Source organism: Microtus pennsylvanicus, chromosome 11 (genome assembly GCF_037038515.1).
Source record: "Microtus pennsylvanicus isolate mMicPen1 chromosome 11, mMicPen1.hap1, whole genome shotgun sequence".
In the NCBI taxonomy this organism is placed as follows: Eukaryota; Metazoa; Chordata; class Mammalia; order Rodentia; family Cricetidae; genus Microtus; species Microtus pennsylvanicus.
This window is the reverse complement of record NC_134589.1, coordinates 11,769,825-11,914,003: the sequence shown is the minus strand read 5'-3', so window position 1 is coordinate 11,914,003 and position 144,179 is coordinate 11,769,825. Positions and strand designations below refer to the sequence as shown.

At 40.5% G+C, this 144,179-nt stretch overlaps 4 protein-coding genes across 10 annotated transcripts in view; 1 reads left to right on the top strand and 3 right to left on the bottom strand.

Moving 5' to 3' along the window:
* Window positions 1–54,767, bottom strand: part of Abca9 (ATP binding cassette subfamily A member 9) — a 70,308-nt gene extending 15,541 nt beyond the window's left edge. Inside the window, exons 1-30 of one of the 2 annotated variants that reach the window (XM_075990248.1) lie at window positions 54,554–54,767; window positions 53,499–53,537; window positions 52,516–52,661; window positions 49,753–49,960; window positions 48,225–48,389; window positions 46,477–46,580; window positions 45,735–45,961; window positions 42,307–42,448; window positions 41,533–41,718; window positions 38,847–38,994; window positions 35,522–35,690; window positions 34,129–34,187; window positions 33,795–33,905; window positions 32,523–32,698; window positions 32,089–32,208; window positions 31,743–31,881; window positions 31,168–31,258; window positions 29,306–29,445; window positions 25,075–25,194; window positions 23,963–24,161; window positions 23,292–23,458; window positions 22,473–22,606; window positions 20,367–20,504; window positions 13,378–13,485; window positions 10,467–10,640; window positions 7,231–7,344; window positions 4,836–4,955; window positions 3,335–3,403; window positions 2,163–2,254; window positions 511–631 (exon numbers count right to left, since the gene is read on the bottom strand). In XM_075990248.1, the coding sequence (XP_075846363.1) occupies window positions 511–631; window positions 2,163–2,254; window positions 3,335–3,403; window positions 4,836–4,955; window positions 7,231–7,344; window positions 10,467–10,640; window positions 13,378–13,485; window positions 20,367–20,504; window positions 22,473–22,606; window positions 23,292–23,458; window positions 23,963–24,161; window positions 25,075–25,194; window positions 29,306–29,445; window positions 31,168–31,258; window positions 31,743–31,881; window positions 32,089–32,208; window positions 32,523–32,698; window positions 33,795–33,905; window positions 34,129–34,187; window positions 35,522–35,690; window positions 38,847–38,994; window positions 41,533–41,718; window positions 42,307–42,448; window positions 45,735–45,961; window positions 46,477–46,580; window positions 48,225–48,389; window positions 49,753–49,960; window positions 52,516–52,611 (3,837 nt within the window). In that variant the 5' untranslated portion in view covers window positions 52,612–52,661; window positions 53,499–53,537; window positions 54,554–54,767. The remainder of the gene's footprint in view (window positions 1–510; window positions 632–2,162; window positions 2,255–3,334; window positions 3,404–4,835; window positions 4,956–7,230; window positions 7,345–10,466; window positions 10,641–13,377; window positions 13,486–20,366; window positions 20,505–22,472; window positions 22,607–23,291; window positions 23,459–23,962; window positions 24,162–25,074; window positions 25,195–29,305; window positions 29,446–31,167; window positions 31,259–31,742; window positions 31,882–32,088; window positions 32,209–32,522; window positions 32,699–33,794; window positions 33,906–34,128; window positions 34,188–35,521; window positions 35,691–38,846; window positions 38,995–41,532; window positions 41,719–42,306; window positions 42,449–45,734; window positions 45,962–46,476; window positions 46,581–48,224; window positions 48,390–49,752; window positions 49,961–52,515; window positions 52,662–53,498; window positions 53,538–54,553) is intronic. The other variant, XM_075990247.1, reaches the window with a different exon arrangement.
* Window positions 54,768–62,914: 8,147 nt separating this feature from the next.
* Window positions 62,915–134,946, bottom strand: LOC142859821 (ATP-binding cassette sub-family A member 6-like). Of its 5 annotated transcripts, XM_075990244.1 has the most exons (40): window positions 134,870–134,946; window positions 127,765–127,897; window positions 126,652–126,752; window positions 124,999–125,203; window positions 123,875–124,033; window positions 121,755–121,858; window positions 120,830–121,056; window positions 118,081–118,222; window positions 114,340–114,525; window positions 112,304–112,451; window positions 110,845–111,013; window positions 109,393–109,451; window positions 103,886–103,996; window positions 103,358–103,533; window positions 103,037–103,156; window positions 102,658–102,796; window positions 102,016–102,106; window positions 100,474–100,613; window positions 97,632–97,748; window positions 96,400–96,583; window positions 95,597–95,763; window positions 93,403–93,536; window positions 92,291–92,428; window positions 89,837–89,944; window positions 86,793–86,966; window positions 86,486–86,599; window positions 81,968–82,087; window positions 80,439–80,516; window positions 78,672–78,763; window positions 77,507–77,633; window positions 76,575–76,692; window positions 74,841–74,932; window positions 74,268–74,443; window positions 73,487–73,562; window positions 73,306–73,400; window positions 71,639–71,758; window positions 71,319–71,459; window positions 70,047–70,126; window positions 64,647–64,702; window positions 62,915–64,522 (listed from the first exon to the last, which is right to left on the bottom strand). In XM_075990244.1, the coding sequence occupies exons 3-40, from the start codon at window positions 126,745–126,747 to the stop codon at window positions 64,421–64,423; spliced, it is 4,881 nt and encodes a 1,626-aa protein (XP_075846359.1). In that variant the 5' UTR covers window positions 126,748–126,752; window positions 127,765–127,897; window positions 134,870–134,946; the 3' UTR covers window positions 62,915–64,420. The 5 variants fall into 5 exon arrangements, 3 of the variants coding, with proteins under 3 accessions (XP_075846359.1, XP_075846360.1, XP_075846361.1); XM_075990245.1 differs by lacking the exons at window positions 118,081–118,222; window positions 120,830–121,056; window positions 121,755–121,858; ... (3 more) ...; window positions 127,765–127,897; window positions 134,870–134,946 and adding an exon at window positions 116,795–116,864; XR_012912261.1 differs by lacking the exons at window positions 62,915–64,522; window positions 64,647–64,702; window positions 70,047–70,126; ... (5 more) ...; window positions 74,841–74,932; window positions 78,672–78,763 and having other exon boundaries at window positions 76,586–76,692.
* On the top strand, window positions 129,607–135,171 carry LOC142831516 (uncharacterized). Its single transcript, XM_075941718.1, has 8 exons — window positions 129,607–129,631; window positions 131,423–131,539; window positions 131,967–132,050; window positions 132,520–132,608; window positions 133,002–133,187; window positions 133,957–134,094; window positions 134,217–134,409; window positions 134,888–135,171. Exons 1-8 carry the CDS (start codon window positions 129,607–129,609, stop codon window positions 135,169–135,171), a joined length of 1,116 nt encoding a protein of 371 aa, XP_075797833.1.
* Window positions 135,172–140,445: 5,274 nt separating this feature from the next.
* Window positions 140,446–143,524, bottom strand: LOC142831763 (transmembrane protein 235-like). Of its 2 annotated transcripts, XM_075942150.1 has the most exons (4): window positions 143,341–143,524; window positions 142,724–142,804; window positions 142,111–142,248; window positions 140,446–140,687 (listed from the first exon to the last, which is right to left on the bottom strand). In XM_075942150.1, exons 1-4 carry the CDS (start codon window positions 143,522–143,524, stop codon window positions 140,446–140,448), a joined length of 645 nt encoding a protein of 214 aa, XP_075798265.1. The 2 variants fall into 2 exon arrangements, with proteins under 2 accessions (XP_075798265.1, XP_075798266.1); XM_075942151.1 differs by lacking the exon at window positions 142,724–142,804.
* Between the last annotated feature and the right edge of the window lie 655 nt (window positions 143,525–144,179).

Here is a 144,179-nt window from a genome sequence, read left to right as displayed (position 1 = left end):
AAACTCATAAAAGTTGGGGCTGGAGAGATGCTCAATGGCTAAAAGAACTTGTAGAGGACTTGAGTTTGGTTTCTGGTACCCATACTAGGCGGCTCGGAACTGCCTGTAACTCCAGTTCTAGGGAAATCTGATGCTCTGATTTGGCTACTAGAATTTGTGGGCATCTATGTAAAATGATGTTCATACATACACTCAGGCAATATATGTACACATAAAACACAAACAGTTCTTTCAAAGAAAGTCATTAAGATCTTTAATTTTCTAATGTTTGACTGTATGTATCAAACTGTGACTCTGAAAAATAAATTAATAAATTGGTGTGTGTGTGTGTGTGTTCCCTCTGTTTTCATAGATCATGGGCACTACATACCTTCTGACATCACATAATGAACTGTAAGAGTGGAAGAGCCCTCCTCCCCCACCAGACTTTTAAGAGAATTAAGATTGGAATGTTTCTTGCCAAGCTGGCAGAATTGTTTGCGGAAGAAAGAATGTTTTTATGAGCACCACCTCGTTCATCTGGAGCGCAGTCACAGCACCTGCCGTTCTCGTTCTTTCCGTCTGAACATCTTCATCCTCTTCTCCGGGCTCTTCTGGGTTTGGGAAAGCATGACAGCTTCTTGGGGAAATTCTAAAACCCAAACAGCAGGTTAAACTTATCAGTTGTTGAAATCGATGGACTGGACTCCAGCTTTCTACTCGAATGCGTACCTTTCAAATACCTTCATTCTTTCTACCAAGGAGTCAAACGATTCTGCTCCTATCCATTCTTGCTAGTTACATAAATATAGTTCTCGTAATCATTGATGACATTTTTTTCCCCTTCAACTTGCAAAGCAGCACACTCCCACAGTCAGGAATGTGAAGGCATCTTTCCTTGAGGAAAGAAATCTCTAGAATGAAGTTGGGGTATATGTTACAACTTTCAAGTTTAATAACAATGAAGGACCAGAGAGCCCTTGAAATTAGGAACATATCCTAGTCAGTCCAGGATGTCTCATCAGCATCCCAGTGTCCATTCAGATACCTGGTGTGCTGTCCCTTAAGAATGTGTCAGTCAGACCTTCCTGCTGCTGTCAAACAAGACCTTTAATCAATCCTAACAGAGCCGGCTGATTTTTCTCTCCCTCGGGTCGCCTTAATTTCTATGCTTGGTTGGTTTCCCTAAAACATGCTGTCATCCGGCCTCTCTTTTTTTTTTTAAATTTTTAATCAAATGTGGATTTGAGTTTGATTTTTTATTTTATAGGAAAAGCTAGGTGTGTGGTGGTGGCTTGAATGAAAATGTTCTTTCTAGGCCTAGATACTTGAATGCTTAGTCATCAGATAGTGAAACTGTTTTGGAAGGACTAGAGGGCGTGGTCTTGCTGGAGTAGGTGTGTCACTAGGGGTAGGCTTTGAGGTCTCAAAAACCCAAGCCATGTGCAGTCTCCCTCTCTATGTCTCTGCCTGCTGCCTGCGCATCAGGATGTAAATGTCCCAATTAGTGCCCCAGTGCCACGCCCAGATGCTTCCCACCATGTTAATCATGTACTAACCCTCTAAAACTGTAAGTGAGCCTCCAAGCAGGTGCTTTCTCTTCTAAGAGTTGCCTAAGTTATGGTGTCTCTTCAAAGAAACAGAATAGTAACTAAGTGTGCAAAACGCACTTACATTCAGCAGTTTTCAGTACTTTTCCCATACTTCCCTATTTCAGTGTCTTCCAATATCCAGCTTCACTTTTATTTTCTGAAATCCTCCCACACAAGCCTTTAAATGTGCCCCAATTGTCTCCTCAAGTCTGTGGGGGAAAGGGCCTGCATCCTGCCTCTTAACCATTGTCTTATTGCTCAATGTATTTCCTTCTTGGACATCAACACGTATCCAATTGCTTATTTGTATTTGTCCATTCTTTCAAAGATACCACCTCTTGTATATGACTTCAGTGTACCAGTGAAATTTCCATTTCTTCTCATGTGTCAGGGTCTTATGTATGCTAATGTCAGGTTTCCCGCTAGACTGTAAGATCACAAATTATAATAGTTTTTGCCTATAACTCAGGTCCTTAAAATACAATGATGGGTTGTTCCCCCCCCACACCTTGATTAATTAATTTAGGCATGTTAAAATGTCTAAAGAATGAAGATTAAATAAAACACAAAATTCTATTTGAATGCTTTCACCTGAACACAGGGTCCATTCTCAGCAATTTCTTCCTGGAGTACCTTTCCAGACAGCGTAGAACAAAAAAGAAAAGGAGAAAATGGAAGTAAGGCTAGGGACAGAGAAAGAAAGACAAAATTAGCTTCATCATAATAAAAATAATTGCTTTCATATTGGAGTTGATTCAATGAGACTGATCATCTATAAAATGGCATCTGGTAACATTCTCACAAACCTGAATACAATCTATTTGATATTGTCGGAAGCTGCCAAAGTTAGCGCTTCTGTTACTCAAAGAAAGAATAACATGAACATAATAATAGCAGGCCATGGAGAAAGTGCAGTTGATAAAGATGCTTGTCGCCAAGGCTGATGACCAAAGTTCAGTACCCAGGACCCACATGGTGGAAGGGGAAAATGACTCCCACAGGTATTCTCTGACTTCTGCATGCATGCCATAGCATGCACCCTCCCCCACGTAAATAGATAAATGAATAAATATAAAATGCCAACATAGTAGTAATGAGTTAATACAAGTCCTGCTAATGCTGTTCAGGGTTGTCATCAAATGATCACTGTCATCTGTGTGTGTGTGTGTGTGTGTGTGTGTGTGTGGTGTTACTTTTCATGTCCAAATTTCCACATAATTTTTAATTTGTTCAGACTCAAAGAAACATTAAAAAATGTACAAATGTCCTGTTGCTGTCCTGTGTTGTGGAGGTTCTGAAGGTTCGGTCTGCAAGTCAAGCTCCTGCATGTGCTTCAGCAGGTTGCAAATGGGGTGGATGTTGGGACATGCCAAGTCATAACTCTGGTTCTGGGTCTGGGCAGCTGCTGAGTCCTAGTGAGGACCCAGCATCAACAGCTTCATAGAAACCAGAGGGCTCCAACCAGATCAATGACTCTTTGCAATGAATACTTGCAAGTAAAGATACATGGATAAAGGGGTTTGCTACGTGACTCAATGTGTCACATTGAAACTTCCATGATGAGATTTCTAATCTCCCCTTTTTTCCCCACTTAAATTTTGTTTTATATTGGGGGAGGCAGAGGGCAGGTACAAAGGGACTGGGAAATGGATGAGATCAAGATGCACACTGTAAAAGACAGAGGATAAATGCAGAGAAAGTAATAAAAAATGTCCAAGTGTGTCTCCTAGTGCAAAACCATTAGAAAGGAAATGCCATCTTACTATGAACAATGCCAGAAACATGACTTGAGATTCTGAGGCTCCTAAGTAATCCACAGAGTCATAAGAAATCTGCAAAAGGAGAAGACATGTTGACATGAAGATTCACGTTCATAATTCATCCTTTCTGCGATGAACCCATGTAACCTGGGTACTGGGTGGAGTCTGTTTCTGACCATGGTAGTTTGTCCTTGTTCCTCAGTGTTTCCATGAACCTGAGTTTGTCCCCAGGCCAGGAGGCAGGGTATTGTTCTGTGCAACACTGGGAGTGAGCAAGATTGTGGGCGGTGCAGGCAGGGCCCTGAAGACACCAGCAAGTCTTTCTGAAGCTAACCCTCTCTGTGAGCTTTATTTGTAAGATCACAAACAGAACATCACCACATTCATGTATTTTCTTCTGGTATCAAAATGCTAATCCTACCTCGAACATGTCTCACACAGGTAATGACTGTCGACAGCAACCTCTCCACTTGTACCTGCATGCTGATGGTTTTCACCCGGCTTTTCAGAGTTTACTCCCTGGATAATGTTCTTTTCCCTTACTATGAGAAATTTCCTATTTCACATCAGCGCAGTATGAGACTTCTTAGGAAAAATGAATTAAAAACATTGACCAGCTTCCTGATTCACCTGTTCATCACTTCTGCTATCTTGACAGAAAACGCACAGGCATACTTGCCGATAGACGCTACCAGCGCTTGCTCACCTAACAGTCTCTACCAGGCTCATTTAGCAAAGCTGATGCTTCCATCAAAACGGACGCTGCTGATGTCACCAGTGACCTTCACGTCCTCAGACGGAATGGTCTTTTCCCAGTTGCCATTCTTCTGGACTGTTCAGTAGCAGTCGGTGGCTTAATCGGTCTTGAAACATTCCTATTTCACTCCCGGAAACTGACACTTAGCTACTGAGGCAGAGCGTGGGCACGGGGATGTGACATTCTCTACTCAGCCATTTCTCTGGCTCCTGTTCACACTGATTTACTCACTCTTCCTCTCTCCAAACCTCTAAAGTTTGGCGTGCAAGGTCAAGTCTTGGCTCTCTTTTTAGTTGAACTTCTATCTGCTGTGTAAGCTATATTACTCAGTTATTCTGCGTTATCAACACCCATAAACTGATAAATCTCAGGTATCTCAGTCTTCCCATAGGCTAGACTCCAGATCAATATATGCAACCTGGCTGTTGTGTGCTCCTTTTCATGCAATACATCCTACTATGAACAGAAGAGGGACTTTCCTTTTGACTCATAGTAGGCTCCCAGGAATGAAGACTGTGAAATGCTACTAGTCTGGAGTTGACTTTGGGCTTCCTGAACCAGGGCAGGGCTTTCTACTAACAGAGAGCATGGCTGTGCCCTCTGCACGTTCTACAGAAATCACTTCCTGAGAATCACAGCTTCAAACATTGCACGCTAGGAACGGACTTGCCCTGTGTTTCTCATCTTCAAGGCTTCCCTTGCTGGCTTTACACTTGATGATGGTAGGAGGAGAAGAAAACGACTTACCTCAGAAAAAATGAATAGAGAGCCAATCAGTGTGAAGGGTGGAATCAAAAGGGTACTGAATAGGAGCCCTAGAAACCCATAGGCATTTATCTCATTAGCAACTAAGGAGAAGCTGGTGACCTGAAATGAAAGCATAGTATGGAGTCACTGAGGCGTAGTGATATGAGCTACAGGTTATTTTCAAAGAGATCAGGACTTCATCTCATCAGTGTTCCTATTGTAGATTTCTACCTCATGCAATAGAGCAATGGCATCATACTCTCCCCTTGTGTCACAAGCTAAGTCATACTTTCATTGGAAGGCATTTGTTGTTAGGAGCCGCTTGTTGGTTCCTGGCTGCTCAGCCCCAAAATAATCACACAGAAACTATAGTATTTAAACCACTGCTTGGCCCATTAGCTCTAGCTTCTTATTGGCTAACTTTCACATCTTAATTTAACCCATCTCCATTAATTTGTGCATCACCACAGGTTTGGGACCTACCAGCGAAGTTTTAGCACGTCTGTTTCCAGTGGTGGCTCTATGGCTTCTCTCTGACTCTGCCTCCTTTCTCCCAGCATTCAGTTTCGTTTTCCCTGCCTACCTAAGTTCTGCCCTATCAATAGGCCAAGGCAGTTTCTTCTAAGCCAAACAAGTTTAATTAATCCCAGAACTCAGGAGGCAGAGGCAGTCAGATCTCTGTGAGTTTGAGGCCAGCCTGGTCTACAGAGTGGGTTCCAGGACAGCAAAAGCTACACAGAGAAACTCTGTCTTGAAAAACCATAAAAAAATGAAAAGTTCTTCTAGGCTGGCTCTACTGTCTTTTTATCTAGAACACTATCCTTTGTCTAAGTAGATATACCAACAGTTTTCATAGACATGCACACATGTGCACATGTATACATGCATAGGTCCCTTCCCACCTGAACACTCACACACATACACACACGCATATGCACACACAGGTACACATGTAGGACTGGATTGAACTGACAGCATTACTCATGCAAAGTAAGGGCTCTATCACTAAGCTACAGACCCATTAATATTATCTTTCCCAATTTTAAAATCATTTTCCAAAAGGAACAATACTCTTTATGTTATTTTACCTGTCTAAGGGTTTAAATATGTTACCTCTTTTTCAAAATTTTATTTAAACTCGCAGGGACATTTTGTATTAGAGTTTATTCTTATTGATGTATAGTCTGCAGGTCTTGTTGAAGTTACAATAACATGTATTTACCATTAAAGTATTATACAAAACAGGTCACTGCCATAAAAGTTCTCCAAGATAACTTACTCATCTTTCTACCCCAAAAATTTTTGGCACCAACTAAACTTTTTATTATTTTTATAGTTTTTCTGGAATAGCATGTAATTGAAATCATGATATGTAGCCTTTTCATGTTGTCTTTAAATTTATTTCTTGTCTTTCCAGGGATTGATAGCTCACTTCTCGTTAGAACTGAATAATATTCTATCACATAGATATACCTTCATTTATTTAATCATTTATCATTTTGATATATTTTTGTTAGCTCTATACTTGGGCAATTATTAATAAAGCTGCTATAAACATTTGTGAAATTATTATGTGTACCGAATAGTTTTATTTGATTTTGTTTTAAAGAACCTGTATAAGAAATCAATCCCTTGAGCTTATATTGCTGTAAACAACTAATTTACAAAATATACCAAAGGTAAGTATATAAAAATTCCTAAGAATTCTACTGCTAGGTTTGTATCCCTGAATACATATATGCACATATACAAATGTGTCAAAGTATACACAATACTGACTTCCTGTCAGTATTATTAATAATAGCCCCAAACAGGAAGCCATTTGATAGACATAGGGATCAGCAATGGAAAAAATCAATGGATGGATATATCTATCAATGGTATAATATAACAATGGAAAGAAATGAATGGCTGTGAGTTAGAACTCTCTACCTCCCAGATCCCTCAAGCTCTGTAGTCATACACCCACACATATAGTACAATTTCCATAGATTTATGATTATCTTACAGCAATTAAGATTTTATAAAAAGAATTATTAATTTGCCATTCTGCTTAGTGCAATGATGGAAATATATGGTCCTTGGGGCTGGGGAGGCTTCAGTGTTTCAGAGCTCCTGTTGCCCTTCAAGAGGACCCAGCTTCATTTCTCAGGCGTACATGGCCTCTCACAACCATCTCCCACTCCAGTTCCAAGGGATCTGATGTCCTCTTCTGAACTCCACCGGCACAGGCACACATGTGCTACGCATACACACAAGAAGGCAAAACACTCATACGCATAATAGAAAATAATATAGTCCTAAACAGATTTTAAGTAAAATAAAATACATGCTCCTAGATTTATTCAAGAAAGCTAAAAATAAAACAAGAAGGAAGCATCATATGCGTACTTACAATCAAGAAGAAAAATGACCAAACGCCACTATTTTTTCTACCATTACGAAAAACGAATGAAATTATGTATGTCAGGGAAATAAGGGATGATGCGTATCCAATACTGCACAGGGTCTGAAAACAGAAACATTCAGGTTACATCAGCGACTACCACTTTAGAGAGTATTCATAATTACTCTTCAACTCTTCAAAATAACAGCATAGGTAATTTGAAGTTCTTTGGTTTAACAATGACAATACTGGTGGGGGAGGCTAGGCAGGAAGAGAGGGAATGAAAAGGCCCCCCTGCTGCCATCTCCTTTCCAGACATCATTTGAGGCATGAGTACATGTCTGCTTCCTCTCAAATGAATGGCCTAACTGATGATTGCTAATACCTGGTACATAAGGAATTTTGAAAATGTAAAAGTAGACAAATATTAAGTGCTCAAATAGAACGTTTCTAAACTGTAATGAATTTTCAAGTACTAGTCTTCTGTGGCTGATAAACCAGTGTGGAGAACCTTCTATTGGTAGTAGATGGAGATCAGTAAACTGGTCAAAGTGCAGAGTGTAAGAGATTGGAGAATGCTTAGTCCTAAATAGGACATAAACACCACTAAACACCACATAACAGCACATAAACAGTCCTAAACACTGCTCACTTCTCCCCACCAGCTCAGAGGTCACTGCAGAAGGCGGGGTGGCATGCATGTAAGAGCCTGAGGTGGTAAATGACCAAAAGAAACATCTGGACACAGCAGGACAGCTGCCCCTGTGAAGTCATGCACCAGATCTTGCAGGCTCAAGCCAGACCAAATCCCAATATGGAGAAGGGGGTTAGGTCTATGATTCCACTCCAAGCCATGGAGCTACTGGCAAGTATTAGCTATGGAGAGGTGGTATTTTCTAAGAATGTAGCCACTGGTAAACTGTATAATCTCCAGTTGAAGACCATACTTGTTGAACTACTTGGGCAGCATAAGTTGGTCTGGAAAGATTTTTTTAAGGATGTAAGACCTGAAACCAGAGTAGTAGCCATGATGGCTTCATGTCAAAGCAGGAGCCATATTGTTGCTCAGTACTCATACCCTACAAGAATAGGTTTCTAGGGAAAAGTAGTGTATTGGGGGAGAGGAGACAAAAAGAGGAGGCAGGGAAAATTATGACTGGTATGTAAAACAAATAAATCAATTAAAATAAATAAATAAATGTGAGGGGGAATAAATTTCTGTTTTCTAAACCTGATGTACCTTGCAAACGTGTCTTTGAACCTATGCTGAACTGGTGACCACATAATGCATGACTGCCCCTTATTTTGCAAAATATGGTTTTAGGATCCCTTGATTTACACAGATGGCCACCAACCTCAAGTTGGTAGAGCTTGAGACTCTTAAACTCAGGCATGGGTTCAAGCCCCACGTTGGGTGCCAATTTGTTGTAAGAGCCTATTTGTTTGTCTTCAGCTGTTCAGCCCCAAAATAACCACACAAAAACTGTATTAATTCACAATGAGGTTGTGGCCTATCAGCAAAATTTCAGCATGTCTGTCCCTAGCAGAAGCTGCATGACTTCTCTCTGACTCCATCTCCTTTCTCCCAGCATTCAGTTAAGTTTTTCCCCCACCTAGCTCTGTTCTTCCCTGATGTGGGAAGGTCATATGTCTATCTGTTGCTTTCATTGGTTAATTAATAAAGAAACTGCTTGGCCTGATAGGTCAGAACATAGGTGGGTGGAGTAGACAATAGAATGCTGGGAAGAAGGGAAGTGAGGTCAGATGTGATGGAGCCAGCCACCAGGTCAGACATACTGAATCTTTCCTGGTAAGAAACCTTGGTGCTACACAGATTATTAGAAATGGGTCAAGCAAGATGTGAGAATTAGCCAAGAAGAGGCTAGAGCTAATGGGCAGCAGGGTTTAAAAGAATACAGTCTGTGTGTTGTTATTTCGGGTTAAAGCTAACCATGTGGGAGCCGGGCAGGAGGAAAAGCAGGCCCTCGGCTCCTTCTACACTTCCCTATCAGGCCAAGCCAATTTCTTTATTAACTGATGGTATTCACAGCATACAGAGGGGAACCCCAGATCAGATGACTCTCTACCTACATGATGAATATTTTTACTTTTGCTCTTGTTTTTTTTCACTTTTTTTTCCAGTTTTTTTCACTGTCTTTTTCCTAACAGTCCCTATGAATACCTTGCAGCTGTTTTCTATTAACCTTATGACTTCTCCCCATAAAAAGAGACCCAAAAAATCTAGCCCAGGGCTTCTCTCTAAAATTCTGACTTAGGGTGAGACAGGCAGCTGGCCAGTCCTGGGTGCACCTTTAAAATAGAGTTTGGTTTATTTGGTTAATTGTGGAAGTGGTTTTTTTCCCCTCACATATCTGAGATCAAAGGTTGGGTGGGTGAACTGGGGAGGAGTTGAGGGACAGGGTGCACATACAATCAAAGTATGCACGAAACTCTCAAAGAACTAACTTAAGATAAGATAAAAATAATAAATTGTTTCTGTCGTTTCGGGAGACAATAGCAGTCCCAGGGATGCTTGGAACCAACTGCTAGGTTCATGACAGGGGCTTTAAAATGACCCAACATTAAAGGGCAAAGTGACCATATAAGATGGTGTCTGTTAGTCGTTCTTTGTCCAAGGTTAATACAATCAAAAGGTAAGCCATTTACAAGTGTGGCTAGTTACTGCCTCTTCTTATCCTTTTCAGATCCTGAGGACTAGACTCCAGAGCAACTGTCAGTTCACTACAGGGCTAAGTCAAATAATATTGATAATAATGTGCAATAGTTCCCACTCTGTTGATCCAAAAGTGTGGAGAGCTGCTTTTGGGCTGATTTTGTGCCACAACCCCTATCAGCATGGAGAAGGACAGTTTTTGTGTTCTATCAGTGAAAATGCCGATCTCATTCTTTATCTTTTCACAGTGTTCTCACCTTTCCTCCAAGGTATAGCTTCTTGCTTGTACTCTACCAAAGTCTAACTCGCTATATCTCATTGTTCCAGTTTCCTTCTCTTCTTAGCAGTTGATAATATTTCAGGCTTGTATGTCCTGGGATTTTCTCTTTTGAGCCTTAATAAATCATTCTCAAGTTCCTTTCTAAGTAAGTTTTTAAATTCTTTCATCAATGGTACCCAGACAGAACCTGCAAAGGGGACTCTGTGGTCCTAGTGACAACATTTGTGGAAAAAGATGGTCTAATAAAACTTTATTCCAAAATGTAAGGGTTTCTAAATTTTTACCACTTACCTGAATTAACAGGTTTTCAATTATAAACATAATATCCTCCTGGCTGAAAACATGTTCCATTATTTGTATGAGAAAGAGAATCGAAAAGTACAGGGGAATGTCCACCAGAGCCTGTCCACACCAGTAGGCGGAAGGGTATAGGCCTGAGATCCACAGCTGGGAAAGAACTTTTCTCTGATAAAAAACAAACAGAAAACAAAACAAAACAAAACCCCCCAGAAAGATCATTATAAAATTCTAAAAAGCTGAGGCAAAAGTAACTGTAAATATATAGTTAGGGCAAATATTTTTTATCATATACCTTTATAGTTATCACTTTTGTTTTGCAAATGACATTGCCATTTGCCACAGCCATACCCTAGAGGATGTGATAATATTTCAAAATGAGACAGATAAATGATTGACTCAATTTTCCATAAGGATATTCATCTAGGACTTGAACATTTTTAATACTATCAAGAATATTGATGTTAATAATAGATCTTTATCCAACACTGTCCATGTTTAATATTCTTTGGATAAAAAATGATAAACTGTTGGGCATGACTCTTCAATTGGAAGCGATTAGATTCTGTGCTTGCTACTTTGAGCAGGGCTAGTAACTCTAGTTCCAGGGAACTGACACAATTTAGTGACCTCCGTGGGCACTACATGCACGTGATGTATAGCACACATGCAGACAAACACTCCTACACCAAAAATAATTCTTAAGGAATAGGAGAATGAAACCTGACCCATTGTTCATGGACATAAGAAGTGATAGACTAGCCAGGCGATGGTGGCGCACGCCTTTAACCCCAGCACTCGGGAGGCAGAGGCAGGCGGATCTCTGTGAGTTCGAGATCAGCCTGGTCTACAAAGCTAGTTCCAGGACAGGCTCCAAAATCACAGAGAAACCCTGTCTCGAAACAAACAAACAAACAAAAAGAAGTGATAGACTAGGTAAAATTTAGAGGAAAAAATAATCCTATTTTAATAGTGTTCATTCCTAGGGAGAAAAAAAAAACAGTTAACCAATGTGAAAAGCCCTGTGATTCTAAGTGCCATTTAAATATTTTTTAAATGAGTTCACATGGCAATGATGGGTAATCTATTCTGACTTACTCACCGGGGTGTGGCTTGGTCTGAAATCATTTTGGGGCTGAGATATGAATAACAAGAAGTCTTCTGTAAAAAGAACGAGGTAAAGGAGAAGGCAACGGGCCTCAGAGAATGATCAAGTGATATTTGATATTGGTAAGTGTGAAAGCCATGTTAAAAAGTCGGGTGAGCAAAGGGGAATATGCAGAAAGAAAAAGGAGAACTGGACAGAAGATGAATACTGCAGGGCTCTGACGGGCAATGCAAAAAATTAAGACAATCCTAGCTGCATGGAGAAGTTAACCAGATACTGCTGTTTGACCTTCTGAATGCCCATTCTGGTTGGGTGGAAGGATTCATTGCAAGTAAGGATGCCAACAGGTAGTTACTGCAGGGATCCAGGCAGGAAGAGTGACAATACAGACTAAAATGTAAACAGTGGCAGTAAGACCAATAGGAACACAACATAAAGGAATTACAGGGAGAATGTAAAAGGAATAAGAAAAGAAACAAAAATAAATCCAGAATTTTACACCAGAGCAAATGTAGATAATAATAATGCTTACTGAGGTAAAAAGGGGTTGAAGATGAGAGATCAACTCAGGAAATTTTTTTCTTTTGGTTCATATTTGAAATATCTATTTCTCATCTCTGTGAAAAATATCAGGTGGTTCGTAATATATGTGAACATTGATAATTCTGAACTAACCTTTACGGTAGAGGGCCAAAGGGCCTTGCACGCACAGATAAGCACTGGAGAAGCCAGGAAAGTTAATCAAAACAGCTCACCTCCTCAAAGGAATGAGTTGTGTAGCTGCAGTTCCTGGAAGGCTAGGAATGATGCAGTTTTACCACCTGGCGATCCTTTGCTATTTGATAAGACAGACTCTGCCTTATCTCCCAGAATTTGTTTTTACTTATCCAAGACTATTCCCCCTCAGCCTTGATCATTGCTTTTAGACCATAAAACCCACTCTTAAGAAAGGGACAAGAACAGACAGCAGGGAAGGAAGATGTGTGGTAACAAGGCACAGGCCTTATGACAAAATATAGAATAATAGAAATGGACTAATTTAAGTTGTAAGAGCTAGTTAATAATAAGCCTGAGCTAATAGGCCAAACAGTTTATAATTAACATAAGTTTCCGTGTGATTACTTGGGACTGTGTGGCCAGGAAATGGAAGCTCAGTCTCTAGTTACAAATGGCACCCAATGTAGGGGGAAACGAAAGCACAGCCTCCAGTGACACCCACTGCAATTCAGCTGTAACCACCATGCAATTCACCAGAGACAAACTAAGGCAAGCGTGTGATTAGACAGCTTATAAAATTTATTCAGCCTGAAAATTGAAGTGTTAAGATCAGAATAAACTCAAATCATCTCCAGTCCATAGAGACATCTCCTGAGCACTCATGTGGTTCAAGGTGATGAAGCAAGCACCTGGTGCTGATACTGATGACATAAAGAGGGGAAAGTGGTTTCCATGGGCACTGGTCAACAATAGTCAAAATGCACTGGTTGGATCTTGATTATTTAACTGAATAATCTCATAACAAGTGAGGGTGTGACTAGGTCTGTTGGTAGGTATCTATTAATGAGACTAACTGATAAATACTTAAAAGTTGTCCTTACTACTAGTTCGTGGTAATTTTCTGTTAAAGAAAAAATTTATTTTATTCATATTTTGACAACCTATTATTGAAATAATCGACTGTATATTGGAACGAACACAAACATTAGATTCACCACCTGTATGAAAATCTATGTTCATAAGATTCAAAGGAAATTTTCCAGGGCACAAAAGATATCTGAAGACTTTCATGCTCCTTACTTTGTAGTCACTGATGCTGCTCATGGCGATGTAAGGAGTGAGACCGGCAGCCAATGGGATCCAGAAGAATGCGCTGTTCACGTGTTCATGCTCATAAAACATATGCTCCTAAAGTGATACAGACATGGTGAGCAGATAGAAACCAAGCCTCTGACTCGTTTACATGGTCTTCACCGTATCATCTGGATAAAGGAACTGAGATAGCCCCTCGAAGTCCTTCCCAAGGTCCTGTTTGTAGCATGAAGCTCAAAGATCTGACTCAGAGATTACAGCATTCCCCATATCAATTACATGGATATCTGTATATTTAATTATATCTCTTCCTACACACACGCACGCATACAAAACTTATTGAAGAATACATATTCTTGGACCACTGATGGAGAAGAAGTTTTTTCCTACTCTTAGAAACTTGTGCTAAAGCAGTTCAGTGCAACATTTTCAGAGTCATTCTTCTGCTTCCAGATAATGTTTTTTTTTTTGTTCATTTTTTTTAAAATTTTTTTTCTTACAAATTTCCACCTCCTCCCAGCCTCCCATTTCCCTCCCCCTCCTCCCATTCTTCTCCCCCTCCTCCCACCCCTTTCCCCTTCCCCCCACTTTTCTCCCCCTCCCTCTCCAGTCCAAAGAGCAGTCAGGGTTCCCTGCCCTGTGGTAAGTCCTAGGTCCTCCCCCCTCCGTCCATATCTAGGAAGGTGAACATCCAAACTGGCTAGGCTCCCACCAAGCCAGCACATTGCGTTGGATCAAAACCGCGTGCCATTGTCCTTGGCGTCTCATCAGCCCTCATTGTTCGTCATGTTCAGAGAGTCCAGTTTTATCCCATGTTAAAGTATCAAATTTAATTGTTTTCATGGGACTCTCAGATAGAAAGTAATAAGTACATGAATGTTAGAAAATAATTCCTCTGAAAGCCTCCTCCCTGAGGACAGGCTTTCAGGGTACCAGAAAGTTCCATGTGATCTTCCAAAGGAGAGGAGCCAGAGGGGAGTAGTACTACACAGCCATGGTGCCTATGAACTAAAAGCATGGCCAGCATGGCACCCTATTCCTAAGGGTGCAATAATGTCACTCTTATCTTGTTGATAGCAAACAGCTGTTCAATTGGACTTTAGGGCCTGATCAACAAGAGGGAAATTGTTCCTGGTACAGGCAACCTAGCCAACCACCCAGGGTTAGTTAAGTCAGGGATCTTGAAGAAGAACCTACAACCACCACTTTTACTAAGCTAGCATAATTTCTGACCACATTCTAAATTTATCAATGTATAAATTCAAGGTCACCTGAGCTAGTAGCTAGCAATTTTTTGTAGCTAAGACTACTTATTTATGTCATTAACTTTTTGAGACAAAGTCTCATGGTATAGCCTGACTGACATCAAATCAATGAGCCCCTGCGTTTGCCTTCTGAGTGCCGAGATTAAATGCTTGTGGCACCATGCCCAACAAGACACTTAAAAAAAAAAACTTGAAACAAACAAACATAAAACAAACCCATGGTCATCTTAGAGGGAAAAGGAAAGCAGGTGTTTAGGGCTTAGCGACTCTCCCTTTTCTAATCCAACATGTCAGACTTTTGTAAAGGAAATGAAGTCACCATCATCTCTCACCTATGACTTATACCATAAGTTAACACGGCAACATTATTCCTTTTTTTCTTTTATTGTGGCCTCAAAATTAAGTGACCCCAAAAATTCTATCAGGGAATGCCTACAGCTGATAAATGCCTTTGGTAATATGGCTGGATACAAGAGGAACTAAAAAAAAATTAGTAGCCCTCCTATACACCAATGATAAATGGGCTGAAAAAGAAATCAGGGAAACATCACCCTTTACAAAATCCACAAATAACATAAAATATCTTGGGGTAACTCTAACCAAACAAGTGAAAGACCTATATAACAATAACTTTAAGTCTCTGAAAAAAGAAATTGAAGAAGATACCAGAAAATGGAAAGATCTTCCATGTTCTTGATTAGGTAGATCAACATAGTAAAAATGGCAATCTAACAAAAACAATATACAGATTCAATGCAATCCCCATCAAAATTCTTCACAGACCTCAGAAGAATAATACTCAACTTCATATGGAAAAACAAAAGAAACCCAGGATAGTCAAAACAATCCTGTACAATAAAGGAACCTCCAGAGGCATCACCATCCCTGACTTTAAGTTATACTGTAGAGCTGCAGTAATAAAAACAGCTTGGTACTGGCATAAAACAGACACATGGATTAATGGAATCAAATTGAAGACCCTGACATTAATTCACACACCTATGAACACCTGATTTTTTAAAACCAAAATTGTACAATGGAAAAAAGAAAGCATCTTCAACAAATGTTGCTTGCATAACTGGATGTAGACATGTAGAAGAATACTAATAGATCACCATACACAAAAATTTCAAGTCCAAGTGGATCAAAGACCTTAAAATAAATTCAGTTACACTGAATCTGATAGAAGAGAAAGTAGGAAGTAGCCTTAAACACATGGGCACAAGAGACTACTTCCTGAACATAACACTAGTAGCACAGACACTGAGAGCAACAATAAATAAATGGGACCTCCTGAAATTGAAAAGCTTCTATAAGGCAAAGGACATGGTAAACAAGACAAAATGGCCACCTACAGGATGAGGAAAGATCATCACCAACCCCAAATCAGGCAGAGGACTGATCTCCAAAATACTTAAAGAACTCAAGAAACTGGGCATCAAAATACCAAACAATCCAATTTAAAAATGGGGTACAGGTCTAAACAGAAAATTTTCAACAGAAGAAACTCAAATGGCTGAAAGACATTTAAGGAATTTCTCAATATCTTTAGCCATCAGGGAAATGCAGATTAAAACGACTCTGAGATATCATCTTACATCTGTCAGAATGGCTAAGATCAAAAACACTGATGCTTATTCTTGAAAGGTTGTGGAGTAAGGGGAACACTCCTCTACTGATGCTGAGAGTGCAAACTTGTCCAGTCACTTTGGAAATCAATCAGTATGGCAGTTTCTCAGAAAATTGGGAATCAATCTACCTCAAGACCAAGTGATACCACTCTTAGGTATATACCGAAGAATGCACATTCATACCACAAGCACATTTGCTCAGCTATGTTTATAGCAGCATTACTCAAATTAGCCAGAACCTGGAAACAACCTAGATGCCCCTCACCTGAAGAACTGATAAAGAAAATGTGGTACATTTACACAATGGAGTACTACTCAGTGATAGCTTGAAATTTGCAGGCAAATGGATGGAACCAGGAAAAAAAAACATCCTGAGTCAGGTACTCTAGACCCAGAAAGAGAAACACAGTATATACTCACTCATAAGTGGATATTAGATGTAAAGGAAAGGATAACCAATGTATAATACACAACCCCAGAGAAGCTAGGTAACAAGGAGGACCCTAGGAAAGATGTGCATGGATGCCCCTGGAAAACAGAAATAGATAAGATCTCCTGGGTAAACTGGGAGTGTTGGGGAGTGGTAAAGGGTGAAGTGGGGGGAAGGAGAACATGAGGAAATAGAATGGTTGAGTTGGGGGAGGAACAGGGAGGAAGGGGAAAGAAAGAGATATCTTGGTAGAGTGAGCCATTATGGGATCTGGTAGAAATCTGGTGCTGGAGAATCTCCCAGAAATCCACCAGGATGACCCCAGCTAAGACTCCTAGCAATGGTGGAGAGGGTGCCTGAACTGGTCTGGTCTTCCTCTGTAGTCAGACTGATGACCACCCTAATTGTCATCATAGAACCTTCATCCAGTAACTGATGAAAGCAGATGCTGAGATCCACAGCTAAGCACTGTGTCAAGCTCCAGGAGTTCAGTTGAAGAGAGGGAGGAGGGATTATATGAGCAAAGGGGTCAAGATCATGATGGGAAAACCCACAGAAACCCAAGCTAGTGGGAGCTCACTGACTCTGGACTGACAGCTGGGAACCTGCATAGGACCAAACTGGGATCTCTGAATGTGGGTGATGGTTGTGTGACTGGGACAGTCTGTGGAGCTACTGGCAGTAGGACCAAAATTTATCCCTGGTGCATGAATTGACTTTTTGGAGCCCGGTTCCCTATTGAGTGATACCTTGCTCAGTAGAGATATGGGATGGGGGAGCTTGGTCCTGCCTCAACTTGATATGGCAGACTTTGTAGACTACCTATGGGAGGCCTTACCCTTTCTGAGGAGTGGATAGGGGGTTGGGTGGTGGGAAGATGGGGAAGTGGGAAGAGGGGAGGGAGGGGGAACTGTGCTTGGTATGTAAAATGAAAATAAAATCTTTTAAATAATTTTTTTTAAAAAGAAATAGATTCTTTTCTCATACATATGTTCTGATTATAGTTTCCCCTCCCTCTACTTCTCCCACCACCCCACCCCCATATTCACTCCCTCTCTGTCTCTCCTTAGGAAAGAACAGGCTTAGAAGAGATAACAATCAAGCATTGAAAAATAAAATATAATGAGATGAAGCAAAAACTATCATACCAAAGTTGCACAAGGCAAATCAACAGGGAGAAAGGAAGTCCAAAAGCAGGCATATTCTTAATAACAAAAGGTGATTTTAACAATAGAATATGATCATAGTATCATTTTCTAAGGCAAAAGAAATTCAACACAGCAAGGTAAAATGGATGAGCCAACTATGACCCTTTCCCCAATCTGGATACTGTTAAAGGATGGAAGTACTCATGGACAACATATTTTAAATAAGAAAATCAAATAATGTGGTATTTGATGTCATTGAAGAGCTACTTTGATGTATGATAAAGATATTATAGTTGTTCATAAATGGTTCTTTTAAAAAAAATAGTGTGTGTGTGTGTGTGTACATGCGTGCACGTGCGCACACACAGAAAACAACTTTCAAGAGTCAGTTCTCTTCTTCTGCCATGTGGGTCCCAGGGGCTTGAACTCAGAACATCATAACTCGGCAGCAAGCACCTTTACCAACTGAGCCATCTGCTCAACCACATTCTTCCCTTTAAGAGATATATACAATAAAATATAGATAAAATGATATGATTTTAAGTTTAATTCAAATACTGTTAAGGCTATGAATTTACAACAATAAAGTTGGCTTATAAATGTGGGAGGTTATTAAATTCTCTATTAAAGTGTTCGAAATTTTATATAATACATAACCTATAAAATAACCAAGAGCTATTCCCATGCTCCCACTTATAATCATCCTAATCTAGTCAAAGGTGAAAGTTCTATACTGAAAGCGTCTTTTAATGCATCTCTAAGCAAAATAGTATTAACAGCAATAATGATCATAGCTGTAATTTATTGAGCAAATTACTGACCTATTCATGCCTCTTTGCTGGTCCTTATACTACCTTGACCAACTCAGCTAGTTGCACACTTACCACAGTTACTTCAGTAGAAACTTCAGTGGTAACATTTTATCTGTACATTTTGATAATTAGTGTATTAAAGACTACAAAATCAGGGGCTGGAGAGATGGCTCAGTGGTTAAGAGCATTGCCTGCTCTTCCAAAGGTCCTGAGTTCAATTCCCAGCAACCACATGGTGGCTCACAACCATCTATAAAGAGGTCTGGCGCCCTCTTTCGGCCTTCAGGCATACAGACAGAATATTGTATACATAATAAATAAATAAATATTTTTTTAAAAAAAGACTACAAAATCAATTGTTTTTTGCCACGAGGGGTGCGCCCACCCACTGTGACGGTAGGGCCTATCTAATGGGAACTCACCAAGTCCAGCTGGACTGGGACTGATGGAGTACGTGATCAAACCGGACTCTCTGAACGTGGCTGACAATGAGGGCTGACTGAGAAGCCAAGGACAATGGCACTGGGTTTTGATTCTACTCCATGTACTAGCTTTGTGGGAACCTAGTCTGTTTGGATCCTCACCTTCCTAGACCTGGATGGATGGGGGAGGACCTTGGACTTCCCACAGGGCAGGGAACCCTGACTGCTCTTTGGACTGGAGAGAGAGGGGGAGGGAAATGGGAGGAGGTGAAAATTTGTAATAATAATAATGAGAATTATGAAAAAGGAAAAACACCTATAAAATTAGGCAATAATGAATAGAGTATGCAAGTATACACACACACACGCGCGCACACACATACACTAAATTACTTAATTAAAATTACTAAATTAAAAGGAAAACAAAAATTTCAAAAATAAATAACAAAAGTTTCTATATAAGAAACTTACCAATTACATTAAACATCTGAAAATTAAATATTAGAAAATGTAGTCACAGTATGATGACCTCTGCCCCAGGACTTGGCTGGCAGAGGCAGAAAGACCATAAGTTCAATGGATACATGAGTCCCTGCCTAAAGTTAATTGGCAAACAAACAGTAGAACACCAATTAACTGTATTAATTAATTTTTGTGTCTGTTCTGTTGAGCAGCAGTGCAAGGCAATTGAGTAAATTTTTGTTGATGGTTCTCTGAGAGCATTTTTGGATAACATTAACATGGAAATCAGTGTGAGAAAATTACCCTCTATAATGTGAATGGGTTTCATCTATTTCAGGTGGAGACTATAACAGAATAAAGCTTGATGCCAATGCAGAGATAAACATGTGAATATGTGAATTCACACACACAAATTGCTATTGACGTGTGTTGACTCAATTTGCATTAAAAACTTTTATGGTAGATTTATTGTAATATAAAATGTATTTAAATTTATGTATTTTCTTTTTATAAATAAATAAATATTTTAAAATAAAAAAATGAAAGATGCATAGTCAAACATTGAAAACTTCTGCTATCAATTAAATCCTACTATCAAGGGCTGCAGAGGGCTCCACTTCTTGCTGTCTCACTGCCCTGGAACCATACTTTTTGTACTGTTTCATAGTCACAGCTGAGGCATGCAGGAATATATGTTGTTATTTATGTATAAAATATAAGACCATTGAGTTCATAAAAATTGATACAATGTCATTTCTTGCATTACAAGGATTTTATTGAAAACATCCAAGGTCTTTATATACTTACTTCAACAAACGTGCTTCTGTCCGTCTGGATGCGTTCTGAAGAATTAAAGATTCCAAGCAGCCCATTGCTAATAATATCCACGAGGACTGGAAAGCAGTTTAGTCTTTTGGTATTACACGCTATTGAAAATCTGAGATCCTAAAATATAATGAATATTTCTTAATTCTCAGAAAGCAGCTATAAAGCTTAATGATATACTATGTTAGAAAATCATTGATATCACTGATAATGTAGCAAGCCAAGGGCAGGAAAACAACATTCCCACTGCCTAGACTATTAAGTTCCCAATATACTTAAGGGATTTATTACTTTGATATGGATTTCTACACCACTACCCCCTAACATCAGCCACACAACTATTTGTGCCCAGAATCTCACAAAATTAAATAAAGTGATTTTTAATAGCAATAGTGGCATGAACGTTACGGGACTACCAACTACTCTGGTTGGATTTAAGGCCCACTCCATGAGGTGGAGTGCTGACCTTGTACTGTTATCAGGAATAAGAACCTGTGGCTAGACAGGCAACAGGTCCTAGAAAGGAACCTACTATTATTATTCTGCCAAATCAGAGGTTCTCAACCTGTAGTTCATGACCCCTTTGGGTGTCGCATGTCAGATATCCTGCAAAGTAGATATTTACATAACAATTCATAACAGTAGCAAAATTACAGCTATGAAATGGCAACAAAATAATTTTACGGTTGAGGGACACCACAACATGAGATCCACAGGGTTCGGAAGGTTGAGAACCACTGTGCTAAATGAACAAATGCAGTATTAAACAAACTCCTAATGACTTACTGCTATGTTAGTGCATAAATGAGTGCATCTCCTACTCCCTCATTGGGGATGCTGCTAGCGGTAGGTAGAAATTAAAAGACTAAGGAGTTCTTGGCCCTAAATGAGACATGTTTATTAGATGAGCTCCCCCAAAGGCTGAGGAATCTTCAAGGAAAAGGGAAAAGAAAGATTTTAAGAGATGAGGTGAAAGATTACTGGTGTGGGAGGTCCTTTTGTCTATGTGTCGCTTTTATTGGTTAACGAACAAAGAAACTGGCTTGGCCTATAGCATGGGAGGAGGAAGGTGGAGTCAGAAAGAAGCTATGGAGCCACCGGAGACAGACGCTGGGAATTTTACCCTGTAAACCACAGCCATGTGGCAATATACAAATTAATAGAAATGAGTTAAATTAATATAAGAGTTAGCCAATAAGAAGCTAAAACGAATGGGCCAGGTAGCGATTTTATTAATACAATTTCTGTGTGATTATTTTGGGTTGAAACTAGCTGGGAGGCCTGGAACCAACAAGCAGCCTCCCCCCAACAGGTTACTATGCGGAAAGGGTGTTTTCTGAACACAACAGGTTGATTACACACATGAGCTCACAGTTGTGACAACGTGCACAAGGTCTGTGAAGACTCAAGCCAGAAGGAATCCCAGCATGGTGTGGGAGAGGTAGGCACAAAGTTCCACTCCTAGTTGAAGAGCTATTGACATTTGATAGCTTCTGGGACAGGAAAAATCAGTTTTCTTTAAGGATGTGTTGTCTAGTAAGTAAATTACATTTTAAGACAGGCCTACATTCAAGAGTAGCTGGGCAGTTCACATTGAACCTGATGGATGGTTGAAAGATTAGATAGATAGATAGATAGATAGATAGATAGATAGATAGATAGATAGATAGATAGATAGATAGATAGATAGATAGATGGATGGGTGGGCAGATAGATGAAATTCTCAAAGAATTATTAAATTGTTTTAAAACCTTCAAGATCTAGGCAAGTAATATAAATGAATGAGCAGTATGGAGATGCAGCAGACTGCAGATCCAAGGCTAAATCTAAGCTGAGCAGTTGTTCTCAGCTCCATCAAGAATACAATTTAAAATACTTAATGAGGCAGAAATTAATCGATACAATTTTTAAATTATTGTTAAAGCCCTTGATAGTTATATTGGAGATAGCAAGTAAATAAGTATTGCTCAGCTTCTCCTATGAAAAACGGGAGACATCCTGTTTATATCAAGTCAGTTCATTTGAGCTATTCAAATTGCCCCTCACAGTCCACCTTTGGTGAGACACAGCCATCAGAGTCTAACATACCTTTTCGTCACCCAACACAGTGATAGCGCCATTGTATAGTACCTCTTCTGTGCCATTTCTGGTTCCCAGGACATCTATGTCTACTGCTATGCTCTGCTGTCTAAGTGAATGGACAAAGTTATCGATGCTGGAACCTACCAGGAAGGCAAAACCAAAGAAAGCAAAGATAAGTCAGGTAGCAAAGAAAGCAACAAAAAATGAAACATGACTCAAAGCATGTCATTATTGCTTGCAGGTGTCCTTAGGAGGCCAAATTAGAGTTGAGTGCAAAAACCCACTATGTAAATCAGGTATATAATAAAGATCCTCTATGCACGGCCTAAAATGTATTAATATTTCTAGTATTGGGTAATGTCTAGGAGTGTAATTCAGTGGTAGACCATTTCCTAGAATGAACGAGATTCTGGGTTCAATGCCCAGCACCACAAATTAGCAATGAAAAACAAAACAACTGACCAACCAGTAGTGTGACCTTTGATGCTATGAGATTTGATCTTCTTATGAATTTGGAGCATTTTGTTTTCAGCACCCAGCAACATAGGGAATTATAAAATGATACAGGAAGATCTCAAAGACCAGTAAGTGATTTGGTTTTCTAAGGCCTCTTTGATTGTTTTGGCAAAACCCTTAGAGGTCAAGTAAACTTCAAAAAAAAAGTATTCTAAAACAAACTAAATTGTGGTTTTTATTTTCTAATTAATTTTCTGTTGGGTCTTATAAATGTTTTTAATACACGGAAATAATTCTTTTCCTTATGTTTTATGTTTTCCAGACAATCTCCCACCAAACAAAAAACTGTGTTTGGATGTTATGACTTACCTGTTTTATTGATGACCAGTAAGTGGGTCAGAGGATCCTGCGGGGGCTGTCCTGGGGCAAGGAAATACATACTTGGAGACAGGCCCCATGAGTAATTCTCATCCTGTAGCTCATAGATTAGGTATCCCAAAACTTGGGGAAGAAAGCTAATGCCAAAAAGCAGTAGCCTATGTGGAAGAAAGTAAATATTAAATAGCAAGAATTAATAATCTGTAGCAACTTTTGGGGAGCTCTAGGTTTTAGCAGATAATGGATAAGGATAAAACATGGGCATGGGGACATTCAAATCCTGCTGCTTCCTCCTCCTTCTTTCTAAAATGAAAGGGCACAGCTTTGACCTTTCTCCGAGTACCTACTCCTGCTTTTGACATTTTCTGGGCCTTCCAACTCTGATTTGTTTTAAACAGGTCCTGGCATAGTTCAGGAGGGCCTTGAATTCGTTATGTAACTGAGAATGTTCTAGAATTTCTGATGCTCCTACTTCCACTTCTTGAGTACTGGGAATACAGGCATACTAAAATCTCCTGTGAGACCTGATACTCTGAAATGACATATCCACAAGGGTAGGTTTTTATGAAACATTTAGAAGAATGTGTTTAGAATGAAACACAATTGCTGAAGTTTATTTTATCTACTTTTTGCACTGTGCTCTCAACCCATGGGAGACTCACACGGTCATCAGGCTTTTCCTTTCTTTCTTGAGCTTGAGGAAGCGAACCTTGGCAACAGCACAGAGCTGCTGCCTCCACAGCGCCATGCCACTCTTCATGGCTCCCGATGAATCTTGGGAGGACACCATTTGCTCCAGCTCAGCAAGGCTTCCCATGGCTTCCGCCCCTTCACTTTCTAAGTGCCCACTGCTTCCAATATCTGAAACGTAAGATCAAACATTTGGAAGATGCCAGTTTATTTATGCATTGCTTAACCTTTCTCACAGCCATTTGCTCACCGAGAAGTTTCAGCATTAATGTTGGGAGCAAATACGCAATCGAATTCATGACTATATTAAAGCAAATACTGAGCAAATGGGAGAAAATCAAAACAATTTCAGCAATAAATAAAAAATTGCAATTTTTTAAAAAAGACACATGCGGCTTTCTAAGACATATTCTAGGAAATCCATGAAAATTAATCCATGCAAAAGTGTTCTTGTTACACCTTGTTACAGTCTTGTTACCACCTTTATATTTCTGGCTAAAATAACAAAGATAATATATATAGAAACCTCTCCTCCCTTCAAGAACACAAAGATGGTAGATATGACAATTTTGATACAGCCACATTATAAAAACCTAGATAAAACTTTGCTTCTTTTTATTAGAAACCTGGAGAAAAAAATGAAATTTCTAGAAAATTGTAAAACATGTACAAGTTAAGTATGGGTAAAAGACAGTAGCACATCTCTTGCCTATCATGATACTGAAAAATGAAAGTGTATGGCTGACAGTAGAAGTACCTGCTTTTCTCTCCAGCACTTTGTAGGCAGAATCAAGTAGATCTTTGTGAGTTCAAAGCCAGCTTGATCTCCAAGCAGCCAGAGCTACTCCGTGAAACCGTCTCCAAAATGAATGAATTTATTTTTCAGCGTAATTTTCCATTCCCCACAGCCTTTTATATTCAGGTAATAGGGCACCTCATATTTATTATCTATTCTATGAGGACCTAGTGTCCTATAGTGTGGTACACTGCCATCTCCTCTAAGTCTGTATCTCTTCTCTACTTTTTCCCAAGGCTAGTACCAACAAAGCCCCCTTCCCTTCTCCATCTTCTCCCCGCATCTTACCTGATTCATCAGTCATTGACTTCCCTTCTAATTTCAGGAACACCTCATTCAGAGTTGTCATGGAAACACCATAATTCTCAATGCCTTGGTTAGAACACCTATCAAGATCCCTGTAAAGGTCTAAAAGTAGGCACAAAGTAGATTACAGTATAAATTATAATGAAGCAGTTAATAATACCCTTCAAAGCAAGAAAATATTAATAATAATTTATGCAGACTTTTATCATAAACATATTAATGTTCACTTAAATTATAAAACATAACTATAGAATATATTAGTTTCATGGTTCCTTCAGCATCAAGGAACTAATGTGAGGGATTAGGAGGCCATTTTAAGAATTTGTAAATGATGTTGGAAATTGAAGCTATCTTAATTATATGCTAAAAATAGATAAGTGTTCCTTCTTTCTTAAGTCCACCCTTCAAACATTTTCTAAATCAGTGGTTCTCAACCTGTGGGTTTCAACCCCCTGGGGATTGAATATCAGATATCCTATATATTAGATATTTACATCATAGTTCATAACAGTAGCAGAATGACAGTTATGAAGTAGCAATGGAAATAATGTTATGGTTTGGGGTCACCACAACATGAAAAACTGTATTAAAAGGTCATAGCATTAGGAAGGTTGAGAACCACTGGTCTAAATAATTCGGAACTTTGCAACACATTTTAAAAGATAGTCGAGTAAGCCATTGTTGTTCAACCTTCATAAAGATGTCTGTCTTCAGGAGGATATGATGTGGTATTTCCCTCTGTATGCTGAAAATATGTTTTATATTTCCATTGGTTAATAATGAATCTGCTTTGGTCTATGGCAGGGCAGATTAGGGAAAGGCAGGAGATACAAGCAGAGATATAGGAGGAAATAAGGCAGAGTCAGAAGGATGCCATGTAGCTGCCCAAGAAGCAAAATGTGAGGTAACAAACCATGAGTCTTGTGGTAAAATATAAAAGAATGGAAATGGGTTAGTTTGAGATGTAAGAACTAGTCAATAAGAAGTCTGAGTTAATAGGCCAAAGAATATGTTATTAATATTAAGCCTCAGAGTGCTTATTTTAAAAGCAGCTGCAAGAACTAGTGAGTGGGGCCTGATGGGTGGAGAGAAACCTGTGCAGGGGGACCAGAGAGATGGAGAATGTTTATAGTTACATCTGGAACCCAAATGTTTGGGGCTATCCCACGTGTCTTGCTATCCACTTCAGGTCCAGGTGCTTGTACACTCTCTCGGGATCAGGAGGAACATAGCTGAGCGCACGCTCGCTCATGGCTCAGCTTGAGGTGGCTGGGATCAGGTTTGCTAGGTGTGCAGGGCTGCTATACACAGAGACATTTCCAGGCTGCATAACACGCTGCATAGCAGATTTAGCTTTTACTCAGACAAAAATTTTTTAAAAAGGTTTATGTGCTGCATGGTGCTTCCCAGAGTTGAGTGTGAGCACAGCTCACACCCAGCAGTCCCAGAGCAGGTGGTAAACGTACCTTCACCATACGGAAATGCTGAGAGAGGTGGAGCTAGCTGGGCCTCCACGATCACACATTTTTTACCATTTTAAAAAATGCTACTTGTCGAAAAAGGATTTCAGATATACAATAGGACAAATTCAGACACAAAAGACCTCTAAGCAAGAAATAGTATGTATAATAAACGTGCATAGGCTTGGAAAAGAGAAAAGAAAGAGTAGAAATAGTCATAGTTTAAAATGTTTTTAAAATGCTTAAAAAGAAATAGAATAATATATATGTTAGGACAAGTAAAGATGGAAAACACACAGAGAGTCTGGATTGTGTATATTATTGCACTTTCTTTTATGTTTTTGACTACAGAGACATGTGATTCTGGGGGCTTCTAAGCTAAACCAGCATATATATCTTAAAAGTATCTTAACTTCAAAATTTGAGTCTAAGGATATGTTACTTTGAAAAAAGAGGTTCTGCTTTTGTTTCCATGGAAGATGGGAATCTTTGGATTTCTTCCAGGATAATGTGGTTTGATGGAACAAGACTCCCTGAGAAGTCTTTGTGAACCCTAAAAATAAATACTTTGTACAACAAACACCAGGAAGCAGTTTGGAGAAAACTATGCCAAAATTCTCAAAATGATGTATTTCAGTTAGATAGATAATCTATAACACTTCAAAGACCTACAGAATATGGCATTTAAAATGTTTTAAGAATTTAGACCTTTCTTGACTGTGAGGCATGTCTGCTTCTGGCAGCACAAATTACTTCAGAGAGGTTGATGGCCACTGAAGAAACTCATTATGAAATTTGCCTTCAATGTGACAAGACTAGCCATTTCAGCAAGAAACTGCTCTTGCTTGAACTTCTTGATGGTATGCTATATAAACTGGACATGCAGGACCCACAGAAAAATGACTATAGAACTTGCCTAAAGAAGGTAAGACAGTCCTTCAGGGTTCCTGCTTCATCAAAGAGTCTGCCATACATTCTGCAGGACACAGAAAAAAGTGACTGACAAACTGCCAATATAGGCGGAACTGCCTTTGAAATTTCTTGCTTCATGGAAAAGTCTGCTGGGTACTATGGGCCTGTAGGCTGAAGATGGATGCCCCAACATTACAGAACTTTGGGAGACTGTCTAGGCAGCGAGATGTTGTTAGAGGAGGCCACTAGTTAGTTCCTGGCCACTTAGCCCCAAAACAATGACACAAAAATTTTATTATTTAAATCGCCGCTTGGCCCATTAGCTCTAGCTTCTTATTGGCTAACTCTTACATATTAATTTAACCCATTTCTGTTAATCTGTATATTGCCATGTGGCTATGGCTTACCGGATAGAGTTCTGGCTGGCTCTGGTAGGGCTACATGTCTTCTCCCTGACTCTGCTTCCTTTCTCCCAGCATTCTGTTTAGTTTTCCCCACCTAGCTCTGTTCCCCTATAGCTTTGCTATAGGCCCAAAGCAGTTCCTTTATTAACCAATGATATTTGGAGCATATAGAAGGGAATCCCACATCAAGATGCCTCTGTCAATTCTAGAGTTTTGGAAGTTACTTACAATGCACTTCCTGTTAACTTAGGTAATAATATATCCTTCTAGGATCTTTGATGGAGTTGAAGATTAGATACTTATAACTTTCCTTAGATATGATAAAAATAAATTAGATATGAAACCTTAGACTCACAAAAAATATTGTAACTGTCATTCTTACTTGATACCTGTTATGTGTCATTTTACTATGTTAAAGTTAAAACTTCCCTTTTTATTTAGACAGAAAATGGCAGATGATGTAGGATTCCCCTCTGTATGCTATGAATATGTTTTATTATCATTGGTTAATAAAAAAAACTACTTTGGCCTATGGTGGAGCAGAATATAGCAAAGTAGAAATATAAGCAGAGATAGAGGGAAAAAGAAGGCAGAGTTAGAGGAATGCCATATAGCCGCCCAAGAAGCAAGATGTGAGGTAACAAACCACAAGCCTTGTGGTAAAATATAAAATCATAGAAGTTGCTTCATTTAAGATGTAAGAGTTAGTCAAGAAAAAGCCTGAGCTAATAGGCCAAGCAGTATACTTGGAATTAATATTAAGCCTCAGAGTGGTTGTTTCATAAGCAGCTGCGAGAACTCTCTATAGGACCTAATAGGTGGAGAGAAACCTGTGCAGGGGGACCAGGGAGATAGAGAATATTTGTAGCTACAATGATATGTATCTCAAGAACACTGTATGTGCATCTAATACTAAATTAGATGTCCCTGTCCCTGCTTCCAAGGTGAGTTCATTTCTTCCCTTTTTAGTATACAAAATTTCATTTATTCTTTGAGAATTTCATATGTGAACACAGCATATTTTGATCATTTTCTCTCCTCAGCTCCCCCATTCATCCCCTCCTAACTACGTGTGGTACTCTTATTGTGTTTGTTGTTGTGACTAAATGATCCTTAAAAGAAATGATTCTTAAAATGAAGAATGCTGCCATTTCTGATCTTCTGATGTGAGGCTGGGTCATGATTTAAAATGACAGCATTCACTCTTTTCATCTGATGTTCACAAGTCCTGTTAACTCAGAGCTAGAGAAACACCACAGTCACCATAACTTTGTTTGGACATAGTCCCTTTATGTGTTATAGATATCTAACAACATATTTAAATGTTTTACATAGTAATTTAATCATCAGAACAGACCCATAAAGGTATGACTGCCATTTTTTTATGCAAGTGAGAAATCTGAAGGGCAGAGAGTGATGTAACTTGTTCAGGATTACCTGGAAATTTGTTTGTCCTTTCCAGGGGCAAGATAAAGACGAGCCTTTCTTCACTTTGTGTGGTCACTCTGGCATCAGGGATGTGCTTTTTGACCAGTGACGTTACACTCTCTGGATCACATATTTCATTCAGATGCAAACTAATATTCAAAAGAAGTAAGACAAAGTCATTTTATCTAACACTGCCTCTAAAATCAACTTACGTTGCCTGTTTGTCTTATGAATGTTCATAAGACAAAATTGTGCAATTTACACAGGGGAAACTAGATGCAATGATACTAATATAATCCAAACAGTCTGTACAACATAGGAGAGGAACTAGTAAAAGAGAAGGTGAGATTCATTTAAGATAATTCAAGGGCTTTCATTTGAAGGAAAGAAATAATGAAATCCTGAGAGGGGCAAAGTAACTGGAAATACCAATCAGGTCTCCACCTACTAAGAAAACCCAGTTATGAATTCTTTTTCAGCTATTCATGAGCTCTGCAAACACTTAAAGCCAGTAAAAGAAAGATGGAGATAATCTGTAGTCATTAAGAATATGGTATTGACATTATATTATGCAGGTCCCAGAGGCCAGGTGAGCTGGTCACCATCTCCCGAATATGAGAATTTTATCTATGAGATAAAATAATACCCAGCTCTTACATCAACCTTAACAGGCAGAATGAAACAGTATTTATGAGATAGTGCTGGGTCTTTCATGAAGTGAACTCTTAATACATGCTAGATAGTTTTATCATTTTGTGTAAAATTTATTCAAGTAATAGATGAAGTCTTTGAGAAGAGTCTATGAAGTTTTTATGAAACGTGGGGTTTTAGAAACACCATTGTTAGTCATGTCCACTGAAATGTACTGAGGTAACTTAGCGGTACAAACATCACACATCACTGATTACATGAATCTAAATGTAATGACAAAACTGGTCTGTGCTTTGAAAGTGCTGTGCGTAGCATTATCAAGTATACCAGGCAGAAGAAATTCAGCCCCTTCCCTAACATGGCTTGCAGCAGGATGGTAATGCAAAGCAAGAGGTTTTCAGGAAACATGAGGGAGAGGGAAACTGTGTTAACTCAGGTAAGTGCTTTGTGCTCTGTCAAGTGTTCATCCATTACCATTAACCAAAAAATAGGTAGTGCTGTATATTTACAGATGAAGTCACTGAAGACCAAAGAAATTAATTAAACAACGAAACAGCCTCTAAGAACAGATAAAGGAACTGGAGAGAGAGCTCAGGGGTTAAGAGAACTCTCTGCTCTTACACAAGAGGTAGGCTTGGTTGTGAGCACCTCCATATGATAACTCACAGTTACCTATAACTCTAGCTCCAGGTATCTAATGCTGTAATGTGGTCTATGTGAACAACCATACACATACGTGCATGCTCACACATGGCACACACATATACACGGGTAATGTTTATACATGCTTGAGCGTGATGAAGGAGGAGGTAACAGATAGCCTCCCTAAGACAGAAACATGACAAATACAAAGACCTTCACAGAGACTTGTCCAGATACCAATGAGTATGGCAGGGAAATTATTTATTCTGCTTGTAACAATGGATAATGCTGGTGCTGTAGAAAGCCCTTAAATATTGGGAGGAGTGGTAGGGGGTGGGCTGGGGGACAGGCAGGGGACAGAAGGAGGGGTGGGGTAGGGAGAACTGTGGATGGAATGTAAAATGAACTTAAAAATTAAATTAAAATAGAAGAAATTTAAAAAGAAACAGTGAGGTCTATTGAATTCCCAGGATGATGTTATTTTTATTGTTTTTAAAGATTCATTTATAATAATTATGTGATTATCCAAAACGAAAGAGATGGTGCCTGTCACCAGTGGGTTCAGCATGCATCTGTACCTTAGATGATAGCCAATGCCCCATTTCTTCTTCAGGAACAGAGAAGACCCTGCACACCTCAGTCTCCCATTGGATATAAACACCTTCCTGTCTATTTGGAAATAACCAAAAGATAAATTTTAACAAAGGATGATTTTTCAGTACTCATAAATGTGAAAAATCAAACTCCACGAACCAACGGCGATTTAGAAGCATGTCACACTAGAATAGTGGCGTACTCCTTCTGTGACTTTCTAGGTACTCTGGTAACGGAAATGTTTGCTTCTCCTCTGCGTAGTTCAGAAGGTTACCAAGCATCTACATCTTTCAAGCCTGCTGACATCTATCCACGTGGAATAAAGCATGTTTGAGATAGTACCGCCTGTTTTACAACCTTCCCTTCTCTGTGATGGGTTACGACTGCATTCATGGGGCAAAGCCCTTCACCTGGAACACAGAGATTCAAATGGATAGAAGCAACTCTCCTGTGTTGGCTGTGGCTGTCACTAGTGAGATGTGTCTACGGGGCCTGTCTGCAACCCATCTTTAAGTCCTTCTTTCTCACTACGAAACATGAAAAACAAAACCATCGTTACCAGCCAGGATATCAGCCTCATCCATGAACTGGGTACTAAAGACAATTACTCTGTCTGCTTTCCTCTCTTTCAGGAGGTTCCATATGCGATGCCTTGAAAGTGGGTCCAAGCCAGCTGTTGGCTCATCCAGTAGCAAAACCTGGACAGTAGAAAATACCACAGCGTCATTTGTCCCTCTGGGGCACAATTATTCTTAAAAAAAAAACAAAAAAACAAAAACCACCAATTGAGGTGTCAAACTATTGGCATTTGTGCTTAAAAGTTTTCTTAAATTTATCAGATTTATTGAATGTAATAGCTTCTGCATCTTCAATCTGATTTCATGAGTGGTTTTTGATCACCTTACCTGAGGGTCTCCTAAAATGGCAATCCCAAAAGTCAGTTTCCTTTTTTGTCCACCACTTAAACTCTGAGCAAGAATGTCTTGAATATTTTCCATTTCTAAGTCCCGCAAAACTCGCTGTACCTAACAAAATAAAGAATATTTAGTCTAAAGTCTAAGATGTTTGTTCTTATTTTTTGTTGAGATCAAGTCTCCCCTCTGTAACCCAGGCTGGCTTAAACTTCAGCAATACTCCTGCCTCCGCCTCCCAAGTGCTGGGATGACAGGCATGAATCACTCTGGCTCCCTTATGTTTAAAACACAGTTTTCTGTCTTCAGAAAGATCCCGTGTGCCCAACTTTATATGGCAAATGTGTTCAGACAACACAAGCACATTTAATATTTTCTAGGTGATCAGTTTCACGTTCATTATTGCATAACAGTGGATGTTCATTTACCTCCTGCTCTACTTCATGTGGCAGAATTCCCTTTATTTTAGCAAAAAGTCTGAGATTTTCTCTCACGGTGAGAAAACCAAATTGTATATTGGACTGTGGACAAACTCCAGTGAGCTTGACGACAGCATCAAAGTCATCCATTTCTGAAAGTGTCTGATTATAGATGGTGACGGAACCTACGCAGAGAAAATAAGGAGTTACCATCAGGGCAAGGTATAAATTATGTACATCACAAGATTCGTTCAAGCATATTTTGTCTGCTTGCAACACAGAGAGGGTAAAGTGTTTATTATGCCATGTGGGAACTGGGGTTTAGATCTTCAAAATCATGTAAAACCTGAGTGTGTGTGAGTGTGGCAGCATAGACCATAGGCCTAGTGTGGGGAAAGATGGGTGAAGAAAGGAAGAGCCTTGGAACTCATTGAAACCCTGAGCCTGGCCAAAACACGGAGTATAAGGTTAAGTGCAAAACCTTCCTTCAAAGAATAAGGTGAAGGCAATAGGAAGAGACTTCAAACTTCTAACATGGATGGGAGAAGGGTTCCCAATGCCCCACTTCAAGCTGAAGAGCTAATGGCTTCTGCGAGAGGCAGAGTTACTTTGTGTGTGAAGGTCGGTTGTCTGTGCCCCAGAGGAGGACCACACACACATGCTCATATGGGCAGTACTGCTCTGTTTGGATTTATAATTCTTTTAAAGACATGAAGCATGAAGTTGGGGTGGGACTGCGAGGTGCTGAAGAACAGGAGTGTGGAATGGATATGACCCAGATACACTGTACACATATATGAAACTTTAAAAAGAATTTTTAAACTAAAAAAAATCATTTGAAAAAGAGGTGAAGAAGTGGTTGAGAAAGGCGTTGTATCATCAGCTTCCGCATGTGCTCATCCAAGCAAGCTCACCCCCACATATCCGTATACTACACACACACAGAGTGATTCAATGCTCAGAATAGCATCTAATCTAGCAGAAATACCAATTAATAATTGAACAGTTATTGTCACTTGTATAGAACACAGTTTCACAAATCTGTATAATTATGTAACAATAAAGAAACTTCTAACATTTTTCTTAGCTTCTCAAGTGACATATGAAAACATAGTATCTGCTAATGGGGAAATATGTAATTCAACATGTGCGTACACTGTGCAACATTTTAAGAGAAATTCTGATTTTTTTGTCTTAGTAACATGGTGCAGCAAGTTAACTAGTGAAAAGCACAGTTTATCTGTTTGTCCTCGAGCTTGTCTTTGATAAGTGACCTCTTACCTGTAGTTGGGGGTGACAGTCCACAGAGCGTATTTATCAGTGTGGTTTTCCCAGCTCCACTGTGGCCAAGAAGAGCAGTGATCTGGCCTTCATATATGTCAAATCCCAGACCTGATGTGGTGTCAAAGAGATTACATTCAGTACATGTGTAGCCATGTTATAGGTGCCACAGTTCACAATGTCTCACCGCATAGACAAGTGTGGGTACTAATCTTCAAAGTAAAATCAATCTTAAAATTGGTCTAGCTGTCTGTAATAGCTCTTCTTCATCCCTACTTAAGTTTTACAAGTCTCTAAATCAAACATCTATGTTAAATATAATCTTATTTATTACCTTTTAAAGCTTCTACCTTTCCATGCTTTCCTGTATATTCCTTTCTAAGATTTTTGATCCTGCAAAACAAATTAAAAATAACTGTTTTGGGGAAATTGTAGAGATTGGGGGAGGCTTGATAAAATCTGGAGGCTCTTGATTTTACACAGACACAGTCAGAAGCATCCTGGGAATTCCATGAGAGGCAGCATCTCTGACAGTTGTACCTCAACAGAATGTAAGAGGAGCAGGGAGTAGCTAGCATGTGAATACACACAGCTCTACACACAGATCGAGGCAGATGACTGGAGAAGAAAGCTGAAGATGAGATCAGTAGTAGGAGCTCCAATGATGTAGGTGAAGGGACTCACGTCAGAGCAAAATGTCTTGAGCTCTGGAGTAAAACCCTCTGAGTGAACTCCGTCTGTGTCATTTACACAGAGCTCGGGTATAAAGACAAAATTTAGAGTCCAAGTCTTTGACAATAAAGCAAGGATGACAATACTAATTATCACATAAGGTTGATTCCAACAGAAAGCAAGAACTGCAGAACTCAAGATGTTTGAGATGTCAAAAGAGGAGGAAAGGAAAAGAAAATGATGAAAAGCTGTGAAGAGTCTGTAGAATTGAAGTGTGGTGATGCTCTTGGGACCAAAGGAAGAAGTTTAGGAATCTGAAGGCAGCCTGAAATACATTGTGAGTTCCAGGCCAGACTGGTTTACAAAGTAAGATCCTGTCTTAAAGAAAGGGGGGGGGAGCATACAGAAACTTTCTGAGTTGAAGGTCTATTATGTTCCAGATCCTGTGCAGACCACAGGCATCAGTTTCTTATATTATCAAAGCAAAGCATCAGGTGGGCTACAGACAAAATTCAAGACAATAAGGATGACTGAGATGTGTAGCTGTTGGGAAGTCAGCATTGACCACAGTTCATTTGTGGTTTCTGGGGGGTGGGGAATGTAGGGCATTAGTGCCCTATGGTCTGATCATCTCTTCCCATCTTTCTGGAATGTCTCTACCTCCCTTTATGCATCACTTATATTTTGTTTTCATGCTATCCACCAAGAAGGCCCTGAAAAGAGACAAAGTAGATTATAGAGAAAGAAGATGATAATCTTCTTTATCACCAAGAGGACATCAGAACAAAATATGAAGAGTAGACAAGGAAGACGATGAGAATGGGGATGAAATATGTATTTGTCAACCAAAAGATATTAGTAAGTGTAAATGACAGAGATGGGGTGAAATACAGTGCTATCTACAATGAGAATATCCTTTGGTAGGAACAGTAGACTAGGAGGATGTGGGTCCAGAGGGGCTCAGAAAGAGATCTTTGTACATCAATGTCTTGCCCTGGTAGGTCCCTCTTTTGGGGTCTGTTCTCCGTGGCACTTCCCTGTGATTTGTTTGTTACCTGATGGCTTCTTTCCCCTGGAATTCTGGAGGCACTGGTTCAAACGAGTCATTTAGTGGAGGATCAGAGTCTGTTTCATTCTCAAGGACCACATGATTAGCTCTTCTGTGTTGAAACCAGTAAGATGACTTCAGGAAAAATAATGGGGAACGTCGATGTCCATACTTACCTATATGGACAGGTAAGTATCGGGTCAGTCACCACTCCGAGGATTGCATTCCATTCAGCACAGAATGGCAAACCAACCTCTATGGCTCTACCCTGAGCCCACATTAGAGTATGAAAAAAATTGCAGCATTGTAAACTAAAAGAAAAAAGTCTTTAGGCCAGAGTGACTTGTTTCAAGAAGAACTTAAGTATTCTATTAAGATGAAAATGAATGAATAAATGTGGTACATATAAACATGAAATATTACTAAGCTCTAAGAGAAAATAAATTTGCAAGTAAACAGATGGAACTGGAAAAAATGAAACTGAGAGAAGTAACTCAACCCCAGCAGGACAAATGCCCTATGTGCTTTCTCGTATGCAGAGCCTTGCTTCAAATAGTTTCTTTTGTGAGTTTAAGTTGGAGCAAAATGGAAGACAGGAAACTAGAGAGGGGTAGGGTTTGGGAGAATATTAAAGGAGGGGCATAGTAAATTGAGGTAAAATGAGAGTTGTGGAGTGGAATACCAGGGTAGAAGGTCATGGGGAGTATGGGAGGCATGTGGGAGAGAAATGGGGCTAACCCAAAAGAAGAGGATGAGAAAAGCCATATTAGACTTCTGTTATCTCACCACCCAACTTAAAATAATATCAGTATAAGGATGGTAGAACACATGCAAAATGAAAGAAGAGGGGGATTCTGAGGGCTAAGAGATTGAAGGTTGATAGGGATGAGAGAATGGGAAGAGGAGGGAGTAATGAGTGAGTTTACCAAAACTAAGAATTTATGAAAGGGCCTTATAGAAATCCACTAGCTAGTAAGCTAACTTTGAGTTCAAGTGAAATTACCATGCATGCATGGACAATGTCATTTTAGAAGACATGGGTAATTATTGAATAAAAATTGGAATGCAAGGCATAAGGCACCTTCCTATGAGTTATTGGGATTTCCAAAATACAAAGGCATTGATGTTGTAATAAGGGCGGCGGGCTGCTTCCTGCCACCCGGCTAGCTTTATCCGAAATAATTACACGGAAACTGTATTCTTTTAAACACTGCCTGGCCCATTAGTTCTAGCCTCTTATTGGCTAGCTCTTACATATTGATCTAACCCATTTCTAATATTCTGTGTAGCCCACGTAGTGGCTTAATAGGGAAGATCTTAACCTGCGTCTGTCTGGAGTGGGAGAATCATGGCGACTCACTGACTCAGCTTCTTTCTCCCAGCATTCTGTTCTGTTTACTCCGCCTATCTAAATTCTACCTTATCAGAGGGCCAAGCAGTTTCTTTATTAGTTAACCAATGAAAGCAACATATTAGAAAGAAATCACTCCCACATCACATTGATATTGTCTTTAGACACCCACCTTAACTATAGTAAGATCCTATTGCCTAAGATATCACACACTTTAGCAAAAGGACATGGAGAAATTAATGCCAGTTACTCAGGAAGCTTCTGACCAGTTTTCATACTGCCAAAAGATGCAGGGTTCAGACTGAACCACGTGTGTTACAACACTATTGAGCAAGATGTATCTCCTGCAATAATGGTCTAGCGAAAGCAGGTAAATAACTACTTTATGATTGGATTTAGGTTTGCTCCATAGGCGTAAATTGCATGTCTGGTACTATAATCCTGGTCAAAAATCCCATGACTTGGAGATCATGGGCCCTAGGGAAGATCTTGGTATTGTTATTTTGCTAAATGACCATGTTGTTTAAGTGTCTTCATATCCGGCTGCAAGTTCCATTTTTTAAATAAGAATTTTCACCCCTGTGCTTGTCTAATGTCTGCTCTGAACAGTTCGAGCCCCTATTACTGTTTTAAAATACATGCATGTTAAAATAAATCTCCAACTGGAGGACAAAATAAAACTCAAAAAGCTTTGTGTTAAAAAAAATAAGTCTTCTAAATACTTAGGTCTGTACCCATTTTCTTAGTTAGGGTTTTAATTGCTGTGATACCATGACCAAAGTAACTTGGGGATGGATGGAAGAGTTTATTTCACTTTAGAACATATTCATCCACCACTGAGGGAAGTCAGGGCAAGAACTGAAGCAAGGCAGAAACCTGGAGATGGCAACCGAAACAAAAGCCATGCAGAGTGGTGCTTACTGGCTTGATTCCCGTGGCTTCCTCAGTCTATTTTATTATATAACCCAAGAGCGTCAGCCCAAGGGTAACATAGCCCACAGCTGACATAAAACTAGCCATCGTAGACCTGAGCTATTCTCAGTCTTCATCATAAAATTGTCCTTTTACCGTGGATAGCAGTCAATGAATGACCGGTCACAGTGCTAAGAGCCAGGGGATGAATGTTTAGCCCTACACGGGACATCTATATTAACAACACCATCACCAAGGCTCAGGGAACATTGTAGAAGAAGAGGTGTAAAGACTGTAAGTATGGAAGGATGGGGGGGTCTGCAAAATACTGTCTTCTAGGCATGATGTGACTACTGCAATCATGAGCTAAGAGCAGCTGTGATTATCTGCATTGGACCTAGACAATATCAAGTCAGTAAAAATGTCAGCACAGGGGGCTAGAGGAGCGCCAGGCCCCATCCCCAGCTGAAGAGATAATGTTAATGCATAGATGCTGGGAAAAGGAGGCTCATCTTTTATAGGGATATGGTCACTGACTCGTTTCCCATATTCCAGAGGATAGCCACCCCCATGCACGTGTGGAATTATTGGGTTATTTAAAAAGATAAAGGAGAGAAAGCATGTTCAAGGGACATGGGGTAAGTTGGAAGGGGAGTGGAGGGTGGACATGATCATGCTTCATTGTATGCATTATGGAATTCTCAAATGTTATCTGTAGTTTCAGAAATTTAGAAAAGAAAATGCTATACCATTTATATTCAATATATTGTAGAAGAGTAGTTCTAAACCTGGGGATCAAAACCCCTTTGGGACTCAAATGACCTTCTCACAAGGGTCAATTAAGACCATTGAAAATGTCAGATATTTACTTTATGATTAACAATGACAGCAAAATTATAGTTATAAGGTAACAATGAAAATAATATTATGGTTGGGGGTCACCACAACATGAGGAACTGTATTAAAGAGTCTCAATATTAGGAGAGTTGAGAACCACTGTCATAGACAGTTACTTTAAGTAAATGCAAGTAATAGAAATGTATAAAATTACAATAATTTTACTACTTACTGAGTAAAATTTTGTCAAAATACAATGCCAGTACCAAATAGAGAAAAGCATCCAAAATCAACATAAAGAGGTTGGCTATGACTAGGTACGAGTTGTTTGGAAAGTCCAAATCAACATTAGAATTCACGTCGTAGTCCAAATGAATAAGCTGAAAAAGAGATACATCAAATTTTTCAAGGATTAATAAAATTTTAAAGATATTTATGATCTTAATTCTGCTAGATATTGATGGAGGAAGGTCATTGGTTAATTATAATAAAGAAACTGCTTGGCTCTCATAGGTTAAAACATAGGTGGGTGGAGTAAACAGAACAGAATGCTGGGAGGAAGAGGAAGTGAGCTCAGACTCGACAGCTCTGCTCTCTGGAACAGAGACGCCATGCTTCCCTCTCCCGGGCAGACACGATTCAGCTCTGACTCAGGATGGACATAGGCTAGAATCTTCCCGGTAAGTGGGGTGCTACACACATGATTGGAAATGGGCTAGTCCAGGTGCTAGAGTTAGCTGAGAAGAGGCTAGATATAATGGGCCAAGCAGTGTTTAAAAGAACACAGTGCCCGTGTAATTATTTTGGGGTATAAGCTAGCCAGGCAGCCGGGGTGCTGGGGACGTAGCCCCGCCGTTCTTATTACCACAAGATATCAAGGGAAAGATAAATGAGACACAACATATATAGCTCAGGCTTATCGCCATTCATAGCAGCCACCATCTAACTACAGACTACAGATGATGGTGACATCTGCTCAGAGGAGATAAAAGGACTAGGAAAGTGGTATTTGAGACATATCTAACACAAAAATTCATCAGGATTAAAAGGAATAAAGGGGGAAGGTGTTCTTCAGTGGGGCACTCCATAGTGAAAAAACGGAGAAATGAAAGTTTATTAGTTGGGCAGAAAAAAAAAAAGAAGAATTTCAATAACATAAAATGATTTCAAATGAAATTTTGGGGAGGAGATTTAATTTCATGTGGAAATGTCCAATGAGTTTTAATTTTCAAAAACTTATGATACTGTTGAGGCTCATGTTTCCCAAGCTTAAATCAGACAAATATTAGATTAGAAGTCTAAGCTGAGCCACATCAACCATCAAATGTCATTCTACATTTAGAGCCATAAATTATCGGTCATCTCAGTACCAGTCGTGAGAAACCCCCTTTCAACTTGCTGTTTATGGGAGTCCAATAGACTCCCCGAATAACACAGGCTATTGCTGCTGTCTGCCAGAGATGGAGGTAAGTCCTTATTGCTAAAGGCACCATACACTTCATACACAAGGCTCAGGGGATTTGACCCAGTTCTAACTGGAAAGCCCCTCCTGAGGACTAGTTCTCATTATACTGGATGGCAGTATGCAAGCTGCCGAGGGAGGGAAGCAGTGAAGAGTCATACCCAGCTGTGATGCCTACTAACCACACCAATGACCAGTCTGGTAACTAAAGAGGCAGTCGTGGTACCCATACCTTGACGTTAGCCAACAGCTCTGTGATGGGACTGACGCTTTACGCAACAAGAGGGAATTCGTGCCTGGTACAGGCCACCTAGCTAACTACCCGGGGCTGGTGAGGTCATTGACCTTAGAGGAAAACCTACTGCTGTCATTTTACTGAATCAACACAGATCCGAACTGCATTTTGAATATCTATCCTTATACCCCCAGTTCAGTGCAGCTCTCGCTTCTCATCAAAGGAGCTTTTCTTCGCAACAGATGGAGACCATTATAGAAAGCTACAATTAATCAAAATGTAAAGAGCCCCATTGGTTGTGGGGCTCTCTGCTGAAATTGATACACTTACAACACAACTTGAACCTAAGGCTCAGGGGACAGAAGAGAGCGAAAGAAGATTTTAAGAGCCAGAGGAATGGGAAAGTTGCTCTAAAGGACAGAGAACTGCGTTCTTTATACTTCAACAATATGCCTAAACACGACCTGAAAAAGGTCAGCACCAATAGCTGGCCTAATGTGAAAGAGGGAATTCTCACAGGGCGACTAAGGATGATGACAGACGAAGAATGAGTTATCCCAAAAGATGAGCCCCTTAATTGGTTATCCAACATCAAGTAGTCAACCCTGAAATCACATACATACAAGTAACACTAAAAGGATTCAGTTTGTATTTGTGGGCTTATACATTTGTGTCTCTGTACATGTGGTGTGTGTGTGTGTGTGTGTGTGTGTGTGTGTGTGTGTGTGTGTGTGTGTGTGTGTTTGTGTGTAAAACAATGATAAAGAGAAGAAGACCACAAATTTTAAAGGGAGGGATGCAGATGGAGAGAAGGGGCATGGGAAGGGGGGGATGGAGGAAAGGGAAAGGGGAAAATGATGTGATTATAACTTAAAAATTACAAAAAAATAAATTAAAAAAATAGGAGAGAGAAAACCAAAAATGTCTCTTATCTCTGAAACTTCTATCTCTATAAAGATGGGGAGAATTCTTTAGTGTTTGGAGGGTATTGCATAGATCATAGAAGGAATATGTTTAGAGTGCTGTGTACATAAATAACATGGGGGACAGCAAGGACAGTTCAGCTGGTAAAAGTGCCTGAGTGTGATCCTCACAACCCATGTGGTGGAAGGAGAGAGCTGACATCTGTCTCACTGTCCTATGACCTCCAATGTCACAGCATGCCTGTGCATGTGCACACACACACACAAACAGATAAAAACAAATGTTCTTCATTCTTACCTGGGCCATTCCGGCAGTAAAGGCAAAGGGGCTAAGCAAACACAAGCTCCATTCCACAAAGGCAGGAAGGTGTCTGTACAGCGCTGTGAATCCCAGACTTCCCCAAAAGATGGTGAGGAGGAAGACGGCCAAACCAGTGAGAAAAGGTTTTTTTAACAACACACTCATGAGGAAAGCTAACGTTATCTGAGAAGAGAAACAAAAATGAACCGGTATGATGGTCTGAGGGCCATCGCTAGCACACTCAAAGGAATTTCCTATTTGGATAAGGGTTGTCCAAACGCGCCCGTGTTAAAGCCTCCAGCCAAAGGCACAATCGAGAGGTAATAGCATCTTTAAGAAGTGGGGTATGTGGGAAGTTCTCCTGTCATTGGACACTTGTCCTTAAAGGGGTTATGAAAGCCCCACCTCTTTTTCTTTTTGACATGCTGGCTGTGACGTGAGCAACTTTGATCTGCCATGAACTGCTGACATGACAGAGACAGGCCAAAGGAACAGGGTTAACCAATCCTGGACTAAGAGCTCCAAAATTAGAGGGAAAAATAACCCAACCCAAACCCTTCTTGTTAGCTGAATGTCTCTGGCATTTGTTATTGGGACTGAGAGCTGAGCAGCACAGTATTTGAAAAGTATATCTCATCAATTTTCAATTGGATTCTATGTGGATAGTGCCTTGTGCAGATACTGCACAGAACAGAAAAGATAGAAACAAGCAATGGTGCATGATCAAAGGGAGGGAAGGAGAAAGTGGGGGGAGAGAATTCACCAACTTACCAAAGACAGGCCATAAAGGAGAAAAAGAAGGAACACCACCATGAAACCAGTTAAGACAACAATCTGGGCAGATTTCACAATAAGAGACATCAAAGTAGCCATGACAAGGATAAAGCCAGCATACATCAAACCCCAGGAAAGCCTGGCCAAGAAACACAGGATTAGTGCAAATGGTATGACTCGGTCACTCTCTTCATTCACTTAGCTTAAACGTGTGTGACTTATCAAGAGTATCTTCCAAAAGGGTAATTCCTAACAATTCATAAAACATCCTCATCTTAAAGCTCATATTCTATAAAGTAGATAATAAACAAGCAAATGCATACAGCAAATAGCTGCTCTCGTAAACATTGTCAGTTTGGTAGAACCTAGAGTTATCTGGCAAGGGAGAAGCCTCAGTTGCAGAACTGCCTAGACCAGCTTGGTCTGTGGGCATGTCTGGGAGGCATGGGCTCACTGAATGATGCAGAAGGGCCCAGTCCTCAGGCAGGTGGTCCTGCATGAAAAAGTCAGCTAAGCAGAAGCCAGAGAGCAAGCCCACAAGGTAGCACTCTGGCATGGCTCCTGCCTCTGAGTTCTTACTGTGCCTTCCCTCAGTGATGGTCTCTGACCAGGGAAGTATAATCCAAGTAAATCCTTTCCTGCTTGGGTAGCGTTTGGCTTCTAACACAGCAGCTGCATGCAAACAGAAGGACACGAACTGGACAGTAAGAAAGTCATCGTCCTCAAGTCTGAGGATCAAAGGCTTCTAGGGAGGGCTTAAGGGAGAATCTGTGCTGCTTTTTCAGTTCCGTTCACTTTCTTTCATAAGGAAGTCAGGGACACAGCGTGGGCATTAGAGACATACTGATCACATTTTAGGCTTTGCAAGCCAAGTAATCTTTGTTGCCATCAGTGCTGCCTTCACAGACCAAGAGCAATTACACGCAGTCTCTGCCCAATATATGGCTATATCCCCATGAGAATGTATTTATAGACATTGGAGTTTCCAATAGATTTTTATGTCCCCTAAAAAGTGATTACCGCTCTTTTGTCTTTCTTCCCAGACAAGCCTCTCCTACTTCACAACTTGCATAAAAGTACCTGGTCAGCTCCTGGTATAGATGATCCAGAGCAAGAATACACAGAGCATCTCCATGGAGAAGACAGCCAGGTAGGTGGATATGAAGAGGCTTATTTAGTTTTGATACCAAGGACCGAGGAGGCCCAACATAGGGTCCAGTAATGTCACAGACTTGGCATCAAATTTTCTCTATTACATTACAACTTAATATGTTAAGAAGCAATTGTTTAATTCCCTTACATTTCAATTTCCTCTCTAGGGAAAGATTGAGAATTAAATTAGTCGGGTATTTTGTGGATACAACATGGTGATAGGCCCACAGTGGACAGCTAGTTTCCTTTCATTTATATTAGAAAATCCTATCAAGTTCAGGACCTGTTTTAATCTGCCTGCCTTCTACAGACTTCTTAATTTCTCTCCATTTAATTTGATACTGACTGTTGGCTTGCTATGTATTGCTTTTATTATATTTAGATATTTTCCTTGTATCCCTGGTCTCTCCAAGACCTTTATCATGAAGGGGTGTTGGATTTTGTCAAATGCTTTTTCAGCATCTAATGAAATGATCATATAGTTTTTTTCTTTCAACTTATTTATATAATGGATTACATTCTTAATTTTATTCAAATATTTCTTTCCTTCAAGGAGGAAGAAAAGCCCTAATATTTTTAATCTCTCCTCACTAGATTTTTTAAATATATTATCTTCTACTGGCTCTTCATAGATTTCAATACCTTTTAAAATCTGGTAAAAAAAAATTCTCTTCAATATCGTGGGCATAATTTTAGTACATAAAGGGACAAAAAGCCTTGCATTGTATCAAACCTGCCATCTCTTTTTGAAAGATATATTTTATTTTGCATTATGTATATGTGCATCTCTGTGGGTGGGTGTGGGGGAGAGAATGTGCACATGGGTGTTTGCCTATGGAGACCAGAAACATCAGCATCAAGCTCCCCTGAACCTGTAGTTACAGGCAGATGCAAGCTCCTCTGGACCTGATCTGTAGTTAAAGACAGTTGTAAGGTCCCCTGACTTGTAAGTAAAGACAGTTGTAAGGTCCCCTGACCTGCAGTTACAGGCGGTTGTGGGGTCCCCAGACCTGCAGTTACAGGCAGTTGTGGGGTTCCCTGACCTGCAGTTACAGGCAGTTGTGGGGTCCCCTGACCTGCAGTTACAGGCAGTTGTGGGGTCCCCAGACTTGTAGTTACAGGCAGTTGTGGGGTCCCCTGACCTGCAGTTACAGGCAATCGTATGCTTCAGTGTGGGATGCTGGGAAGCAAACTGAGAAGCAAAGCCTCAAGAGTGCCTGTGCTCTTCACCCTTGATCTATCTCTCAAGCCACTGTCTTCTTTCTTTCCACACTAGTACAGTGAACAATATCTTAGAAAAAAATAACAAATTTGGCTCAAGTCAGCCAGCAAAATGTGTAGTCTTCCTACTCAGCAGAGTTTCTCTTTGGACACTATGTATAATCTCCATACCATCTTTAACACTGAAAATACTGGTCGGTTTGTAAAAGGCAAATTTGACATTCAAATCACTGCTTTCTGACTCTGTGTTCTTTCCTACCTCTCTACCTATCTCTAATGGACCACTTGGTTAATCTTATCACTAACTATTGGGCCCTCAGTTTCCTAAGTTCCATCTTCTGTTCTCTCTTGATGCTCTGTTCTCTACACTTCCCCAGCTAATATCTAACATCGAGCATTTAATGTCTCTCAACTTCCGCGGAAAGTACTCTAAGTACATTCTATTTAATCCTGCTGCCAGCAAGAAGTAGAACTATGATTGGCGCTTCACGGAAAAGAAAACTGGAGTTTACAAAGTTTAAGTCACACTCCCAAGGTGGAAGCTACTAAAGGCTGAGATGAAGACAGCCTGCGGCTTCCCATGGGGCTGGTCACTGCCCTAACTGCTTGCTTTCTTGTCTCTGCTAAGGAAAGCTCAGGACATACTAGCTTTCTCTTCCATGGCCCATGTAAAGTGGGGTCAAATCATCATCATTTTTAACATAGTCTCTGAAATACATATTTCATTTAACACAGTATCCAAAATACATATTTCCTTTTCCCTAAAAGACTCATAACTTCTCCTATATGTCAGTTCACATAGACACAGAAGCTAATAACTGAGGGTCACTCCATGTGTCGTCAGGGTCATGAAGACTGGAGCCCCTTAGGCTTTCTTCAAGTCAAAGAAATACAGAAAATTCCAGTTACCAGGCATGTAAGTCCGTGTGTTTCAAGCATCCATATGCCCTAGCTTAGTAAAGTATCAAGACTAAAGACCAAGTATGACAAACAAACCTAGGGAGTTCCCTTAGTTAACATGCTGATGGGTGTATTACAGACAAGCGACTTACCAGAAAGCAGACTCCCGAAGTCCCATCATTGCCATCAGTGTCGTAATGTATTGCCTTTCTTGGGTAATGTTGATGGATAAATAGTATATAAATGAAGAAAAGGATATAACACAGAAGAAAATTAAAAAATCAGTTGCAACTCCTCCCTGGGAAATAAAAGGTAGTATCTTCATGTGTGACCCAATAAGTGACATCAGCTCTTCCATCACTGAGTGATTTGTTGTCATCTAAAGAGAGACACCAATGAACAAATTATTATCAGCAATCTCATTGCAGCCTTGGGCTCTTTTCTTCAGTCTGTAAGAAGGCATTAGCTTGTAGTTGTTGGTTTCCAAGATCCTACTTTAAGTCTTTCAGTGAAAAAAATTACCATTGTTTTTAAAACCCAACTGGAATAACATTTCAAGCTAGATCTTCTCTGGGGCTTCTAATCAGAGTATCTCCTGTTTTACTGTTTATGCAGCACACGATTTACTACCCCACGATAGACCCTAAAGCCCTCCTAATGACCGCTTATCTATACTTTTACCTCTGTATTACCAGGATCTCTGCTTAAAAGTACCCGTACTGTGCATATTTTCAAGGCACCAGTATCTTGACACTACAGTCTGGAAAAGAAGCTGTCTGTCATTACTATGCTTAGTGGCTAAACGCAAATAAATTACAAAATAAGACAATCCATATCGCCACCTATCAAAATTCAGTATACAATGCACCTAGTTTCCGTTAACTTAGTACTCACCTCTATGATGCCAGCGTTAATGGCAGCTTGGAAGGCTACAAACCCTCTCTCCCAGAAGATTGAATTTCTACAAGTTATTTTGTCATCCATTGTTTCGCAAGGAGCTTCAAGCAAAGAAGACACAACCACTGTTATGCGACCAGACAGTACTAGTTATGGGGCAAATAAAAATCTGTAATTCTCCAAAATGTCTTTAAAATCTATAATAGGACAGTATGTGGCAAGGCATATTGGTTCGGGTTGTAGAGCATGACCAAAAAAGAGATACCAAGACTACTTTGTCGATGTTCTTTAAGGTAAGTTCTTGATTATTTTTCCTGCCATTTTATAGTTATTTCAACTTTAAAATGTTTGGTCCTTCTGTTGTTTGTGCCAGAAAAACAAAGAGTAGACTCACTAACACAGAAAACACTGAGCTATTTTTAAATAAGTGGGGATAACTTAAGCCAATTTGTTGAAGTTTTTTGATGGAGGAAGGTCATTGGTTAAAATAAATAAAGAAACTGCTTGGCTGGCCCTCATAGGTTAGAACACAGGTGGGTGGAGAAAACAGAACAGAATGCTGGGAGGAAGAGGAAGTGAGCTCAGACTCAACAACTCTCCTCTCGGGGGCAGACGCCTCAGAGAGACGCCATGCCCCGCTCCCAGGCAGACGCACGCAATGAAGCTCCGACCCAGGATGGAAGTAGGCTAGAATCTTCCCGGTAAGACCGGTGCTCACAGATTATTAGAGATGGGTTGATTGGGATATCAGAATTAGCCAGTAAGGGCTAGAGCTAATGGGCCAAGCAGTTTTTAAAAGAATACAGTTTCTGTGTAATTATTTCTGGTAAAACTAGCTGTGGGGGCGGCCGGGTGCCAGGGATGCAGCCCGCCGCTCCTATTACTACAGTTTTTAATATATCAAAGAACAGAAAGAATGACGAGCAGCTTTTGGGTTTCCTCTAAACAGGATCTCATTCTGTAGTTCAGGCTGGTCGTGGGCTCACAGGAAGGCTTTAAGTTCATAGTGGAATAAAGAAGTTAAAAGTATAATTTTCAAATAAGCATGGAGGCTCCTAAAAATAATAAAAGTGGAGCTGTGATATATAAAATATCTATCAGGCTGGAGTTTATGCCAGGACTCTGGGTCTACATACCATAGAGGTGCTTGAACGCCTATGTTTAATGTAGCACTATTCATCCTAGTCAGGTCTAGAGCCTTTCTTATCTATCAACAGATGGGCAAACATACCTACTTACAATGAAGTTCTATTCAGCCATAAAGAAAAAGAATTGATGTAGTTTGCAGGAAAATGAATGAAATAGGAGGTCTTCATATTAAAGAAAATGAGTTAAACTCAGGACAAATTATGACATTCCCTCTCATTTACAGAACCTAGACTTTCTATAAATACATAAAACCATACATACATATACATGAATGACATGATTGTAGAAGCAAGACCGAATAAGAATAATAGGAGGGAGAGAGGAGAAAAGGGAGAGGGTGGGGTAAATATGGTCAAAGTACACAACAGGCTTGATTGAATATAAATCCATCACTATATGCAAGGAATATATATATATATCAATAAAATTATATTTTTAAAAACAGAGGTTTCATTTAATAATGATCAATCCATTGGACATTGGAAATTATCATGGGGGTTATGGTGTTCATCTAACTTCTTCTGTATGTGTCTCTTGGGTCTAATGACATAATAGCAATATCTACATTAATATATTTTTCCTAATGGCAAAGTTACCTGAGTGGTCCCTGTGTTCTTTTACTTGTGGGATCCTCTGACCCCATGAAAATTTCAAATGATATGAGAATGTATCCTTGAAGATGACTCTCACTGCGTCTGTTGAGTAATTTAAATCTAGTTCGCTCATACATGTTTCATCAGGACATGCCACAATTCTTCTTCCTGCCATGTGAAGAAACGGAATAGTTCAGTAAAATTCCCATGTAGTTCAATGGCAGCATACCAGATTCAAGAGACTTGAGACCATTTTACATTTGAGTTAATTCTTCCCTAGTCACATCGTTTAGCAGATTAAAGACTCATGTGATCAGAAAAAGATAGAGATATACAGAAAAGACAGATTCAGAGGGAAAAAACTCTAGTTTCCAATGTTTTTAAAAAATATACGTAGGCTTTAGATAGAAAAGAAAAAGGATAGAGAAAGTCCCAAAAAATAGAGTAGTTGGGTATGGTGGTGCATGACTTTAATCCCAGTACTTGGGTAGCAGAGGCATGTGGATCTCTATGTGTTCAAGGCCAGTCTAATGTATAGAGTGAGTTCTAGGAAAACCAAAGATACAGAGAGAAACTCTGTCTTAAAAAACTAAAACTAAAGATAAAAAAATAGAGTTAAAAACCCCACATAAAAATGGAAAATACACAGAGACTCTGGATACTGTATGTTATTGTGTTGTCTTTGAATTCTTTGACTGCTGAGGAAGGAGCAACAGCTGCTAAAAGACCATTGATTATAAATGCTGCTGGATTAATCCAACCTTTATTTTGAAAATGCCTTGACTTAAAATTTTAAGCCAAAAGATGTATTACTTTGGAGAAGAGATCTTGCTTTTGTTTCTACAGGAAATGGGAGGCTGTAGATTCATTCTGGATTAAGAAAAATAAGGTTTGATCCAGGAAGCACCGCCCCCCCGGAAAATCTCCAATAGTAACAGATGGCCCAGATGATCCAGCATTTCAGAGCACCTCTGTTGCAGTTTCCTCTAAGTTCTATATCCAGAACAGCCTCAAGACTGCTGCCTGAGACGATCCAGCCTCCCAGAATACTCTAGTCATCACTTGACTATAATCCCAAACTTTCTTTGAATCCCCATAAGATGATCAGTACTACCAATAAGCAGGTAGTAGCCTTGAAAACTATGCCCACATTCCTAAAAAAAAAAATGGTTCATGAATGCTTGTTTTTGTTTAGCATGTTGATTACAAGTTTTCATGGATAATGATCAGGAAAAACAGCTAAACAAAGGAGAATAGATTCAGGGTCTTGTTTTACATTTAAATTACCCAAGACTCATCTCATTTTGATATAATTTATAAGGAATATTAATTCTCTTTGAAGTACAGTTGCTCAAAGGTATTACTGGAGTAAAGTATTCTCCTTGATATCAAAAGTAATACCCATCCATGTTGTTAATCAACTTTAGCAATGTCAACATTTAACACATTTATTTTCAGGAAAATCCTAAAATAAATTTGAGCATAATAATAAAAGTAAAGAAATGGTTTCATGCACTGCCACGGAACATACCTTTCATGAAGGGAGCTGATGCCACTTTGTTCATTATCTCGTAGACAGCTTTAGTCTCAGGAGCAAATGCAATCATGTAGTTAGAATCATTAAAATCATCAACACGTCCTAGATCCGTTTCAGGAATTTGAGGAGCGTCATGAACTTGATGTAAATCGGAGGACAGTTGGTATGTAAGAAATGTTAGGAGAAATGAGAAAAACCATTCCTACATAGTAACAAGAGAGAAGAAAGAACATCAGGCTTTCTCCCACCAACAGCCAAAACCATGTCACCCTGTCATACAGCTGCTGCTCCATTTTTTCCTCTTCCATTTTAAAGTCATTGATTTTACTTTTGTCCTCCAAAGATCCATTTAATTTATGTCCAGTGGGTGGAAGAGGGCATCAGGAGGTAACAGATGACTGTGAGTCACTGTGTGGGTGCTGGGAATCAAACCCAGATCCCCTGCCCGAGCAGCTCGTGCTCTGAACCACTGAGCCAGCTCTCCAGCCCCTACTTTGCTCCTTCATCTGCACATTTTGTGACAGGAGTATTGTTCACCGAGACAGGGTTGTGACAGCAGTTCCAATTATAACTGAAAGTGTTTCCTCATTCAACACTGCAAGGCCAGATGCTTGTCACCTCTAATAAGTCTCGTCAGAGGCCACACGACCACGAGAACGGACCACTCGCTGGTATTTGAAGGGAGGGCGGTATGGAATAGGTAAGTACTTCCCTCAACAGAAGCACGGCCTTATCTTGTTCTTCAGCTCTCTACGCATGGAAGAGGCAGTAAAATACTGCTCACCAAAAGAATTTTAATGTTTTTTATCACGGTCACTGCGTTCTAGAACTGTAAACATAACAGACCATGTGTGAAGCCCAGCGCAAAGAATTCACTTTGCTGTTCTAGTTTGACTCAAAGAGGGAACTCTAATTAAACTCAGTCGCTCACACACAGTCACACAGAGAAACATGAAAGAAAAACGGGCACCTGGGAGACGGAGGATTCTAGTGAAAGAGGTGATGATCAAAAGCAACTAAAAATCATTATATAAATGCATGAAACTGTCCGTTATAAAAAAGGATTTATTTGTTCTTCTCTCATGGTATACCACATTCATCGTACAAAATTTTAGCTATGTGTATGTATGTACATGTATGCATGCATAGAATTTAAAAAAGCGAACGTTTGGAAGTGTAACAATTACTTAAAGCAGGTTCTCAGCTTTTATATTAATATTCATATGACCTTTGCTTTGTCCTTAAAGCTCTTGAATATTTTATTCATTGACAATCCAAACATTCATCAAATGTTTCTTGGATGAATACACACACTGTTCATAGAATACGACATTCATTTGGTAATTCTTTTAATGAGTGACTTTAATTTGTGTTTATCATTAATTCTACAGAAAATATATATCATTGTTAAAACAAAAAGAGTACTAGTGCAATAAAATTAAAGGCCCAGCTGGGCGCTGGTGGCGCACGCCTTTAATCCCAGCACTTGGGAGGCAGAGGCAGGCGGATCTCTGTGAGTTCAAGGCCAGCCTGGTCTACGAGAGCTAGTTCCAGGGGCTTCAAAACTTCAGAGAAACCTGTCTCGAAAAACCAAAAGTAAAAATAAAAATAAAAAAGAAACACCCAAATATGATTCTGTTTCTGTTGCTCCCACTGCACCTTGCAGCTACAGTGTGCTTGCTGAGAAGGACATGATAGCCACATAGGTATCTTTCTAGTTTTATAATTTCTTTGTGGCGAGTATCTTTTTCCCCAGCAAAATATGATCATCTTTTAAAAATCCACTACATTTTTATGATATTTTAAATTATGCAGGTGTTTTATTTTAAATAATAAAGGTTATACTCATTTATGTGTACAACATATTTCAACACAGGCTCGCATGGTAGAGTGGTTAAGCAAAGCTCATTACTTATCACTAGCGTGACACTTTTTGACAAAATCGCATGGGTTGAATCTTTTCAAACTGAAGAAAACTCAGCAGTGTATTATTACACACACGATGTGCTCATGAGCGCAACCTTTCATTTTGTATATGTCATCACTCTTTCATATATACATGCTAATACACAATAAGTCCTTTAAAGTATCTGCTGTGTTTCATGCTCCTGCAGCTTTGTATATATTTAACCTAAAGTCCTTTCCTTAAAATAACCTTTTCATGAGACGTTTATCCACGTTAATGTCTAAACATTAAGCTTGCTTCCGTCTGTGTTTGAGAATACACCCTGGTATAAACCTCAGTAAGTGAATTATTCTTGTCCTGTAGATGTCACAGATAGCTCTGAGAATTATTTTGGGTGTGGAGTTGTAGGGAACGGGGAGAGTGCCAATGGGAATTCTTTGTGAAAGGCTTTTCTCATTTCTCTTAAACCTCAGGTTACACTCTGAAGCATTTACGGATTAAAGTTTGCTTCTTTGATGATGCCCTGAACCTCAGTGTCTATGCCCTCATGAGACCGAAATGAAAACAGATGTTAATTATTATTTCTGTTGTATAAAGGTATAGCTTCATTTTATAGGGCATGTCTGAATATGAGTTGTTTTAAAATATCTCTAGTAAGGTATTTAATGTTACATATTCAATTTTTTTATGTGAAAAAAAATAGTAGTAAAGCCCAGGACCTGAAAAATTCTAGCCTGTAAATTATATCTGTGTCATATAAAAAAAATCAGTGACTAATCACCATGTGGCTATCACTGAGAAAATACTGCTTTCTTTTCCCAATAGGAGAGCGCACAGATTCTCAGCCATACCGTTGCTGTTTCTCTTCTCATCCTGCCCTTCTTCAGCCAGTTCTTGCAGAGAAGAGCCCACGTCTGCTGACCCACCTTCAAGTGTCTCTTCCTCATTTCCGCTTGTTTATTGTTCTAAAGGATGTAAAGGAGGCAAACGTGGAAGTCTGAAACAGAAAGCATTGTGCAATCAAACTAAAAGGAAACATTGGTGCAGCTGTTTCCAATTATGTGCCTACAGAAGCAGGGCGCCAAATATAGACAGAGGAAAGGAAGGAAAAAAGAGGAGGTGGCAACGTCTACTGAAAAAAATAAGAGTCTTTTCTTCAATGGAATGGCTTTTCAGAGACTAATAATAATGTCCCGTGCTGCCCCCATGAAAGTTGGCAGCTAAGCTGTCCAAGTTTTATATAGGCTGGTGGGAGGTCTCCCGTTACCCTGTCAGTTAGTTAGTTATTACTAATTACCAGTAGTTACTACTAATTACTAGTTACTATTCAGCAGAATTCCACTACCAGTCAGTTCTGTTCCTGGGTCTGTATGCCGAGGTGTGGGTTCACCAGGGACCTGTACTCAGATTCTTCCAGATGTAGATCACTGTGACAGGGTGTTACAGAACACGCCTTTACACACACTATTCAAACAGAACTCTGTGGGACTCAGAAGCATTGGGTTGATACCCATGGCTCAACATAAGAAATCCTAAATAATACGGTGTCAACTAGGTCTTTTTTTTAAAAAAAAAAAGAGGTTGATTTATATAAGAATATAATTTATATGAATTCACACCATGAGCAATACATATCTCTAAATAGATCCCAAACGCTAAACGATCATTACCAAATACAATTTTAAAAGATTATCTTGGGAAGTGGGAAATAGGGATGGAGGTCAAGTATGAAATGGAACATTTGAGTCAAAGCAAATAAGTAAACAAAAAGAAAAGACAGGCTGTTTTGTATGTCATGAACTCAAGACAATGATTAACTCAGCCCTTTACTGACCTTTCGCAACTGAAGTCTGAAAAACTCTTACAAAAACCACTGAAAAAAACCACAGGTCAATAGTAAGTAGCTAAGTTCAAGGGACACAAAAGGACATTTTAAATAATTTCATATTGCTTCCAATGTTTGGATTTTCCACTTACATAAATAATCTCCAAGTAATAATATCATCAATAGGCTATGACAATTGGAAACTCCAATTAATACTAAATCACATTTTCAATTAGAAATCAATGCTGTAGCAAGTCTTGGTATCCATCCAAAGCATAAAGATATATTGTTCAAGTGCCAATTCTTCTTAGATAGTTAATGTATATGGAGGAAAATATTCATAAATAAAAACAGTTGTATAATCTAACCGTCATGCATTAAGTTATTTGTTCCTGGCTGTTAAGAATTAATTATTCCATTGTGCATGCCCATGCAAAATGCTATTTGCTCTAGGAGAAGAAAATATTAAATTAACTTCAATTGTTTTGAATAGCAAATTGAGTAGTTTAAAAATAATACATCAGTTGTTAAAAACTAGTAATTTCCCAGTTGGACAGTATTCCTGCTACTCGGGACGACAAGCATTGCACAAGTAAAATTATTTTACATATTTAGTATGATAAACAGGGCCAATAGAGTATTTCCTAAGTTTTCTTGATTAAAACTCTCAAGTCAGTTAAAAACAACTCAAAGCTCACAGAATCTTGCATCCTGATATTTACATTCCTCTGGCCATAAAACTGGAAAGCGCTGCACACAGAAGGGGAATAAGCAGTTCTAGAAGCTTTGAAAACAGCAGGAGCCAAACATGTTACATTCCTTTCCACTTACCCGCTCGCCTGGTCCAGCGTATGTGCTTTTTAGAAAAATGCTTTAGTCATGCAGCAAAATGGAAAATTCTTAGTTTTCCAACTGCTTATTTAGCCGTACAGTATGAAATACTCAAAGGTTTGAAAAATCAAAATGACTTACTCGTAACCTCCACCGAAATGTTTGGCATGACTTTGATGCCTTTTCTTGTCCCATTACATAAGTGCTAATAACCAGTTTGGAGGCGAACTTACTGAGGGAAGCTAAAGCAGGAATCTTCAAAAAGTTCATCCACAGATCTTTGTCCTGGAGGAGAATTCACATCTCTTTGTTCGGATCACTGCTACATCTTGCTTTGAATTTTGCTTATCAGGAACGGTTCTGTTTCACTCTGGTTTCTGAAGAGAATTCTTGACTGAGTTCAGCCTGACTGCCAAAGCTCTGCTCATGTAGTGACTCCTGAGCTGCTCTTTCTTCCTCTGCCTCCCGCCAGCTCCTCAGCAGGGAATTTGTGGTTGCAGATGGTTGGCTGGACATATCGGAACGTTAGCAACCATCAAACCAGGAAGAAGCTGGGCTTTTTAAAAAGCATTTTTCTTTCTTTCAGATTAGACCCCAATAGGAGACTTGACTCTGAGCAGCAGCGTTCTTTAAACAAAAATCAGAAAAAGGCCAGCTCAAAGCAGAGCAGAAAAGAATTTCCTAAATTACAAGAATAAACGTACACATTGGATAAGATCATTTCTCAAAGCCCTTCATTGATTTTTTTAAAAGCTGGATCTTCACACGACAGCATAGCAATGTTTCCAGGGTTACAGGGTAAATCTGCACTTTTGCCTACATTTCTGTAGCATTGTGTGCATCCTATTTCCATCGTCATTTACGGCAGAAAAGCAGAGTGGAGAGATGTGTTCTCAGGCTGCGGAGAAAGTTCACTTAGTAAAGTGTTTGCCTTGCAAGCCTAAGGAACCGAGTTTGATTTCCAGAGCCCATGTAAGAAATGTCAGAGGTGTTAGCTTGGGATCAATGTACAGTACTGGGGTGGGGAGGGGGAGACAAGAGTATTCATGGGGCTTGCTGGCTAGCCTGTCTGGAGGTGGGGGATGTTTCTAAGGATGAGAGCCAAGGTTGTCTTCTGGCCTTTATCTGAATTATCTGAGTGCGTACACATATGCGATGTAACCCCGCCCCCTGCGCTCCACCACTTATGGGGGGAGGGGCAAGGAGGGAGGAAGAGATTGATACATTAACATCCAATCCCAAGAAGCAAGTTTCTCTGTAGACAACCACTGGTTTTCAATATGTCCTGTTCCCCGTGTTGTCAAATGTTTGCAGCAGGCAATGGCTACATTATCATGAACTTCTTGTGTGCACGGAAGACAAAGCATCACACAGATATGAAATATTCCTTCGGTATTTATTTAGGCTTGTTTACTTGTTTGCTAATTATATTAGATCCAGAAATTGCTCAGCAAAGTCTGCACAACCAGATTGAACTCATAATCGGTGAGAACAACAAGCCTTGTGATTGTTTCTGTATGTCTGGTGCCTTCTGCAGAACACGCATTAGCACATTTAATAACACTGCTAACATTTTGTGCACAGAGATTATAATTTAGAAAATGTCTTATGTCTTTTTTGCATTCTCAGTTTTTTTCTTTTTTCTTTTTCGAGACAGGATTTCTCTGTAGCTTTGGAGCCTGTCCTGGAACTAGCTCTTGTAGACCAGGCTTGGCCTTGAACTCACAAAGATCTGCCTGCCTCTGCCTCCCAAGTGCTGGGATTAAAGGCGTACGCCACCACCACCTGGCTCTATTTTATTTTATTTTACATTTATAATTCATTTTACATGCCAAACACAGTTCTCCCTCCTTACCTTCCTCCTGCTCTCCTCTACCTCCTCCCACCCCACCGCTCATCCCTTCCTCAGAAAGAATAGGGACTCCCATGGGTGGGGCAAAGATCATGACAGGGAAATCCACAGGGAAAGCGGACCCAAGATAGTGGGAGCTCACAGATTCCAGATTGACAGCTGGCGAGCTGTATGGAACCTAACTAAGCCCTCTGCATGTGGGTGAAAGTTGTGTGGCTTAGTCCGTTTGTAGAATCCCTGGCAGTGGGGCCAGAATCTTCTCCTAGTTCATTTTTTATTGTTTTTATTGAACTATATATTTTTCTCCACTATCCTTCCTTCCCCTTCTCTCCTCTTCTACTCTCTCCCATGGTCCCCATGCTCCCAATTTACTCAGGAGATCTTGTCTTTTAGAAAATGTATTATTTCTTAGAAATGAATATATTCCCTCTTTCCTCAGACCCAGTTGAACAACATACCTGCAGGTTTTGTCTGATATCATTCTTAACTATATATTGTTTCTTTAAAATATAATATGTGATCCCGTCTCTCTTCAGAAGAGATGGCTGCAGCGCCCCCTCCCTCCTTCCCTCCCTCCTTCCCTCTCTCCCTCCCTCCTTCCCTCCCTCCTCCCCTCCCTCCTTCCCTCTCTCCCTCCCTCCTTCCCTTTCCTTCCATAACTCACTGAATAAACTATACACAAACCCTCAAAAAAATAAAAAAAAACATAATATGTAAGGGACTGGAGAGATAACTCAGTGATAACTATAACTTTCTGCCCTTTCAGAGGACCAGTTTGGTTCCCAGCACTCACAGGGCAGTTCCAGAGAGATCTGATGCCCTCTTCTGGTTTCCATGGACATTGCATGCATGTGAAGTAAAGATGTATTTAGGCCAATGGTTCTCAACCTTACTACCAGCATTATGAGCCCCTCCCCCAATACAATTCCCCATGTTGTGGTGCCCTCAACCATAAATTATTTTCGTTGATACTTCATAACTATAATTTTCTGCTGTTATGAGTCATCCGATATGCACATGGCCTTAGGCCATTTCACCCCCAGGGGCTGTGACCCACAGGTTGAGAAGCAGTGGCTTAGGCAAAGCACCCACACACATAAAATGAAAACAAATAAATATTTATAGAACATATATTAATCAAATTAAACTTGATTCCGTTTCATGGACTTTTCCCATGGAATATTTTTTAACGATCTATTTCATCCCTCTACTTCAACTATTATTTCTCAGATATATTTTGATCAAGAACCATTATTTTATATGGAAGATTTCCTTTTTTAAGCAACTTAATAAAATTTCCCCTTTTATTTAATTTGATTTTTTAAATTTTACTTTTATAAAATAAATACAAGTCTTTAAAATGGTGACTCGGTTTCCTCCACTCATGTGGTTTTAAGCATGTCTTAATTCATCCCTGGTGCTTTCCAGTTCTTCATCTTTACTCAGACTGTGTTTCTCTGTGCCTTTCTGTGGATCCCTTTACATCATATCTTGTCTAGGGAGTGCTGGATATTAACTTTGATTTACTGATTATCTTTAAGTGTTAACAAACATATTTGAACTTCAGCTACTCATCTAGTGATATAAAAATTCAATTTATGTTTGTATTCACTTTTTTCTTCGCCCTTTCAGTTCCCTAAAGGTTAAACATATTTGAACCTTCACCTGTACACTATTTATTTTACAGTGCCGAGCAAAGATTTGCCCTAAAAGCCCGAGTCTCCACATTTATGAGATCCAAAGCAGACACGATAATATCCATCATTTTAACAGAAATCATTTTAAAATTTAATTTTTGGGATCTAGAGCTATAGTAATGGTTAAGAACATTGGCTGCTCTTCCCCAGGACCTGAATTTGATTCCCATCACCCACATACTGACTCACAACCATCTGTAACTCCAGTGCCAGGGGAACCAATGTCCTCTTCTGGCCACGGGAAATGGGCACATACATGGTGCACAGACAAGCACATACAATTTAAAAACAATTTAAGAAATATCTTTGGGATTTAAGGAATAATATGGAAAAAACGGGAAAGACTCATCAAATGTTGCTCTTAAATTCTATTGTTGGGTTTTGGTTATAGTTAGTGTCTTCTCTACATTAAAAATAATGTGATTTTTCTTATTTCCTATAGTACTGATGATAAGAATGTCTGTATAAGTGCTGGAGAGATGACTCACAATTTAAGAATGCTTGCTGGTTTTGCAGAGGATGCGAGCTCAGTTCCCTGTCCTCTTGCAGGGTATTTTGTTTTTCTTACTTGGAAATCATATATATATATATCTTTCACCACAATCATATGGAATATCACAACAAGTTCAGTTGTTTTGTCTTATATGGAACTTGGTAGTCATTTATAAAGATCTTGTGGTTTTGAAGTGCTGGGAAATTTTCAAATAAGTCCTTTTGTCAAATATTGCTTCACTTCTAATCTTTTCCTGGAAATTTATTAGCTAACGGAGACACATTACACGCCTCTATCTTTTGCCTGTTTGCCCCTTAGAAATCAGAATACAACCCTCTTCCACACCAAATAAACAATCTTGAGACATGCTTTTTGTTGTGTCCCACTCAGGAATGCCTTGAGGACGGCCTGCCTGCGGTCTGGCGCTGACTTATCTACAACTCCAGCCACAGTGGGCTGTGACTGTACCAAGTTCTATTTATTTACCTCTTGTCTTTAGTAGACTTCATTCCTACTCTCTACAGGCTCTCTCCTAGTGACAAAGAATGAGACCTTTGCAGTCCAGCGTTGATCGTTTCTCGACTCTACAATACCTCTTTACGAATCCTCTGAGGGTTGGATACCATGGCCAAGTACTCTTATGACCTATGATGGATACTGCGTACAACTCATTTCTTTATAGACTGGGTACACTCATCTCTTCCCACAGAGTGTAAAAATCCAGATGATGTTAAAGAATCAATAAAGGGAGCTGAAGAGATAGATGGGTTAAGGGCACTGGCCACTCTTGCAGAGGACCTGGGTTCTGTTCCCAGAACATTCATGACTGTTTACAATGTCTTATCGTTTTTGTTTTTGTTTTTGTTTTTTTTTTTAGAGAGAGAGACAAGATCTCCTGAGAACTGGGAAAGTGGGGGTGGGGGAAAGAAACGTGGAAGGAGAGGAGGAGGGGAGAAAGGGAGGAGGAAAAACTAGAGGGAATGGGACGGATGAGATGGGGGAAGGAAAGAGACAGGGAACAATGAAAGAGATATCTTGATTGAGGGAGCCATTGTGGGGCTAGCAAGAAACCTGGCACTAGAGAAATTCCCAGAAATCTACAAGAATGACCCCAGCTAAGATCCTAAGCAATAGAGGAAAGAGTACTCAAACTGACCTTGCCCTGTAGTCAGATTGATGAGTGCCTTAATTGTCACCATAGAACCTACTATCTAGCAACTGATGGAAGCAAATACAGAGATCCACAGTGGAGCACTGAGCTGAACTCCCAAACTCCTGTCAGAGAGAGGGAATAGTAAGAATACAAGCAATGAGGTCAAAACCATGATGTGAATACCCACTGGAACAGTTTACCTGAGCTAATGGAAGCTCACCAACTCCAGCCTGACTGTGAGGGAACCAGCATAGGACTAAACGAGGCCCTCTGATTGTGGGTGACAGTTGTATGACTGGGGCAGACTGTGGGGCCACTGATAGATAGACCAGGATTTATCCCTACTGCTTGTTCTGGCTTTTTGGAACCCATTCTCTCTGGAGGGATACCTTGCTCAGCCTAGATATAGGTGGGGAGGGCCTTGGTCCTGCCTCAAAGCAATGTGCTAGACTTTGTTGACTCCCCATGGGAAGCCTTGCCCTCTCTGAGAAGTGGGTGGTGGTGGGATGGGGGGATTGAAGGGGAGGAAGGTGGAGGGAGCAGGAGGAGGAGATGGAGTGGGAAATGGATTGGGCATGTAAAATGACAAAAGATAGGTTTTTTTTTAAATAAATTTAAAAAAATAAATAAAAAGAGAATTTGTATTGTATTTACCACATAGCCTTCACATGAAAGTTGCTCATAATAAGTGATTTGAGTTTATGTGTGTAGTGAAGAATATGAAATGGAGAAACAAAAGAAAAATATCTATTGTTTTCTAGCAGTATGGTTTTGAAAGATTTGTATGGCACCTAAAAACAAGTAGTTTTGGGTCAAGAGGTTCTTTGTGTATTTTCTGCTGCTGTTAAGTGTAGGATCTTCCTAACTAACCCAGCCTCAAACACACACCGATCTTCTTGTCTCCCCCTCCCCAGTTCTGCAATAGGTGAGAGGACCAAGCCTAGCTTGGTTTTACCTTTGTTAAGGATGAAACTTAAAGGGACAGTGAAGAGGGAGATGCAAAATATGGGAGAAATCAAGTAACAAACAAAGGGCTGCTTCTGATTTTGTTTTAATGTGGTCCAGAGAAGGGTTGCAGAAGAAATACGATAATAGTTCTACCTTGAAGAAGGCACATATACAGAGCTGGTGAAAGCTGAAGGGATTCTCGCTAGTAGGGGCAAAGCTTCTAGCTGAGCACCAGCTTGCTTCCGCCATGCTTGATGCTATAACTATGTGGTCTCTTCAGCAAAGGGGTCTTCCCATCACATTGTGGAAGGTAACCCATAGTACTGGTAGTAGTCAATAATGTGATCATTGAGGGGGCATCTATAGGACCTCTTTGGCCAATAGTTCAAAACGATGTAACTCATTTCTGGTTCTAGGGATTTTATTTGATAGTTTATGATGTCTAGTTGGGCATTGTCTCCCCCATTATGTGGTAACTCCATTTAAGTTCCATTTGTATGAGTTTATATTTTAGGAAAGCATCGAATGGAAGGGTCTAGATATGGTCAAGAGTAGAAAAGCGATCAATATCACACTCGGCTAAAACCCTGTGTGTTACAAGAACATCCTGCTTTCGAGCTGTCCTGACCTAGTAATAGTGGCACAAATGATACGGGAACAATCAACCACTTTTTAAAACTGGATTTAAGGGCTGCTCCATGAGATGAAACTCATACCTGACACTCTTAATGGGGCCAAGAGCCTTAGGCTAGATGAGTCTGCTAAACAACCATAGCAATAAAATGACTCCTTTTAGGGCCCTGTGGGAACTCGTGGATCTCCCTAGAAAAGGGAAATAAAAGAGATCTCATGAACAACCCCCTGTGTCTTAGAGATTTGAGTTTTTTTAAAGAGAAATAATATGAAATTGCATGAGTAAATGATATTTGATGAGAGTTATAGGGGAGGAAAAGAATATGAACAAATACATTATATGATAATTTTTATAAAAAAAATAAAACTGAAATGATGCTTAAATATGAAGCAAAATTTCAGTTGAGAGAATTCTGTGTGTGAAACAGAACATTTTAAGACTGGCAATATATGTGGTAAGCAACTGATTAAAATGTTAATTCTAGAAATAAGCATTAAAGAGATCCGAAAATTATTTACTTGTGATAAATAAGTTTTTGTTAAAAAAAATGTCCTGCTGATGTAGGTGGTTCTACTTAGCATAAAAGTGCAATTTGTTTCTGAGTTGATACTTCAATATATATTAACAAATCTGAATGTGGATGGGCTTTCGAAGGTCTTTTCCTCTCCCTGGGGAGCTACTGACAGCTACAGTTGCGGGAGAAGGGTGTTTTACTTGGGGTTTCTATTGCTATGATAAAACGTCATGACCAAATCAACTTGGAAGGAAAGGTTTAATTTCATCTTACGATTATCAAGTCCCATTCCATCACTGACAGAAGTCAGGGCAGGAACTCAAGGCAGGATCCTAGATACAAGAACTGTAGCAGAGACCATGGAAGAATGCTTACCAGCTGCACTGTGGTTTACACAGCCTGTTTTCTTCTACCATCCAGAAACACATTCTGAGGCAATACCTCCCCCAGTGGGTTGAGCCCTCCAGGATTAATCATTAAGGAAGGAAATGCCCTCATATAATAGCATAGAGGCCAATCTTGTGTATGTTCCCTCTTCCCTAATGACAAGTGTCAAATCGACAAACAAACAAAAAACAAAGCAAAACAAAACAACAACAAAACCAATCAGGACAGAGGGCAAGACATTTTTTCAGTGTAGCAACTGATAAATTGCCAATGCTATGATAAATAACTCCATCTTTGCTCATTTATCTAGCCCTAGTTCAACTCAGTAGTGTGTGCATGCAAGCGTGAATACATGCATGCACACACATAGTACGGGAATTAGGTGGGAAGCAGAAAGAGTCCAGTGGGATGGGAGGGAGACAAGAGAAGGTAATGAGAAAAAAAGGATCAAAGTACAATACACACAGGGGATGGAATCATTAAAAGTTAATCAATAACCTGATAAACAATCAAAGACAAGTACAAATTTGATAACCCAGCTAAAATATGATTCATTGTAGAAGAGTGGAGTGAGCCAATCTTCACACACGAAGAAAAAAAAACACCTGAGATTTTTGTCTCTGAAGGGGCTACTAACAATTTTACTCAGAAGAAAGTAGCTTCATACTCAAAATTTACAAATCTATTTGTAAGTGAAATGAATATTGATGCACAGAGTCATGATGATAATGACTAATTTTGTGGGAGAGCAGTAAACATAACGGTGAGCTAAAAATCTAAAAAATGTTATTCGGAGGAGAGAAGCATGGTCACAGCTAAGCTTCCTATAAACCTCACAGTTGAAGATGAGGCCAAAATACTGATTTACTTTGGAATTGCACTATCCAATATGTTAGATATCAGTCCCAGGTAGGAATTTAAACATAAGTTTTTTTTATTAATTTAAAATCCATAATACTTAAAATACAATTCCTTCACCTCTGACAAGTAAGCACTTAAGATGTTTGGCTTTTTAACAGAGCAGTCTTCCAAGACAGTGGTATCCAACTACCAAACACGCACCTAACCTGGTCCATTACATAGGAATCCTGTAAATGGGTAATGAGTAAGGCAAAAACCAATGAGCAAAGCTTATCCTTAACGCAAACCTAAATGCAAACATATAATGCTTCAACAGCATCCTAAATTTGAAAGCAGGTGAATATGTCACTGTGGCATCAGTAAATACAAGTCAGCGTGTAGTTAGGAAATGTGTGTGCCAAACACAGTAACCACTCTATAGACCTAGCTCAAAGAATGTAAACAAATGACTTATATGAAGGAACTATAGGGGCTCTTTTATTGAATTTTACCTAATTTCTGTATTTTCTCCATTATACAAATACTCTTTTATAAAAAAAACTGTTTTCTGTATACGTGGTACCTGAGTGTATGTCTATGCACCGCACGTGTGCAGGAGCCCATGTGTGAACAGAGAGGCATCAGATCCTCTGAACTGAAGTTACAGACAGTGGTGAGCTGCCATGTGTGTGCTGGGAACTGAACCCAGGTTCTTCACAAGAGCATAAGCACTCGACCACTGAGCAATCTCTCCAGCACCTATAAAAACTTAGTGAACAGAAAAATGTTATATGTAAGCTATATAAAATATTATAAAATTAGAGTAGGAATACTGCCTAACATTTGAAATATTTTTTCTGGTGTTGGTGTTACATAGATATATCAGGAGAAATTAAAATAACATGCAAAGTTGACATATGAGAGACATCCACATAGTGTACACATATGTACATATACTAATACAAGTAGAAAATAGACTGAAATTAATATCAAATATACAGAACACTATTTGTGAAGAGATTAAGGAAATCCTGAGAATATGCTATTAGTATTTAAAACATTTTTAAATGAACAATTATTACTGTGAATCCCTTTGTTTTCAAAGGTTGTATTTGAGCTGTGTTCAAGATATGTCACTATCTGTGGGTCCAGGGCCTTATCATTTCTACTGCTGTTGAAATAATCCCTGGAAAGGTTTGAGGAAAAATAATATCTCATACTTTATGTAAAAGAAGAGTTATAAATTTTATATTTGTCAACCACCATGAAGTCTCCATGCAGCTAAGGGCACTAAGCATGCTCCTCACCTGCCTCATCAAGTGAATGTTCCAATCATTGTTACAAATGAATACTTTTTCAAAATTGAGTTTATAGTTTTGTTTTTATAGTCCTTTACTACTATTTTGTATTTCCTTATAGCCTCTAAGTTTTAGGGCATGGATTATAATAAATTTTACTTTGTGGTTCACTAAGCAGATAAAATGTGAATAGCACTGATATGAAAACATCTTTGAAATGATTAATCCTACTAGTTACTGCAGAAAACATTAGTTTTAGGTTGGCAGAGCCTAGGTCTGAGACATCACGGTTCATCCAAGTGAGGGAGCAGTTTCCATCTCACAGCTGTATCAGTTTCTTCATGAACATTTTCCAGCTCCTGTTCCTTCGAAAGTTCTAAAAACACCTACACAGGAGACAAAGCAGGAGTATGGTTACTGAGCTGTTGGCTGTCCTGCAGCGAACAGGGAAAAGCCATGCTCCTCTCATGAATGTATAGTCCCGACACGAAGCCAAACGAGTTGACTCACTTTGTCCAGCGTGCACTGAGAGAGGCTGTATTCTTCCAGGTTAAAGCTGCGTTTCACTGAAAAACAGATAAATCGATAAAAGACAATGAACATAGACTCACAGTTTATTGTCAAGAAAAGTCTCAAAGTTGTATACACCAAAATAAAATTATTAAAATGAGCAAAAGATAAATTGAATGAATAAATACAGGGCAGAACAACATCATGAAATATATGGAGTTCACACAAGAGGAATCATGGGGTTTCTACAGGTAAGTGATGGATTTCGAGGATTTTAGTAAATTTTCTCAAATAAAGGTTGAAATAAAAATAAATATCAATAATATGAATGCATAGCAAATTCACCTTGTATTGGGTTTTTCTTATATTTTGTTAATCTCTGCTATTTAGTATATATGTCTTTGGAAGATATGCATTTTCCTTAAGGAATGACACCAATGATCAAAATATTCTTACATGTGAGGAAATTTTCACTCCATAGTCTTTGAGAGGATCCCATCTATATTCCCTTCAGTGGTAATACCTTATCAGGTCTCCATTGGGGACACCAGGAGATCTATCTACATGACAGTTGTCACTAGATTTAGATGCTTACTTGTTTGAAGTTTATCACTTAGACAGTGGGAATCCCCTGTGTGAGAGGCACTTTTAAATGCCAGTGACAGATCAGTAAGGGGAAGAAACAAAATCCTTGGCCTCTGTCTGTGCATTTTAGCAGGAGAAACATGGACATTATATTCATATGCATTTAAATATATAATAAAATATATTATATTTTTATAATACAAGATAAAACAAGAAATTATTGCATACTCTTTTTACATAGGGCCACTGAGGAAGTTATAGTAATAATTTGATAATTGAGCAGAAACCTAAAACTGTGAAGGAGCAACAACCTAAATATTTAGAAAACATAATTTCAAAAAGAAGGAAGAGCAAGTGCAGAGTCCCAAGGCAAGAATGTGTTTGACTAGCAACAATTAGGAAGAGCCAGGAAGTCCGCTAACAAGAATGAACAACAACAGAGATTCATATTATCTCTAGCACAATGAGGCAGGCTCTGTTCTGGGCACTTAGTAAATTAACTCCTTTACTCCTAATGCCCTTGTAGAGACACTGATTCTCCCTGTCACTGTAGAGATAAGCTATATAAAAAACTCAGGGATTGGGTACATTTTATCCACTGTCTCCCTGCTAGCGAGCAGCAGCAGTATGATGGGAAGCCAGCAAAACTAGCGTAAGGGTTAGAGCTCTTCAGAAAATTACACAATGATGATCTGCTGCTAGGAATTATCTAGCTAGTTGAGAGTAAGACAGACAGACAGACAGATAGAGTTAGTAGCAAGAATAGTTCTGGGCAACCAAAGAAGGACCTTAGCTATCATTCAGTAACAGAATGTTGTGGGAGGTCCTTCTGTCTATGTGTTGCTTTTATTGGTTAATGAATAAAGAAACTGGTTTAAAGCCGGGCGGTGGTGGCACACGCCTTTAATCCCAGCACTCGGGAGGCAGAGGCAGGCGGATCTCTGTGAGTTTGAGGCCAGCCTGGTCTACAAGAGCTAGTTCCAGGACAGGAACCAAAAGCTACGGAGAAACCCTGTCTCGAAAAATCAAAAAAAAAAAAAAAGAAAGAAAGAAAGAAACTGGTTTGAGCCCAGGGAAGAACAGAACTAGGCGGAGAAAGCTAGGCTGTAGGCTGGGAGAAAGTAGGGCAGAGTCAGAGAGAAGCCATGGAGCCGCAGGAGACAGATGCTGGGAACTTTAGTCAGTAAGCCACTGTCACATGGTGGCAACACACAGATTAATAGAAATGGGTTAAATTAATATAAGAGTTAGCCAAAAGAAGCTAGGCCAATGGGCCAAGCAGTGATTTAATTAATACAGTTTCTGTGTGATTATTTCGGATCTAAGCTAGCCAGGTGGCTGGAAACCAACAAGTGGTCCCTCTTCCAACAATAGAAGGTTAAATCCATCAGCACAGATAAGGGATGATGATGGGTGAGGGCCCTGTTGCTTTCACCGCATCAGTGTAATCTGAGCACATCAACGATGTGGATGGAATATGAACACACAGACAAACAGAGCATGGTCATGGTTTCTCTTACGTTAATGCAGTTGCGATTCGAGAACATAAGCTGCATTGTGTGTCCTCTGTAGCTTCAGTCCCCTGATGTGTGAGTGTCATATATCAATCTGTTGATTTCATTGGCTCTAAGCAATAAAGAAACTGCTAGGCCCATTGGATAGGCCCACCCTTAGGTGGGTGGAGTAAACAGAACAGAATGCCGGGAGGAAGAGGAAGTGAGGTCAGACTCGACAGCTCTCCTCTCCAGAGCAGACGCCTTCAGAGAGACACCATGCTACCAGCTCCAGGGAAGACGCACACCATGCCCCAGCTCCGACCCAGGATGGACTTAGGCTAGAATCTTCCCGGTAAGCGCACCTAGGGGCGCTACATAGATGATTAGAAATGGGCCAGAGCAGTGTTTAAATGAATATAGTGTCTGTGTAATTATTTTGGGGCATAAGCTAGCTGAGCCGGGCAAGCGGCTGGGGTTTTGGGGACACAGCCCCGCCGCCGCTCATATTACAACAAATGACGCCCAGACGTGTGGCTAACTGAGTCCACAAAAAACTTGAGAAGGCTTAAAAATAAGGGAGAGAGCGTTTAACATAGATTTTTGCTGTTTGTTGGTGGCGTGCTGTAGAGAGATTTCCTGATTCGGCAACAGCAGCAGAAAAAACGCTGTGTCATTTCAAAGAGTGGCTTCCTGGGGCTGTGCCGCCAGTGCAAACTCTGGCTTTATGTTTGTGTTCCCGCTTGGGATCGGAAGGAGAGTGCTCTGAGACCGTGCGATGACTCAGAGCTCCCCGCCTGCTCCTGGGAAGAAGGCAGAATCAGGCTTAGGCAGGCGGAAGAGCATGGCGGATTCCTGCTGCCATACAGGGACGTGTTTTCAGACTGCGCAGTGCTCTGCGTGTCAGATTTGGATGTAACTTGGATGAAAAGAATTTCTGTGCTACACGCTCAGTCTCAGAATTAAAGTGCTGAGTGCCGCTCCTACCTGGTAGCCCCAAGAGGCTTCCTGACTCAGCTTTAGCTGCAAAACCCTGCGGCTCATTAAGAGGTCCTGCCACAAAACACTTAAACAGTGTTGATGAAAAGCTGAACACATGCTTTTCGGTTTTCAGCCGCAGCAGGAAAAAAGCTGTGCCATTTAAAAATGCCGGCTTTCTGGGCCATCCTGCCAGGGCAAACTCTGACTGTTTGAGGCAGGAGGGCCGGCTACCGAGAGAGGACTTGAGTGTTGTCTGTTGTAGCTCTCTGGCTGGCAGGTACCTTGAAATGCCAGTTGTGGCTATAAACATGGCTGCAGCCTGTACATCAGCCATGAGGCTGGAAAGCTAAGGAATGGGCTGGATCCAGCCGGCAAAGCCACGCCTTTAGTCCTACTGATATTGCTTGGTAAATTAAAGACTCATGTGGTCAGAAAAAGAGAGATATACAGTAAAGAGAGATTCAAAGACAAAGAAAATTTCTAAATGGTTTACTGTGTGTTAAAAATATATGCAAGCTGAAAGTTGAAGTTCTTAAAGCAAAAAACAAAAAAAGGAAGAGAGTTGTTGTGTGTACACACCTTTAATCCCAACACTTGGGAGGCAGAGGGAGATAGACCTCTGTGACTTCAAGGTGTGGTAGCACACGCCTTTAATCCCAGTGCCTAGAAGGCAGAGACGAACAGATCTCTGTGAGTTCAAGGTGTAGTTGCAAACACCTTTAATCCCAATGCCTGGGAGGCAGAGACAGGCGGATCTCTGAGAGTTCAAAGACAGCCTGGTCTACAGGGTTATTCCAGGTCAAAGAGATGCGCTCAAAAAACAAAAAGTTAACCTAGGAATGTCACAGCTTAGATTCTTAAGCGCCTAGTGATTTAAAGGCGCAAATCAAAAGTGCACCTGGCTCCTGGATAGTAAAAATTTGCAGATTCACAATAGGACAGATTCAGACCGCTAAACGAGTCACACTGTTGGATGAATGTACGTAGGCTTGGGAGAGAGAAGAAAAAAGAATATAGAGAATAAAGTTAATGGTTTAAAAAGAAAAAAGTAAAAGTAAAGTCTTTAAAGAGACAGAGTACAGATAGTTATAGATATAAATAAAAATAAGCCGCGTAAAGATGGAAAATTCACAGAGAGTCTGGATTATGTACATTGTGTTTTCTTTAAAATTTTTGACTGTGAAGGAGCTAAGTACAGACAGACATTTCATTATATGGGCTGCCAAGTGGAACCAGAACGGATATCATGAGGGTATGATTTCAGAATTTGGGTCTAAGGATATGATGCTTTGGAGAGAGTCTTCTTTTGTTTTCACAGAGGATGAGACTCTATGGATTTCTTCTATTCTGATTTGGTATGATGGACCACGTCCTCCTGAAGGGTTGCTGTGAACATCTTCAAAAAATTACGTCACTCAACTGCCAACTGAGATAAACCTGGCACACAGGTTACACCCTAAATAATCTGATTAACGACGCCCCCATTCAGCAGGAAGCAGTTTGGAGAGAAAAAACTGCGCCCATGTTCCCAAATATGGTTTATAAAACGTTCTTTTACATTTAAAGGGGGATATGATATAGACATGAATAATTTGCATTAGTATAGATTTTGCTTTATTGATAGAGATTTACGGTCAATTTTGTTATATGTATAAATGTTTCTGATGTAACTTTTACTTGATAACTGTTTTGTTATATGTAATTTTGCTATGTTAAGGTTAAAGCCTTCCTTTTTTTGTTTAAACAGAAAAAGGGGAAGTGATGTGTGAGTGTCATATATCAATCTGTTGATTTCATTGGCTCTAAGCAATAAAGAAACTGCTAGGCCCATTGGATAGGCCCACCCTTAGGTGGGTGGAGTAAACAGAACAGAATGCCGGGAGGAAGAGGAAGTGAGGTCAGACTCGACAGCTCTCCTCTCCAGAGCAGACGCCTTCAGAGAGACACCATGCTACCAGCTCCAGGGAAGACGCACACCATGCCCCAGCTCCGACCCAGGATGGACTTAGGCTAGAATCTTCCCGGTAAGCGCACCTAGGGGCGCTACATAGATGATTAGAAATGGGCCAGAGCAGTGTTTAAATGAATATAGTGTCTGTGTAATTATTTTGGGGCATAAGCTAGCTGAGCCGGGCAAGCGGCTGGGGTTTTGGGGACACAGCCCCGCCGCCGCTCATATTACAACAAGTCCCCTGCTGCAGATGAACCTCTTTCCAGAGGGCTGAGTTTATTACCATTAGAATTCTCAAAATCAACACCCTGCAGGGTCCATTTTTAGAATGTATTGCACACCCACCCTTCATTGTATTACTCTCCAAGTCCTTTAGAAGTTTGTTCTTACCTGCTTCTAATTTGTAAAAGGCCTGAGACAGAGGATAAACATCTGTTATGGGTAGCTTGTAGGTCAGCAAGGAGAGATAGCTGGGAATAGGAACACATCAGAATAAATCCTTGTATAATCAACCATTTCTTTTCAAAAATAAAGTTGGTACAAGGTAATATATGTATTAAATGTGAAAACAAATTATCTAACAATAAAGTCTTTTGGAATTATTGAAGAGAACTGGCTGTTGTAGATATCTGTAGTAATGGCAGAGTATTTTATATTATTACTTATATCCAGTTAACTCAAACAGTTTTCTTGTTAAAATCAGAAATGCTAAACTACATCCATCCTTAGACAAGTCCAAATCAGGCTGGAAAATAATTCAAATGAGTTCAGTATTATAACCATAAAGCCAACTCATAATCAGAGCTCTAAGGCTGGGGAGAAGCACAGGACAGTTATGGAAAGATTTAAAAACCCTGGAGCCTCTAAGGGACAGACTGATCTGGGGCACATTCCTTCTGGTACTGCTTCTGACAGCATCCTTTGCTGTTTCTCAGTTCACTCCCAGAGTAACGGTGCAGAGTTCCTAAGTGGCAGTAAGTCTGACCAGACCTCCAGGGCTGGATGTCTTCAGACCGGACCACCCTCTTAATTTCTTATTCATTATATTCCCATGTTTGTTTAAAAAACATATGTATTTCTTTGACTAGTGATACTGAAAGTTTAGGAGTAAGAGCAGGTTTTGAGCTATACCTTAGGTGACCTCTACACTCACATTCTATGAAGATGAGAATGACAGTTTTGTGTATTGTTTCTCTGAAATGCTCATCCCTATAATTTTAAATCCAGTTTCTGCTTTATCTCTTTTATCCTGTTCCTAATAACATACAGACACACACACACGGCAAGTGTACATATGCATGCACACGCACACGGCAAGTGTGCATATGCATGCACACGCACACGGCAAGTGTGCATATGCATGCACACGCACACGGCAAGTGTACATATGCATGCATACACACACACTCATTATAGTCTCTATTTTGAAACAAGAACTATCTATTAAAGAAAGACCCTTCACCTTTGCTGCTAATTCCTGGAGGAAGAGACCCACGGTCCTGTGTAGTTTGTAAACCTCTTGTAACCTGGAAGATTCAACACACCTTCTTCGAGGTCCCTAACTATCACTGTGAAGCTCAATCACTCGTGTTGGCACAGAGCTAACAGAAACCAGTGTCTGTAAAGCATACATAGATCTCCGCCATGGACAGCTCTCTTCACCTTTCCTGACGTGCGGCCTGTGGGAACAGCTCCAGCATCTCCCTGTGCACCGATGCCACTTGAGAAGTTTCATTCACTTTTAGTTCTAGAATGTAATCCTTGCCAAACTTCCTTTTCAGGTGTTGGATTGAACCAATGCATCTGTGAGTAGGAAGAACACAATGGGGAAGAAAACACTGTCGTTTAATTTCTGTTATTCTTAAATGTCAGAGAGAAAAGAAAGGGTATCAGCGAGGAAGGCAAAGGGATGGAACTAGCTGCTAACAGTGACTTGCTCTTTCTACAGGCAATCCCGAATCGGGCTCTGGAGAGATACCCACCTCAGTCTTCCGGAAACCATGATGGCCACTCGGTCACACAGAGCCTCGGCCTCAGCCAGGTCATGGGTGGTCACGAGGACACCCACCTCGTTGTCTTTAGCAGCTGCCTTGACTGCCTGCCTGAAGTGCATAAAGATTAATAGAATTTAAAACCAAAAGTAAAGGAAAGATAAAGAGGAACAATGTATAGATAGAATACAGTTTACAAATCATATTCATGTATTCAAAAACACCAGAGAAATGAATGCTGACTAGTTTTTTTTAAAAAAAAATAACGAGAATTTTAAAAAATATTTTGGTATGTTCATGGCATCACAGTTAAACTTTAAAAGGAAGTTTCTTTGTATTTTGGAGATACTAACTGAAATAATGATGAATACAAAGGCATGCTGCTTCATATTTCCTGTAAGATAATAGAAGCTGCAAGAGGAAATGTGTTGAGAATTAGATGAAATGAAGTTGACCTTCTAGTGACAATGATTGGAACTGAGTGACAGGTATAACAGATTCATAAATAATTCTTTCAATATTTGCATTAAATAGTGATAACAAAGGTTTATTTTAAATGGGAGAGAATACTGGATAATTACAAATATGAAAGAAAATCAGGGGTTTTATTAGTCAAAAGGGTGATTCACAGGTAAGAAATAGGGAAAAACTAAAATGATATGTTAGATATGTAAATTTGACAGATGTGGAAATAAGGAAATTATGTCACTAAGCTAAGGGTCTTTGAAAACAGTCTAAGCACCAAAATAAATTGTTATAAAATTCTTAATAATTAAAATACAAAATTAAAATTATTTATTATTAAGCCCCAAACTAAAGAATATGGAGCATTTTGGATCATCCACTTGTTAAATATTTGCTGCCCCAATAACATGAACTATCTCTGTAGCTGGATTTCTGCCTTGAATGTCTCATAAAGGTCCATGTGCTAAAGATTTGGTCCCAGATGGTGTCATTAGTAGGCGATGAAATCTTTAAGAGGTGAGGTCTAAGTGGATATGTTTAGGACATCAGTGCCTCTATAGGGGATCGTGGCACCTCAGTGCCTTCCTCGTTCTCTGAGCTCCTTGACTTATAAAGTGACCATAGCTATCATGTGTTCCTGCCATGGCATGCGACCTTACCACAGCCCCAAAGCAGTGAAGCCAATCTCAGATGGACTTAAAACCTCCAAAACTTCAAGCCCAAACGAATCTCCTCCTTGTAAGTTGATCGTCTGGAATATTTGCCATGATAGCCGCTGATACGATGCTATTACATACCAGATTTGTATCACTATGATAAAAATGCTTGGGATAATCAGCTTAAATGGAGAAGTTTATTTTGCATTAATATTTTAGAAATTCTAAGCCATGGATGATTAGGCCCATTGCTTTGAGCCTACGGCAAGGTGGGGAGTGCTTTGGGGAAATTCAGTAGCTTTCTTCAGGACCACAGGTCCAATATCTTCTTCAAGGTCATCTTAGCTTCCCTACACTAGGTTCCTAAAGGTGCTAGCTAGCACCCCTCAGCGGCACTACTGGCTGGGGAGAAAACCTTAAACAGACAGGTATTTAGAGATCATTCAGCACCCAGGCTATAGCAGCTAACTAGTACTATTTCAACTGAATCAGGAACATGTTTATCACGGTGGGTCTGGGGCCTATAAACATACTCACCATATTTGCTGTTTCCCTGGCACATCTAAGCCTGTAGACGGTTCATCCAGAATCAGGACAGATGAATTTCCCAGGATGCTCAGCACAAAGCACAGCTGCAACGAAGGGAAAGAAAAAAAAAGTCCCCTGTTTGCTTCCACCCCGCATAAGCCCTCAGAAGAGCACCGGCTACCATACGTACCTTTCTAGTGGCTCCTGCAGCTAGTTTCCGCACTAAAACATTCAGCTGGCCATGTAGGTTAAAGGCGTTCACTAATCTGATAGAAAATAAAATGGGAATATCACACTGAGAGAGAACTTGGGGAAGTGAAATCACCCATAAGTATAAGAAGGTTGGAGGAAGTGCGGCAGTATTGTTCTCAAAATTTGAATCATGATGAAAAGTTACTTCACTTTTTGCCACATGAAATTTTTTCCCCATTATAATTCGGAATGAGAACTGATGTTTATTCCATTCCCATCTTCTCATTAGAAACCTGAAAAGCGCGATTATTCATGAGTATAGACTCACTGGCTCTTTGTCAACTATTCGGTTCAATCATTTTTTCAAGCTCCCACATTGAGTTATGTGGGGAGTCAGGTGTTGTCTCTCACTTCTGTTCTACCAGCAATACTCCAAAGAGTGAGAAATGCCTTTCCGCTCCTGTTCCTCATTAGTAAAATCATTGTGAGTACTGCCTATCCACCATTGACATAAAGGGATGACACATTCCCTCTGCTATACACACCCTCTTTGGTGTACACACACACCTCTGCTGTACACACCCCCGCTATACACACACCCACCCCACTGTACACACACCCACCCCACTGTACACCCCCCCACTGTACACACACCCCACCGTACACACACACACCCCACTGTACACACACACACCCCACTGTACACACACCCCACTGTACACACACCCACCCCACTGTACACCCCCACACACACTGTACACACACCCCCTCTGCTGAACCTTGAAATGGCAATGGCAGCATCCTCCTTCCTCAGTCCTTTCACAGTAGCGTACACCTCCAGGTGCTCCTTCACTGTCAGGACGGGCCACAGCACGTTTTCCTGAGGACAGTATCCAAACTTGACTGTGCCATCACCCTGGTAACCCACAGGTGAACTAAATCCTTTCAGTTCCACCTACAAGAGTAAGCAGCTTTACTGACGGTAGGTGAGGCTTTTCTCCACACAGTCTAAAAACTGCCATATAGCTGGAAAACACCCTAATGATTAAAACAAGAACACATCACAGAAACTGATCTATAGTTATCACAGTAAACAAGTAAATTTTCTAATATATGAGCATAATTTCATATGTGCGTGGGGTGGGAAAGAGAGACAAATTCAGGTATATAATAGGTACTTGGTTTCTGGTAACATTCCAATTCCTAGTATAAACTTTAAAATCATACAAAACAATAAAAGGAAAAGTACATATATCCAAAACACCAATAAAAGTCTTATAAATATATAACCTATATTTATTATGATAATAATTTTTTTGGGGAAATGAAAACAATGTATTAATTTTTACTACCTCTCCAGCTGCTGGCTTTGTGATCCCAGCTATCATCCTAATAGAGGAACTTTTACCAGCACCATTGGGTCCTAACAATCCCAAGATCTCACCTGAAGGAAAGAATGAGATTATCAATTTTGGAAATGAGACGGAGATTTATAGTTTTCCAGTAAAATCTTGAAAGGTCTTTAGAATCCTCAAATAGAGCAATTCTGACTGAAAATGCATACAATCTATGTCATAAAAACATATTATTTAATTCTCATTATTAATACTTCACCAAAAGCTTATTAATTTCCCATTGATAATCATTTCCCTGTAGATGGAGATTTCTCATTTGTTATCCAGCCGCCCAGACCCAAAATAATCACACAGAAACTATTTTAATTACAACACTGTTTGATCAATACCGTAAGTGTATTTCTAGCTAGCTCTTACATCCTAAATTAACCCATTTCTATTATTCTGTGGATGGCCACAAGGCTGTGGCTTACCAGGTAAAGTTCTGGTGTGTGTCTCCTTCAGTACCTAGATGGCAGCTCTCCAACTCTGTCTACTCTCTCTATATATCTCTGTTAAGATTCCCTGCCACAGGCCCAAAGGAAGAACACATATTCACAACATACAGAGGGGAAACCCACATCACCCCCCCTAAATTTCCTACTTCAATTATTTTCCACAGTAGATAATCATACACTATGTAGAAGAGGGGGTGCATCTGTGTTTCCATGCAAATAATTTCTAAACCTCAAAAGACTGGAACACTATTCTTACACCAAAAATAAACCACATGTACCCAAACTACCATGATCTTTCATGTGAACTGACATAAATCACCCCTTCTCAAATTCATAAACAAATATCAGTATGTATTTTTCATTTTTAAGAAAAAAATCTTTTCTCATTTTACATACCAATCCAAGTTCCCTCTCTCAGCAGTATGTAATCTCTATAAAATGTGAACTCTCTGCTAAAAATCCTCTGATCGCACCCTACTAGTGTGGTGCAAACTGCACCATTCTTGCTAATTTAAAGAAGTGCACCTAGCCAAACCCTGCTTGACGTCATCCTTCCCACACAGAGATGCATTTGCTGGCCTCTTTGCTTTAAATTCGGTCACTCTGTATATAAATCCTTACCATGGCTGTCCCCATCTTGTCACAGAGATATTCACTTAAATGTCACTATTCAAGTAAAGCCTTTCCTTGTTCTAATAAAACACGGTTCCAGGTCACTCACATTATTTCACAGGTTTCAAGGTTCTACATAGAGCTTATGTAACAATTGGTATTTTATTGATACGTTACTTTTATGGACTCCTTGGATGCAAAATTCACAAGGGCAGGAAGTCTCCTGAATTCTCCCTAAAACAGTCCCTGACACCCTGAAATGCATATATACATTGAACAAATGAAGGAATGAAGGCTGCCTCTTGTATAGATGTTAATTCCTAAAAATACTGATTAATGACTTGGTGTGTGCAGACCTGTAACACCATCTACCCAGAAGGCTGTGGTAGGAGGATCACAGTAGCAAGGCCTGACTGAACAAAAGAGTTGGTTCAAAAAGCCATCCTTGGAAACTTAGTGCGACTCTGCTTCAAAACAGAGGTAAAGAGAAAGCTAAGAATGCTGCACATTGGTAGAATGCCTGCCTAGCACACGTGAGGCTCTGGGTTCTATTCTCCAATACCACAAAAAGTAACTCATTAAAGCCCTTTAACCAGCAAATTTAAAAGTGGTTGTTCCAAACCTTTATTAACACAGAAAGAGATGTTTCTGGCTGCTACTTTCTTTGTCCTCTTTGAGAAGCAACTTCTCTTCTGACCTGCATACTCTTTGTGCAGACCACTGGCGATTATGACTGGCCTCTAGAAGAGACAGAAGTGAGGTTTGCTTCTGAATTTCAGAGGTGTTTTGTTCTTAGATTCTCATGGCATTTACCATAAATCAAACTGTATTCTGAGTTGAAAGTAATCATTACCATCACCAATGTAAGAAACATTCATTAATGTCATCCAGTGTCTCTGGTCTCCAAACACACTAGGAAAGCACCAGAGCACCATGGAAGATAACTCTCTGTCTGGGCAGAAGGGAACTGACGACATTAGGAGAGAGTATAGCATCTGAGTCAGATGAAAGGAAAGCCTGTGTCTGGGAACACAGCTCAGTGGAATAGCACCGAACTAGAATGCATGAAGCATGATTGAATCTCCTGGTCTCTATTAAGCATTTTACCCCAAATATTGCATTTTCCAACTACTAAGGTCTTGCTTTGTTCTAAAATTATAATTCTACTTGTTTAAACTCATTTTTTTTCCTCAAAAGAAGCATAAAAATGTGCTTTGTTTTGAGTTTTGGGAGTTTTTGTTTGGTTTTGTTTTGGTTTTGAGACAGGGTTTCTCTGTGTAGCCTTGACTACCCTGGAACTTACTCTAGACCAGGTTGACCTCAAACTCACAGAGATCCTCCAGCCTCTGCCTCCCAAGTGCTGAGATTAAAGGCCTGTGCCAACACAGCCCATCAGAATCATTGTGTTTTATGTTCTTTTAGTTTCTAGAACCTTCTAGGGTAACTTGATATTTACGAATGTACAAAACTTCACACTCCCAAAGTTAAAACCAACACATCAAGCTTTTTCTGAACAATTCTTGTATTCTTTCAGTAGCACCTATGATTCCAAACCTCATGTAAATTTGAAGTACTCAAGGCAGCTGATGTCCTTATTCTTTCTGCTTGGACATCTTCATCTTCATCTTCACCTCTGTGTTCTTCTGGATTTGGTTGAACCTTTGGATTTTTTGGAGATATCCTGTGGAAAACAATGAATTACACACTATTTTCTAGCTGCCAAAACTTAGTTCCCCGGTGATTTTACTGGTTTTCTTTTTTCTGATAGACTGGTGGTGACTGTCGCTATTTGTGCTACTTCAGCCTTGAGTAGAACTTTCGTCCCACTAGCCAGAATCCCTCTCTTGGTGTTGTTACCATCCTCCCAGCATCTTTAACCTTTAAAGACGGAAGTTATCAGCGATATCATCAAGTACTACTCCTGCCCCCCTAAAAGTCAAGCCACTTTGACTGCCACTGGTCACTACAACCCCACCTTAGCCACATCAGATATTTGTTTCAGCATCTTTTACTGCTCACACTTTCCACAGTCCGTGTGTAAAACTTCATCAATTCAGTTGTTAATCAATAAATATCTCTTCTTTCCATCTCTTCTATGCAAGGATGAATATCAACTTATATGGGAGAATGATGGCATACTTAGAAAATCTTAACATTTTTGAAGAGTTGAAGTAACTCTCTGCTGACTAGTGACGGGTTTTATTTCCTTTTCAAAGATCTATTTATTTATTATAAATAGTGTTCTGCCTGTATGTATGGCTGCACACCAGAAGAGGGCGCCAGATCTCATTACAGATGGTGTGAGCCACAATGTGGTTGCTGGGAATTGAACTCAGGATCTCTGGAAGAACAGCTAGCGCTCTTAACCACTGAGCATCTCTCCAGCTTCCAGGTTTTATGACTTGACAGTAAGCCAGAAATCCACTGGTTACCATGTCAATCATTATAATGCTTGAATTGCAAATAGAAATCCCTATCAACAAATTGAAGGTGCAGCCACCACAACAGGAATATTACACTATGATTTTTGTCTTGTTTTGTTTTTCGAGACAGGGTTTCTCTGTGGCTGTCTCATGGAACTATCTTGTGTTAACCAGACTGGCCTCGAACTCACAGAGATCCGCCTGTCTCTGCCTCCCGAGTGCTGGGATTAAAGGCATGTGCCACCACCGCCTGGCTAAACTATGATATTACATACAAAACTAAATGTTATCCTAACCTGAAAATGGGATCCTTCCACATTACATTCTTTCCACATTTAAGTTCCAGGCATCTCAGAACAAAAATGAACAGCAAAGTGTGAAAGTAAGGCTAGGAGTAAAGAAAAAGGTTTGTTTAGACATAAGTTCACAAAGCAACTTGTTGCTTCTGTGTTTACAGGCAATTTGGCCGCAAACTCTTATAAATTGGGGAACAAAACAGAACCCAACAGTTTATCCCATCTCTTTTCTACTATTCATAACCCATATTTTAAAGATTAGCACATTCTGTTTTCTCTTTTTTTTTATTTTCTTTTTTTCCCCAATGGAAATGCTTTTATTTCTCCTTAATGCCACTCTTTTTTTTAAATTTATTTATTTATTAAAGATTTCTGCCTCCTCCTCAACCTTTCGAGACACAGTTTCTCCGTAGCTTTTTGGTTCCTGTCCTGGAACTAGCTCATCTAGACCAGGCTGGCCTCGAACTCACAGAGATCCGCCTGCCTCTGTCTCCCAAGTGCTCTGTTTTGTCTTTTAAATGACCCATAATGCAACTAGCTCTCCGCTGTGCTGTGCCCACCCACATCCATGTCATTGTCCTTTCTCGGCTTGCGATGCATTCCCACACGGTTTCCCTCTACTCTTCTTGTCCTACGAATATACTGTCATCAGAAAAACTGCTGTTATGCTTTCCATAGCTCTGCTGGATCATTGCGCCTCGATTAAAACCATCCAGTGATTCCTTAGCCACTAAAATTTGCATCAGAATCCTTGGAATTACATAGACACCATGTAGGCCCCATTGTGCATATCTCACACGGTACCACGTTACGTGTATGATCTTCTATCTGACTAAACTCCCTCTTTCTCCTAGATGATCCTGAAACAAGACAGGGTAGCTCTAGCTACTACCTGTTAGAATGCCATTCAAGTCCTTCATATCTGTGGTGGTTGGAATGGGAATGGCTGCCCAGGCTCATGTTTTTAAATGATTGGTCCCCAGTTAGTAGAACTGTTTGGGAAGGATGAGGAGGTAAAGACTTCCTGGAGGAGGTGTAGCACTGAAGATGGGCTTTGAGGTTACAAAAGCCCACAAGCCCACATCATTGCTAGATTTTTTTTCTCTCCCTTGTGCTGTGGATATGATGTAGCTCTCGCTACTGCTCCAGTGCCATGCCTGCCCATAGGTTGCCATGCTCCCTGCCATGATGGTCATAAACTCACTGTCTGAAACTATAAGCCCCCATTAAATGCATTCTTCTATAATTTGCTTCAGTCATTGTGTCTCTTCACAACAATAGAAAGTAACTAAGACACTTTCCAACTAACAGAGTATTTAATTGTTTATGTAGTTTATCTTTATACTTTTCTAGACTATAAGCCCCATGAGGGCAGGGAGTTGGTGCTTACCATTTTGCCGAGAGACAAATAGTATGGGAAGACAGTAGCTTTCATCATCCTTAAATCTAAAATAATCATGTTCCACTCATTCATATTCAGTTTTGCCTAATATTTACAATTAAGAAATTCATATTGCAATTCATTTTTTTTACACTTTCACATTTAGAGGTTGGATGGTTGAAGAGACTAAAGGAACCGAAATGGATACTATACTGAATTGTTAACTTGTTGTCTATATGCATAAAAACACTTATTCTAAGAGTAAATCCATGACTAAAACTCATTGCTTTATCTAAAACTGTATTGAAAACACTTTCAGAGACAGCAAGCATCAGACAAGGCCATACAGCTATAGTAAAGGAGATGCAGTGAGGAAAACATCTTACTATTAGGCATGATAGAAGATCAACCCCAGATGAGCCATATTTGAGTTCTCCAAATTCATTGTAGTACTGATAGTCTCTCTGAAAAGAAAGAAAAGGGCTAAATATATTTACTTCACAATCTGCATTTAAATAACATGTGCCTTGGGTATTGACTATTTTCTTCATTAAACTCAGTTCTGTGTGCACTGACGACCTGCTCCCTAAAGAGGAGAGGAGCTCCTTGGTAAATACCCTTTCTTAATAAGCACCTAACCTGTATCTCCTCCATTAAAAAAAAACATTTGACTTAAAAACATTTATTGAATGCAAAGCAGAGAGAGAGAGAGAGAGAGAGAGAGAGAGAGAGAGAGAGAGAGAGAGAGAGAGAGATGCTGACATTGTGAAAATTTTAGGAGTTAAGATATTTGTAAGTTTCCCACAGAAGCTTACTCATGGGCTCCCTTCTTATCTCAATGACTTTTCTCAACCATAACGAGTAGTTATTGGCATTATTCTTTATCATCAATCAGTTATGCAGAAATCAAGGCATCACTTCGAAATTCCCTGTGACAACTCTAGATTTCTATATGTCACCTACTTACGTTTTAGAAAGAAGAACTAAGTAAAAGGATGAGTTATGATTTTAACTTCCAGCCACTGCTTTGTCGACAATGAAAGTATTTTTGTAGACAGGTCTCCCTACATCCCCCCTAGAACATAATTAATGAAACTTGCCGTGTTCTGCTTAAAGCCATTTCATCTAGAGCAGTGAAGATTCCCTGAAAGTATGATCTCAGCTGAACTTCTGTAATACTCGGGTTCTCTGATAGTCTGTGGTCTCTCCTCGCTTGAGGTCTTTGGTTTTCTCGGCAGGACATGCTTGTTTCTTATCTTACTCCTTCAGTAGTTCTTATAGACCTTTAGGAGCACCGTTTCCCCAGCATCCTCTGACTCCAAACTGCACCAATCATGCTCTTTCTCAGCACATTGCCATTGTAACCTTGAAGTTTACTACAGCGACTTGATGGAAGGTGATGTGTCTTTGTTTCTGCCAAGCTCTCTGAAGGAAGAACTCTGTTGTTTTGCTCATCGGGTGTCTGTAATTACTACCACAGTGACTATCACAAAATGGTGCTTGACATAGGCTTTTGAGTAGTTGAAAAGTATGGTGTGTGACCTTATCCTCAGGAATTAATAACTATCCATTGAAGTGGGAAGTTCTTTTACAATCTGGCTTTAGCTTCTAATAGCATTCAACCGTGTCTACAATTTTCAAAGTGCCTAAGGCACAACTTTTTAACAGTTTTACTGACGTTTATTTTCATGTGATGAATTTTACCCACTCTAAGACTAGAGACTCAGGACTTTTTAATAACTTGTGCAAGCATCACCACAATCCAATTTCAGAGCACTCTAATCATCACAAAGCAATCCCTCAGGTCCATTTGCTCTCATTCCCCAAGCCTACTAACCCATTCTCTATCTCTGTAGATCTCTGCAGAATAGCCAACATATTACATTTTTATGGAACAGTAGATGACATTTCTTACCATTTCCAAAACAATCGGGAATGCAGAAAATGAAAATGAAGGAACTAATATCATGAAGGCAATAAGCAATTTTTCGCTGAGTAAATCAGTCAAAAGGATGTCAAACATGATGGTGAAGATCTACAGGACAAGTCCAAGAATACCACATCAGATGACAAATTCCACAGTTTCCCATATAAAGATACAGATACATGGCCATAACAATTTCCCTTTTTGAGACAAAAAAGAAATGGTTTTGCTAATAATATACAGAAATGTTATCAACCCAATACAAGATTAATTTTAACAATGTATGTTAATTACACATATTGTGTGTTCAATATGACCTGCTTTCTTTTGATAGGGGTTGCTGAACGCTGAACACAGGGTTTCTTGCTTACTAAACACGTACTATACCACTGAGCATCAACTCTGGCTAGTGTGATATTTGAATGCATTCATACAGCATGCACCAATTAAATCAGAATAATTAGCATTTCCCTAACCTTATCATTTATGTTTATAACCTCTGAGTTAATCTTTTCTACATACCCAGTGTGTGTGTGTGTGTGTGTGTGTGTGTGTGTGTGTGTGTGTGTGTGTACAGGATGTGCACACGATCATGTTGATTCCATTGTGTCATTAACTTTTAGAAATGATTTTTTTATATCTGTGTTTTGGAATTCAACACCAATCTTGGTTTACCAACTCTCCATCTCGCACCTTTCCCAACTCCTAATAGTCACTATTTAACCATTGTAATCACTTTTCTCAGCTTCCACATTGGAGGAAGAACATGTCCTATTTGTGTTTTGTATATGGCTTTACCCAATATCATAATCTACAAGCCCCACCCATTTTTCTGAAAAGGACAGGACTTCAATCTATGGCTACATATTATTTCCTTACATCTTTATGTGACATTTTTCTCTATGTGGTCATCTGCCAACTGGAACTTCAAGCCATAAACATGAAAGCCATGTGTTTGTTCTTGTGAATCGTAACACATTAAGTCCAGAATACAGCTCTCTCTTTGGTATTCTGACTTTAAATACTTAATATTTGCTCCAGAAGAGAAGAACCTCTATACTATACTCTGCTCTGAATTGATTTCCATCTTCTCATCAGAGCATGCATAAACTTTCCTTTCCTCTGCATGCTTGCTAACATGTTACTTCTATGTGCATTTTAAAAGAAAATAAATGATGTAATACTTATATTTTCCTGATGGGTAATGATATTAAGCATTTCAGAACATACTTGTTATCCATTTCCATTTCTTTTTGGCCTTTTTTCAGATCACTTGCTCATTTTAAATTGGACCATACGTTCTTGTTAACTGAATTACATCAGTTCCTTATATACTCTGGCTGTTATCCCTTTGTATTTAGGTGTGATCCCAAAAATACAGGAAACAAAAGCAAAAAGAATAGACAAATGGAATAATGTAGCCTGAAAGCAAAGGGGATTATTAGCAGAGTAAAGACAAGACAAGACGGATACCATGTCTGGAGCTTTTAGCGAACTACTCAGTGCCAGTGAAATCAGGGTTGTTGAAAGAGAATCTACAACCACTATTTCACTAAATCAGCATAATTCCTGACAATGATCTATAAATCTCTGTCCTCATTCCCACAGATAAGTGCAGCATTTACACTTATTTAGGAAACTTCTCTTTGCAACAAATGGAGACTACTACAGAAAAACACAACCAATCAAAATACAGAGTTGTGGAAACCCATCCCAATACATATATCCACATAACACTCCTGTACCTAAGGCTCCCAAGGCTCCAGGAACATTGTGGAAGAGGGGGTAAAAAGATTGTAGGAGCGAGAGGATGAGAGACTTAGTTGTGAGATTGTCTCACCTAGTAACATCAGAAGCTATGCCCATGAAATGTCACCAACATGACCACCCAAATGTGACTTGGACAAGCATGACACCAACTAATAGGCCAAATTGGACAGGGAAAAACCCATGAGGCCCCAACCCTATACACAGAACTATGGGCAAATGACAGAAGCTCGGAGGAGCAGGAGAGGTGGTCTTCCCCAGGGACGAGCACGTAGACAAGCTTTCCGTGACAATTCTGAAAGGGTACAGACAAGTAACGTTATATGGACAGAACAGGTTTTTTTAGAAATACATGTGTAAATACAAACACACATATTCAGTCAATGATAATCAATGACAAAAAAACAGGTCATGAATTTGAAGAAGGGTAAGGATGAGTATATGGGAGGGTTTGGAGGAAGAAAGGTGAGGAGAGAGATGTTGTAAGTAAATTATAATCTTAAAATAAAGTAAAGAGATGACATAGAATTGGATGGGAGAATATATTCCTCTATTATTAATCAGACTAAGAAATTTCTTCATAGATGAAAAGACCAGAGATTAAGGACAAAGCTAAAATGACTAATTATGTGTTCCTGACTTAACCCAACACAGTAATATGTCTACACCTGTATAGGTTGTGTATATTGTCCTTTAAATCCTTATGTCTTCCCAGGATGATTGATAATTTGGTAAATACAATTTAGAATAGGACCAAATACTTAATATTAAGTTAGAGCACAGTAATTATTTTAAAAAGTAGTTCTGAAAGACTGCTCTCATTTTGCAACAACAGCTACAATCTCTCTGCCAAGGCATTGCACATTAGTCCATGTTTGTTTTTCTTTTCTCTCAAATTCCAGGGCATCTTTATTTTCTTTATAAACAATATTTCCTACTTCTGATAATCTGAACACCTTTAATATAGTGTAAAACAACAATAGAGCCTACATCCATATAGAAATTGTCCCTGCTAAGCTTTCTACTGAATGTGGAATCACAAATATTGAGGCATGCTTCTACCATTGCTAATGACGCCTGCCTTTTCATCTGAGAGCTTGCTCTCTGAAAATTAATGTAAGTTATATGCATAAGGCCATACATTGATTTTTCACTTGGCATATAGCAAAACTGCTAAGCTAGATGAGCACTTTTCCTAATCTTAAGTGATTCCTTTGTAAATAGAGACAACACAAAGAAAGGCAAATGCTGCAGAAGAAATTATTCTTGGAACTGAAGATGAATTAGCTCAAAGAGTAACTACAAAGGCACTTACTAGAACATCTTTACTATCTTCAAGCTTAGTGGTAACACACTTGTCCACAGTCATCTTGACCTTAACCCTGAAATACTTAACCATTAGCTCCAAGAAATAATTCATTCAGAGTTGAAATTACTGGCAAAACTAAGGAATCAGCATGACTTGGTTGCTTTATCCACCTTTGCTAGACATATTAAAGAGTATGAGTTGAAATAAAAATCAGGTGAGTTACAGTGAGATCGTCTTCTAATTGCATCTTTTCAGCACAGTTAGTGTTGGGATAGCCCTGGATAACGTCAGCAATCCTGCTAGCTAATAAAAAATGTGCTCAAGGGACTTTGGTGCACAGATTCTCACGGTTATCCTCAAAGGCAGTCTTTCAAATGAAGTACTCTGTAGTAGTTTTTCTAGTTTCTCTACTCCAGATGGCTTGTGAACGAGTAATAAACACCATTGCTGAATACAACCAAATTCAACCCAGAAACATAAAATACAAATGCTGTATATTAATAAGGAACAGCAGCCAGCTGTGTCTACCCACTTCCTGTAGCGTCAGTGGGTAGTAACAGAAGAGTGTATTTTCTCACAGCTGGTCTTGGGTTGAAGGCTTTCATAGTTTCAGGACTCCCCTTCTGAAAGTTTAGAGCTATGATACAGACAGACATTCAATCATGTCTTAGGAACAACAGCTTACAGGCAGTGTGAAGAACACTCTGGGTCTTCACTGCTTGGATAAATAGTCATAGCAAAATTTCTCATAATACCAGACAAGCCCTTCATTTTCATGTATAGAGATATTGAACAGACATGGCTATTAATAAATTAATTGACACGGGAATCAAAATACAGTATCTAAAACACTCAGAGCTCAGGTTAAAACAGACTTCCTGAATGAGCTGCACCCGAGTTGTGGCATGCAGACAGCATGCCTCCCAGGATACCTATGAATGCAGTCCAACATTTCTGCGGATGACCAGAGCACACCACGATACCTACAGTCGGACACTTCCTTTATGAAGTCCACACTGAACTCTACTCAAAGATGTGTACTGGAAGTCTTCATAAATATAACTGACTCGATAACACACATTACACTTCCAGCTCCTTTCTACTGGGTAATTTTAATCTAAAATGTTTGAGAATGATAATAGCTCGAAGTTCAGATTTTACCAGACTTTGGGATCAAATTCAAATCTTAATGAAAAATTTAATGATGTTTTATGTGTACTTTATATGCATAACTTTAAATGGTCCATTGGTAATGCTGAGTTCATTTTGTTGTACTCTTGCATTTTGACAGGGAAACATCACATGAAGTCAGGTACTGTGGTATGAAGTCAGCTCTCAAAAATTTTGGGCACAGGATTTGAATCTTTAAATATCTACATTTTTAATTTTCCCACTGCTCAAGACAAAATTTATTTGATACCGTTCATACTTACAGTAAAGAAGCAAATTGACCAGAGGCCACTGTTTTTTCTCCTTTTGCCAAAAACAAATGATATCACATACGTCAGGAAGACGAGAGAAGCTGCACAACCGAATGAAAGAGCAATCTAAAGATAACACAGACAATATCAGTTAAAAATGAAACATCTGAGGGAAATTTTAAATTTCATACATTTAAAATATTTAACTGGTAATATACGTATAGTTAGGTTTATAAAATATTTTCAAATATTTAAACAACTAACATTGCTTTTCATTTCTAATTGCTGGACAGAATTTGGTCGATGTCATTGTACTTACTATAGATAGCACAATTCCACTAGTCAAGGAAATGTGAACCAGTTGTGTCATGTACAATGTGAAGTAGCTCAAGAGAAGAATTACATTGAAGAGGTTAATATCCACCACTGCCTGCCCACACCAGTAGGCAGAAGGGTAGAGGCCAGAAATCCACAGCTGGGAATCAGCTTTCTTCTGATGAGAAAACACAGGAGGTACATCAGTTCCGTTAAAAATAATTAGGCTTTTATGTAGTCAAGGGTAGCCTGGCACTATGCATTAAGGATGACCCTGAATCTCCCAAGTGCTAGCATTACAGGCATGTGCCACTCTGACTGGTTTATCAGTGATGGGGATCAAACGCAGGGCTCCGCACGAGCTTGGTTGTACCTGCCCCCCCGTCACGGTTCTTTCTGCTGGGAGTTTCTTTGGCTACTCAGAGTCTTTTGAGCTTCTATGTGAACTTTAGAATTGCTTTTTCTCGTTCTGTGAAGAAGTACAGTGATAGCATTCTCACAGTCTAATTTTTGACACAGCAGATGATAACCTTTGGAGAATAGGGTTTCTTCAAACTTTATTCCTACTTGGAGAGTTATGCTTTCCATTTTTTAAGTATAATATATAATTTAGTGTTCATTCAAGCCTGCAAGATTAACTTTATTGATAGTTACACTCCCAGGCATTGTCTTAGGAAGTACTTGAATTTGGAATCTTGGAAAATCAAATCAAGCTCCATGTTATGCCAAATGGCTACATACTAACCATGTGTCTCTAGTGTCCACTTGCTATCTTAAGGTAAGATGATACCCCCAAATTCTTTTTGAGAAACTACTCTCCCCCAGAGAGTTAGTGGGACTTAAACAGCAATTGGAGCTAATTAACTTAGACAATAACTAACAAGCTCCCCGAGCCTTTTTTTTTAATCTTTGTTCTTTCTTCAGTGTGCTATCCAACTGTGGTGTAATTGTTGGAATTCTGTCGTCTTACATCATGAAGTGAGGGTTTATCTTCAGAAAGGTCAGATTTGTTATTACTGGACATTGTAGGGTCAGAGGCTAGGCTCTTGTAGTTCCAAAGAGCTAAAGCTGGTCACCCACCCCAATGTGCCAATCAAAGGGACAGTGAACACTGAAAGGCAGAGAAGAGTGATTTGTTCAGTGAGTCATACTGGGAAGACAGGAAACAGATGAGAGGATCTAGTCAGAGATACTGACATGAGCTTTAGGTTTCCATAGAAGGCAAGTGCTTTGCATAACTAAGCAGGCATGGTCAAGGTGTGGGCCATTATTAACCTATAATTGACTCTGCTCCATCTCTCCTGCAAGGTGATCTGGCAAAGTTGTAAGAACTGTATGAAATCTCTGCCGGGAAGACAACATTCTTTTCTGTAGGGCATCAAGCTATAGTCTTTCTCTTCTCCCAACATGAGATTTCTGGGGAAAGTTTAATTCTTTGGAGATTATTACTTTAATGGTCTGATCAACTAGGGGAGGGACATAGATGTTTCTAGAATATCTCAGAGAGCAAACCATCTCACAGCACTGGTTTGATATATCTGGTCCACATGCACCTGCATTCTTGCTTTAGGAACAGACCTTCCCCTTGTTGGGATAATTGTTGTGTGTTTGTTAGCGGTGAACCCAATCCTCCCAATAATTCCTGATCCCTGAGAATGCATTTATGAGATATTTGATTACTCCCTCAAGCACTTGCTAAAATGAAACGGAAAGTGAGGAGAGTCAACATATGCAAAATTTATAAAATGTTAATCTATTCTTTGATATGTATGACATAAAAAATGGTAACAACATTGAACTTAAATTCAATGCAATGAGAAATGACTGACTTCTTCATGTGTACCAAGTGCTGGGCCAATGGGTCTTGTCATAATTAAGGTACAAATTCACTATATTTGCTCATTTTTAAAAATGTATTACTAATGTTAACTGGCTTATGTATTACATAAGTGTATGCACGTGGAGCTAGGTGGAACTGCAAGGATGTTTAAGGTAAATTAATATTATTTTATTATCAAAAATTATACACAAAAATTTTAAGAACCTGAGACCTACAGAACCAGTTCTCTAATGGTGATTTCTTTAGTACACTAGTGTGCAATACCACTTTAATCCATGAATAATGAAAAAAAAGTCTAAACGCTTTCTAGTTCTTACTACAGGAACTCAGCTGTGGGATTTCTCAGTAATGTTATTGTGCTATTACTTTTAAAATTTTGGATTCTGTATTTTGGATCTTTAGAGTTAATCTATATTTTTAGTTTTTGTAAAAAATAAGATTGCAGGAAGGAACCATGACGGGGAGTACGCTGTAGAGAGACAAATAGCAGGTCTAAAAAGAATGAACAGAAGGAAAATAGAGTGAAGGATTTTTAGAGTCAGAAGACCAAAGAAGTCTGATGCAAGACTGTGTCTTCTGGCTATGACAAGAAGGCTACCCTCATGAAATCGTATAGCTGCTTAAACAAGACCTTAACAATGACTGTATGAATAGACATGCTAACAGAATAGAGAAAATCCCACAAGGCTGCTCCCTTGGATGAAGAGGTAGAGGCAATTCATGGTACGGAGAGAGAGGGAGGATCAATCTTCCTCAGGGATTAGCCCTCAATAGGATATCCAATCCCAAGTGGTCAGTCTTACACACATACCATATAGGCAGCACTAAGTAACTCAGCAGCTTTTGTCTAAATATACATGCTTTGTCTATGTGCATCTGAGTGTGAAAGGGGAGGTTATTTTTGATGGATTATTTTCTTGCATCTAGGAAATAATTCAACCAAAAGGTATATAATATTATACTTTGAAGATTTAAAGTAATGGGACACTCTGAAAATCATTGTACTTTCCATGCAACTTTGAAGTAAAAGCATTTTGAATTTTAAAAATCAGCTTTCTGAGTTGTTGGAAATAATTCTAAACTACATTGTCTGATGCAGTGGTATGTTTCAGTGCTTCTCCACACCCCAGAGCTAAACTATTCTGCACTTACAGAATCAAAAATACAATTACTAGCATTCTTAAAATCCCCACCCCACCCTTTCTTACTTTATAATCCCCGACGCTGCTCATGGCAATGTGTGGCGAGATGCTGCACACGACAAGCAATAAGAACAGGAAACCTTGCAGTATCCCAAACCAGAGCATCATGAGGTCCTGCAAATACAAACAGAACTTTAGTGGAAATCAAAGTATCGTCTTGTGAAGTGGGCACCATACTCATCACTTATCATAAGACTTCAGCTTTAAAAAAACAACAAAAACAAAAGAAGCCAGGAATATTTCAGGACCTACTTGTGAAAATATATTTAAAAAAAAACAGAGGGGTTTTGAAGAGATACCTATATACCACAGTTGATAGCATCATTAAAATTACCAAGGGGTTGAAATAACTGAAAAAGCTGTGTTAAGTCTCAAGATTACTTTTGGTAGGATGGCTGTATTCATAATACTGATTCTTTAAGCAAACTTATGGGCAGGGAATATCTTCTCATTTTCTAGTGTCTTCGTTAGTTTATTTTCAGTGAAATTAGGGGATTAATTTCATATATAAATACTGCTTTTTTTCTCATTTCCACTCCTCCCTCTTAATCTCCAACTCCTCCCATGTCCCTCTGATTTCATCTCAAATCCATTACCTCCTCTCTAATTATTGTAATTACACACACACCACACACACGCATGTCATTTTCTGCAACTATTAAGATTATTGTGTAACTTCTGCTCTTAAGGCCACTTAGATTATTAATTAATTTTACAAATATACGTATCTTCAACCATTCTGACATTTTTGAAATGAAGTCAGGATGATAATGATCGTTTTAATTTGTTCCTGATTTGTTTTGTGGGTAATTTATTGACAATTTCTACATTTATGTTTAACAAAGAGATTAGTCTGTAGTTTTCTTATTTTTATTGTTCTGTCTCTATGTGGCTTTGGTATTGGCATAACAGTGGCTTCCTAAAAAAAAAAGACTGGAAGCATTCTTATCTCTTCTATTTTGGATAATCTGTAAAGTGTTGGTTTTAACTCTCCTCTAAGGATCTGGTAGAATTCTCCATCAAAACATGGACTTTTTAGTCATAAGGTTTTTATTACTTCTTCAATTTTTTTGGTTAAGAATATGTTTAAATTATTTATCTTATTTTGATATAGCATATGTGTCTATAAATTCATCCATTCTTGACAAAAATGCAAATTAAAAGTACTTTGAGATTGTTTCTCATCACAATTATAATAACTACTTTCAAGAAGGCAAAGAACAAGTGGAAAGGAAGTGGGAGAAGGGGATCTTTATTCCCTACTGGTGGGAGTATAAACTGGTGAGGCTCCATAGATACCAGAGTGGAGGCTTCTCAAAAAGCTACAAATAAAGCTACCTTATGAGCCAGATATATCAATCCTGTAGAATTATCCAAAGGACTTTGGAACTAACAACAGAAAAAGGGATGTAGGCTTCTAGGGAAGAAAAGTCATCAATGGACCCTGCTTGCTATAGTACTTACTGGCCAGGCAAGAGAGAACCACCAGTGCAAAGTAGCAAGCCCATTAAAGGAGTAACTAATAGTGTTGCCATAGATTTAAGATCTTCTCCATGGAAGAGAATTAAGTGACTGTTAATGTAAATCTGGTCAAAAACCTGGGGAGGTCACATTACCTATGCGAGAATGACTGTACTATTGATGTTTTGATAAATGGACAGGTAGCCATAATGCTTCCTAAACATTATGTTCATAGCCATAGACTGATGCTTCTTTTTGCTACGGTCAGAGAATTTTTTGTTTTGTTTTGTTTTCTTCGCAGAAGGAAACAGTTGCTGCATGGACTCACAACTGGTCAGACTGCTGACTGAGAGAAAGTGACTATTAAATACTCAACCCTAAAGAACACATTCTACCATTCTATCCCAGATCAAGGACTCAATCATAGAAGAGGGGTTAAGCCTGTCAGTCAGGAGGGAGAGAAGTGCTTTGAAATTCCCTCTCCAGGCTAGCCATAAGACCACTGCAATCACAACATAGCATAGCTCTCACTTCCTGCAAAGCACCTGCACACGGGAGTGGAGGGGTGGAGACTACTAGGCAAGAAAGGAGTCAACAGAGGTGGGAAAGGAGCAACAGCAGGTAACTAAACTGAATACAATCACAATGCATTATATACATAAATGAAATTGTCAAAAATAAATTAAAATTCTCTCAAAAATAGAAAGGAGAAGTCAGTCACTTCTGGGATGGAAGGACAAAGGAAGGAAGTAGTATGACTATAAAGCGTGGAGGCATTTTCTCTGTTCTTCTATTTCTCACCAATGCTTCCCTTTTACACACTTTGTAAAGCCAGGATTGTAAAATTGTAGACTATATAAATCACTTTTGCAATCAAACTGAGTAGTTGGGAGCATGAGTCAGACGGCATACAAGCTAGGAGGACACAGTAGCCATCCTTAGGAGCAGCACTCACTGTGAATTTTTTAATTGTTCAGGATAAATGAATGTAATACTTACTGGTGAAATCACAGCTTCCTCAGTTCTAATATGCTGCGTATGATTGGACATATGAAGGATCCCGTTGCTGATGACATTCATTAGGATAGGAAAGCAGTGGAGTCTCTTGGTGTTACACACAACTGAAAACCTGTAGTCCTTAAACCAAAACCAACAAGATAAAATCCTCAAACAATAAAGCTATTGCATCCACATGCGTGCGTTCACGCACATACACGTGCACGCACACAGAGCTCAGTCACATTTTAGCTACTTGTTGATCTTCAAGTTAACTAGCTTTGCTAAGTCTTTGTTTTCTCATCTATGTAAGAGGAGTCTGGCGTGGGAAGTCCTTCTGTATATGTGTTGCTCTTATTGGTTAATGAATAAAGAGTCTGCCTTGGCCTGTGATAGGGTAGAGTAGAGCTAGGTGGAGGGGGCAGGGGAACTAAACTGAATTCTGGGAGAAAGAAGGCAGAGTCAGAGAGACGCCATGTAGCTGCCAGAGGGGAAAGATGCGAGCTGCCAGCCGGAACCTTGATGGCAGGCCATGAGCCTTGTGGTAAAATATAAAGTAATGAAAATGGGCTGATTCTAGATGTAAGAGTTAGCAAGCAATACACTTGAGTCATTGGCCAAGCAGTGATTTAAATAAGATAGTTTCTGTGTAAATATTTTGGGTCTGGACAGCCAGGAACAAACAAGCAGTTTCCTATTACAGGAGTCTAAGTGGGTTCATGCATGTTTGAGTGAGACCATGTATTAGATCCCATGCAGTAGATAGGACAAAACCAGAATCCACTTAATCCTGAGTTTTACTAGTGTAGCCAATTTCGTGTCGCTTTGTCCCTATTTTGCTGCTGCTGAAACTTCAGTAAGCAGGGTTTAAATCTGCCCTAACCAGGAATCACTGCCGGTTTATGGTCAGGGAGCAGAGAGAAAATAAATATGTAATAAAAAGAGATTTTCATGGTTACGTTGCTACAGCCTTCTTACAATTTCTAAAAAAAAATACTAATGCTTTTGAAAATGTTCATACAATCTCATATAAGGTCCATACGGTTTTGACATTAATTATTAAATTGTGTTTGAGTATGTATTGTCACAAAGCAAACACCAAGAGGAGAACCTACCTTTTGTCTTCCAGAAACTATAATAGCTCCATTGTATGAGAGGCTCTCGGTACCATTTCTGTTTGCAAAGTCATCTACTTCCAAAACTATGTTTTGATGCTTCAGTGACTGTATGAAATCTTCGATATTTGATCCTAGTATGATCGCAATAACAGAAGGCATTATAAAAGCAAAGAAAAATTTTTATGAGCCTAACAAAGCTAACATTCCTACTCTACCGTAAGAGGTGTACTTTATACATAACATATTATTGGCTTCAAAAGATAAGTCACTCCTCACCCATCTTCTATTTAGTAGATCTTTATTAATTATGATATTAATTCCTCATAATGTAAGGTAATATGTGATGCCTAAAACAAGATAATTCTATTTTATAATTTTTTGGTATGTATATACATTTAAAATTTCTGGAAAACTAATAGGAAAAATACTACAGATTACTCAGCCTAATAACTTTTTCCTCTCTCCCCTATTCTTAACAAAAATTAAATATAAAAATGTATATCCAATTCATCTTTTTCACATTTGCATATATATTGCATAATGTACCTTTCTTGGGAAATCAAAAAGGTACTACCATCAAATCAAAATTCTGATGTATTCTTAAAGAAGAAAACAGGTAAAATTGCTGGAGAAAGAAATAAAAAATTGAGAAAAACCTACAGCCTGGTGCACACAGGAGAAGAAGATGTAATAGCACACTGGTTTCTACAACATCAGAACGCAAGGGAATTATCAAAGCATGCTCTGAGTCACACTCAGGGTTGCTATTATCCAGCCAGAGCTGGAACAAAGCGAGCAGTCAGGAGCCCTCCTGCCTGTCATTCCACACAATGATAGTTGCTACTGTCGTCTCTGGGAACATTCCTTGTTTCTAAGACATGATGTCTAAGAAGAATAGCAGGCAAGACTGGAGTAACCCCAAGTTGCAAAGAAAGGCAGATTAGACAACAGAAAGGCTTCTTTCTTCTTCATAGAGCTCCAGAATTAAACAAATAGGTTTCAAACAAATCTGAGTTCCCCCAAGATGGGATGGGACACACATAGAAAACCATGTTTACATGTCCCCTGGGGCAGTCACACATCACAACTCTGTTTCACAACAGGGCACAATAATAGTGATTCACATTCAGAACCAAGCAAGGCTTGTCAATCTTTTCTCAAATGAAAAGATTAATACACTGTTAACAATTGCATCAAACTTAGAGAAGGAAGAAATATGACAGAATAAATCCTCAGACTACTTGACAGCTGAGGACAAGGAGGGAGAAATGAGCAAATCCAAGTGTGTTATCCTCGGGTTGAATGGAGAATACGCTACGAGATAGCAACAATCTGAGGGGTAAAGGACAATTCTCAATGTTAGAAAATAACGTAGGGCTCAACAATTCCACTTTTTTTTAAAAAAAAAAAAAAACATGAAATTTTACTTCCCGAACCGGAAATGGAAAAGAGCAAAGAATCAAAGTGAAGACACTCTACAACCCTGAATCAGAAACACCTGTGAAGATTGGAATCCGCGAGAAATTCAGGAAAGGATGCTACTCTGAATGGTTTAACATCTTCAGAAGTAACATAAAATCTTTCCTTCCTAGACACTTCAACTACCTCCCGGCACACTGGTTCACACCTTAATCCCAACACTCAGGAGGCAGATGGGTCTCCGTGGATTTGAGGCCAGCTTGGTCTACAAAGCAGTTCCAGAACAGCTAGGGCTGTTACATAAAGAAACCCTGAATTGACCAAAACGAACCGAACAGCATTCTTTGATATAACAACATCAGTTTTCCTGACTCTTGAATTTCATCCAAGAGCACGAAGTGCAGACACACCATTCTTTGCATGTCCATCACTGTGTATTATAAACGTGATATGCGGTAAGTAACAGAGAGGGGGTAACAAAGATATCTAGAGAGAGTCTTCGGCTAACATAAAGGTTTACTTCTCTGTCTCACCACAGTTAGGGTTGTCAAGTAAAAAGGATGGAGGCCAGACTGGACAGTGACAAGTCCCTTGTCCTTGTTCCCACCAGCCTTGCCCTCTCCAAAATCAGAGAAACGGTACTGCTCCTCACGAGTCATTTTCTATAAGTGCGCATTTTTCTCCAGTCCAGACTTTTTGCCCCCCCCCCCCTTCATGTACTACTTAACAGTTAAAGATCTATTTCCGCGTTAAAATGCTGATCTCAGTTCACCTGTGTTATTGATGACCAATAGGCTGGTTCGCAGACCCTGAGGAAGTTGTCCAGGGGACAGGAAATACAATTCTGTTTTAAATTCCCAGTCGCCTTTTTGCTCTATCAAAGCATTAGCCGTCTTTTCCATAATCAAAGGGAGCAGTGCAATTCCAAGAATCAATAGACTAAACAACAAAGACAAGTTACCATAGGGCTCTACCGCACTTTTCCTGAGTAATATATTCTACAACTACTTATTAGATATTGATTCTACTTTATACCAACCGTAAGTGCTAATGGCTCAGTGGTTAAGAGTACTGCCTTCTCTTCCAAAGGCCCCGAGTTCAATTCCTAGTAACCACATGGTGGTTCACAACCATCTGTAAAGAGATCTGGTGCCCTCTTGAGGAAGAGACCTGGTCAGTCGTCCTCATCACCTTTGACCGTGAAACACAATATGGACGAGTTCAATAGAACTGCCATATGCGGGCTGTCCATGCATGCTTCAGCATTGCCAGGGCATAAATTTCATTTCATTTTTCAACTTCAACATTCTAAAAGTGGTATTTCAGCATGTTACAATACTAAATGGCATTGTCAAATAAATGTTATTTGATCTCACTACTAAAACTAAACAGCATGTAGTCATAAGTCCAATCAAGAATTAATATACAAGCAATCCCATATTCAGTAAAATCAATACTGCACTTATTTCTTGTCAAGCAGGAATGCTAGGTATTGTGATTTCCTTTTAAGTGTTCTTGTAATTTAAATTTTTGAAATTTTTTATCTTAAAAAAATTACAGCACTTCGATACTCACAAGGTCAAAAATGCTTTTCTCTCTCGCTTTAGCTTTAGGATGCGAAGCCGTGCTATTGCACAGACCTGCATCCTCCAGAGGGTCATGGCACTCACAGTATTCGGCACTTCAGAAAGAGAAGAATAAGCCGGCTCCATTTCACTTAAGCTGTCGGAGTCTCTTACTGTTTCTCTTTTCTCAAAGTCTGTATAAACACACACACGCGCGTGCATTACAAATATCATCCTAAGGCATAACTGACTTTTCTTCGTGAAAAAATAAATAAATTATTTTATGTCTGATCTATTTTTATTCTTTTATTCAAAGTAATTAAATAACATTTGCAAATCTCATGAAGCTTCATTATTTTCCTCTTATAGTTATGCTTTATAATTTCTAACACTATGAAAAAATTTAAATTAACAAAATGCTTTTGTATTACATTGAAAACATGGTAAAAACATAGAATAATACCAAATTCTATACTCTTCCTGAGAATATCTGGTAAATATATACCAAATGAAGAACTTGGAAAAGACAAACATTCAATTGAAATAACTATTCTGAGGGAGTTCAAAGTAATCCTCTTCATAGGGATCAGCAGTTGTTAATGCTTAAATACTACTAAGGCATCAATAATCTGGACTTATAAGGAAAAAGATCAGCTCTGAAAACACTTAAATATCTATGCTGTCCCTGCCTGTGAGCTGTAAGCAGCATGGCTTGGGAAGAATCATCTGACTGTTCTTACATCAGAAATCCTTATCTGTCAGATGGTGTCAACCATATTTGTTGGAAGAATTATTACAGGAAGGAAATATGGATATATCTCATTATTTATCCACACTGATCAAACTACCTGTAAAGAGACCTGCTCCAAAAATGACAGCTCTTATGTCCCATTGAGCAACATGGAGGCTGGTAAGAATTCTCTCCATTTAGGCTTTTTTTCTTAATAAGCAAGAAACAATTCATACAAGAAGTGATGCTCAGACCTCATGCCTTTGATCAAGAACACTCACAATGTCAAAGTGCCCAGGAAACGGTGAGTATCAGGAGGCAGACCTGCTGTCTTGCCAAGGAGTTAGAATCAACACTAAGTATGGCCCTGCTGTCGGATGATGTCAGGGAACATTAACAGCTCAGGTCAAACAACAGAGCCACATTTACAGTGGGTCACACTCCTTAAGCAGTCACAAAAGCTACATGGTCGTCTATTGATTGATTCTGTGACTTATACCAATAGTTTTTACTTAGGTTAGTGGTTGATTCTCCTTCCAGGTTCATGAAGACTTCATTCAGAGTTGACATGGAAACTTCGTAATTCATCAAGCCCTGGCCAGAATATTTATCGAGATCACTGAAGAAGTCTAAAGTCGACAAGGAATACATAAACTTTTAAAACAATATAAAATACTAACTCTAGTAAATTAACATTTTTTAAAGTATTATATTTAATAATGTTCAGAAATTTCATATCTTTGGGATATAATCATAATTTTTTAAAGGACAAAACCACTCTCAGAAATTATGCCAAACTTCACTTTCAAGGTGTCTCACTCTATCTTATACTGTTAGGTTACAATTTTACTTGAGACTTCTTTGAGGAAATGCAAGCAGTCACAAAGTCTATATATAGTCTTTTTTACCACCATACAAGAAACCCATGTAGGCCTCTGTTCATATCTGGGCTTCCTTTTGTATTTGGAAAACACTTGGAATTGCTCCTTCAAAGGCTATGCTTTTACTCATGCTCTGAACTTTACCCCTCAAGGAACTCCCAAAGTGATCTCCTCTCTCTTCCATCATAATTTCCTTCTATATCTGCTGGGTCAGGCAGGATGCTATGGTGTCCACCAAACAAAGACAAATAATAGCTTCCTCCCTTCCCTCTCGGTATGTTTGGCTCCAAAACTTTGTCCACATTTAATCTGTCCCATGTTACAAACAGCTCAGGTCCATATGCTGTCATTCCCCTCCACAGAAGTGCTCTCCCCTAGCTCACCAACATCTTCATATTGTAAATTTGATGAACAAGTCTTTCTTTCTCTTTTATTATTTTTAAATGTAATATTTCCATTTATTCTTTGAAACTCCTTATTACATGTGCATGCAATGTATTTCCACATTCAGCCCCACTCTCCTGTCCAACCTCTCCTGGTTGCCCCATCCCCCACCCCACCACATCCCCTTTCTAATTTACTCTTAAATTTGTCCTTTTTCCTTGTTACTCCCTTTCCCTTTCCTCATCTTTCTTCTTTTCTTGTGGTCTTTAACAAAGAAATTTACTTGGTCTGTGGTAACAATTCAGAAGGAAAAGATTACTAATCGCATCTCATTTCCATATAACTACAAGTAGAAGTTTCAGTTCCTTCATCATCCTCCATGACTTCTCCTTTGCTTTTTTGCCAAGTTTCAGTTTTAAGCAACCTTTTTGCTCCACCCTCACAAAAGTCCAGTTCCTAATCCATACCGAATTTCCTCAGACTCATGCCTCACTTGGTCCCTTGATTTCGCATGTCCTAAGAATAGCTATATACTAGAACTCTCTTTTGTTAAATCAAAACATGTTCCCAGGTTAAATTCTAAAACAGGGCTCTAATGCTTTTGACTCACAAATGCTGGGATTAAAGATGTATGCCACCACTGCATGGCTTGAACGCTACTATAAGGCAGCATCTTTAGTATAATTGACTTCCAAGATCAGAACATTAGTTAATTATCTCTTTCTGTGGAATATATGGATGACAATATGAGCTTCTAGAAGAATCTGAAATCCTGCCTTTCTGCATGGATTGGGTGACTGACCAATATCTTTACAGAGAGAAAAAAGGTAAGGAAACCATAGCAAAGAGTGTGTTTTCTAGCATATGTGCATAGCATTCAGGGGACCTGGAGTCCCATGTCCTGGAATGGACGCAGAAGCACCACTAGACAGAAGCCTGGATTGATGTAAACTGCCTGCTATGGCTGGGACATCAACATCAGAGTCTCTGGCTAAGTGGTACCAGCATATAACTGCCTATCATCCTCTGACCAAGAAGGTGGGTCAGTTGTACCTCAGGTGACCTTAGTCCAGTGAAAGAATAACATAGTATAGAAGGCCACTTCCATGATCCTTCAGGAACAAAGAGAACAGGTATATTTGCAAATAGGACTAAGATCTGAATTCCGAAGTGTTTGCCTTGTAAGACTAACTAATACAGAAGGGTTTGTTTAAATAAGACCTATAAAGATTTTTACTTAATAAACTAAATGCCTAAAGAACGCTAGTTAAATACAAAGAAATTAAAATATTTCTTCATTTATAAAACAAAATATTTTAGCACCCATATCATAAACAGAGAGAGAGAGAGAGAGAGAGAGAGAGAGAGAGAGAGAGTCAAGATGACAGTATCTGACATGATTTACTTTACATAGTTTGTGTTTTTTAGGGTTGCTTGCCAAAAAGACATACCTTGCTGCTGCTACCCAGCAGGCTGAAAGATCATGCTAAATAAGTAAGCTATGCTTTTCCTTACAAAATAAATACACATAAAATAAAATAAAAATACTTGTGCAGATACCTCGATGTCACACCCTCAGTTCCACTGTACCCACCAGACATAGTAAGTCCACTTACTAAAAACATCTACCTGAATGTGATGCTTTTTCTGACCTAAGATGTATGCCAAGTTCATTTTCAGAGCAAGCCCAAAGGGTCAGGTAGTTAACACTCCTTGGTATATCCTTAACTCATGACGGATGGGAGAAACAAGTAAGTCGTTCCTCCACACCTGTCCAGTGTTGGTGTAAGGATGAGAACACAAACTCTCATTTTCCTCCAATGGTGCTACACTTCAATTGCCTGCCATAGTAACCCGCTCTGTGAGGCAAGTTTTCCTAGTTTTTTCTCTTCCCTTTTAAATGTCTCTCTCCTCCCTGCTGGTACTTCCATGGATCAGTTACCAAATAAATACAGTGCACTCACATCTTCCTCTCTAATTTTGTTGAATAATAAAGACTAAGACAAAACTTCAATCCATTAAATACAAAAATTGTAACAAAACTCAAAGTTTTTCTCTAATTTTATCCCATCTTAGTCACATGTGTTACCTGGAAACTTGCTCGTCCTTCCCAGCGGCAAGACGTACTCAAGCTTTTCGTGGGTTTTTGCTTTTAATTTAGCGTCAGGGATGTGATGACTGATGATGGATGTTATCTGCTCTGAATCACATGTTTCATCCATAAACAAACTAATAGTTATGAAAAATGACAAACAGTTACATTTTTCGGACCGTTGCCACACAGAAAGTCCTTTGACTATTATTTTTCTTAGCTTTATGAAATAAACGAAATGAGTAATAATCACAATAATCCGCCAACTTGAAAATCTTGTCATTTAGACACAGCCTAGGCACAGACTCAGAACAACTGCAAATGCACAAGCACACGCTCAGACTGAGGTTGGTGGTACAGGGCTAGCGAAGCTGCCTTCCAATCATTCTCATTGTAGTTAACTTTACGTACATAGTATACAGATGAGCTGACAGCGGGGTGATGTTACAGAAAAGATTCCACAGGGAAAGTAATCAGTGCGCCTGGCTGTGGACTATCAGAAATTAGTGTATTATCAAGACATCCCCGCTTTCCTTTTCTATAGGGATTTTGTCTTTTAGAATTCTTTTAGCCTACATTCAGTTTCTTTTTAGATGCGGCTGTCAGAATTCTTTGGAACCTTATTCACTCCCTACTCATACTCAATGTTTCTGAGAACATTGCCTTGGATTCCTAAGAAAGAATGAAAATACTGCAGTATTATGTGTATCCAATGAGGAAAATGGAGAATAAAAAGGTCAAAGGTTAGGCTGCACTGAACTGTAGTGATATTTCATTTGTGTTTTAATAAATAAAGCTTGCCTAAAGATCAGAAAGTAAAACAGCCCCACTGGTCAGCCTTACAGACAAGGCAGTGGTGACATACACCTTTAATCCCAGTAGCCACACTAGTTTGCCATAGAAACCAGGCAGTAGTGGTACATATCTTTAGTCCAGCCCTAGAGAGGATTATAAAATAGGAGGAGACATCTCTCACACACAGTCTCACTCTGAGATTCCTGGAGGCAGGATCGCCATTTTGAACTGAGGCAGAAGTAAGAGCCAGTGACTGGCTGTTTTGCTTTCCTGGCCTTCAGGTTGAACCCCGATATCTGTCTCTGGGTTTTTACTAATCATGCTATACAGAACAGCAAACTGGAAAGTGATAAAGTATTCCCATAGTGAACATAAGGCTTTGCTTTATAATTTTACTGGAGTTAACATTAACACAGATTACAAGAAGCCAAGAAATTAGACAAATTATTTACTAAACAGTTCTCAATCCTTTTGGTCAGGATAAAGCTTGAGACCTGTTCTCTCTCAGAGACCACTACTAGAACACATATGTTGGGCTAGAGAGCTGTCTCATTGGTCAGCAGATCTTGAGATTTCCAGAGGACCAGATTCCATTTCCAGCACCTAAGTCTGCTGGCTCACTGCTGCCTACAACGCCAGCTCAAGGCAACCCAGTGTCTTCCTCTGGCCTTCTCAAGCACTGCCACACATGGCGCACAGACACAACTAAAATAATAAAATAGTCTTTTCTCCAAAATTCTTTACCTTAAGTGATATCCAAGACCCCATTTGTTCTTCAGAAACACAGAAGAACCTATGCATTTTAGACTCCCATTGGACATGATCGCTTTTCTGTCTGAATAAACAGAAACAATTGTAAAAGAATATTAGCAGTCCTTTCTTTTCTCTCCAGCAAAGAAAGCGAAGAAATGAAAGCTCAGAATTTTGAAGAAATACTCTACGAGAAATAACCATTTCTGCTGGACATCTGAAATTTTGAAACATCTTAAAAATGATGTAATTGGCTCTCCTAGCCCTAATCCTTTTAACTTTCCTCCAGCACTTTCTAAACAGGAAAATAGTGACCACTCAGGTTACAGGTGAGTATAGCCTTTATCTGGATGATAAGGGTCAGGCAGTTATTTTTCACTTAAACAAATATTAAAGATTTTGGAGTTTAAGGAAACAGACAGATGATCTGAAAAATGTCACCACGAGTTTTCATTACTGGCTACAACGCAACAAATGGACAGCCAGGAGGAACTCCAGGACAGGACAGGATTCTGCTGTCCTCTAGACTGCTCTGGAGTTGTGGAAATGAGAACAGGGTTCTTGCCCTAGGAATAAACGGGACATATAAATTTCCCAAAGTTTTCAACATGACACTAAAATACAGGGATCCGTTACCAGCCAGGATGTCTGCCTCGTCCATGAACTGAGTGCTGAAGAGAATCACACGATTTGCCCTGCGTTCCTTCAGGAAACTCCACACTCGCTGCCTTGAGAAGGGATCGAGTCCAACTGTAGGTTCATCTAAGAGCAAAATCTACAGAGGGTAAAGATATTCAAAGTAAGACTCCTCCAAGTTAACTGTTTCCACATAATAACATGGAAAATAAGTAAAACACAACAAACAAATAAAATAGTGGCATTTCATTGTATAGGCAAGCCAACAGGTTCTTCTTGCCTGACATGCTACATTTAAAGCTCTGCCACCATTAGTGATAGAAGAGCACAGCTCTCACTTACTGAAAGCTCCTTTCTCCCTATGCATAATCTTACGTACTCGAGGGTCTCCCAGCGTGGCAATCCCAAAGGTGAGCTTTCTTTTCTGTCCTTCACTTAAATGTTCAGCAAGGTTATCTTGAATACTTTGCATGTCCAATTCCAGTATAATTTGTTGTACCTATGTGAGAAACACACAAAGCTCAAAACACAAGATGATCCAAATTTTACAAATTTAACCATCCATTAAAGAAGGCAATCTTATAGGATTTCTTTGCTTCATTTCATTCATACATAGGTAGATAAGTGACAGAGAATTCTGTGGTTGTGAGTGAACACAATGGATGGCTGGGAACTCAGGTAATGCAAGTACACAGTTTACCTCTTGTTTTACACGCTGGGGAAGAATTCCTTTTATTTTAGCAAAGAGGGTGAGGTTTTCCTTCACAGTGAGTGCACCGAATTGAACATTATGCTGAGGACAAACACCAGTTATCTTTCTGATTTCTTTCAAGTCTTGCATTTCAGAGAGATTTTTGTTGTAGACTGTGACTAATCCTAGAAAGTAGACGTTAAAATATTTTAATATTTCATTTATATTTGGAGATCTCATTCAATAAAATCGTGGCATAAGCTCATACATATATAAGATTACAACTTTGTGAACAATTACTATTCTTAGCATAAGTACATGCTATGCAATACATTTTCTCAGAGATAACACACAGTGATACTAGTGATTCCCATGAAATCTGGGGAGTGAGTAGTGCATTGAAAATCATATAGTTCTAGAAAACAACTTTTGATAAAGATTATATCCATCAAGCCATAAAATTTAAAATGACAAGCATATATCTACCCCTATTCTCTTATCAAATATCTTGTCTTTGAGGTATTGCTTTTTGCTTACCTGATGTTGGAACATATAATCCATTGAGAATATTTAGTAATGAAGATTTTCCTGCTCCACTGTGGCCCAGAATTGCTGTGATCTGACTTTCATATATATCAAAGAACAATCCTGTTTTCAGTAAAAGATATTAACATTATCAATAACAGAGTATTAGGGTTAGTCCTACACACAGAACAAAACAAATGAATTTCATGATGAATTTATCAAAGCTTTCTATAACACACTGAAGAACTATGGTAACTTAAATAATGCCACTGACACATTGACATCAGTAAAATACATACAATATGGTATGACCTTGGAATCCAGACTAGCAGAAGTCTGGAATGGACCAAAACATTTACAAAATAAAAACTAATAAATTAGTTTTTAAATTAATACCTTTTAAAAGATGAATCACTTTAAAAATGTTGCTTTGGATGTGGTGGAATATGTCTTTAATCCTAGCATTTAGGAAGCAGAGAAGAAAGGAAGATCTCTAAGAGTTTTAAGTCAACCTGGTCTACAATGAGATTCCAGGACTGCTAGGTGTACAGAGACATTGTCTCAAAGAAAACAGAAAAACCATGGTGCTGCACAATGAAAAATATACATTAGCAACTCTATATTTGTGTTTTGTTTTTCTTTAAACAATTTGAGAAAACATGATTGGCCAGGAATATTGGCTGTTTTTAAATTTAAAAAAAAGTATATAATATGGGTCAATGAGGTGATCGGTGGGTGGGTAGAGGCTCACGGTGAGGAAGTCTGGCAACCTGAGTTTTATCTCCAGAACCCACGTAAAAATGGAGGAGAGAACCAATTCTAGATAATTATCCTCTCATCTCCACATTAATACTATGGTCCATGCGCCCTCCTCTATAAATGCATCACACACATGTGTGCACACACACACACACACTAATTAGTTAGATAGCTAAGAGATAAGTTAAATACAATGACATAATGATAATAGCATTTTCAAGGGCAAGAGGAACATAGTGTTGGCTGCCCTGGAACTGATCCTAGTCATAGCAATAATTAAAACATAAAACTCAGTTTCCTCATTAGCAAAGTGTGAGAAAAATAATTTGACCTTCATAAAATTAAATATAAGACTTTTCACATAAAGCTCTTAGCATAATTCATAATATACCTGAGTGCTTAATAGACCATTTATTACTATCACTGTTTTAAATATGTATAGATTATAAGCATGGGTTTTATAACTTTGGAGGTAAGTGATTTAGAGTATGAATCAGGAATCTTTAAAATACGATCTTTTCAGTGATTCTGCTCATATAAACTAATCTTCAGGAGACAGTGATCTTAACAGAGATTGAGCAAATCTTCATTTCAGCATTTTAGGATAATGAAGGCTTAGAAATAAGGCAAATGTCAGGCATTGGTGTGGCAGCTGCGCTCCCTCTGTTACTCATACAATGCAATATTATTTATTATTAGCCACTGAGATGTAAACCCAAGTTCTTGAAGGTGGTCCAGGGATGGTCACAAGGAGCAGTTGCAAGAAGCAAAGGCCTAGAGAAAGGAATGCCCTCTGGATTCCAGTGAGGAATTCCATGTGGAATCTCCCCAATTAGAACATTTCTATATTATTTATGTCTTGACACACAATGCTTTAATTTTTTTTTCTGGCAAGGAGGCACTTTATTTCTGAGTGGTCATGGCTATGAAGTTCCCGTGCAAGTGGAAACACAGTATTGGTATACTGACCTGTGGACTTGATTTGCATTAACATCTAGCTGGTGGAGTTCAAAGGAATCTCTTCTGGGAAACTTGCTTTTGAGTCCAGCAGGGTGCCCAGGTGAGAATTTTTCTCTCTGAAACTAGTTTTAGTGACTCAGGCCTTTTTCCTATGTAAATAGTTAATTTCCTAGGCTATGATCCTTTATTAGTTGAATTCAAGGTAAAGGATATTACAGAATATTAGTAGCCTGTTAAATCAGAGCAGAAGACCAATAGATAATACCTTCCAGAGTCTGCTGTTAGAGCAGACATAAATTTTTAAAGTGCTACTGATTCTAAAAATGGAAGAAAAATTTGAAGACATTCAAAAATGCAGTTTGTGACTCTGGTAAGTGCCAAGGTAGTTCATAATGTGCTCTGAAATTTTAAAAGTTTAAAATTGCTTCAATACATCTGGAGCCAAAGTTAAGAAGAAAATTGAAATTTTGAGTGGTATTTAATTAATGAGGGCTTTTGAGTATCAGCCTCAATTCCCCTTCAGGGTTCAGAGAGAATGCTACGGCAAGCAAAGGCTTGGGATCTGAGAACAGAAAATAAATCTCTCACTCAGTACCTTTTCATGCCAGTTTCTTTATCGTTATGTCTCTATCCTAATTCCTCTGTCCGATTTCTAATTCCTCCCAGTTTATTCTCCTTCTATCATAGAAACTCTTCTCCTTCAGGAGCCTTCAAACAATAAAGAAAATACAAGAGTTACCTCCTCATTGGAGCACATTCCTCGGGTAAGTGATGAGGGAGCTGAGCCATTGACATGACAACATAAGGTCCCAAGGCCATAGAAGCAAGAACGTGACCAGGGAGATGAAAGTGAGCTAATTGTGTGCAGTTAGTCTGAGCAAAAGAACAAGGCAGGCTGTGAAGTGTCCACAGTCCTTGTGGGACAAATAGACCCAGTTATGAAGCATGGTATATATTGTACGTATCAAAACTATATGGCTAAATGAAAAGTCATCATCTTGATCACACAGAGATATGTGTGCCCAGCAGATGGACTATTTTCCAGAGATAACCACACAAGCAGTGGGGAAACACTCAAAGCTTCTCGGGAAGAACTGAAGTGGCACATGAGAGAAATAACAGACACCAGCAATGGGGTTCAGAGTCAGTGCTCCTCTAAGCCTTGCAAACAAGATTGTCTCCATCAGAGTCTGGTGGGGCGACACCTGAATTGCCAGTTGCCATATGTTATATATTTCCACAGTCTCTGACATTTAATGAAAAATATCAAGGTACAATAAAATTGTTCACATAGACACTGAATCCTCCAAGATACAATCTTAGAGGAATAGATAATACTAAGCTAAGAAGTGTCCAGTTGTTACACCATGCAGACAGAGTAGGGACGTAAGTCGGGCTTATGATCATCTATTTTAGCTTTGGAAGACTCAGTCTTTTGTAAAACACACGTCTTACTTTATTTCCTTATATATTTATTTTAGACGGGATCTCACTATGTAGCCCTGACTGGCCCAGAACTCTCAAGGAAGACCGCGCTGAGCTTAAACTCACAGAGATCCTTTGGCCTCTGCCTCCCAAATGCTGGGATTAAAAGTGAGTGCAAACCAGATGAAACATCATTTGAACAAAACGGCAGCCTACAGAATGGGAAAGTATTTTTACCACCCCACCATGAATAGAAGACTAATATCCAAAATCCATAAAGATCAGGAGGAAGAAGGGAGCTGAGGTTAAGAGAGGGAATGTGGAGAAAGACAGCTAGACTTGAGGGACATTTTAGGGGTGGTATAGAAACCTACTGCAGTGGAAACTTCCTAAAATATATCAAGGTGATCCTAATGAAGTCTCCAAACAATGAGGGAGACAGAGTTCCAGCTGGCCACCTCTTGTTACTAAACAAAGCTTCCAGTAATAGGACTGGGTTACATCCAATTGAGTTGGGTCAAAAGGGTCCCATAGAAATCTCCAAACAACCAGAGCTGTTGCCAAGACTATCAGTTGCTCTCCACAAACTGACAGCAAAGTCGTATTGCTGAAGACAACACCAACATGACTCACTGAACATGGAGAGCTCAAGCTGGTGCCTACATAGAACCTTCACCTTTGGTCTAGTGTCTTCGGTACGGAAATGTACTCTATAGGCTCCCAAAAGAGAAATATAAACACCAACCCAGACACAAAGTTTTTGATCTACAATTGGCTCTGCCTGTAAAATATGCTAGGGCCATGATGGCTCAAAGCTTGTGGGAGTTACCAACCAATATTCAATTTGACTTAAGACCCACTCCATGAGATGGAACCCATACCCAACACTGTTTGGGTGACTAGGTAGCCCAGAGACTTACAGTAAAAACCGAATAATACTGGTCTTAAAAAAGAAAATGAAACAATAAAATGGCTCTCAATGATATTCTACTATACTCATAGATCAGAGAGCTTCTTTCTTCAGCAGATAGGAGCAAATACAGGTAACCCACATACCTTGGAACACACCACTCTAAATGGAATATCTCCATCAAATCTTTCCCCTCAAAGTTCAGGGAGCCCAAAAGAAGAGAGGAGATGGAAACAGTGTAAATCAGACGGGGTAGAGGACACCAAAACAAGGCCCTCTAAATCAACTAAGCGAAAACCATATGAACTCACAGAATTTGAGACAGCAAACATACAGTCAACATGGGTCAGGTCCTCTGCGTATATATTATAGCTTTCAGTTTAATATTTTTGTTTTGTTGTTGTTGTTTTCGAGACAGGGTTTTTCTGTAGCTTTGGAGCCTGTCCTGGAACTAGCTCTTGTAGCCCAGGCTGGTCTCGAACTCACAGAGATCCACCTGCCTCTGTCTCCTGAGTGCTGGGATTAAAGCTTGTGCGCCACCACCACCCTCAGTTTAATATTTTTATAGGTCTCTGAATATGTGAATGAGTGGGTCCCTGATTCTTGTGCCTTCCCTTAGGACTCTTTTCTTCTGTTAGTTTGCCTTGTCCAACTTCAGTGTGATGACTTTTGTTTTATCTTACTATATTTTATTTTGCTACATTTTGTTGTCAGCTCTCGGAAGGCTGTTCTTTTATAATGAGAGAGGAAAAGGGAGTAGATACAGATGGAAGAAAAACGGAGAGGATTTGGGAGGAGAGAAGGAAAACCATATTCAGGATATATTATGTAAGAAAAGAAATCTATTTTTGATAAAAGAAAAGAAAAAAGAAAATAAATGTGCCACCACACTCAGCCTAAAAAGAATTTTTTAATAAAAGCAACTTTACCTCCAAAATGTAGCTGTTATGTGATAACTTGTTTAATGATTGTTATATAAAACTATATATGTTAGAATATTTAACATTATAATATGCTTAATCATAAAAATTAAAAACTGTCATAAAATACCAATTTGTTAGTTCAATTCATTGTTAAATGTTTCATTAGTCTTGTTTTGGTTGACTAATACATTATTAATTGAACTGTGCAAATTCTATGACTATCTAAAAATTTTATCAGATTCTAGTATTCTTCCCTGACTCTACAAATACAAAAATGTGTTTGAAAGCCATTGTAAAAAGCAAAATAATACCATATTTTTCACAGTATGATCATAATCTTGTAAACTAATAAATTCATGAAACATCTGGAAGGATTTTATAATAAAGTCTTAATGATTGTTAATGTTCAGATGGCAGAGTTAGGCCACTTGGGTTCTTACTTCTTTTTCTTGTTTTATTAGTATAATTACATTTTCATTTTGAAAGCTTCCTGGGTTTTAGTATTAATAGTTAAGTCAAGTAAAGAATGAATATTTTTTTACCTTTCAAAGCCTCCACTTTTCCAGACTTCCCTTTATATTCTTTTTTAATATTTCTTATTCTGAAATAATAAAGAAGCACTTTATATTAGCCAATACACACAGGTAAAAATAGCACAGACAGATATCAGTGGATGTAAAAAATACTTTATAGCAAATAACATGTGATATAACTGGACTGCTCATAAACACAAAATTATTTTCAATTAGTTGTTTCATCTGAAATAGAAAATAAATGAGACTCTCTAGACTCAGTATCAGACTCATTTTGTCTCTGTCATTTGGCTTTAGTCTCACGTTTACATTTATACAACCAATACAGCAATGTGATTATTAAGGAGCAATAAATAAAAGTTAAAAGAGATTACGTCTCATCAGTAATTTTATTTAAGACCTCCTTCGTATAGTATGAGGTCCATTGGCCTTACATGTCCTTTAAAGCTGGCCTTTGTCAAGTTTCAAACCCAGGACATAGGCTGAGATGCTTATTTAACAGGTCAAAGCTGGATCTGCCTCAGGTTCTCCCAGCATCCCTCAGTCCCTACCAGTTACAGGGTGTGGCTTGCATACCCTGCCCTCTACCCTGAACTCTCCAGCCCAGGGGTTGGGCTGCCCTTCCCCCAGAAGCTATTTCCTAAACAATCCAGACTTTTTGTTTACCTGCCCTTTTGGACCTTAGGCCACCTGGCTGCTGCACCTGGTTTCCCTGTCTCTCTTCTCCTTTCCCTTTTCTCCCGACTGCCCAGCTCAGTCTGGTCAAGTCCACTCTGGACTCCTCCAGATGTCCCTACCTCTGGCTATGTTCTTCCCACCACTGACAATAAATGTGCTTCTCCAGCAAACCAAGGAGCAGTCACGTCCTTTCCTTTCCTTTCTATTTTTTTTCATTCAACCTTTAATATTCATTTTAATAAAGAAACTTCTGTTGTTTTCCAGATTTCAGAAGTGAAAGAATCATTTGATTTTGGAGCAGGCATTCTTTCGTTTTTCTGGAAATGTTCAAACTTCTGCCCTTTTACCGCACAACATTTTCTTTCTCTGCCTTTTATACATCCAGTTTCTCTGCCTTAAAGGACATTCACTGAGGTGTGGAGGCATTTGCCTGCAATTCTTTGATTTATAAACAGAGTGTGTGGCCAACCTGAGCTATAGGGAGATCCTGTCTCAAAAAAATAAAAGCAAAAGAACCAAAGTTTTAATACAAATCTAAAAGATAGAAGCAGAAGGTCAGACAAGATAAGACAAGGTTAGACCACGTAGAGGTAATCCAAGGGAATTCCCCTTTCAAGAAGCACGTAAGAGAAACTGATGATTGCTGTGGGGTGTGAATGGTTCAAAATGATGTTGATAAAGACAAGGTCTTCTTCCCCTTCGGTGTTTATCACACACCCGCGGAGAGGTTGACTGACAGTTCTTTAGCCTTCTACTCATTAGCACAGCTACTAATGTGTTTACCTGATGGCTTCTTTTCCTTGGTATTCAGGAGCCACAGGCTCAAAATAATCATCAGAAGGGAGCTCGGGGTCTATGCCTCTCTCCATGACCTGGTAGCTACCGGTCTTTTGTCGGAAACAAGATGACAAATTCAAGCAAAACAGTGGAGAATACCGGCGCTCTTCCCCATCTGATTAGTCAAGAACAAGATCAGATCAGCATAGTGAATAAAGAAGCCTTGCTCAAAAAAGATGAAATGCTTTGAAATTTCAAACACCATGCAAATTTTTTCCTTCAAACTTCCTATTCTTCAGAAGAAAACTGATAAACAATAAAAACTTAAAGTAACATTGCAAAAATTAATAGAATAGAACTTTCAACATAATATAAATCAAATAATTTTTTAAAATATAATCTCAAAGATATCAATGAGTAGAGGTAAAATAAAATGCTTTTGAAACACAATTATTAATAGGGCACATAAAAAATTACAGATATGTTTATAAACTTAAATAAGTTGACCATGCCAATATAATTGAACATGATACTGAAATCTGCAAATCCATATTTAGGTACATGAATGAAAATCAACACATGCAGAAATTATTTTTCCAAGATGAACACAATATTGTAAATTTTTTATGAATACAGAAGATATTAGATATAATTTGTTATTAAGAATCTTCATAAATAATCCAGAAAAAATGGACCATGGGCATACAAATAAATACTCATAAATATGTACAACAACACTAGGTATTATCAAAGCGGGGGAACTATTATAAATTAAAAATGCAAATAAAGTCATGTGCAGAAATGAATGTGAAGGAACTTTGGAATTATGTGAATTCTACGATTATTGGCAAGATAAAGAAAAGTAAATGCACAACTTATATATATATGCAAGTATAAACAAAACATGAAAATGTTGAGAATAAGGACTAACAAATACTTATTAGAAAATGTCTCTAAGTGTAATGGCCCGTTCCTAGACAAACCAAAGTAATGATTGTTTTTAAAGTTTGCTTCTGAAGTGCTTTGTAATTTTTGATTTCCTTCCTTGCATATCCCTCACTGTCCTCAGACACAACTCCTCTAGTGCTCTGTCTTGTCCACCCAGACCCGTTGACCTCACCTTATGACCAATCCACCTGCTCCTACTCTCATGGTCTGTTTTTACATTTTCAGGCTGTTCTGATACAAATTCTTACTAGCACTCTTTCAAAATACTTTGAAGGATAATTTAAAAAGCAACAAAACTTAATTAATATATAATTGTATTTAAATTTTAATTATATAATTATGTTATTGTTTTACCATTAGAATAATTTTGAATAAATATTATCTACTCTATAACTAAATTAATCAGATGAGATTAGACACTTCTTCTTACCTCTAAAGATATTTTAAGATTACCTTAAGAAAAGCTTTTCTATGTAATCAGTAACTGAAAACTCAGAGAAATTCCATTAATACTTACAGAGCAAGATTTTGTCAAAATACAATGCCAGAACCAAGTAGAAAAGCCCATCAAAAGCCAATATGGAAAATGTCACTAGTATTGCATATGATTCTCCTGAAGGGTCAGGAAATACTACACCACTCAAGTCATACTCCAGGAAAATAATCTAAGATTCAAACAAAAGTTAAAATAAATTCCTAAACTCATAAATAACGTGGCACCAATAATTATCAGTCTGCAAGTTAACTTTTTAAAGAAATATTTTAATGAAGGCAGAGTAAATAATAATAAGCACTATTCAAATAAACAAAGCTGCAAGACTGAGTCCACATTTGAAATAAAGCAATATAATTCTGCTTGGACCAGAATGAGTGGGGGAGAGATAATGAGATGTCTCTATGAAACACAATATATAGTAGTAAAATGCTGAAAGTTTCCTTTGCTTCCATTTCTAGTCAGTGCTGTGCATGAGCTCCATAACTGCACAGTAAGTGTAGGGGCTCACGACCACCTGCAACTCCACCTCCAGGTGATCTGACGCCCTCTTCTGGGCCTGTGTGCCCTGCACACATCCATACAAAATAAAAATAAACTTTTTTCTTAAATCTCTGTTTATCAAAGGAATCACTAAGAAAGGAGAAAAGCCAGCAATAGCCTGGGGAAAAGTCTGGTATACAGCATACGTAGGAAATTGTTATAAGTAATAAGGAATACAAAGAACTCCGTGGAAATGGGAAAGAAAAGATCTGAATAGATAATTTTCAAAAGAAAAACACAAAAAGATATTACATGAAAAGCAACTTAATTTTATCAAAAGCATCCAGTTTTATCAAAAGTACAAAAACACAAATGAATGGGCACAATAATAAATCACATATTCATTAGAATGGCTAAAATTTAACAATAACAAATGTTGGTGAAGACTGAGAAAAACTGGAATCTTCTAGCATCATTTTTGTTAAGTCAAATAAAGTAGCCATTTTAGAAAGTATTTCATGACAATCATGAGTTTTAAAGTTAATATACCCCAGTAAGAAATTTATTATGTATACAGTCATGTTCAAAGCCTTATTAACACTGAAATAGGTCATTTTGCCTCATCCATTTGCCAAAGTAGCCAATTCCAAGTTAAGGAAACTTTGACATAGGCTGACAATATTCTTGTATTTTATTTTAGAGTGTAAGCTTAATGGCTGGAAATTATATCAATAATTGTGCTTTTTATGTAGCAACCATTGCTGTATACTTTTGGTGCTTAATAAATGTTCATAATTATCAAAAAAAAAGTTTATATACACTAGTCCCAATATATGACTCCTACCTATACAGAAAACAGATTAAAGAATAATTGCAATAGCTTTACCAAAATCAAACTCTGGAATTCTACTCTATTGTCAAGAAAAATATAGGTATACAATAAGATGGTACAAAGCACTATACTGTAGTTAAATACAAGACCATGCATGACACCCAATAACATAATACTGAGTAAATAACATTAATTTTTTAAAATATATTTTGTCTCTTACATAAATTTAAATATGGATTAAACAAATAATTTAATTTCACAAAAAAATAAATAAAGTGTCGCTTACATAAATTTAAATACAGATCAAACAAATAATTAAATTTCAAACTCCAAACGTGGCTGGAAGTAAACAGCAAGAAAGTAATTTTCATAAAATGGATGCATGTTGAACGATGGTATATATAGAGATGTTTCACAATGAACACAGGATTCTATCCCTTTAAAAGTTTGTAAGTACACTGATGGACTATATGAATTTTGTCGTACTATGTACTTACATATTTAAATATTTTCATAATTAATTCATAATTTACACAATAAAATGTTTTAAAACAGGTTTACACAGAAGTTTTAATGAACTAACAGTTTTTATTTCAATTTTTATTTAATGGCAATTTTTTATGATGTAGAAAATTTAGCAGGAAAGTTACTCTGGTAAAAGCTCTTGGTTAAGGAGAGAGGAGACTAGAAAGAGGTGTCAAGTGTTAATTCCACTCAAAGCAACAGCGATAACCTGTGTTTTTACCTTAGCCATCCCAGAGGTGAAGGCAAAAGGGCTGCAAATGCTCAGAATCCATTCCAGAGAAGTGGGGAGTTGTTTGTTAAGTACAGTGAACCCCACACACCCCCAAAGGAGGGTAAAGAGAAATACAATCAGATTGGTGAGGATAGCTTTCTGAAACAAAACAGCCATCAGGAAGGCTACAGCTATCTGGAAGAGAAAAGACATTAGCGGTCGTGAGTCACAAAGCCTTTGAGGACCAGCTGCAAAGCCATGCTCATGACTTATACAAGGTATTATCAAGGGGAAAGGGAGAGGAGTGTGAAGCTATACCAACTGTGCTCTGCCCTCTCTTAAAAAAATAAAATCCATACGTGTCCTTCCCATTTGTTAGGCATTTCTTTCTACAGAAGAGATAGGGAAAGTTGAATGATAATCCAAGAATTGGGTAGAAACACAATGTTGGGGAATTAAGCAAAGCTAAATTAGTGTACTGAGGAAAATTATCCATCTACACGACTTCTGTAGATATCATCCTAGAAGATGAGAAAATACAGAAAGTTCTGTGTAGAGAAGGATGGGGAGAGAGATGGGCAGGAGAAAAGGTGAGAAAATAAAGAAAAGCTCAAGGGGCCGGGAAGGCTGCTATGTGGAAAATGTCAAGAATAAATCAAACAGCAGAGGGTATCTGCCTCTATGAAAATGTTACCGCAAATCCCACTGATTTGTTTAATAATTTGTGTTAATAATTATAATAAGCACGATTCAAATCCTACGTGGCACTTTCTTTAAATCCTTGAGCATTTTAAGAGTTTAAAAAAAAAATGAGCTCTTCTTTCTCAGTGTTCCCCTAAATCCAATACTCCGGTCTCATCCCCAGCTCTGCAACAGAACACATTTGGCAACTGTGGCTGCCTCCCATGCACACACACCAACCCGCATCTCCTGTCCATCCTGCAGATCTCCCTTTTCTAGCCTTCTCCCACTCCTTGTTACTGCGTCCCACATCCCAGCTCCAACAGGCACTGCCTGCTAACCCAAGGGCTGCTCCTACCGGGACAACAAGGAGACTGAAGGTGAACCCACTCCTTCTCTGCTGCTCCAGATCCAATCCCCCTTGTCAGAAGATCAACAACACACATGACAGCTTATGCTGGCCAGGATGTGGACCAAGGGGAACACTCCATCATTGCTAGTGGGCCTGCAAACTTATACAGTCACTATGGAACTCAATACAGTAGTTCCTCCAAAAATTAGGATTTGAGCTATCTCAAGACCTAGCTATCCCAACCGCTCTTAGGCACTACCCAAGGGAAGCTCCCTCCTACCACGAGGACAGTTGCTCAATTATGTTCATTGCAGCTTTTATTCTTAATAGTCAGAAATTGGAGATAACCGAAATGTTTTTTAACAGAAGTATAGATAAAGAAAATGTGTCAGCTGCTAAAAAAAAAAAATGAGATCATGAAACTTTCAAACAAATGGATGGAACTAGGAAAAAAGCATCCTAGTGAGGTAACGCAGACCCAAAAAGATAAGTACTGTATATATTCATTTATAAGTGGTTATTAGCCATTAAGTAAATGATAACCAGGCTACAATCCATAGATCCAAAGAGGTGTGGGGGTATGCATGGATCTCCCTAGGAGGGGGAAATAGAGCAGATTTTATGTGCAGATTGGAGGCAAATGTGGACAGGAACTAGGGTATGAGGGAGGGTGGAGGCAGAGGCTGCAGACAGATGCCTGGAACTGCAGGGCATTTGAAGGATGGGAAACCTAGTACAGTCGAAACTTTCTGGAATTATATGAAGGTGATTCTAATGATGTTTCCTAGTAATGGGGGATATGAGTCTCAACTGGCCACTCTTGTAACCTGGTAAGGCTTCCAGTGGTGGGACTGAGTTGTTGGCTAAAGGGGGTCCCATGGAAATACCCAAACAACCAGCTGGGGCTCAGACAAAGGGTTGCATTCTGCAAATTTACAAGAGGGCTCCATTGCTGAAAACAACACCCACACAACTCACTGAAAATGGAGAAATCAAGCTGCTGCCTACATGGAGCCTTCAATCCTATGTTCTAGTCACTTTGGTGTGGGAAGGTACTCTGCAGGCTACCAAAAAAGAAACACAGACACCAACCCAGCTACAAAACATTTGAACTACAATCTGTCCTGCCTAAAAAATATGCTAGGGAAACGGTGGCAAAGTATTTGTGGTAGTAGCCAACCTACATCTGATTTGGCTTAAGGCCCACTCCACAAGACAGAACCCATATCCAACACTGCTTCGGTAACCAACAATCAGAGACCAGGTAGCCCAAGGACCTAGTGCAAAAGAAAACATTATTGGTCTAAAAATATTCAATAAACTGACTCCTAATGATACTCTGCTATATTCATAGATCAGTGCCTTATCCAGTTAGGATCAGAGAAGCTTCCTCCTGCAGCTGATGGGAGTGGGTGCAGAGACTTTACTCACAGAAAGTCTAGATGAGAGGTCTCCATCAAATCCCTCTCCTCAGAGCTTAGGGAATCCCCTGGAAGAGGAGGCTGAAAAATTGTAAGAGTCAGAGGGGATGAAAGACACCAGGAGAACAAGGCCCTCTAAATCAACTAAGCAAGGTGCACATGAGTTCAGAGACTGAAGCAGCAAGTTGAGGGCCTACATGGGTTTGCACTAGGTCCTCTGCACATACATGATAGCCTTTAGATTAGTATTTTATGGGAGTCCTGGGTGTGAGAATAAGTGTGTTTCTGACTCATGTGCCTGCTCTTGGGAGTCTTTTCCTCCTGTCGGGTTGCCATGTGCAGATTTGATATGATATTTTTGTTTCATCTTATTATACTTTAATTTATAATGTGTAGCTGTTATCTCTTAGAAGCCAGTTATTTCCTAATGAGAGACAGAAAGGGAGTGGATCTAGAGGGGTGGGGGGGGGGGGACTGGGAGAAGTAAAGGGAAGGGAAACTATAAGCAGGATATATTGTATGAGAAAAGAATCTATCTTGATAAAAGAAAAAACAGAAGGAAGAAAATGTCCCTTGCTTGTGTCTAATTCATATTAGAGATACACAAGGTGATGTACGTAGCACCTCAATGAAGCTTAAGACTTCCCAGAGGCCTTTTTCCCTGATAGGAGAGCTACTCTAATGATCCTAGTCAAACCAGTCCACAGACTAGCTGTATACCACCCTTCCCTCCTTCTACTCTTGCCCTCCCTTTTTCTTACTTTAACTCTGGGTATTGATGTATTATCTTCACTTGCGTCTACTGAAGACACAACATAAAGTTGAAAATTTACTTCCAATAGACTGATGTTGGTCACCATGATAAAATAAAAAGTAAACTTGAGCAGTAGGCCTAGCTGCCTGGCAAGATATTTTTTACTCATTAAAGGCAATTAAAAGATTCACAGTTAAAATCCTGAAATACCTCAAATAAAAGATTTTATGAAAAAAAACATTTTTGATGCACCATCTTATTACAGATGCACAAAACTTCTTAGAAAAAAAGAGACCCAATTTACTTGGATTTACATTATTTTCAAATATCTATTGAAACTTTCTCAAGCAAACACATGTGTATCCATGTGCTCAGGCACACACACACACACACAAATACACACACACACACACACACACACACACACACACCACATCACACCAGACATGAAAAAGTGCCTTCCTAACCTCCTAGGAAATTAAAGTTTGCTACTCACAGCTACGATCTAATGTGTAAAAAGTGATAAAAACATATGCACTTACCAAAGATAATCCATATAAGAAAAAGAGCGTAAATATGACAGGAAAACCAGTCATCACTATAATTTGGGCAGAAGTTATGATAACTGCAATGAATATGGAAGTAATGAAGATGAAGCCAACATAGATTAAGCCCCAGGACAGCCTAAACAAAGACAAAAGACATTTAAATTATTTAGCCTTTTAAGTAAATGTTTTTACATCTACAAAAGCATCTAAAGAACAACTCTGTTACTTTTGTATGTGTACTCTAGTTTAATAACTATGATATTGATAATATAGCTGAAGGTAATTGTGTATGCTCTTCTTTGTTATGATGCTCCATCCCCCCCCTTAGGTAATCTTTTGGCAAACATCCTGCTTATGAATCTGGTGCATTCTGATTGCCTTTACCACACAATAATGGGATGTTAGAAATATCAGCATTTTTGAAAAGTGTAACATATCCTGTGAATTTACTTCTTTCTTAATTTATTTTTATTGAGCTCTACATTTTTCTCTGCTCCCCTCCCTGCCTCTCCTCTCCCCTTCAACTCTCCCCCAAGGTCCCCATGCTACCAATTTACTCAGGAGATCTTGTCTTTATTTCCCATGTAGATTAGATCTATGTATGTCTCTCTTAGTGTCCTCATTGTTGTCTAAGTTATCTGGGATTGTGATTTGTGGACTGATCTTCTTTGCTTTATGTTTAAAAACCACTTATGAGTGAGTACATGTGACACTTGTCTTTCTGGGTTGCCTCACTCAAAATGATGTTTTCTAGCTCCATTCATTTGCCTGCAAAATTCAAGTTTTCATTATTTTTTTCTGCTGTGTTGTAATCCATTGTGTAAATGTACCACATTTTCCTTATCCATTCTTTGGTTGGGGGCATTTAGGTTGTTTCTCTAAATTTACTTCTTAAGTACTGTATGGGACTACTTTAAGTATGATTGAAAAACAACAGTATAGAAGAATTATGAAACAAAGACAATAAAATAATTACTTAAAAGGGGTATATGGGTGGAGTTAGAGAGGCAATAGTAATGAACTTATATAAACCTTCTTACTTGCAAAGCAATACAAACATACTTTTAAAAACAATTATTACATTTCATATTTATTACATTAGTTGAAGTCATATTTATTTCCAATAGATGTGTGATACTTGGAAAAGATATTTCCAAAGCATTTTCTTTCTTAAGTCTAAGGATATACATATCAATTCATCTCTCCAGATTTTAACTGATATGCATACTTAGAATCATCCTGAAAAATGACATCATAATGTTTAGTCTCTCTTTGGTCTGATGTCAGCCTGACTGGCATCTCCCTAATATGAGATGACCTTGGGCATTCTGCCCCGGACTTTCCTTGGACTGAAAGGAGACCCCTTCTATAGAAGTCTACTCTCTCCTCTTCTCCTCTCCTCCCTCCTAACAGATTTGCATGACAGGATATGCACTCACTCCTTTATTATTACCAGTGCTGCCATACAAAATTTCCTCACTTTTTAAAGACCTGGTTTCCTCCTTGTCTATGTCCTCATCCATATACATTAGAACTAAGATTATCTTTGTTTGTAACTATATTCTACACGGAAAAAAGATTCTAGACAATAATTTTACTTCAGGGAACCCATTACTGGATTGTTCAATCAATAATTATTCATCCAATCCATTTACTTTTACCATTCCACACCCATAGTTTCTGGTTTTTTGTAGAGGGTTTTATTTGTTTCTGTATGCTTTAAGTGGTGTTTGTTTGAGATTTCATTAGGTTTGGTTTATCAAGAAGGACCTCAGTGCCTCTGTAGACATTACAGGTAAGCCAGAAAGAAACTCTACATCTTCCAGGATCCACCTACCCAGTGCTGAGATTATACACCTGCATGGCCATGCCCAACCAAGTGCTTTCTTGATTTGAGTATTATATAGCGAATTAACCTCTAAGAATCAATATCAAAACACGTCATGTTTCCTCTGAGCACATAATTTTTCTTTAGACCTGATAATATATATTTTGTCGCTGATACCAAACTCTTCTAGGTTTTAGCGGAGTTGAGACGTTATTTTATTTTTATTTCTATCTGTTTAAACTCATCCACTGTTTTCCTAGGTCTTTATTTCTGTGGAAGTGGTTACCTTTATTATGTCACGAATACATAAAGAGATACATCCCTGTATACATACAAACATATACATCAATTTCAAAATGACTTTAAAGTGTTTGTGGGGTGAGGTAAGGTATGAACATTAATATGTAGCTCAAATGCTGTTATTAAGTCATTCCTAAACACCAGTCTATGTTATGCCCTGGTCATAATACTCCACCTAATACAGCATTTACTTACTTCAAAACATCCCTGGCTAGCCAAGCCCACGAGCACAACAGACCCTTTACAAGACTGTTGTCTTCACAGAAGGAAGTGTGGTGATGTCCCCACATAACTAGGATTGGTTGGGCAGAACTGCCGTTCTGCACTACTGAGTCCCTGCTCTGACATTCGTCATCTACCAGACACTAGATAGCTCATTTATCCTCATTCACAGACTCAACAATAGTGTCCCTATAGTAGAGGCTGCATAGGGATAAGCCAGAACTAAGAGTGTGTTCAATGAGTTACAGTTATTATCTTGCATGGAAGATTTAACAAAGACTAAACCTAGTAGTCAGAGCAGAAGAACAAGTCGCGCCACATATCAAATTTAAACTGCTAAATTATAAAGCAAAAATAACACTTCCAATGGTCTATGATTTCTTTATGACTCACCAGAATGCCGAGTCTTGTAGACCCATCATTTTCATCAGTTCCTTAGACTTTTTCCTCTCATTGGTAACATTGCGTGATATAAAATATACAAATGAGGAGAAATAAAGCAAGCAGAATACAATAAAAAACTCATATTGAAAAGTATCTTTAGTAATGAAAGGTAATGTCTTCATGCTTATGGCATCAACGGACATCAACTTCTCCATCACAGAACGATTTGTTGTGATCTAGAGAGAGACAGAAGCAAACAGAATTTAAAGGGCATCAATCGACAAAACTGGGGCAAGTGTTGGAGACCGCACTCCTGTCGTTTTCCGAGCTTCATGCTGTGGTCTAATAACACAGAGTGTCCCTGTGAGACAAGAGTGGGTGTGTTGTTTTGCGGGTTTCTGTGAACCATTTCGGAACTGGAAGTGTTAAACCAAGCGGTCCCTTCCTTGTCTAAAAATCTGGGTTTACATACTTGCTCGTTTGACTGTGCCCCTCTACACTGCATTTGGAAACTTCATCCTCGCCGTAGGATGAGAGGTAGGATCTTTGGGGAAGTAAGTAAGCCATGGGGCCCCGCCCTCATGGTCGGATGTGTGACTCAGCAAAGGGTTGGCAAGTGTTTCTAATGTGCAATTTGCCCCTTTGCTCTCCTGCCGAGTGAGAACACAGCGCTCTTCTCTTTGACCTTTCATCCCTTCTGCCATGTGAAAACTCCTAGGCGGTGACAGAGGAAAAGTGAGCTTTTTGAGGGCTAATCATATACAGGCCACACTTGAGAACTGTGAAGAATAACTATGCTCTTCATAAATTACCCAGCTTTGGGGGCTTAGTTATTGCAGGCCAAAGGAACTGTGACATTCATTTTTCATTAAAAATTTTGATGCCTCTGAAATGAATTATCGTAGCCACTAGAACTTTTCAGTGAAGCACTCACTTCTATGATAGCGGCATTGATGGCAGTTTGTAAAGGCACAAATCCTCTCTTCCAGTATCTGGACAATGAACAGGAAACATCACCTTGCATACCCCAGCAATGAGCTGTAAGCACAAGGAAAAGTAGAGCCGTCATGATGGGATAAACGCTGATTGGGAATAAGGAACAAAAACCTAAGAGAAAACGACTGAAACTCCACTCGTCAGAATGCTAACCTCATAGAGTGGTGCAAACCTGTAATCCTAGCAACCAGGAGGCTGAAGCAGAAGAATGGTGGATTTCTAGACCAGCGTAGGCTATATGGTGGGATCCTGTCTCAAACCAAGCAAGCGAAGAAACCAACAAGGTAGTTCTGAGAAGAGGCAAATATGGTAAGATGAAGGGTATACGGTTTAGAAAAAAAAAGCAGCTTCTTCCTCACACACTACGAGACTAGCGAGAGAGCAATCACCAGCTTCCTGAGACACGACAAACAAGGTTTCAGGGTTTCTATATTAAAGCTACACACACACACACACACACACACACACACACACACGCACGCACGCACGCACTTCTGTGTCTAATAGCTTGGAACTTCCCTGAAGTAGGATGTGTGTGCATGAGAAGAAACTTATCCCAAATAACCTGGACTCAATTATCAGAGTAAGATGCAGATCTCCAGGCAGGAAGTGGAGGTGCCAGCGAGACACAGTGCTTGAAATCTCGTGACAAACTACTGCACAGACAGGTGATGACTAAGAGAAAGGACCACAGCCCTTTCTGGGGGAGAGACAGAAAACGAGGTGCACTACCTATACTCTGGTAGTCTCGGGAATTTTCTTCCCAATGTTTTCCCGTGGCCTCGCCTGTGCTGGAGCACAAGAATACGTTTTTTACTCTGTACTTGAGTGTCTCTAGATAACCCTTTTGCTGCTCAAGTGACAAGACCCACATGTCTATAACAATTTTACTTACAAAAGCCACTTCTCCCTTGGTCCTAATCTACTTAGAAAGTGATTTCATCCTAGAGGGGTCTCTGAGCCATCATAAATATCTAAAGTAGCTCTATTGTGTTTATCTTATTTGTATATCCTTTTTAACCTCCAATCCCTGAAAAGAATGGTTTTTTTTTATTTTTTGGTTTTTTGAGACAGGGTTTCTCTGTAGCTTTGGAGCCTGTCCTGGAACTTGCTCTGTAGACCAGGCTGGCCTCGAACTCACAGAGATCCACCTGTCTCTGTCTCTCGAGTACTGGGATTAAAGGCGTGCGCCACCACCACCTGGCCAAAGGATTTCTACAAACAAGCTCCATGGCTTCTACTCGCTGTGCTCTTCAGAAACTCAGTGAAGAATACACAGCCCGCACTCCGCATTGACTAGTAGCAAAGAACTGATTCCAGAGGTTACGCCAATTTTATGTCAAATACCTTTTAACCCACAAGCCTACCTCCTTTTCAGTGTCTCCACTATCATCTAAGCGGCCATCAGGTTTCATTGCCTTCTCCCTGAACTTCTTGCAACTTGAATCCTCTGGGCTGAATCAGGAGCTCTCTCTTCACTTGGACAACTCTCCACATGCTTCACTGATTAAAGTGCTTCCATGTCTACTCAATGGCCCAGGTTTACAAGATGCCGCACAGGACCTAGCCCTTATGCAACTTCAAAATCATTCTCCTCGCACATCCCATTGGCTTTTCATGCTCTTCTTCCAGCTGTTATAAGATGCTCTCATAGGCTTTTACCCTAATGAAACTTAGTATCTTCAGCTCCTCCCACTTGCTGTTCCCTTGGTCTTATTCTAAAAGTTACTTCTCTAATCCAACAATCAAGAATCTTGGATCCAATTACCAAAAGTACTCGCCCTTACAACTAGCTATTCAACGCTTGTCTCTCCTAATCAATGGCTGCTGTATCCAGCATTGAAATCCGATCATTCCTTAGAACTGTGAGCTCAACAGATGTACGCTGAATTATTCTGCAGTGCTGTGAAATAAACCTCTACAATTAATATAACAGTCACAATCAAATGTTAGTCTGTTTTCTCCTGTGAAACTGAAAGTATCTGTTGCCCAACCCTACCTGTTCCTCTTGTTGAAAGCACAAAGACTGTCACAAGAATGTTTTAAATGAAAAGTCACCTAATATATCTTCTTTCAAAAATGGATATCCATGTGACAGAAATACTTCTAACTTGTAAGAGAAGGTGTCATTAAATATGATTCCAAGAGCATGGGGAATATTCTTCAGAAGCATATTATCCAAGTCTTTCTTACTTGGCAACCCAATGATTCTCGTTCCTGTGAGGGATAAAGTGAACACAGATATACTGGGTTGTACAATATTTCACCAAAACAAAATGCGATATTAGACTGAGCCATGTTTTTATAGACATTCCCACTTAAACTAAACAAACTAAAAGGCAACCTAGAAAATATTATTTTACTGTTTCAAATCACAGAAAACAATCGTGCGTGCAAATTACAGGTTTTAATAAGCCAGGTGGCAGGTGGGGGACAAAGCCCACCTTGCTGTCTGTTGAGGGTAAGAACAACCTCCTGTTGCTGTCACTATACCCGGAGGGTTCCAGAACTCCTCCTGAAGCAAAACCACTGACAGGATTTTTGTCTCATGAAGAAACAAAATAACAGACTCTAAATAACCAGAAATGTCATTAATTAGAAATAGAATATTAAATAATAAATAACCAGACTACACCCAGCTTGTGCACAAATGAAATATGTGTTTTATTAGTCTTGGTTACAAAACAGGCCTTATTTAAACTCAAAACCTTCAAAGGTTTTGCATTCTACACTGTACATAAGAAAGAATATCACCTTCAGATTACACATCGTTAATGCTCATACTTATGAACTTATGATTAAATAGCCATAACCTAATTACTTATATTTTTAACAAGCTACAAATCTCAATAATTGGATATCCATGCTAAAAATATATACATACCTCAATAACTACATTTCTCAAGATGCTAATTTTCAATTTGCATTTTTTAAAGCTTCAACTTATGGAAGCCTATAAACATAGGCTCATGTTTTAATAGGTCCCTATGAAGCTGAAAGAAGTGTAAGATATTGTTGTAAAAGAAAACAAAAACCTAAGAAGATTATATGCTATTCTGATGCTTGAACTTATTAGAATGACGTTTTACTGTAGCTTCAAACTAACATGTACACATCTTATTTAAAATTATGAATCTATAAGACCAATAAGTTTAAGTCTTTCTTCCCACTGGCTTATTTACCTTTCATAGAGGGAGAAAAGGTTGTTTTATTCATTATCTGTTGGGTTATGTTAGAGACTGGTGTATAAAAAACCATGATAGAAGATCCATTAAATTCATCTAAACTTCCAAGATCCTGAGGTGGGATTTCAGGGAGTTGCATATTTTCTTTGAAAAATGAAAACTGCCCCATATACAGTCCTATAATAATTGGGATGCTCCATTCCTATAAAAAATTAAGAGAAAAAAATAATAAGGCTAGATATAGTTCTCCTCAAGTTGGTCAATACCAAAGAACTTTGAAGACAAGTTAAATATTTCCATATAATATAATTTCTCATTGCTGTATACTCTTCTGAGAAAAAAATTAACTAAAAACAAATTCTGTGTTAGTGGCCACATGTATCACTCTCTGATCCAAAGCTTTGTATTAAATCATGAATAATTTCAGTGGTCATTTGGAAACAGTGGGATACCTAACTTTGAAAATCTTGATTGCCTGGAAAATCAATTTTAGACATAAGGCACAAAGTGGGAAATCACAATGTTTCTTGCTGGTTGTCATATTTTTTATTAGAAACTAAACAGAATAAGTAGAAACTGAGTGGCAGATACTCTCTAGTGAATAACCAATAGCAATCATTTCCTCCTTCTTGATATAACGCTAGAACACACTTTTATTCAAGCCATTGAGGATTCTTTAATGCCCAAGAACACCTTTCTCTACTCTGACTGCCATACAAGGGGGAAATAAACCAGTAACCGCAAAGCACTCTCAAAACAATGTAGAAAGAGAAAATACAGTTGAGTTTTTACATTAACAGCCATTTTAGCTTACCAATGCAAGGACTGATCTGGACAAATCACTTACGTCCTTGTCTTTGGGATTTACTTCCAGTTACTGACACCTCCTGTTCACTTATTTAAAGTGACCACACTGAGTTAATATAGAATGAATCAATTTGAAAACTGCAGGTCTTAAGTAGAACATACTCTTAACATACAAGTGCAAGAGGAAACAGGTGTTGGAGCATTTATGGCAAGTGAGCAGACATGGTACATGTCACAGTCTTGGTTGGACTATACTCTCAGTCTGCTATACTCTCTGTCGAAGGAGCCTAGGTGCCTGGATAAACAGAAAAGGCCGTATTCCCACTCAGCCTGCTTCTCTTCTACTACTGACTGTACTGAAAACAGTGAAAACTGGACGCTTGCCATGCATCAAGCCACCGAAACTTGCGCCGTGCACCACTACTCAAACAATCTGCTGTGCACAAACCAACAAGGGTGTTCTTTTGTAATCCTTGACCAGAATCTTTATGTAGAAAATCAAAAGGTTTTAATATAAAACAATAAAATTAAGATTTCTCATATTATACTTACCAATCTGTATTATGTCTTGGCTCCCAATGTAGGACACGTGATCATTTAATGTTTGTTACAATCATCATACAATTAAATTTTTACTTTATCTTTTTAAAAATGTTCTAATTTTAGTCTTCGTAGTGCTATGGCATTGGTCACAGACCTTTATGAGTTTCTCAATTAAAAAATATAGCTAGAAATAGCAACCTTAAAAGTAATGAACCTAGTCTGCTAAGTATAATGCAATCTTTGAAATAACTGGTCACAGAAAGCAGAGTTCCAAGGAAAGGGTGAAATGTCTGCACATACCAAGAAGCTCTCCCTTCTCCCTCTCCATTTCTTGAGCAGATTCTTGTGCAGAAGGACGCAGGTTTGCTGATACACACTCATCTCCTTCATACTCATCCCAGCTGCCCATTAGGTGAACAAACAGTAAGTGAGCCAAAGACGTAAGAGTCATTGAAGAAAGTTTCGTGACTGTATTTCTGTTTCAAATATCTACCACACGTAATAACTGTCATGAAATGCTGTAAAATATTGTTGCAACAAGTTGTGATGAATTTTTTTTACTTTAAACACATTTGCCTTAAGGTGTTTGGAGGAATGGGTGATGGTCGGATGTCACACTCTTACAATAAAACTGAACATTTTAACTGGAAAAAATGTGTCATTATGGTGCAGAGCATAGAGAAGTATAAAACAGATTTGAAGATGTGAATAAAGTAATTCAGTTAGTTTCATTCCATTAATAGTTGTCTTTGTTCCTTGCATTTTAGTAAAAAATATTTCATAACTAATCAAATCAACAACAAAATTCTGATTTCTTAAACCCACCTGAACGATAAGTTACATTCATTATATTCACAATCCCAATTAAATATGTTTGGAATACTTACCTTCAGGTTGAAATAAAATACATTTAACTGAATAACTTTTATCAAAAGGAATATACTTTAGGGTAATAGTCCAGACTCAAAATTACTTGATTCTGACAAAAGGAGAATAAGACTTCCCTCAATTTTGTGATTATAGATGCCACTCTATAACTCTGAGAGCAAAGTACAAAATAAACTTTTTTTAAGAAAAGAATAATAGAAAGTGAATGAAAGAATAATTTTGCCCAGAAAATTTTCAAATAAATAAATTTTAAAACTTTTTCAGTTTTTATAATCTTTAAATTTATTCTTTTCTAAATTTACATAATAAAACTTTGTGCAGTTTTCCCTTGGCTAGAATGGAAGCAAGCTGGAGGTTTTAATGCTGTATCTATAAAATTGGGGAAAAATTAAAAATTAGCTCTTAAAATAACTTTAAAATATTTAAGTTCCTAGAAACATCTGAAAAATAGATTGATCTTAGCAGAGCACAAAAATATTTGTTTTACTTGGCAGAGTACAAAATATAACGCTAAGCTTTACTTACTGTTGGGGATGTTTACGTTCCTTGGAAGCGGTCACACGGTCCTCTTTTTTCCTAGTACGCCAGCTAAAACATTATCTCTGGTTCCTCATATATTTCTTAAGTAGGTGGTTACTCTCGGTCGTTCTTACTCAATCTGCTCTGAAAAGGGATGTGGTCAATTCGAGCTGCACATGACGAATTTGTTTTGTTTTGTGTGTCCCTTTTCCCTGTAAGCCAGTTATTCTCCTGGGGAAACACTGCTCTGTGATTGGTTGAGAATAAAACAAACCCTATGCCTGTTCATTCAGCCTTTCTACTGTAGGAAAAAAATAAAGAAAATAAGAAAAAATATTTGTTTAAGCCTTTTAGATATGTTTAAATTAAGATGGAGAAGACAAGAAAAGAGTAAAAACGTTAACTAACCAAACTAAGTCGTTAAAGTTGTATGAGAAAATACTAATTCGTGTTTTCTCACTACACATAGCTAAACACAGCTGTTAGTCTTCAACTTGGCAACTTCATGCGAAGTGGGAAAAATAACAGAGGCTGAAAGTTTTTTTTCTTTTCTTTTCCTATTTTTTCTTTTAAAAAATAATCTATAGTCTACTCTGGAGAGATCCCTACGGTAGACGAATGAAGAATTATTTTCAAATGCATTTCTCCTACTTTGTTCACAGTCACGTGTGATTTTATGAGTTATGTAGGCAAAATAAAATGTATTTTAAATGACCAAAACACATAGAAGTATTCAGACGTCTATGCACCAGGACTAGAAAACCTGAAATCTATTCTCTTCTCATTGCACAGTGGACCTGAAAGGCACTGCAGACTGTTCGACCTGCCGCAGCAAATGGCAAAACAGGCAAGCAAAGTCCATGGGTTGGGAAATCTCAAATATTTGACATGGCTCCTGATTCCACATGTGTTAATAATCATAAATCAGAGAAATATTCCAGAGTATAGGAGACAATTTAGGACAATAACAGTTACAGCCATGATGATATACTTGGCAACTAATTCTACTTTTAAAAGTAGACAAAAGCGAAATAACATATCTTTTACATTGAAAAATTGTAAAAAACAAACAAGTTAACAGAGGTGTTCTTAAGGTCCCAGAACTGTAAAATAAAGCTCTCAAATACTTAAAAATTTGTTTCAATAGTAGAACAAATCTTTTGAAGTCACTTAAAATATAATTAAGATTTCTATTAATTTTGTTACTATAGTTGTTTTATATTCTTTATATTCCATTTATTTATTTAATTCATTTTTAGTTTCTAGAAGCAGGGTTTCTCTGTATCCTTGGCCATCCTTGAACTCACTCTGTAGATCAGGCTGGCCTTGAATTCACAGAGATCCCCCTGCCTCTGGCTACCAAGTGCTGGCATTAAAGGTGTGAGCCACCACTGCCCAGGTATATTTTATTATTGAAATCATTTTCACTCTGCCTTTCTTAAAATTATATTAAAACTCAGAGGGCTGGAGAGATGGCTCAGCGGTTAAGAGCACTGACTGCTCTTCCAGAGGACCCGGGTTCAGTTCCCAGCACCCACATGGCAGCTCACAACTGTCTGAAGATCCAGTTCCAGGGGATCTGACACCTTCACACCAGTGCACATAAAATAAAGTAAATAAACAATAAGAAATATTTAAAAAAAAAAACTCAGAGCTTTAATACCAACAATTTATTAAATATATTTACTGTTTCCTCATTGTTTCTTATACATGCTTTGTTGGCCTTTTCTTTTGTCATATTTGTTTGACACAAAGTCTCTCACTGAACTTGGATCTAGACTGTTCATTATGGTTAATTGTATTTTAAATTTGCATGTGAAAATAGTCCCACAAATATAGTGACCTAACATGATGAGGAAGATGAAACTTCCAGGTAGGACAGTGAAATATCAGGAAAATACATTCCAAATTAGAAGTTGATATGTATAACTAAACTTTAAAAATAGGGAATAAAGGATAATGAAAAGTACTAAACAGTGGGACAAGTGTGTGTGTGCTTGTACGTGCGTGCACATTCTAAAACCAAAATGAGAAATCCAAATTTCCTTTTAACTGTTAGTAGCATTTTACACAATTATATACATAAGGAATATGTAGGATTAAGAACTAGGCCTCCTGGTGTCCTAGTGTTTCCGTGACCTAGACTTTATCACTGACAGGTAAATAATCTAAAATTCATTTGCCTGCATGAATCTAGATGCTTTGCACAACTATTCAGTGCTAAACAGAGACTAGAGAAAGATCTCACATCTTCTACCTCAGGAGAAAGTAGGATATAAAGTTTCTGTCCAATCACTGTGATATATAGAAAATGAAAAGGAAAATTGATCACATACTTGGTAACAAAGCAAACTTCCACAGATATAAAAAAAAAAAAGTTTAGTAACTACCTGTGTCTTATCGAATCACCATGGAATAAAGTTAGAATATAACAACAATTCAACCCCCAGAAAACCTACAAACTCATGGAAACTGAACAGGTAACTACTGAACCACCCCTGGGTCAGGGAAGAAATAAAGAAAGAAATTAAAGTCTTCCTTAAATTCAATGAAAATAAAGATACAAAATACCCAATCTTATAGGACACTATGAAAGCAGTGCTAAGAAAAAAGTTCATAGCGCTAAATTCACAAATTAAAAAAAGACGGAGAAAACTCACATTAGAGACTTAACAGCACAGGTAAAAGCTCTAAAGAAGAAGAAGAAGAAGAAGAAGAAGAAGAGGAAGAGGAAGAGGAAGAGGAAGAGGAAGAAGAAGAAGAAGAAGAAGAAGAAGAAGAAGAAGAAGAAGAAGAAGAAGAAGAAGAAGAAGAAGAAGAAGAAGAAGCTGACTCACCAAGGAGGAGAAGAAGACTGGAAAAATCAAGTTGAGGGTTGAAATCAACAAAATAGAAACAAGGAAAACAATCCAAAGAATCAATGAAGGAAACAGGGCTAGTTCTTTGATTAAAATCAACAAAATTGACAAACCCCTATCCAAACTAGTTAAAAGGAAGAGAGAGAACACACAAAATAACAAGATCAGAAATGAAAACGGAGCCATAACAACAGACACTGAGGAAATTCAGAGAATCATTGGGTCTTGTTCAAAAGCTTATGTGTGACAAAGTTGGAAAATGTAAAAGAGATGGACTTGTTTTTAGATAAAATCCAAATACCCAAATTAAATCAAGACCAGGTGAGCAGCACACAATGCCTGTCTGCACTCTATGTGCTACCATACAGTTTGTGAGCTACGAGCAAGGGGCTAGAGGTTAAAATACACAAACACACAGACAGAGAGACAGAGACATGGACCTCTAGTCACTGGTAAGAAGCCCTTTAAACAACAGCACCCTGGAGGCTTAGCACCCAACAGTCAATTGGGCCAACAGGTGAAAACCTTATCCTCTGATCCTCAAGGCCAAGGCAACCTCTTTTGGCTAGAGAAAGAAGAGCTGGAGAGATAGCTCAGTGGTTAAGAGCATTGGCTGCCCTTCCAAAGGTAAGAAGTTCGATTCCTGGCAACGACATAATGCCTCACAACAATCTGCAATGAGGTCCTGTGCCCTATACTGACAACAGAAGGGAAAGGCAGGAGAGATAGCTCAGTGGTTAAGAGCAATGCTTGCTGAGTTCAATAGGGACCCAGGGACCCAGGGACCCAGGGACCCAGGGACCCAGGGACCCAGGGACCCAGGGACCCAGGGACCCAGGGACCCAGGGTGCTGTGCAGAGGAAGTCTGCAGGGAAACCGCAGGGCCTCACCTGCCGGGGCTGATGGGAAAAGAAGAAAAACAGGTGTGAGGTGGGGTGGGAAAGGAGGCCCAAACCACAAGGGAGTTTCGGTGGCCTGGGGCAGGGCACTGCGGCCCAGGAGGAGGTAGCACGCAGAGAATTGACAGAGGGCCGGCCCTCTCTGGACATGGTACGTGGTTACCTGACCACAGACTACACAGATGGTGGATGGGCTCCAAGCCCTGCCCCTAAGACCCCAGGCTCTCATCTGAGCAAATTCACGTTTTTTTTGGAGGGAGTGGCTTACAACAAGGTCTTGCTGTGCAGCTCAGGCTGCCCTCAAGCCGCTGTCCTACTTCAGCAGAGTGCTGAGTGACGGGGTACGCCATCACACCCAGTATCGGGTGCACATTGAACTGGACCAGGGCACAGCGGCTCTGAGCAATTGTTGATAGGCATTCTGGCCCCGCCCTCCCTTCTCTCTTCTCAGAACTGCAGGAGAAGGCTGCAAAGCTGCTTGGGGTGGAGCAGACCCTGTTTGTGCCAACCAACACCATGGCCAACCTCATCTCTGGTGAGTGTCCGCCCACCCTCGGAGCTGGGGTCTGCAGCTCTCTGGTAGACACGTCCCTGGGTTTCTTTTGGGTGCAGCCGGTGGAGCACCTGGGCAGAAGGCAATGGGAGGAGTAAGGTCTGCAAGTCTCTGCCACTCCCAGCTCTTCCTCCTGGGTGCTGCTAGTGCCCAGAGCTGCCCGATCCGGGGCCAGCACCCCTGCGCTCTCCCCTGCTGGAAGTGTCCTGTAGTGGGCCACGGGCACTCTGATGCAGTGTTAGCGCGCAGCATTCACGGTGAAGCCCCGCCAGAGTTGTGCAGCACCCCAACCTTTTTAACACGCGACAGGGAAGCGTCTGGAGGGGTGCTGCTTCCTAACTGACAGTCTAAGCTCACTGGGGCTCCAGGCTCAGCCTGATCACACTGAGCAGGGGCAGTAGGACCCTCTTGGACCCAGTTCCAAGTCCTGCCCTCCTCCCATCTATCTCAGTGATGGGTCACTGCCGGCGCCGGGGTTCCCAGGTCCTCCTTGGGCAGGAATGCCACCTCCACGTCTATGAGCAGGGCGGGGTGGCTCAGGTAAGGACCAGGCACCACTCCCCTGGGACTTTGGACATCCTCCCACCAGTCAGGATGCCAGGGTAGGAACCTGCTTCCCAGGCATCAGGCAGAGAGGAGAAAGGGAAAGGCACAGGGAAGCAATCAAGGGAGATGGGAGGGAGGGCCTGGGCCCAGATTTGCTCATCTGCCTCGGTGCCTTACTGCCCCCTAGTGGGAAGATGGAGCACTAGCACTCCAGAAAGAAGTTTTTGAACTTTTCTAAGCAGCAAGGGGCAGGCAGCCTCCCCAGCTAGGACGCTGTGTGCTCAGAACAAAGACTCTGGGCCCAGAGGTGGCCCCTGCTGCAGAGGAAACTTCCTGTCTGGAGGTACCACTCGACCCATATGATCCAGTGTCCTCTCCTGCCTGCAGATCGCCGGGGTGCATTCCCAGCCCCTCCCAGACATGCCCCATGGCACCTTGGACCTGAACGAGCTGGAGAGGGCACTCTCTCGGGGTTTCAGGAACTCCTACCATCCAGTCTGTGAGCTTGTGTGTCTGGAGAACACACACAGCAGCGCAGGGGGCCGGGTCCTTCCCATCGACTACCTCTGCCAGGTAGGCTCCTGCCCAGCTGGGCCCCGTGCCAGGGCACTCTTGACTTCCTGTGCCCTTTGAACTGTCCCTGTCCCTAGGGATGAATCCCCTCTGACACATGCTTTGGGTGCCCATCAGGGACCCGACTGTCATAGGTCCTAGGTTGAAAATGGCCAAGATTTATAACTCTGGCTTCAGGATCCTGTTCTACCTGGGGATAGAAAAGTTCACATGGGTGGCATATGGTGACTCCTCAGGTCCCAAATACACAGAGCCACCAGGCTTCTGACTCTAGACCCCTTGTGGTTCCTCAAGAGCTCTGGGGAGACTGAGAGATGACTCCGTGGTTAAGAACGGTTGCTGCTCTTCCAGAGGACCTGAGCTTGGCTAGATCAAACCACGTGTAACTCCAGCTGGAGGGCATCTATACCCTCTTTTAGCCTCCATAGGCACACCGCCGCACATGGCGTATACCCACATACATACACCTAAAATAAAAGTAAATCTTAAGGTGGCTGGAGAGAGGGCTCAGTGGTTAAAAGCACTGGCTGCTCTTGCAGAGGACCTGAATTTGATTCCCAGCGCCCACATCAGACAGCTCACAACCGTCTGAAACTCCAGTTCCTGGGACTTCAGTGCCTCCGGTTTCCACAGGAGTTTGCAATCATGCAAATATCCACGTGAAGAAGCATCCTAGACTAATTCACAATAGGAATAATAATTTTAAAAAATCTTAGGATGCCAAGCCCAGATGCCCTCCCTACCTAGCCCCTCTGACCTTTGCTCCCAGGTGCGCCTCCTGGCCCACGCCTACGGAGCACGGGTCCACCTGGATGGGGCGCGACTGATGAATGCAGCTGTGGCCCTGCGTGTGCCTCCCGCCCGCCTGGTGGAGCACTGTGACTCTGTATCCTTCTGCTTCTCTAAGGTAGGCAGACCTTCCCGAGGCAGATGGGGTGTGGGTACCCTACTGAGGATACAACTGGACCCCTGAGCCTAACTGGCCCCACCTCCAGGATGGGCTCCAGGTTCTCTCCTCTCTTCCCTTAGGGTCTTGGTGCACCAGTCGGGGCGCTGGTCGGTGGAGCCAAAGGCTTCATTGAGGAAGCCTGGCGCCTCCGCAAAGCCCTGGGTGGAGGCATGCGCCAGGCTGGAGTACTGGCTGCGGCTGCCATGGTGGGACTGGCTGAGGCAGAGGAGGTGCTGCCAAGGGATCATGAGAATGCCAGGAGATTCGCTAAAGGTGCCTGGACCAGTCCCCGCCCCACTCCCTTTCACTCCCTACCGTCTGGGCCTAGATGTCCGCAGCAGCAGAGCTAGGCCCCAGCAAATCTGCACCCCGAAGCCTCTATTGAGCTTCTAGGATGGGCCTTGGGCCCTCCTGCCTCACCAGGCCCTACTCCATGGGCACTCTCGGGCACTCACACAGGGATGCAGCCAGCTGAGTCAGGAACCAAGACAGACCGGAGCCTCCAATGTGGGTCTTCCGTGCATTTTTTAAAAATTTCAAAACAATCCTATGATGTCCCCACATCTGAGACCCAGAGAAGTGGAAAAGCAGGATCCAACTCATGTTCTCAAATGCCACATCAGCACTCAGGCTCTATTTCCCCACAAGATAATTAATTGGGCTGCTCTCCTGCCTTCCCTGAGGGGCAGTTCTGGCGGCGGCCGAGGCTGGGCCCCGGGGTTCGGGTACTCACCGCTGTGTCTGGCTCCAGGACTCCGGGACCTGGCATCACCCATTTGCTCCGTGGATCCCGACACTGTGGAGACCAACATGGTGCTGGTGCAGGTGGCGGGGCAGCCTCCTGCAGAGCTGTGCCAGCGCCTACAGGCTGTGAGTGCTGAGGAGGTGGCTCAGACTGGCCGCGCTGTGAGCGTGCTGCTCTTTCCCTGGACAGAACACGCCGTGCGGGCCGTGTGGCACCGGGATGTGTCTGCTCAGGACACGGAACTGGCGCTGAGGAAGTGGGAATTTGTGCTGAGGCAGTTGAGGCCCTGAGGTCAGGGGACCAGGAACCCTGTGCCCTGGCTAGGATTGAAGTGTGGAGTAAGCTGGTCCAAGCCATTAGCCTAGTGGAGGCCCGCCCTTCTGGGGGATGACGACACCACTCCGGCCTCTGAATTCCTCCACTGACACTCATGTGATGGCCTCATTCAGTCAGGAACAACCAGGCACGGGCTGGGATAAGAAGGGGCTGAATATCAAGAGAAGGGAATGAATTCAGGAAGCAGACCTGGGGCTGGGACATGCAGCGTGACTGCCTGGTGTGTGTAAGCCCAGGTCTAGTCCCAGCACTGTATAAACAGGTGTGTTGACTCACACCTGTAATCTTAGCAAGCTGAGAAATTAAAAGTTCAAGGTTGGGCTGGAGAGAAGTCTCAGGGGTTAAGAGCACTGGCTGTTCTTCCAGAGTTGGATTCCCAGCAACCACATGGTGGCTCACAACCATCTGTACTGAGATCTGGCGCCCTCTTCTGGCCTGCAGCCATACATGCAGGCAGAACACTGTATAGATAATAAATATTTTTTTTTAAAAAGTTCAAAGTCATTCTCAGATATAGAGTTTGATTCAACCCTGGGCTGCATGAGACCCTATCTCCAAACATACAGATCCTGTGTGATTGGCATAGTTATTAGAGATGGACTGTAAAATAATAATGTGGGATTTCCTTCTGTGTGCTGTGATTACCATTAATGAATAAACTGCTTTAGGCCTGGGCAGAACTTAGATAGGCGGGGAAAACTAAATGGAATGCTGGGAGAAAGAAGGCAGAGTCAGGGAGCCCCCATGGAACCGCTGCCAGAGTCAGACATGCCGAAACTTTGCTGGGAAGCCACAGCCACGTGACGATACACAGATTAATAGTAATGGGTTAAATTAAGATGTAAGAGTTAGCCAATAAGAAGCTAGAGCTAATGGGCCAAGCAGTGTTATAATTAATATAGTTTCTGTGTGGTTATTTTGGTTCTGGGCAGCCAGGATGAACAAGTGACCCTTTCCCCAATAAAATAAAGTATTGAAGGAGCTGTATTTGTACTTTTTTTTCCTTTATTATTTTTTTTATTTTTTTTCTCCATTTCTCTCCCCGTCCTCCCACCCTTCTCCCCCTCCCCCCACTCCTTTCCCCCTCCCTCTCCAGTCCAAAGAGCAGTCAGGGTTCCCTGCCTTGTGGTAAGTCCTAGGTCCTCCCCACTCCGTCCATATCTAGGAAGGTGAACATCCAAACTGGGTAGGCTCCCACAAAGCCAGTACATTACGTAGGATCTAAACCCCTTGCCATTGTCCTTGGCGTCTCATCAGCTCTCATTGTTCGCCATGTTCAGAGAGTCCAGTTTTATCCCATGCTTTTTCAGTCACAGTCCAGCTGGCCTTGGTGAGCTCCCAATAGATCAGCTCCACTGTCTCAGTGGGTGGGTGCACCCCTCGTGGTCCCGACTTCTTTGCTCTTGTTCTCCCTCCTTCTGCTCCTCATTGGGACCTTGGGAGCTCAGTCCAGTGCTCCAGTGTGGGTCTCTGTCTCTATCTCCATCCATCACCAGATGAAGGTTCATAGCCAAGAGAATGTATTTGTACTTTTATGTCCCAGCTAAATACATAACAGAAGCAACAGGTTCAATTCCCAGCACCCACACAGTGGCTCACAACCATCTCTAATTCCAGTACCAGGGGATCTGACACCCTCTTCTGGCCCCCACTGGCACTAGGCACGCATATAATGCATCGACATATATGCAGACAAAACACTCATATACATAAAAAATAATAATTTCAGTATTGGAGCTGGAGAGATGGTTTAGCAGTTAAGGGCACTGGCTGCTCTTTTAGAGACTCTGGGTTAGATTCCCAGCACCCACATGGCTGCTCACAACTATAACTCCAGTTCCAGGTAGAGGCAGCTAAGAAGCTGCCATTGTGTGCAGGACGATGGAGGCACAGGTGGGGACATCAGCGTGGTGGACAGTTTGGGCTGCAGAGAAGCTGCTGTGGTGTGCAGGATGATCCAAGGCGCCGGCGGGGACATCAGTGTGGTAGACAGTTTGGGCTGCAGAGAAGCCGCCATGGTGTGCAGGACAATCAGAGGTGCAGGCGGGGACATCAGCGTGGTGGACAGTTTGGGCTGCAGAGAAGCTGCTGTGGTGTGCAGGACAATCAGAGGCACAGGCGAGGACATCAGCGTGGTGGACAGTTTGGGCTGCAGAGAAGCTGCTGTGGTGTGCAGGACAATCAGAGGCACAGGCGGGGACATCAGCGTGGTGGACAGTTTGGGCTGCAGAGAAGCTGCTGTGGTGTGCAGGACAATCAGAGGTGCAGGCAGGGACATCAGCGTGGTGGACAGTTTGGGCTGCAGAGAAGACGCCATGGTGTGCAGGACAATCAGAGGTGCAGGCAGGGACATCAGCGTGGTAGACAGTTTGGGCAGCAGCAAGTACACTGGAAAAGAGGAGCCTGCAGCAGAGGACTGTCTGTCTCTCCCCTCACTCCTTAGAAGACTCCAGATATCTCTGGGCCTGGTGTTGGGGTCCCCAAGGCCTCAGAGCTTGTCTCCTGAGGTGCTGGTATAGCATGAAGCCCGTGCCTTCTCCTTTATTCTCCCATATGCCTTCAGGGACAGGCAATATCTTTATTCTCCCACATGCCTTCAGGGACAGGCAATAAGCACCAATCCACTGCTGGACAAGAACTTCCACAGACAAGCTAGTACCTTAAGCCAGCAGGAATCCCTCACTAGTTCTCAGAGTTTCTGGGATTAGGGACTGGAGGGTTAGTTTAAACTCTGTTTGGCCTTCCCAATCATTGAATGATCTGCATGGGTCATCTGTCTCCATGGTGGCTGGTTGGTACCCCTGCCTTATACCCGTCTGCCTGGGCAAGCCTCTTCTCACCCAGCCTCACTGTGGTCGGCTCCCCTGGCACCAGCGATTGAGAGACTGAGACAGGACCTGCCAGGTGTCATCTGCTTCTCCCTGTGTGCCCCCAAGAGTGAGGGGAAAGCCCATCTCCCAACCATCTGGAGGCTGCTGTTATAATGTGTGGACTGGCTGGGGTGAGGCCTGCATCCAGGAGACACTGAATCCTTATGGTTCAAGCTATGGAGGCATCAGAGGAGAGATGGCCAGAGGCAGCCATGGCATGGGAGAGGGAAGGGAAGAGGAGAACATTTGCAGGCAGGGTAGTGAGCCCTGTGCTGCCATGAGGCTTCCTAGCTGGCCCACGTTTGGCTGCAGGAACTGAGGCACACTCACACGGAAGGGTGAGTCCGCTGTCTGGAGGGCTTGGCTGGCTCTTGTCTATGTGTGCAAGCTCCCCACTTGTCTCTCTTCTCTCCATGTAAGACACATGGTACCCCTGGAGCCTGCTGTCTGCTCACATCAGCTCTGAGCTGCTAACGCCTCCCCGGGCAGCACAGTCCAGCTGCCCAGTGAACTGTGAAACAGGACACAAACCCTTGGGCCAGTTACTAAGGAGACTGCCCCGTCAGAGCAAAGGCCTCGGCTAGTTTCAGTAAGTCCATGCCCATGTACACAGGCGCATCCCCTCAGGCAATTGTGGAGGTCTTTGCAGCCACGGTGTGAGTCTTCGCCAGTGTCGCCTGGGACCCTAAAGCCACCACACCAGTGGGGCTGGACTTCACAAGCTAACTTCCAGCAGGCAGACACCTCAGCAAATAGTCACAAAGCCCAACAGGGAGAGGCAGTAACTTTGCTCTAGCTCCCCGTGAGCCAGCCCACACCCTGCTAGGAAGGAGGCAGTTACAGCCGCAGGGCATGACAGACTGCACACACACGCACACACACACACGCACACGCACACACGCAGGATGTCTGTGACAGGCATGCACACACGCATGCAGGGCATGTTACTGATGGCCAGAAACATGCACACTGGTGTGTGTTCTCCCTTCTACACAATGAGGAATGAGTATCTGGTACCTATTTTGAAGAATCCTAGGCTGGCCCTGGTGATGCATACCAGAAATCTCAGCACCAGAGAGGCTGCGACAGGAGGCATGGAGTTCAGGCCTACATAGTAAGGCTTTGTCCCTGTGCCTCCCTCCCCCACCCAATAATACACATTGCAGATGGTTTATTCGGACACTTGGCAGTGCTCTTACATGGAATGGCAAAAACCAGAACACAAACTGGGAGGGAGGTTGTCGTCAGCCCCAGTCCTCCGCCCTCAATGGTCACATGAAACCCTGCAAAGGACTCCCCTGCTCCCTGCAAGCTTCCCACATCTGTAGAAGCAATCAGTGGCTTGGGGACACTGCTAAGACCAAGCCTTGAAAAGCACTCCCTTCCTTAATACACATCCCAGACTCAGGAAGAGCTGCACCAGGATCAGGGCTGTTTGGGGCTTTTGGGTACTGCGCAGCCCCTAACCTACAGCTGTCCACCGTCCAGTAAATAAACACAGGTCTACCCCCTCTCACGTGGCCAGAGGTGATTCAGCCCCCACCTCTATTGTTCCAGTCAGGGAGTAGGCTGCAGGGGCCTGTGAGCTGACCCATCCAGCTGCAGCCAAATCCCCAGGCAGAGCTTCTGCCTCCAGAAGTTCCTCTATGCAGGCAACCCAGGGGCAAGCCAGGCATGGTCCCAGCTCACCCAGCTGTGGCCAGTCTCAGACATGCTCCTGGCTGGTGCTGTAAAGAGGAAGTTCTAGGCCAGCAGGGCAGCAGCCCCTCTTCTTCCCTCCCCCCCCATCAGAACAAGGACTGAGACTTGACCATCCACCCTGCCTGGAAGCACTCATAAGTGACCCACTTGGTGGCTGGACAATGAACCTAGACTATACCCTCCCACCCAGCCCTAAGCCTCCTCCCCATCAGCCTCCCCTTGGGAGAGGGAACAAAGCAGAATCCAAGGGGTCCGGCCAAACTGCAGTGTCACCGGGATCTGCTGTCTGTTCTTGGGTTTTCTGGCCTCAGTTTCCCACTCTGTGACGGGAGATGAGTGATTACCGTGTTTCAGACTGGGGGGTGTAGCGGTACGGAAGCCCTTGGCCAGCTCCTGACAGAATAGGTCTGTGTCTCAGCTCCCAAGGGCTGGAATGGGCTACACCCCTCAGAGCAAGAGTACCCCCTGGACACCCAGAACCCTGAGGCACCCCACCAGGGCAGTGCCTCTCCTTCTGCCCCCTTCCTGTCCAGCTGGAGTGAAGGTGGGTACTTCCCCAACACGCCATCCCCCAGGGCACCTTCCTCGGCTAGGATTCCAGCAAATGCCAAGGGTGCCTGAGCCTTCCTGCTCCCCACCACCCTGCCACACTGGAACTCAGATGACCACAGATTGGGGCGTTCCTGGGCGTTGGCGCTGGCTGAGGAACCGGGCAGCTATGAGCAAGAGTGCACCGCTGAGCACCTCCGAGGCGCAGGAGCCCCAGGCCAGGGCCAGCGACCAGCCGAAGCTGATGTGCACGCCCTGGACGTGCTGCGTGCCGTACATGCGGGCCGTCTCCACGAACGCCAGGTGTGAGTAGCTGATGTAGATGCTGACTCCTGCCAGGGTCAGGGCACCTGGGGAGAGAAGTCCAGCAAGACTGCTCAGTGCGGCACCAGCAGACCCAACATTAGCTCTCCATTACCCCCCTCAAACACCACCCTGTTCATAGGAGTTCCGATCCAGCCCTCCATCCTGAGAGCTCACCAGACAAACCCCCTTGTAAACAGTCCCAGGACTCAGTTATGCCAGAAAAGGCACAGCTCTGTGGCCCACACTATCTGGTGTCGGGGTGTGGCAGGAGTGGTTGGATTTCCGACTGCCTGCAGCCAAAGCCACGGGTTTAATCTGGGGAAGGCTGGATTTAGTGTGTTGCAGTCTGGGAGAGGCAGGGATGGGGCAGGGGAGTGGAACGGCCCCACTCTCCGGCTTCCCCAGGCGCCCACACAGCTGTTGCCCATCTCACCTGCAGCACCCAGCTCCCTGGAATGGTGACCTGCCTCCCAGCCTGACCCCTCTTACAGCCTGTTTCCCAGTTGGTCCCTGACGCCTCGGCTGACAGCTACAGATCCCTCTACCTCCGCTCCCACATCCAGACTCAGGGGACCCCAACACCCTCCTCTCATTTCCCTGAGGGCGAAGTACACTCTGCTCAGGAAAGGTGTCGTCAGCCTCCCCTAGAAGCTGCCTTCTGACTCTCTGCCTCATTCGTGTCTTCAAGGAAAATGCAGAGGCTTCCCCATGACAGCATGGAGTTTCCCAGTTAGAATCCCCAACCCCATTACTGTTGCCAGTGGCTTCCTGGGTCTTCTTAATTGGATTTTGCACTCAGTCTCCTGGGTCAAGGCTGTTACAGATATTTTGATTACCCTGATTTCGTTCTCTAGAGACCTGGGTCTGAACATTTGCCTGTCTCATTAGTTTGTGGCTTTGGGTTCCCCATGTCAGGCCCAATCCACTCTTAACAAAGGTCTCCTGAAGAGCCCAGTGTCCCCTGGAGGGAAGCTGGCTTGTCTGGGAGATCTCACCATTGTGGTCACAGCCACGACAGTAGCCTAGGGTTGCTATAGCAAACCTATACCAAGAAGCATTCAAGGGGTCCTGAGCATCAGTATCTTTCTGGCTCTGGAAGCCTTGGGGGTCTAACCTGCTGAAGTGGCCCTCAGGAGCCACCAGGGAGCTCTTGGCCTGATGCTAGTTATAGCCTGGGACTAGGAGAGTGAGAGCCAAGGATGATACACCCCTGCTCGCCTTCTCTACTTTCACCCTCACCTAGTAGGAAGAGGAGCAGATGGGGTCAAGACCCGCACCCCTCTTCTTGCACCTGCCCACAGAGCTAGTCCTGCAGTTACCATGGAGACGCTGAAGTCTCCCAGGCCAAGAAGCAGAAACCCTGCCCCTGGGCCAGCCCTAGCGTATCCCTGCTGGGGTGGGGTGGGGTGGGTGGAGGCTCTCCAATGCTCAGAGGGGTATAGGGACCAAGGCAGACCTCTGACTCACCCCCTAGCAAGAAGTAGCAGCCGGTGAGCAGCAGCAGAGGGATGCTCTGGGACAGGGAGCTGAGCAAGCCGCAGACCCAGCCACATACAATGAGGATGAGGCTCAGAGGCAGGACTACCATGACAGTACCGTGCAGCGCTGTGGGGAGAGGAGGCTCGGGGCAGGCAGAGGAGGAGCCAGAGACAGCCATGCCTTCACCTGCTAGGGTCCCCAGAAGGGTTGAGCATCTCCATAGTAACAGGAGAATCTTCCAGTGGCCATCCCTCTCTGAAGCCAGGCTGAGAGAGGCTCTGCCAATGCCCTCCCCACCCCCCCTCAGGCCTCTCAGGGGTGGAAGGTTGTCTACAGCCATCCAACTAGAAGGCTGACTTGTGGGCCCTGTGAGATTTCATCACGCTCTGAGTGGCTCGCGTCCTCACTGAAAGGGAACTGAAGTATGAGGAGGAGTGGGCAGGCTGGGATTCCGGCATCTGTGGTCAGGGGGCTGTGATGGGCAGACCCTTCGGGTCCCCGAGGCCTCAGAAGCAGTTGGATGGGCTGGGGGGAGGTGGCTGGGATAGGGTGGTTTGGTCCCAGCCCTCGAGAGCAGAGATGGCACCGGCCCAGGACTCACAGAGAAGATGCTGTAAGGAGGGAGAAGTCTCCAAGCTGTCACTGGAAAACGGGTCAATCAGCGGCACACAGCTGTTCTGCCCTGAAAGTCAAGGTACAAATGGGTGCTGGGCAACACGGGTGCCACAGCCTTGGAATCTTATTTAATTCTTGACTGGCAGCTGGACCCCAGCCTCTGGTGTTCTTCCTTTGACCTCCATGGAGACACCTAGACCTGGGCTAAGAAGTACAAACTGTCAAATTCCTCAGAAGCAAGGAGCAGAGCCCTGGTTCACCTGACCTGTTATCCTCCAATGACACCTTCCCGCCAGGCCCCAGAGGAAACCTTTTAGGAACTTAAGGAAGCATAGTGCCAGCCCCCCTCTACTTCCCACCCATGGCCATAATGGCAGAACTCTGTCTTTGGGCTTCCTCAAATCCTCGCAGCCCAGCTGTCACCCAGCAATTTGAGGGGCGACTGTGATGGGGTCGGGACTGAGAGACTCCCTGAGGAGCAGACCAAGATGCCACAGAGGCTTAGGAGGAGGGAGTTACAGGGGCAGGAGGGCGGGAATGGACGTGGATCAGGTGGGAGGAAAGGGAACGGGAGGGCCGGGCAAGTCTCCAGGAGCGGCTCACCTTCGCAGGTGCGCCAGAGCCCAGAATGCGAGGAGAGCTGCAGCGGCGCGCCGCCACGGGAGCCGCCGGTGTTCGCCACCTCCAGGATGTACCAGTAGTCGCTGGCGACCGCAGCTGCCAGCAGTGCAAAGCTGAGCAGGGCGCCAAGGGCTGCGCTCAGGAACAAGGCGGCCAGAAGGGCCATACCGGCAAGAGCAGGGCAGCCGCCGGGTAGGGATGCAGGGTCCAGCGGAAATCGGATCTACGGATGGGCTGTGGCGGGTGAGGGAGCCAGGGACAAGGAGAACTGTGGGTTGGGGCAATCAGGATTCAGGACAGAATTGATCCAGGCTAATGGGGGTTTAGGCGGTGGGAGTAGAAGTCTCAGCAGGAGAGGGCATGGGAGGGGTGATGAAGAGCAGGCTGACTAGGAGCAGAGGTGGGTGGAGGGCAGAAGCGGGCGGGGGAAAGACGCTGTCCTGTCCGAGGTTCTTCAGCTACTGAGGCTTTCCTGCCACTGTGACTGGCCAAGTAGGCAAGGAAATGAATGTACCTTTCTGTGCTGGCCAGGCAGTAAGAGAAGAGAAGGGGAAATCTAATGTCGTGGCAGAGCTGGGGACAAAGCTGGGTTCAAATCCCAATGTTGCCACAAACTGGTTGACACAAGCCCACCCCGTGGTTGGTGCTAAGAGGACCAGAGGTCAGCCTGAGACTGCCCCCAGGAGGATGAGCAGCCGCGGCCAGTGCCTGGACCACTGCACCAATCACCAATAGCTCCTAGAATGGCGGGGTGGGGGTGGGGTGCAGACAGGCCCGGGTGGGCACATTTAGGGACGACTCGGGGTGTGCCGCATCTCAAC

Coding starts and splice junctions, on each gene's coding strand:
- LOC142859821 (XM_075990244.1), bottom strand. CDS start 126,747: ATGAGTATGAAGGAGATGAGTGTGTATCAGCAAACCTGCGTCCTTCTG. Junction 124,034..124,998: donor CTTTTCTCCCTCTATGAAAG/GTAAATAAGCCA, acceptor TATCCCTCACAG/GAACGAGAATCATTGGGTTG. Junction 111,014..112,303: donor TTTTGACAAAATCTTGCTCT/GTAAGTATTAAT, acceptor TTGACTAATCAG/ATGGGGAAGAGCGCCGGTAT.
- LOC142831516 (XM_075941718.1), top strand. CDS start 129,607: ATGATGAGGAAGATGAAACTTCCAG. Junction 131,540..131,966: donor TGGGAAAAGAAGAAAAACAG/GTGTGAGGTGGG, acceptor CTCTCTTCTCAG/AACTGCAGGAGAAGGCTGCA. Junction 132,051..132,519: donor CATGGCCAACCTCATCTCTG/GTGAGTGTCCGC, acceptor CATCTATCTCAG/TGATGGGTCACTGCCGGCGC.
- LOC142831763 (XM_075942150.1), bottom strand. CDS start 143,524: ATGGCCCTTCTGGCCGCCTTGTTCCTGAGCGCAGCCCTTGGCGCCCTG. Junction 142,805..143,340: donor GCTCTGGCGCACCTGCGAAG/GTGAGCCGCTCC, acceptor CTTGACTTTCAG/GGCAGAACAGCTGTGTGCCG. Junction 142,249..142,723: donor CTCCTTACAGCATCTTCTCT/GTGAGTCCTGGG, acceptor CTCTCCCCACAG/CGCTGCACGGTACTGTCATG.